Raw genomic sequence first — 144,179 nt, 5'->3', positions numbered from 1 at the left:
GGCTGGTGTTTATGAAAACATTATCCTTTGGATCACTTTGAGACAATTTAACTAATGTTCTTTGTAATTTCCTTTTGGTCTCCCCCAAATTATAGAAAGTTTTGAAAAGATACACATGGGTCCCAAGGAGGTCGTTCTGACCTGATTTCCACCACACACTTGGCTCAACTAGCATAAACTGCTCAGGCAACATCAAGATCAAGACGCCCTTCTCTTTCATCATATGATTTTATGATCCTTAGGACAGCAGGATATCAAGAAAGGAAATAGGGTAACTGTGAGTGTCTGCAAAGTTTCCCCAAATAGGATATTGCACAATTATCAGGTGGCTGATGTGACACCCACATAACCAATTCATTTACTGTGTTAAATTGTCCGGTTACCTTAAACTACAGCAAACAGAGAATCTGTTTACATATGTTCAGTTTGAAGCAAAGTTCAAAATAAGCAAGATCCACTTACACAAAAATTGTTTCATTACATTCTCAGAAATAGTCAAACTATATGAAGCTTTTTCATAAAGATCTACTCTAGATTATAGTCCCTGGGCTTGATATCCAAGATTCAAGTGTACAGAAAACAGGAATACTCTTTTTTTTTTTTTTAAAGAATATCACTTGTAAAATCACCTAGCTGGTGAAGATATTGCCTATGGTTCAATTTTGAGATGAGACAAAATCACAACAATCACAGGTAACATTGAAAGAAAAATAAGGAGCAATGGTTGAAGAAAGAAAAGGAACTAACATTTCAAGAGCACTTGTGAAATGTGTTATGTATATTTTATTTAATCCTCAGAACTACTCTAAGGTTTAAAATGTACTTTATCCCTATTGTACAAATAAGAATATTGATGGATCAGAAATTCAAAACATTTCTTTCTGACTTCACAGTCAGTGTTGTTTTTGTTTTGCACATTATTGTGAAAATATAAAAGACTTAAATCATCTAACATAAGGGAATCAAAGTTGAAATCATATCTTAATGACCATTGAATGCACCAAATACTGAGCAATTATATCCCATTCTACACTCCAGCCCAAAATTTAAATGTAAAAATATGAAACTGATACTGTAATGCTGGTTCTCTTAAAATAGCTGTCAATGAGAAAAATTATTTGGGGACTTTTTTTCTCTTTCTGAAGTATCATTAAGAAAACTGCATTTTTTGGCACCAATAAGAAGCGAGAGGTGATGAAAGATGTTTGGTTTTTATTTTTTCAGGGCTTTATTTATTTATTTAAGAGAGAGAGAAACAGACAGAGAGTGACAGAGTGAGCAGGAGAAGGGGTAGAGGAAGAGGGAGAAACAAGCTCCTCACTGAATAGGGAGCCTGATGCGGGGCTGGATTCCAGGACCCTGTGATCATGACCTGAGCTGAAGGCAGATGTTTAACCTGCTGAGCCACCCAGGTGTCCCAAGAATGTCTGAATTTAAGTTATTGTTTATAGTTTATATAACTATATATTTATATAGTTATATAACTGTTTATAGTTTATATAAACTATATATATAGTTTATATATAAGGTGTTACAGTGTCTGTTCCTGAAAATATACCTGCATCTACTTTAACGTATAAGAATTTTGGGGGATCCCTGGGTAGCTCAGCGGTTTAGTGACTGCGTTTGGCCCAGGGCGCAATCCTGGAGTCTTGGGATCGAGTCCCACGTCGGGCTCCTGGCATGGAGCCTGCTTCTCCCTCCTGCTGTATCTCTGCCTCTCTCTCTCTCTCTCTCCCTCTATGTCTATCATAAATAAATAAATAAATAATAAATCTTAAAAAAAAAAAAAAGAATGACTAGATATTGAAAAAAAAAAGAATTTTGCAAGAAACCCAGATCCAGGACAAGAAGTTGAAGTAAATGTTTTATAATCATCTATTTTTTCCCCAATTTGACTTAAAAAAGGACTCAAATTTTCAGTGAGTAAAAAAAATTATTTAATCAGGCTATGAATTAAAGTATTCTTTATATCTTATGGTAGTCATTGAGGTGAAAGAAGAAATTCAAACCTTTGAATATCATAACACAAAGTAAACATAACATGACTTGAAGATGAAAGCAGTAGACCTACAACAGTCTGAAGGCACTTTGAAAAACTCGAGCTTACATTGATTTCCATTTATCTGATGACATTTACATACTGGAGAGAATAACCTTCCATGTTTCCTGCCTTTTACTCCTCCGAGATCAGGTGTATTTTCTTTATTATACATATAACTTGAATTAAGGGTATATTATTTCTTGTTTTAGCAATAAATAGTGAAACACAGTAAATTAATAAACAATAAATGACAAAATAATTACAGATTAAAAGGTGATAAAGAAGAAGAGGGCAGCCCGGGTGGCTCAGCGGTTTAGCATCTGCTTTCACCCCAGGGCCTGATCCTGGAGTTCTGGGATCAAGTCCCATGTCAGGCTCCCGGCATGGAGCCTGCTTCTCCCTCTGCCTGTGTTTCTGCCTCTCTCTCTCTCTCTGTGTCTCTCATGAATAAATAAATAAAATCTTACAAAAAAAATCTTATTCATAGGACACCTGGATGGCTCAGTGGTTGAGCATCTGCCTTCCACCCAGGGCATGATCCTGGAGTCCTGGGATCAGGCTCCCTGCATGGGGCCTGCTTCTCCCCCTGCCTGTGTCTCTGCCACACTCTCTCTCTGTGTCTGTCATGAATAAATAAATAAAATCTTAAAAAAAGAAGAAGAAATACAAGATAATTCATCGCTCTCGATTTTCTGAGTATGGTATACACGTGATCCCTCTTCTAATTTGTAAGACAAATTTTGGTTTCTTGATTATACAATATATTATAAATCACTAATACACTAGAATATTCTGACCCATATGTTGTATTTTTCCCTTTAATTCTCATTAGAGCAAACTAAGTTTTTTCCCATTTATTCATACTTACCCTTAACAACTGTCTTACAAAGAGCTTGGAGAGGAGAACATGGTGGAAACAAAAGTGTAAGGAGTAGCTTGCTGGAGAAATTAGTCTGTATATACATTTCTGGTAACCTGGTTGTAATGAGGATTGATCAGCTCTCCCAGTTTCAGGTTTTTTGCTCATGTGATTTTTAGACTGAGGGATTCCATCCTGGAACTCCAGGATCAGGCCCTGGGATGAAAGCAGATGCTAAATGGCTGAGCCACCCGGGCTGCCCTCTTCTTCTTTATCACCTTTTAATCTGTAATTATTTTGTCACTTATTATTTACTAATTTACTGTGTTTTACTATTTATTGCTAAAACCTGGTTTACCAGGTTCAGAAGCTCCATGTGTGGAGCGTGTGGATGTGTGCAGGGTCAGGGAAGGGAGATGTGTGTGTTTAGGGTGCGTGGGTGTAGGTCCGGGTTTAGGCCAGGGTGTGTGTGTGTATATATATATATATACATATGGAGGATGGGTCCATGTAAGTATTAATTATATATTTACATGTATATTTTCCATAACTAAAACTTATAATTTCTGGATTTTATTGCAAGTCACTGGAAAAGAAATACAAAATCTTGAGAAATGATATTTTTTAACAAATCCAACAGTAAACTAATAAGGGGAGAAACGAAGAAAAGGAGATTTTTTTTCGTGAGACCATTTAATGATTTTAGTCAAACATAAGCCAACTTTGGTTGTTCACTTATAGACAATTAAAAATCTGTTAATACACCTTTCAAAATGGCTGGATTTTGGAAATGGCACTGGATACCACATCTCCTTGGTTTTATTGTTTTTCTTTAGGCCAGAAACTGGATGTAAATCTTTAAAAATATAATGTCTTTACTGAATCCTTTTCAAAATCTTTAATATTTGTCTTGAAACTGAGCCCAGCTATAAGCATGGATGATAATAGTAGAGAGGAACATGATGATGTCCATTAAAAAAAAGAAAGAAAAATCTTTGTCTAAAGCAGTATTTTATTGTGCCATACAGAAAATCATTACAGAGATGAGATCAAATGGCTTCTTTCAAATAATTCAGTACATGTGCCTCCTTGTGATACATTTCATGAGCATACAAAGGGAATGATTTTTTTATATTTTAGAAAAATCTATAAATGCGACACTAGAAAGTAAAATTATAAAACCAATGATAGCTATTTACCAAAAAAAAAAAAAGCTTAATACTTAAGTATAAAAATCTTTGGGAAAAGATACAACTAAAGCTATGAAGGAATTTTCAGATTGGTTTAAAGTCTGAACTGCAAGAACGTTTAGTTTTTATCTTATGGGCATTGTCTTTACCAAATTAATTTTGGTCTTGGCAAATCACTCCATCAAAACTGTCAGTTCAGAATCCATGCTTTTCTAATACTGTATTAACTCTTTGTGTGTGCATGTGTTTCAATTTTTAATATTAAATCCTCACTTAGCACCACTGCCTACTTTGCTTTGGATTTGCATAATGGTGTTATTTCTAAAACCATAGAACCTTTTTTGGACTATAAAACAAATCCTAAGGTGAAAAGTAACATAAAGTTTAACTCTAAAATAATAAATATCTTTAAATATCCTTTAATAAGAATAGTTTTCAGTATTTTTAATAAGAATAATTTTTAAAACCCATAAATTGAAATTTTAAAAATATCAAATTCAGATAGTTTCATTTTCATATTCACATAGGTAAAAAGCAGAAATTCTGTTTAAGACTAAATTTAGAAGCTTATCTGATTCAATTTACTTATCCCATTAGACTTTATTTAAATATTATTTCCGTTTTTGTATTTCCTTCTTCAGGTTTGTATAAAAGTTGGAGAAAGGAATTATCTCCACTTCCAAAAACAGAGTTGTTTAATTACTGTTCTCATCAAGTAAATAAAACTACACTTTTTACAGTCATGAATTATGCAGAGAATTGCCTCCATCCTTGGCTTTTCCTCTAGAGATCTAGCCTATCTTTTTTCCCTCAATGTTCTGGTCAAATTTTAAATTTGTAAACATTTGGAAAAGACAGGTATGAGGGGATAGAAAACACCAAACAAGCCACTTTTCCTACCAAATTATTCTGGGAAATGGGACCACTTGAATTTCAAATGTTTTCCAGTTTTTTAAATCATTTCTCAGTGTTTCCAGTGGTCACTTACTGGGCACTGTTTAAAAGTATCATCTTACCTAGAACAAGCCTTTATAAACTGCAAATATTTTGACGACTTTTTTTCACTGTTTAAGAGTTGGAGAAAAAATAAAAAGCAACAACTGTTTCTCCATGACCATTGGCTAAGGTCTGATCATACTTTATTCCCTCTGGTATTTTAGGGTCATCTCTTATATTCAACTTTGCTGTTTTTCATTCACTCCTAAATGAAGTACCTTGGCTCTCTTGTTTCTTTACTTTCATATAATATTCAGGATTAACTCTATGAGAAAAGCCCAGTTGACATTTTGATTTTAATTGCATTGAGTTTTAAAATTAGATTGAAGAGAATTAGTATCTTTATCAACCATAAACCTGGAGGATTTCTTCATTCATTCAAAACTTCAATAACATTCTGTGTTTTTCTCCATAAAATTCTGTATTTTTACACTGCATATATGTATATATGACATTCTCAGATTACTTGGATTTTGTTGCTAACTATCCATTTCTAATTATTCTTCAGGGTAATAGAGGAAACCATTGATTTTTATGTGTTGATCTTGCAAACAATTTTACTAATGTGTCTTATGTATTCTAATAATTTATAGATTTTTTTTAATTTTCTGTGTTAACATTCATAAAATATCTATGAAAAATGACAGCTACTTCTAACATTTTACTTCATTGCTTTGAAAATTATACAGTTTTTAAAAATCTATTAAAGTTCTAAGTTACTGTAAGATATTTTCTATTATTATACCATCTTTGTATGTCTGGCACATAATTTACCCTGTATAAGGTAGTTTTCGATATAGATTGCTATATTTGATTTGCTAATATTTTAATTTAATTCTGGGATGCTAATCTTGATTTTTCCTCACTGCCTTTGCTGACTAAAGCTCAAGACAGTTTGTTCATTCATGCTTTTCTTTCTTTGTTTGTTTTCCCCACACATGAGCTCATCTTTAAAAGAGTTTTACATGCTTACATATTTGGACAGTGTGGAGCAAATGTCTCTTCAAAGGAGTTTTTATCTTTTGACTCTGCCAGGAATCCCTCAAGTATCATTGGTCTCAGGACAGTTTATCTACTAATTTCATGGCTTAGCCATTTTGGGACCAAATCAGTATAGTCTTAACTATTATGGATTCTCTCTCTCTCTCCTTCTTTCAATCTTTTTCTCTCTCTCTGTCATAATTTTATTTCCATGGTACTCTGGAAGCATTATAGCAAATAATTTACTCTATCCACCAACCTGATCTCAGAGAAGATTTTCATTTGAACATCTTTCACTGTCCTTTGGTTTACATGTCACTGTTCCCATTAGAATTAGATTTCCTCCATGGTAAGATTATTTCTTTTTCTTTTTAATTTCCCTTTTTTTTTCACATGTCTGATTTATTTAATCATCTTACATCATTTAATATAACTGAAAAATATTTCTTGGACTGATACGGTACCCCATTCCTTCATTTTAAAAAAAAAATTATTTATTTTTTATTGAGGTTCAATTTGCCAACATATAGAATATCACCCAGTGCTCATCCCATCAAGTGCCCCCCTCAGCGCCCATCACCCAGTCACCCCCATCCCCCGCCCACCTCCCCTTCCTCTACCCCTTGTTCGTTTCCCAGAGTTAGGAGTCTCCCATGTTCTGTCTCCCTCACTGATATTTTCACTCATTTTCTCTTCTTCCCCGGGTAAGGTTATTTCTAATTTAGTTCTTGTCTTTAGTGTACTGCACCATGCATTGTATGGTCAGTGCTCAGGAAATATTCTTGTGGGAAAGCATGAACTATACCATTTTCAAGGGTCTGTGTGTTTTGTTGGTTTAAAACAGCTGGAAACAATAAATCCATTGGTCTGAAACATTTTATTAAATCTCTGTTGTATACCTCATATTGTGCTGGCACCCTTACCTTGATTTCTAAAGCACTGCATATTTGTCTTCTACCTGTTTTCTAAAGAGACAGGATATTTACATTATGCTGAGTATGTGTTAGGCACCAATAAGGTGCTTTACAAATAATAATTTACTTCATGCTTCTGAAAACCTTATGAAGAAGATACTATTATTACAGATGAAGACACTAAGTCCAAATAACTAAGTCACCCAAGATAATCTAGCTGGTAAATGAATGAATCACGACTTCAATACAAGCAGTCTAACTTTAGTAGGGTTCATCACCACTCTATGCTCCACCACTTGCTGTCTTGTCATCTCTTCTGAGAAGCTATTATGATCCTCCCTCAGGCTTTTATGTTCTGCTGTAAGCTCTTATAGGCAAAAACTATGTGTTGCTTATTTTACATATCAGTGTTTGATAATGGATGTACTAAAAATGAATAAATAAATGGTGGTTAATTCAGAACAGCTATGCTGTCATAGGAAACCCCATTTTCAAAGACAGTGTCAAAGAAAGGGAAAATTAACAAAACTGAGGACAAATTTTTCATTTAAATAGCCCTTTGCCCTTGACTTTTAGGTAGTTTGTATCTATCTATATGTGTGTGTATACATGTATATGTGTATAGTGTATATATATATACATATATGCATATAGTGATTTGTAAAGAAATTTCTTAAGGCGAGGGGCTTAAGACTATTACAAAATATATATCACATAAATTTAAAATACTTATTGTGTGACATAGATGAAAAGAGACATTTGTTTACACTAAGAGATAAAAAAAATCCCTTTTGTCCCACAGATACATACCAGATGCACCTATAAATATTTATGAAAATCTGCCTCTTGGAACAAAGTGAGTCAAGTTGACAGCAACCAATAGAGACATAGGGGACTCGGTACATTGAGTTTATAGGTACACAAAATGAATTTTTAATAAATGAAGGTAAAGTATTTTTTGCTGCTAACCATTTGATAAAGTATAACATAAAGTATGTTTTCACTAGTTATAATAAGCCTGATTACCTTCCATTAGGATAAAATAATTTTTTTTTATTATTCAGTAGCATATTTAACATATTTTGTATGAGGTAAAATGTGATCATTCTTTCTTTCTCACAAGTATGGAAACACTGCACAATGTGTCTGCTCCAGTGGATTTCCAAACAATTTAGACCCACAGCAAGGTTCCCTGGGACTTTATTGTATGATCTCTCTCTGAGAAGCGTATTTTCCCAGGAAACCCATGATACTGGTCATATAAACTGAATATTTATTCCTCATCACACATTCTCATAAGCACTTTGCATATCTAATGATTTCTTTGGGTTTTACTTTCCTAATCCCCATTTAAGGTATGATGCCTGGACAGGATCTTAAGTTACCCAAGCTCATGCAGCTACTTTACATGGTAGAAACTGCACCAAAATCAGTCTGCTTGAGTATGATACTTGCAAATCTAGGTACATTCTATATGACCAAAAGTTAGGAGTCCATGCTCCTAACAACCAAAGCATAAAGCAAAGGGAGAGAAGAAAAGATTTCTCATCGACTTAAAAGGTTATGTACATTTTACATGAAAAGAAACAGGATTAAATACCCATTATCTATTATATCGTCAGAAAGAGCCCCATGTAGGAAGTAGACTCTGAGATTGAGGAGGAAAGTGATCTGTGGAAGTCAAGACCTATGGTAGTCAGAGCTTAAGCAAAGGGAAAAGGCTGCCCAACATGTAGTGAAGAAAACAGAAGGGCAGTAGAAATCAGAGAGGAGTTACAGATAGGAAGATTGATAAAATAACTATGTTAAATATAAATGGAGCCGGGTTTCTCCTATTAACATGGGAGTTACAAATGTAGAAAATGTGAACATCGAATGAACAATATGAGGATGAATTTAAATCAAAGATTTCAGAGTAAATGTTAGTTTTTGATTGTATGTGTGCAGGAAGATGTGTATGTGTATGTAGTTACATAAAAAATATTGATGTAATTGTATGTGTACATGCTTACACACACACACACACACACACAACACATTTCTGTAGTTATGTCTACTGAAAGAGTGAAAAGGCTTAGAAGGATGATACTCTAATAGAAATGAACACACCTAGTATGCAGATACTGACTTTTAAATACCATTTTATCCTATAAGAGCTCCTTAGAGAAATGGCTTTTTTTGAAATCACAGGAGTTACAAGATGAACTTGAAATGTCTTATGACAGAAACCAAGAACATGGGATGCCTGGGTGGCTCAGTGGTTGAGCGTCTGCCTTTGGCTCAAAGTGTGATCCTAGGGTCCGGGATCGTTTCCCACATCGGGGTCCCTGCAAGGAGCATACTTCTCCCGCTGCCTATGTCTCTATGTCACTCATGAATAAGTAAATAAAATATTTTTTTAAAAAGAAAGAACATGCTCAAAGAATAAGAGGGATGCTTGGGTGGCTTAGTAGGTTAATTTTCTGACTCTTGGTTTCTGCTCAGGTTGTGATCTCAGGGTCATGGGATCCAGCCCCATGTGGGGCTCTGCACTCATTGTGAAGTCTAACTGAGATTCTCTTTCTTCCTCTCCCTCTGCCCCTCCCACTGTGCTCTCTCTCTCTTTCTCTTTCTCTAAAAATAAGTAAATAAATCTTTAAAAAAAAATAATGAGAATATGTTAAGAAAAGACACAGAAATCAGCTTGAACTGGCTCCCCCTGGCCAATTAAAGGGCAATTTGAACACCAAAATAAATACCAGTTTCATATTACAGCCGTTATGTAAAATAGGATACCATGATTCCATAGAGATACAAATACAGAAATAAAATGACAATTTGATGGTAAAACAATGCTTATATATTTTCACAAGTACCTCACCACAAAATATTTATTAATTGAAAAGGATACACTAGAACTTTGGAGTGGCAGACACAATCCTAGTCAAGAAATTAAGGTGGGCTTTGGTAATGAGAGAGCACATAATAAGAATAGACTATAACTTCTGTGATATTTAATACAAAGCTTCATAACCAAATCATATCATTAGCAGATATCAGACAAATCTATTTTGAGGATATTCTTCAAAATTATCAGCCTTAAATCTTCAAAATGCTCATAAAACAAGGGCATATTGAAGATCTTCCCAGATTGAAGGAGACTAGAGAGACATGGCTGGATCTTTTTGATATAAAAATATTATTGAGATAACTGGTGAAACTTGAAAGGCAGAGGTTCTTAGAATTAGATATATTGATGTCAACTTCAAGATGTTGTTGTTTATGTTGTGATAATGTTGGAGAATGCTCTTAAGAAATGTACATTAAAATATTTGGAGATGATGAGACATCACATCACCAACTATTCTTAAATGGTTAAGGAGGAAAAAATCTCCACCCATGTGTGATTATTTAAAATATTTCATAATTATGAAGACTTAAAAATATAAAGAAAGAAAAAAGATAGATATAGAAGATATGCAAAGAAGAGATAATATTTTAAATCATATTTTAAAAATTCCCAAAGAAGTACACATAAAGCAGGAAGACAGAACAAATACTAAAAAGTATCATTCAATATCATGTTCCTGAAAAGAAAATTTTAGGATACCTGTTAAAAAAAAGCAAAATAAGTTTCTGGAAAACCATACAGATGGTTGAATCTAAGACATACTCTAGCAAACTATTAGCTATTAACAAAAAAGAAAAAAAATTGAGCCCCTAGGAAGAAAGACTGAGTCGCTTATAAAAGAGTGATAATCAAATTATAAACAGTATTTTTTTCCGCAAGTTCATAGAATAGCATGGTTAGGAAACTTGAGGACACAAAATGTGACTTAGGAGTTTTATACATAAGAAAATTACTTCATAGATAAAGAAAGCAGATAAAATTTTAGGAATATGAAAGCATTAAGGAAATATTGTTCCTATGATTTCTTCCTGAGGAATTCACTAGAGAATGTACTCCAGACAACCAAAATAGCTGGAGAGATATCAGCATAAGAAATGGTGAGAATTAAATGTATAGTTACTTATAGAGCTAAAAATAAGTAATGTTTAGAAAGGACAAAGACACACAGATGGTGCATGTTCCACAAATATAGATAAAATAAAATAATTTAACCAGCAATTCACAAGTGAAATATTATTAGTTTTTATGTTTGTTGATTTTTATTATGTTTTATCTTCTCTTTGCATATAGCCCTCTACACCAACCTCACCCTACCTGGAGCTGGAGAACAAAAGCTTTTAGAGTAAGGAAAAAAACAAAAAGAAAGGAACAGAAGAGCAATGAGGAGAAACTGATCTTAGTAGATAGTGCCTCTAAATTATAAACTGTGTTACTGACAAATGATTAGGTAGATAGACATAGGGAACAAAACATAAAATCTTTTTTTTAAGATTTTATTTATTTATTCATGAAAGACACAGAGAGGGAGAAGCAGGCTCCCTGCTGGGAGCCCGATGTGGGACTCGATCCCAGGACCCCGGGATCACTCCCTGGTCCAAAGGCAGATGCTCAACCACTGAGCCTCCCAGGTGCCCCCAGAATATAAAATATTGATAAGAGTTTGTGAAAATGTGTATTCAGTAAAACTGCAGAAATGACGGACATTTTAATAAATGATATAATAACTGGATAGCATTAGGGAAAATGTAATGTTTTTATACTGATTACCAAAAAAATCAAATAGATTGTATATTTTTAAGAAATGCAACCATATATGTAACAGAAGAAATACGAACAAATTTCTTTGTAATCTGAGAGTAAGGAAAGCCTTCAAAACTGTAACTCAAAATCCAGAAATTATATGATAATAAATTGATGAATCTAACATAATCATCATATCATCATCACAACATTTTTATGGCAAAAAACCCACAAAATTACCATAAGCAAAGCAAAAATATAAATAGGATATTGAGAAAATTTTGGCCTCTTAGAAGAAATAAAAGTAACAATCATCTATGACATTGGACAAAAGATAAGAATCAACAGTTTAGAGGAGTTGTAAATGACTCAACCATATGAAAAAATGCTCAATTTCGCTCATAGTTAGGTTGAAAATTAAAATAATACTACAGTATTGTTTCTAACCTATCAGATGAGTAAAACTTCATGTTTGATCTGTTGGTGAGACAGTAGGAAAATAGACTGCATATTCTGCTGGCGAGAACTGAGAAATACTACAACCCTTGCTGAGGAAATTTGGCAGAATCAAAGAAAATTGCGTATACATTTACATTTTTACTCTATAATTCCACCTCTAGAAAATATCCCAAAATAATTTGTAAAAAAATAGAAAGACCTATGCAAATTTTATTCATTTCAGCGTTATTTAATAGCAAGACTGAAAATATACATAGGGTACTGTTTGTATAAACTGTACATCTCAACAATGGAATAATCTGTACCTAGAAAAAGAAGTGAGAAATTTATCTTGGAATTATTATATAATAATAGCCAAGCTATATCTGGGAGGGAAAGGTAGAGAAAAGTGTGCATAGTGTGTTACCATTTAATTCATCAAGGAAAGAACACAGAATTATAGAACAAAAGTTTTAAAATGTGGGAGGACTTTATAGAGTTAAGAGATATATCAACCAATTATAAAGTCTTGGCCTTACTCAGATGATAATCTGAAATGCAACAAAACCTCAAAGACAATCCAATAAATTTGATCATTACTGGCAATGATGACAATGATAAGAAATTAATGTCACGTTTTAGATATGCTAATTATATCACAGTTATACTTTAAAAGAAGTGTCCTTGACCTTTAAGAGTAAATAAGAAAATAATTACAGACGACATAACATGTTTGGGATCATAAATAATCCAGGTAGAGGATAAAGTAGGCAATGCTACAGAGGAAAAAACTGGCCAAGTGTTGTAATTATTGGAGCTAGTGATGCGAACATGTGAGGTTACTGTATTATTTTCTTGGTTTTGTTATATGTTATTTTTTTAATAGAAGCATTTTTTTAAAGATTTTATTTATTTTTTCATGAGAGAGACAGAGACAGAGGCAGAGACATGGGCAGAGGGAGAAGCAGGCTCCTCACACGGAGCCCAAAGCAGGACTTGATCCCCAGACCCTGGGATCACACCCTGAACCGAAGGCAGATGCTCAAGCCCTGAGCCACCCAGGCGTCTGTAAATTAAAAAATATATATATTCTGGAAAATCTATGCCCCATGATAACAGAAGTATATACTTGATATTTTCAATTGCAATAAGCTCTATCTTTAAAATAATGTAATTTGAAAAATTGATAGAATAAAGATAGTAAGAATTTCTTTCATTGCCTTCACTCTACTTCTGTTGTCTCCCAGATGCACATGTCCAATTAGCCAGAAAATATTTATCAATTCTACCTGCTAAATATGAGTTAAAATCCTTTCTTTCCATCACTACTGGTAATCGACATCTTTCAGTCCTCAGTAGTGCATTTTACCTTTCTCAGAATGCTCTGTTCTTGTGTTATTTTTGCCTTTCCATCATGTGCTATTCACCTGCCTAGAGCATCCATCATCCTATGTCTTCCTCTTCTTTAGCATCCCTTTGCCCTAACTTCCTCCTTGCAACCTTTGTTCCATCCCAGTCTTCTCTGCCTAGATGTCCTGAGCTCATTCAATACTCAGCCTAGGCTTCACTGTGCATTCCTCACTTCCACTCACCATGACCCTTCTACGAAATATTTTCTGATCTATGCAGTTGAGGAGGCTTCTTTTTTCCGTCATAAACCATTCTCCGTAGATCCTCCTCAGTGGCAACTGGCTTGTGAGCATCATCAGGTCAGCAACTGTGAAATGTCCTTTAATTTATCCCTAGAACTATTTTATCCATATTATTATTTTATCCTTAACACATTCATCTTGTGAACGTTGAACAAAGTTGCAATTGTCTTTTAGAGACAGAAGAGGTCACAATCGCCAATCCTTTGTTGATTGTGAAGATGTAGCCATCCCACATTCGTGGATATTGTATTTTAGAGTTTATGACAGTGGATGAGTGCATTCCACAACTAAAATACTCATATTGATTCTTCAAGATGTTAATGACAGCCTATCCCAATGCATTTAGGATATTTACATGTAAGTTATTACAGCAAATACAGCCTTCAGATTTTGGCATAGAGAGAAAAAAAGAGTAAAATTAATGGATAACCAACATACTATTCCTGGAATGAATAATCCCTTCATCCTGTCCTTACTATATTGTCAAAGAATCCTTCTCTTTTTTCTTCCTTGCAACAATTGAGCCTCTCTTTATTTTGTCTCAAAAATTAGAAAATTTCAAACTAGAAAGGACCCCAAAGGATCACCTTTGTTTAGCTCCTTGCTTTCAGGAAAACAACTTTCACATTTAAAAAATGTACATTGTGTATATAGCAAAGTTATGAATCATTTTTTAAAATTTTATTGACTTTAATTTAAAGGTAGTTCTAAAGCCACAGGCAAATATGCCTTTCCCAGTATTTTTAAAATTACTTAGAGATTTAAAAACATAGTTTTGCTAGGTTATTCCCATTGTATAAATGGAGTAACACATATGTCAGATTTAATTTACTCACAAAGTTTATACAACTAATTAGTAAGGAACTAGATATTGAAACCCAGATTTCCTGATTCTTGGTACATTTTTCTTTATAGAATACCTGATTGCTTAGAACTCTTCACCTAGCCTGGGAGTATTCTAATAACACACTCTTCTTTGGCATTCTAGTTACGTTACCTCATTACAACAGTCTGTGTAATAACCCACCCCTGAGGAAAACCAAAGAAATGTGTGTTTTATATTATCAAGCAACCAAACACAATTTAGATGGAGCTAAAATAACTATACAGACCGGAACTTCAAGTCTTGCAAACTGAGCAACGACAGCCCCCCCTCAAGCAGATTTTCACTTACATAGCAGAACCATGGTTTTATACAATGCCGTAAAAGTGTTTGGTGGTTTGCTCTTGAATAACTTGTCTCTCACTTAAAGCAATATTTTACAAATATTTTTGCAGGCATGTATTTTATCACTTTGTAGTAACAAAATGTAGGCCAAAATCCACACATAGAAACAATGCTATTGCTCTGTCATACATCAAAAATAAACTGTTAGTTCGTAAAACTTTTGCCAGAGATATGTTTTACTAAAAAAAATCAAGGGACAGAAATTGTAAATAGTAATTCTGTTGCTACTCTAAATATTTTTTTCTTTATTTATTTATGATAGTCACACACAGAGAGAGAGAGAGAGAGAGGCAGAGACACAGGCAGAGGGAGAAGCAGGCTCCATGCACCGGGAGCCCGACGTGGGATTCGATCCCGGGTCTCCAGGATCGCGCCCTGGGCCAAAGGCAGGCGCCAAACCACTGCGCCACCCAGGGATCCCCTGTTGCTACTCTAATTGTAGTTTGCTTTCCATTGCTATTTCAGGTAGTAGTCTATAGATTGTTCCCGAAGGAATAGTATGAGTTTTGGTTTCTAGAACATTCTTTCTATTAGCAAATTAGACAATTCAACTTTTATTCTATTATTTTTTCCCCAAATCTAATGTATTTTAAGTAATTAAAATTAGAAATGTTCTTTGAAAAAAACAACAACAAAATAATTACAATTATAACTGCCTTTATTAATCGGGTTCCTTAACACTAGTTGCTGAAACAAATAAAATTTTTTTTTTAAAAATCAATGGCTAAACCTACTAAAAATTTCTTTGTCCCTTATGCAAAGAGCTGTGGAGGCTGGTTGACTGGACAGAGTAGAATGAGTGGCAAGCTATAGTCTGACTCAGCGGTCCTGGTTTATTGTATCCTTTAGCTTTGTTGTGTTTGTTGCCTTTTGTTTCCACCCAGGTAAAGAGGCTAAAGAAAGGGAGAGCCTGTGGAAGGTACCCCACTTTGCTTACATTGATACATAGCCTTTCCACTTCCCACCTCATTTGCTAGCACATCCTCCTCTCCCTGCCACCCCAGAGCCAACTGTGGAAGTTGTAGGGGAAACTGGGATATATACAGAGGTATACAAACACTGGCAAGATGTAACAGTGCCTGCTACTCTTGAGTTGATATAGGAGAAAGTCCTATAGTATGGTAGTAGGACTACCATAACCTGAACTATGTTGGACCACATCAATGCAATAGTTCAAGTCTGATATTAATTTGAGAAACTTCCAATAACAAAAAGATGGTTTTAAATAATAGGAAAACAAAGAAAATCATGCTGCACATGGAGGTGAGAGATCAAGGGTTTATTCATTTTTCCAGCCTGTGCCTTTAAATTGTCATCTAACTTCTTTAGTTCTGTTTCCTTATTTTTTTTCAAAGATTGTACTTATTTATTCATGAGACACACACACACACACAGAGAGAGAGAGAGAGAGAGAGAGAGAGGCAGAGACACAGGCAGAGGGAGAAGCAGGCTCCATGCAGGGAGCTCAGTGTGGGACTCAATCCCAGGACCCTGGGATCACACCTGGGCTGAAGGCAGGCGCTAAACCGCTGAGCCACCCGGGCTGCCCTGTTTCTTTATTTTTAAGTGGTAACAATAATAATTTATGTTCCTAATGGCAAATGTATGGAGCAAATAATTGCAGATCACTTGTAGATCTACGATTTGTAGATTTTAAAAAATATGAATTCGATGTACAGACTGCCATTGTTCCAATGATAATATATGTATGTGCCTTACTAAATTTGCCTCTTATTATCCAACATAAAAGAAGTTCATTTTCCTTTGGCCTTAGTAAGGATGCCAAATAATTTCTTATCTTTCACAATTTTTCACCAACAGTATAATTTTATTAATGAAAGAAGTGGTTAGTTAAAATATGAGCACATTTTAAAACATTTTAAATTAAATATTATTATCTGTATAAATCTACCTTAACATGCTACCCCCTATTTTTCTCATATTTTACCCATTACATAATTGAACTTCCTGAAAACACCCCAGTTGCAACTCTCTTAGTCTCTAACTTGTACAAATAAGGATGGAACTGTTCCCAACAACAATATCACTTATCGTTTGATTACAGATACTTTTTCAAACGAAACGCTTACCCTCACACACAATGAACTGAAAGTAGTTTAAAGTTGCTCTCTAATTGTGGCCTTGTGATTAACCTTAGATTAAAAACAAAATTATTTTTATCATTATAAAATTCTTACTGAACTACAGTAGTTCAAATAGCTGATGGCAAAATTTGTTCCTGTATTTTCAAATGAACCTTAAATCGACAACAAACTTTCTTGCTGGAATACAATTTTGATCTTGAGAACTGAACTAGGAAGGTTATAAATTTCCTGGAACAAATGGTTCTATGATGAAGTACTGACTATTCCTTTGCAATATGTTCTAATCAACATAATTTCCATTAATGAGTATATTAAATAACTACTGAGCCTTATAAAAAATAGAATAAATATTCATACTTTATTAATGTATCTTGGAATATACAATAGGTTAAATATTTTACCCATTCAGTAAATCTAAATTTTATTTTTAATAATTTTTGAGAGCAATCTCTACATGTTGCCATATTCACGTATTTTTAAACTGAATAGGCGAGGTTGGATTAGGCCTTGTGCTTAACCAGGATTCACAGATCATAGCTACATGTTATGATAAAAAGTTGCTTATCTAACCAATTGACTAAGATACTAGACATGATCTGGATAAGTAACCCATAGATAGGTAATAAACAGGATTTTTTTTTCTTTTTGCCTTCATTGGACACAATCCCTTACAATTGGAGTACTACCCAAGCCCAGGTTGCATTTCGTACAAACCCCTAACATCCTTATCATTTGCAACCTCAGATTCTGTGACTAGAGTACACAGAATCACTTTCACATGAGGACACTAGCCACACAGCCTTTATGACTTTGTTGATACATCACTTCTTTTAGGAAACCATGCCTGATATTTCATCTCCCTCTTTTGTGGCTCAGGTGCTTCTCTTTGAGTTTTCACAGAAATTCATTTCTCTTCTATCATAGTACTTATCATTTATCTTACTGAGAAGACAGACAGGACTAGAAAAAAATATGCCATTAAACTAGTGCCTGGCACATATTCAGTACTTGTTAGATATATGTTAATCAATAATGAAATTACTACAATAGTGAGGAATAAACAAAATCAAACTATGAAAGTTTTTAAGACGTTGAAAGGATTTAGTAACAAATTATTCCCAAAAGCATCACATTTTCACAATTTTTTGCAGCTAAAAGATATTGTTAATATGACCAGAATGTTAAAAAAGATCCTCATAAACTATACATATTAATTTATACTCTGTTAATTTTAGAAGAGAATACAATATAAAAAATACTCAATATGAAGATCATAGCACTATATAAAATTACTTTGAATACCTCTTATTCAAACAAATTTCAACAAGAATAAAACAAAACAAACACACAAAATATATGAACAAACAACAACAAGTTGTTGTATGGGGACTGCTCTAATTTTGATAAAAATCATAAAACCTACCACACAAATTTCCTAGAAACAAAGTTACTAAATCAGAGTACCCAAGGATGACTTTTCCTACCTTTCTTGCAAAATATATAATATTAACATCCATTAAACTCACTAATGTATGGTATAACCCTCTTTTATTTAAAAAAATATTATTGGAAGGAGAATAATCATATTTTCTCAAAAGATGATTACGTTCAGAAAGGGTTATTAAAATGGCAAGTCTTATCTTTCTATTGAAGTCAAGCAAGAGAAGCCAATTTATAGAAAAACAAGAAACTGATACAACTTTAATGCTTAGTGAATAAAATCTTTATTATGAAAGCACAGAAAACATGTATATTTGGCTTCCAAACTCATATATATTTAAGTTTTAAACTCACCAAAGGGCATAATTAAGATACAAACACTAAATGTTAAAGTATAAAATTGATTTTTTCTTAGATGGCCAAATATTATAGTGAAAAGTGAAAAAAAGAGTCCTAACAGCCATTTAAAACTAGAATTTACAATAAGCACCAAGAGTTCTATTTTAAAATAATGAATAAAACTCTAATAGATTAGCAGACACCATTACCTCTAATTTATTTTAATTCATTGAGGAGTGATGTTCATCAAGGTTCCAGTGATAATGAATCCAAACATTTCATATGTAATATATTTAATTTATTAATAAAATAATAAAAAGTATATTTCTTTATACTAGTATTGCTAATCATGTATTTTATTAAGTCATTTCTCTTTAATGAGCATTGACCTGAAAAATCACCCCAATATATTTTTACTAGTCAAATCATTTTTAAATACTGCTTTATGATGCAATATTTGATTTTTGCAGGATAACATAACTAACATATTTGCATGTTATGGCATAGTAATACAATGAACCCTGAACCCATCACCCCCTTTAGACTTAGACCACTATTAAGAGGTTTGTTACTACTCTTTCTCATTCTTTTTCTCATCATTTAGAGGCAGCCAATATCCTAAATTTTGTATTTGTCATATTTGAGTGAATTTTATAGTTTTATCATCTCTGGATATGTTCCTGAACAACAGTGTTACTTAGCTTAGTTCTTGAGCTTTAAGGAAATGATATCATACTCTATTCAGTCTTCTAGGACTTAATTTTTTCATTTATGTTATGTCCTGAGGAGTCATCTATGTATGGCAACTCCCTCCCTCCCTCTCTTTCATCATCTACCTACCTACTTGCTCTAGTGTTCCATTATATTCCTTGATATTCCACCTTGTGACTATAGCCATTCTCCCATGGATAGAGATATGTATTTCTTCCTGAATTTTGTTTAAGTTTGTAGCAGACATTCTTGTGTGCTCCTCTTGGTGCCTACATGCAACCCTTTCTCTAAGGTATGTACTAAAAACAATTGCTATATCATAATGTATGTAAATGGTCAGCTATATGACATGGTGACAAGTTGTTTTCCAAAGTGGTTGCATCACATTACACTCTCACCAGCAGTGTGTAAGCATTCCTCTTGGCCAATATCCCTATTGTAAACTGTGTACTCCCACACTGTTTAAAATGCTTTTTAGCCTGATTAGTAATGAGGTTGCTTACCTTTTCATTCGTTAAGAAATTGTATTAAAAAAATGAAAATCTTTCATATGTGTCTGTGGAAAGTATAAACATGTATTTACCCATTTCTGTTTTGTTTTCTTTATTGATTTGTGTGGTATGTTCATCTATTCCGGAAAATATCCTTTATTTTCCTGTAAATATTGTAGCAAGTAGTCTTTCATATTTAAATTTTCTAAATACAAGGGAAATGATTTCACGGTTTAAAGTGAAGTATGAATTTGATTGAACTTTTTATTTTATTTTATTTTATTTTATTTTATTTTATTTATTTTATTTTATTTATTCATGAGAGACACACAGAGAGAGGCAGAGATATAGACAGAGGGAAAAGCAGGGTCCCTGCAGGGAGCCTGATGTGGGACTTGATCCCAGGACCCCAAGATCACACCCTGAGCCAAAGGCAGAAGCTCAACCACTGAGCCACCCAGGCGTCCCTTGACTGATTTTTTTTTTTGCACTTGTAATACCAACTTGCACAGTGGTATTTCTACAGTGACCTGCAATGCCATCTCTTACATATATGGAAATTTTATGCGTGCTTGTGTCTACTTCTGATTACTTTCTTCTTATTGTAGTTCATATCAATGATCAATTTATTTCCAGTTTTTCTGTATCATTAGATATAAGCAGGATGAGGAAAGACATGCAGTTATTATCAGGAGCATTATGAATGTGAATTACTCACTTCTTGGCTGATATTTAGTTCAGTGTCATTAGTGTTCTATGTGTTACCTCTCCTTACATAGAATAAAGACAAAATTGGAAAGTTCTTAGAGATCACCTAATATTCTATTTATGCAGAACTATTTTTTTTTTTTGCCATTTGGCAATTCATTTACCATCCTCAATTTCTGCAATTCTTGGAATATTGTAGAATCTTAAAAACAAAAGAAAACAATTCTACTTACCTATGCTTTTCTGCAACATATCACCTAGTTGCTACACATAACCTATCTCCCTAATAGGTACTCGCTGTTTGTTGAGGAAAATAGCTAATAGGAGTATGGCTAAGCATAAAAAGGACCTTAGAAGAACTGGAAACAGTGCACAACCACATTCCTTCTACTTTTCCTGGATGGCCTCAGATCTACTCTAACTATGACCACATTGAAGATTGTGTCATTATGCGTGGGCTGTGAAGGTGGAGACTCTTACCATCACTCTTTTCATTTACCATTATGAAATGAAAGACCTTGAATGCATCATGAATCCCCTGCACATCCTTCCCTAGAGAATAAAGTGGAACAGTAAAATATGAGATTCTTGACTCTCACAGAGTGGATCTCAGGTTCTGTTTTTGCATGACTTCAAAATTTGCAATTTAAAGCTTGTTTCTGAGAAATTATTCATGGTAATGATAATCCATATCTAACTCTTTTAAAAAGTGCAAATAAAGTCATGACAACTAAGTTTTATAAATCTTAAGAAACCTATAGCAGCTACTTATAGAATAAGAAAAAGACAAACTAGGCAAATGAGTCAGTGTAAACAAATGCACATCAAAACATACCTTATTTTTGCTCTTAGTATGCTTTTGTGATATAAGGTAATAATTATATACCTATACCAGAATATACAGGATTATTATCCCAGCTTTTGCAATGTGTGTAGTTTACTTTTTATAAAATTTTGTTCTCCTTGTCTGAATGGTTTTATGCTGTAAGTGTTAATCTGGTAACAGATTTATTAGAATTAGTAACAGATTTATTGGAAACATCTCACCAATATTTCTTTGATGTTGATTACATGTTCAAATGATAGAGTTTTGAATACATTTTATTAAATAAAATGCTTTATTAAAATTAATTTTTCCTGTTTCTTTTTATTTTTTAAATGTGCCTACTAGAATTTCTAATACTATGTTGTAAAGGAGAGGTGGGAGGAGGCATCCCAATCATCTATCTGATCTTAGTGAGAAAGCTTTGAGCTTCTTACCATTAAGTTTGATATTAGCTGAAGGTTTTTATAGATTTTCTATAACAAGTTGAGGAAGTTCCCCTCTAATCCTAGTTTACCTATTATTTTTATCATGAATGGATATTGGATTTTATCAAACATTTTTCTGCATCTATTGATATAATCACATGGTTTTTCTTTTTTAGCTTGTTGATGTAATGGGAATGTGGCTCCTACAGGAATTAAAATTAAATTTGAGGGGGAATGAAAAGTTATATGTGGATTCTTGCCTGCACAGGGGTTGGTGCTCCAAAACTCCATGTTTTTCAAGAGCCAATTGTATATTAGACAGCAATTAAAAAGGAAAGGGAAAGTAAAAATATAGAAGACATGTGATCACCTTAACTTAATTTTTATGTATTTTTTTCTTCACAGTAATTATTATAATCATCATTAGAGTGAGTCGCATAAATGAATTGAATCCAATTGGAACTACATCAGCATTTATCTTCAGTATATTTGGAAACAGTCCAGCTGATACCTGGTTGGGAAAATTCCATTTACAGATGCAGATTGGCCATTTAATAATATAAAATATACCATTGATGGAGGCAATTTGGGATCACCTCCCAAATTTTATATTAAACCAGACACATACGATACAAACACTGGTATCAATTAATATCACAAATAAAGAGTTCCTATACTCATTTGAAATTTATTTTATTGTGTGTGGATATAAGAACATCTTAAAAAATAATTTTCTCTTGAACTCTATAATGTTCATCTTGATTTGGAAGCTGTATCCATAAATTCTTAGTTACTGATATATATATATGTTCTTCCTTATAGCTAAGAATGTGAAAAAGGTGGCTAAAATGGTATGTGAATTAACAACCACCATGATTTTGCTAGTGAATTATATTCTACGAGTATGAATATATAACCTAAGTTAATTTGTATTAGTCAATTTCAATTTGTTATTTTGTGACTATTTCATTTATATGGTTTGTGGTTTCACATAAATTAATATTTTGTGATCCAAGGATAACTGGGATCTAGCTCCTTGCCACTCCCCTGGAATATCACTGGAACCCACACCAAGCAAGGATGGGGGGACCAGGTGAGAGATGCTATTTCCTCATGACCCTAAGTGATGACTGAGTCCCGGGTTGATCGAGGACTCCTGATGACAGCAACAACATTGTGGAAGGGACAGGGATCCATCATCCTTAGAGCTGTGGCTTAGGCATCCTATTTTTGTTCATTTGATTTTGAGTGCAGTATCAGAGTTTAGAGAGATTTTTGTCTCCTTGATTAATATTATTTTCCAGGTTGTTGCATCCAGTATATAGTGGCAACCTCAGCCTTAAGCTTTGTTTCTGCTCATACCCCGGAGCCCCAGGCAGCATGAAGAGAGTCTGGCCATAGCTTGCCCAGCCCTCCGATCGTAAGGAAACTCTATCAGAGATTCAACTGGCTTCCAAGCTGGAAAAAACAAAAAACAAAACACACACACACACACACACATACACACACACACACACAAACACTTGATTTCACTTGATGTTGTCCCATAGGGCCCTTAAAGTAACTACTTTTAAAAAATGCTTTTTTCTTTTTGCTGCTCTGTTTGGGTGACCTCTCCTGTCTTGTCCTGTAGATTACTAATCATTTCTTCTGCGTTATCCAGTCTGTGGTTGACCTCTAGTGCAGTTACTGTATTCTTCATTTTTAAGACTTCTGTTTGGCACCTTCTTATATTTTCTATCACTTTTTGAATTCTCAATGCGTTCATCCGTCCTGTGAAGTTCTGTGAGCATCTTAGTAGCCATTACTTTAAACTATTTATCAGGTAAATTACTTATCTTCATTTTATTAAGGTTTTATCTTATTCTTTCATTTGGAACATATACTTGTGTTTCCTGATTTTTCTTGACTCTCTGTGTTTTGGTGTATCAGGTGAAACAACTACCCGTCTTGATTTTGAAAGAGTGGACTTTTGTAGGAAATGAACATTATCTTTCAACCTTGTCCTAGATTTTGGTTGTTGTCAAACCTTGATGTTTGTCTAAACACCCTGATTTACTTTCTAGGTCCCCATTGTGACAAGACCCATTGGTGTTTCAAAAAAGGGGTCTTGTTCAATATCTAGTTTCAGGATGACTGGAAACCAGATCCTCAAATAGCAGCTTTCTAAGAATGCAAAATATACTGTCTTATGGGGCCACAATCATAAACCCTCCTGGTCTCCAGACCAGACAGTCTGGAGGTATCCCCTAGGTGACAGTTGCAAAAATAAGGGCTTCAGATAAATAAAAAAGCATCTTCTAACATACAAAACAAAATATACTCAGAACCAAGAGGATCACTTTATAAGACCCCTCAGGTAGACTACATTCTTTCTCCACTACCACTTCTTCACCACCACCATCACCCAATTCCCATTTTTTTTCTCTTTCTTTACTTTTTCTCTTTTTCTTGTTTCTTCTTCTTTGTGATTTTTGGCTTTTTATTTTTACTACTTGGTTTTAAATTTTGTTTTTCATTTTAGTGGTCCTTTTGTTTTATTTCATTCTGTTATTCTTTTTCTTTTATTTTCTGGTCTCTGAGCTCTTCAGAATCATCTAGGGTGTATTTTACTTAGGTGTTGGTTGATATTTTTACTCAGCCCACTCATACAGCCCCTCTGCACTGGACAAAATGGCAGGAAAGAAGAATTCACCACAAAAGAATGAACCAGAAACAGTACTCTCTGCCACAGAGTCACAGAATTTGGATTTCGATACAATGTCAGAAAGCCAATTCAGAAGCACAATTATAAAGCTATTGGTAGCTCTGGAAAGAAGCATAAAGGACTCTAGAGATTTCATTACTGCAGAGTTGAGATCTAATCAGGCTGAAATTCAAAATAGATTAAATAAGATGCAATCCAAACTGGATGTCCTAACGGCTAAGGTTAATGAGGTGGAAGAGAAGGTGAGTGACATAGAAGACAAGTGGATGGTAAGGAAGGAAGCTGAGGAAAAGAGAAAAACAATTTAAGAGCCCGTGAGGAGAGCATCCCGGATGGCTCAGCAGTTTAGCGCCACCTTCAGCCCAGGGTGTGACCCTGGAGACCTGGGATCGAGTCCCGCGTCGGGCTTCCTGCATGGAGCCTGTTTCTTCCTCTCTCTCTCTCTCTGTGTGTCTCTCATGAATAAATGAATAAAATCTTAAAAAATAAAGAGCCCATGAGGAAAGGCTGAGGGAAATAAATAATAGTTTGAGAAGGAAGAATTTATGTGTAATTGGGATCCCCGAAGATGCTGAGAGGGAGAGAGGACCACAAAGTATATTTGAACAAATCGTGGCTGAGAACTTCCCTAATCTGGGAAGGAAATAGTCATTCGATACAAGAGATAGAAAAGACCCCCCAAAAAAACAATAAAAAACATTCAACACCTCAATATTTAATAGTGAAACCTGCAAATTTCAAAGATAAAGAGAAAATTCTTAAAGCAGTGAGAGACAAGAGATCCTTAACTTATATAGGGCGAAATATCAGATTAACAGTAGACCTCTCCACAGAGACCTGGCAGCCAGAAAGGGCTGGCAGGATATATTCAGGGTCCTAAATGAGAACATGCAGCCAAGAATACTTTATCCGTCAAGACTCTCATTCAGAATAGAAGGAGAGATAAAGAGCCTCCAGGACAGGCAGAAACTGAAAGAATATGTGACCACCAAACTAGCTTTTCAACAAAAACAGGGACTGAATAGGTAATATGATGATGCCAAGTTCATATCTTTCAATAGTAACTCTGAACGTGAATGGGCTAAATGATTCCATCAAAAGGCGCAGGATATTGGACTGGATAAAACAGCAAGACCCATCTATATGCTGTCTATAAAAGACTCATTTTAGATCTAAGGACACCTCCAGTCTGAAAATAAAAGGTTGTAGAACAATTTACTGTTCAAATGGCCCTCAAAAGAGGGCTGGGGTAGCAATTCTCATATCAGATAAATTAAAGTTTAATCCAAAGACTGTAGTAAGAGATGAAGAGGGACACTAATCATACTTAAAGGATCTGTCCAATAAGAGGACCTAACAATCGTGAAATTTATGCACCTAATGTGGGAGCTGCCTAGTATATCAATCAACTAATAACCAAAGTAAAGACATACTTAGATAATAGTGGGAGACTTCAACACGGCACTTTCAGCAAATGACAGATTTTCTAAGCAAAACATCTCCAAAGAAACAAGGGCCTTAAATGATACACTTGGCCAGATGAATTTCACAGATATTAACAGAACTTTTCAACCGAATGCAACTGAATACACATTCTTCTCAAATGCACATGGAACTTTCTCCAGAACAGACCACATCCTGGGTCACAAATCAGGTCTCAGCCGATCCCAAAAGTTTGGGATTGTCCCCCGCATATTTTCAGACCACAATGCTTTGAAATTAGGACTCAATCACAAGAAGAAATTTGGAAGAAATTCAAACACGTGGAGGTTAAAGAGCATCCGGCTAAAGATGAAAGGGTCAACCAGGAAATTAATGAAATGAATGAAAGAGAAGAGATCACAACCAATACCAAGGAAATACAAACATATTAGAGCAACTCTATGCTAACAAATTAGATAATCTAGAAGAAATGGATACATTTCTGGAAAACCACAAATTACCAAAACTGGAACAAGAAGAAATAGAAAACCTGAACAGGCCAATAACCAGGGAGGAAATTGAAGCAGTCATCAAAAAACTCTCAAGACACAAAAGTCCAGGGCCAGATTGCTTCCCAGGGGAATTCTATCAAACATTTAAGGAAGAAACAATACTTATTCTAATAAAGCTGTTCCGGAGGATAAAAAGGGACAGAATACTTCCAAACTCGTTTTATGAGGCCAGCATCACCTTGATTCCAAAACCAGACCAATACCCCACCATAAAGGAGAATTATAGACCAATATGCCTGATGAACTTGGATGTAAAAATTCTCACCAAGATACTAGGATCCAACAGTACAATAAGATTATTCACTATGACCAAGTGGGATTTATCCCCAGGATGCAAGGCTGGTTCAACACTTGTAAAACAATCAATGTGATAGACCACATCAATAAGAGAAAAAACAAGGATCCTCTCAATAGATGCAAAGAAAGCATTTGACAAAAGACAGCATCCATTCCTGATCAAAACTCTTCAGAGTGTAGGGATAGAGGGAACATTCCTCAGCATCTTAAAAGCCATCTACGAAAAGCTCACAGCGAATACCATTCTCAATGGGGAAACACTGAGAGCCTTTCCCCTAAGATCAGGAACATGACAGGGATGTCCACTCTCACCACTGCTATTCAACATAGTACTAGAAGTCCTAGCCTCAGCAATCAGGCAACAGAAAGAAACAAAAGGCATTCAAATTGGTAAATAAGAAGCCAAACTCTCCCTCTTTGCAGATGACATGATACTGTACATAGAAAACCCAAAAGACACCACCCCAAGATTGCTAGAACTCATACAGCAATTTGGCAGCGTGGCAGGATACAAAATCAATGCCCAGAAATCAGTGGCATTTCTATACACTAACAATGAGACTGAAGAAAGAGAAATTAAGGAGTCAATCCCATTTACAATTGCACCCAAAAGCATAAGATACCTAGGAATAAACCTAACCAAAGAGGTTAAGGACTATACCCTAAAAACTACAGAACACTTCTGAAAAAAATTGAGAAAGACACAGAGAGGAAAAAGCATTCCATGCTCATGAATTGGAAGAATTATTATTGTGAAAATGTCCATGCTACCCAGGGCAATGTACACGTTCGATGCAATCCCTATCAAAATCACATGGACTTTATTCAGAGAGTTGGAACAAATCATCTTAAGATTTGTGTGGAATCAGAAAAGACCCCAAATAGCCAGAGGAATGTTGAAAAAGAAAGCCAGAGCTGGGAGCATCACAATGCCAGGTTTCAATCTGTATTTCAAAGCTGTGATGATCAAGACAGTGTGGTAATGGCACAAAAACAGACACATAGATCAATGGAACAGAATAGATAGCCCATAAATGGGCCCTCAACCCTATGGTCAACTAATATTAGACAAAGCAGGAAAAACTATCCACTGGAAAAAGGACAGTCTCTTCAATAAATGGTGCTGGGAAAATTGGACCACATGCAGAAATGAAATTAGACCATTCTCTTATACCAGACAGAAAGATAAACTCAAAATGGATGAAAGATCTAAATGTGAGATAAGAATCCATCAAAATCCTAGAGGAGAACACAAGCAACACCCTTTTTGAACTTGGCCACAGCAACTTCTTGCAAGATACATCTAAGAAGGCAAGGGAAACAAAAGCAAAAATGAATTATTGGGATTTAATCAATATTAAAAAGCTTCTGCACAGCACAAGAAACAGTCAACAAAGCTAAAAGACAACATAGAGAATGGGAGAAGATATTTGCAAATTACCTATCAGGGAAAGGGCTAGTATCCAAGATCTACAAAGAACTTACCAAACTCAACACCCAAGAAAAAACAATCCAGTCATGAAATGGGCAGAAGACATGAACAGAAATCTCACAGAGGAAGACCTAGACATGGCCAACAAGCACATGAAAAAAATGCCCTGCAACACTTGCCATCAGGGAAATACAAATCAAAATCACAATGAGACACCACCTCACACCAGTGAGAATAGTGAAAATTAACAAGACAGGAAACCACAGATGTTGGAGAGGATGTGGAGAAAGGGGAACCCTTTTGCACTGTTGGTGGGGATGTGAACTGGTGCAGCCACTCTGGAAAACTGTGTGGAGGTTCCTCAAAGAGTTAAAAATAGACCTGCCCTACAACCCAGCAATTGCACTGCTGGGGATTTACCCCAAAGATACCGATGCAATGAAATGGCAGGACACCTGCCCCCCAATGTTCACCGCAGCAATGTCCACAATAGCCAAACTGTGGAAGGAGCCTCGGTGTCCGTCGACAGATGAATGGGTAGAGAAGCTGTGGTCTATGTATACCGTGGGATATTACTCAGCCATGAGAAAGGACAAATCCCCACCATTTGCTTCGATGTGGATAGAACTGGAGGGTATGATGCTGATTGAAGTAAGTCAATCAGAGAAAGACAATCATCATATGGTTTCACTCATATGGGGAATTTAAGAAATAGTGAAAGGGATTTTAGGGGAAAGGTGGGGAACTGAGTGGGAAAAATTAGAGAGGGAGACAAACCATGAGAGACTGCTAACTCTGGGAAACAAACAAGGGGTTGCAGAAGAGGAGGTGGATGGAGGGTTGGGGTAACTGGGTGACAGGCACTGAGGAGGGCACTAGATGGGATAACCTCTAGGTGTTATACTATATGTTGGCAAATCAAACTTCAATAAAAACAAAATAAATAAAATAAAATAAAATAAAATAAGATTTTATTTATTTATTCATGAGAGACAAACAGAGAGTGGCAGAGACGTAAGCAGAGGAAGAAGCAGGCTCTCGTGCAGGAAGCCCGGGACTCTGGGACCACGCCCTAAGCTGAAGGCTTAGTTGATGCTCAACTGCTGAGCCACCCAGATGCCCCTCCATGTCTTTTTCAAAGAAAGTTGTTCCACAAGAAGCTATAGATTCCCTGTGTCTGTGGGAGAAAGTGAGTTCATGATCTGCCTTCACCACCGTCTTGGAACACCAGAGATAAGCTGATATTTTTTAAAAGTCTATGTTTCTGCTCATCTGGCTATTCTCTCCTATTCTAATTTTCACCTAAGAAATAATTAATATTTTCACTAGTAAAGATCCTGAGAGATCAGCCACAGAGGATCTAAACATAAAGTATACAGGCAAGAACTCCTCACTTATAAATGCTTTTTAAAATATTCTAAGGAAAAATGTATTTGACTTGGCTTATTCAAGACTTACATCAATATAGCTCTGTGCATTACTTTTATTGGCAGAACTATACAAAAGGAGAATTTTTCCTTTATAGATAGTGCCAAATTTTCTTTATCTTATGACTTTGTGCTTTATCTTGCTACTTGAGAGCAGTAAGAATTCCAACAATGGGTCCCACAAAGCAGGCAATGACTTCTAATAAAAATGATTTAAAACCACAAACATTGTTTAGAGTCTGTGTATACTCTTATATGATGAACACTTTCATATGTGTTCTTGCTGAGCTAACCTTAGTGGTGCCCGTGATTCAGTGTTACAGTCCCCACTATAGGCTCATTATGTCTGGAAAATACAATAAACCAGGCCAAAATTTTTTGTGGAGAGAAATTTAATAAAGTGATTTGAACAGCTTCAACCATGACTCAGAGGATGTCATAAGTTAATGAACCTGCTGTCTTTATGCAGGTTTTCAATAACACACCCCAAGTGCACTCTAAATTACATTATAAGTTTCAGTAGATGTCCTTTTCATTTGTATTTCTATAACTGATTATTTCTTTCATTCTGTTTGTGAATTCCTATACTCAGGATAGAACAAAAGATCTTTGCTATTCAGCTTTATAAGTACTCATCTTTCTTTCTTTTATGGACTAGAAAGATTTATTGAGGAATATTTACTTATTTTCTTGGGACTAGATAAAAGGTTATACATTCCCCACTATGGGACAGGTAGGCTTAACTTTTGCACTGATATTAAATTCAAACACTTCTCCTCTAAAGATACTTCCAACTAAGCTTTGGGTGAAAATTGTCAATATATGGTATTTAGGAAAAAGAGTCAAGACTAAAATTCCCAAGTAAAATGCAATATTCTTTTTCATAATACACTTTTTTTCCAAGAAAGATTAAAGCTGATATAAAAGATAAACACAATATAGCAATTCTACTTAAATTAGAAGTAGATGAATGAATATATTTCACCAGTAAGTATGAAAGAACAAGAAAAAAACACATATACTGTATAAAATGAGGCTGAATGGTGTCATGGACTAAATGTTTGTGTTTCCACCAAAATTCATATGTTAAAATCTTAATCCTCAGTGTGATATTATTTGGAAATGGGGCCTTTCAGAGGTAATTAGGGTTAGATGAGGTCATGAGGGTGAGGCCCTGGTTGGATGGAATTAGTTTATTTATAAGAAGTGATACCTGAGAGCTTATTCTCTCTTAGCCATATAAAGACACAGCAAAGAGATAGCCATCTGCAAGCCTGAAAGAGGAGCCTCACTAGAAAGCAAAACTTGCTGAACTTTGAGTTTGGACTTTCCAGTCTACAAAACTTTGGGAAAATAAATTTCTATTTTTTTAAGTAACCCAGTCTATAGTATTTTGTGATGGCAGCCCGGGCTAAGACAAATAGCAATTTAACTTCATAAACACAAAAATGTTATAAACTATATAAAAATGTATGTTTCTGGGGCACATGGATGGCTCAGTCAGTTGAGCATCTGACTCTTGATTTCAGCTCCTGTCATGATCTCAGGGTCTTTAGATCAATCCTTGCATGGGGCTCTGTGCTCAGCGAGGAGTCTGCTTGAGGCTCTCCCTCTCCCTCACCCTCTGTTCCTCATCCCTACTCTCTCTCTGTCAAATAAATAAATACATCTTTAAAAAATTATTTAAATCTTTAAATAAATAATTTTTAAATCTTTAAAAAAACAATTTTATATATATTCCCAGTTAATAATAAATACTAGCTAGATCAATAAAATACCAGGAAGCCTAGGATCCAAGATATAAGATGGTAAGTTATATATAAATGAGGTTAGAATAATTAATAAACCATTTTGGCATAAAATAAATGTTGTTTCCTACATTAACTAAAAAGGTTAAAGATTTAAGTATAAAATGATAAACTCTAAATATAAATAAAGAAATGTAAGTAAATGTTTATGAAATCTTGAATTTGGGGAAGGTCCTTTAAGCTTCATAAAAGGGCAGGCATCATACGGGACAGGATAGCTAAATTTAACTACAAAGACATTTAAATCATTTGCATTTCAAAAAATAGCATAAAGTAAGCTAAAAGGCAAACAAAAATTGACAAAAATATATTTACAGCTTTTATAACAGATTTTTCAAATAATATATATTCAATAAATAAAGAGTTCCTTGTAATCAGAAAGAAAAAAAATTTCAATATGAATTCCAAGGTAAAATAAAAACCTAGCAACTTTAATAGTAAGCAATGGAATGGAAATGAAAACCACCTGATTTATTTTTGTGTATTAAATAAACAAAAAAAAGATATTTAGTGCTGGAAATTGCATAGGGAGTGGACAATTTACTCCTCTGGAAATTTAAATTAAATTGACACAAGTTTTCTGACAGGTCTTTGGCAATCTATACAAATTAATGTTCACATTTTATGTTTGAGGAAGCTGTATTTACAGAGGTTAATTAACCAGTTTAGCATGATTACCAAAAGCATAGCCAACCCTTAGTCCTACACCTTTAATCCCTATACAATTCAACTTTTTTCAAAAGGATAAACATAAAGACTATACTCCTAATAACCTGTGATGAAAAATTATCTCAAATCATAGCAAATGTACTATTCTCTAAAATACATTTTCACTTGAAAATATCTCATGGACATATTTCCATGTCATTAAATATTCTTCTTGACATGTCTTCTGAAAATTTTAATTAAAATGATAATAATGTAAAATGTCTTTTGTTTCTAAAACAGCAACAGAAAAGGACAATGAAAAACACCCCAGCACAATAGTTAAAAAGCATGTATGCAACTTCTTGATATATCTTCCAAGCTAAACTGGTTTTGAAATGTATGTCAAAATGTTTTAATTAAATTTTAAAAAAGTTAGGAAACAACAAATGTTGGCAAGGATGTGGAGAAAGGGGAACCCTCTTACACCCCAGCAACTGCACTACTTTGTATTTACCCCAAATATACAAAAGTAGTGATCCAAAGGGCATCTGCACCTTGATGTTTATAGCAACAATGTCCACAACAGCCAAACTATGGAAAGAGCCAAGATGTTCATCAACTGATGAATGGATAAAGATGTGGTCTATAGATTCAGTGGACTATTTATTAGTCCATCAGCCATCAGAAAGGATGAACATTGATGTGGATGCAACTGGAGGGTATTATGCTTAGCAAAATAAGTTAATCAGAGGAAGACAATTATCATATGGTTCCACTCATATGAGGAATATAAGAAATAGTGCAGAAAATCATAGGGAAAGGATGAAAAATGGAATGGGAAGAAATCAGAGAGGGAGAAAAGCCATGAGACTCTTAACTATAGAAGACAAATTGAGGGTTGCTGGAGTGGGGATGGGTGTGGGAATAGGGCAACTGGGTGATGGGCATTAAAGAGGACATATAATAATATAATATAATATAATATAATATAATATAATATAATATAATATAATAATATAATGAGCACTCGGTATTATATGAAACTAATGAATTACTGAACTCTACATCTGAAATTAATGATGTTCGTTCTATATGCTGACTGATCAAATTTAAATTTAAAAATAATAATTAAAAACAAATAACAACAAAAAAACCAAGAAGAGAGCCTTCACAATGATAAAATGAAAGAGCACCTCCATGTTCTGGCCCAGGAAAGCAACAAGCAAGCTTGTCCATCCCAGCCTAAGCTCTGAATTAAAGGCAGCAATAAATCCTCTGAAATTTGAAGCAAATATATTGGGCTTGGATGATACATACTGCAAGATTTGGGAAACCCAAGACAAGACATTAGAAAAAAGTAGTCTAGGTGTGTTATTTTGATGAGTTTTCACAAAAACATTATCAAAACGTCTCTGGAGAGGCCTAACTCCACTTAAACTGTAGAAGATTCTTATAGAAAACCCTTGTTTGAATGTAAGCTCAGAATCTAAAATCACGAACTCTTTGAAAAAGGCCACAATGTAAAGAATAGTAAATTCTCCAATGCACAGTGATTTTATGCCCAATTCACTGGTTGTGAGGTTAAATGATTGTGGTGAGATTTGGGGTCTGGGTGCAATGCAAAGGTAAGCATACTTCTATGAGGTGACTCCCTCCCTGATCAGAGATGGTTTGCTTCCTTCTGTCATGTAGTCCATTTCTGCCTGATGTACAGAAGATGATATGACAATGCTAGAGTCTTGTTTTATATTAGTTAGCTAATAATCATATCATTTAGCTGCTAATTATTAACATATTTCATGTTTCTTTTATATTGAATCTGCATAAGAATTCTAAGTAATTTTGGCATATTTGGGGGGCCTTTTGGAGAAGGAATACATATAAAAAATAACTCTATTGTTAATAGATCATGTATACAATGGGAATGGGTAGCATTCATGACCAAAATCTTTACATGACACCTTTCACATTTTAGTGAAAATTAGATGTGGTCTGCTGTTTAGAGGGACACTGTTTTATTGTAACAAAGGAGTTGGAGGTCATTTAGTAATGTGTTGGTTGCAAAGTTATTATAAGCATCCAACGAAGTTGTTTTTATGTGATGAGGGGCCTCATGTAGTACCTAAAAAGCTAGAGAAACATATTCTTCAGACAATTGAAAAATGGGGTTGAGACCAGATATGCCAAAGAAATTTCAACAAGTTTTCTTATCAAATAATAATTTATGAGACAATGTATGATCATGCTAGCAAATTGGTTTTATCACTGTTACTATTTATTTTACATCAGTAAGGAAATTCCTGGTTTGTTTTCTTCAAATCTAGTATCATGTATCATGCTACCTGAAACACATTTTTAGAAAGAGAGACAAACTTGGCCTTTTATGTAGATATGGCCTGAGTGGCTTTAGTCTGCTGTTAGAGATATGCCTTTTATCAATTAGAAAATGAACACAGAAATAGGCCTGTGCCATAGCCAAGCAAATGACTAAAAAGAAATATGCTCGTATCTAATTAGAAGTACAAGTTTTGCACCTGGAACACTCAAGGTAAGTGAGTCAATATTCACTAATATTGTTCCTGCCTAGATTTGAAGAAAAACAAACCAGGAATTTCCTTACTGATGTAAAATAAATAGTAACAGTGATAAAACCAATTTGCTAGCATGATCATACATTGTCTATTACACCATTGTGTACTTGCTGACAAGAATTTGCATACAGAATTGAAGGCTGCTTGTCTCCTGCAAAGAGCATGATAAATTTCCTTAGAGGATTACTGCTAAATCATCACTGTCTCTTCAGTGATTCTTTTGAAGAAATTATTACCAAACATATTCCCTTTGTTTCCAAATCAGAGTACAGTGGCTCTTCCATGGCCAGATACTTACTTCATTTCTAGAATATGTAAAAATATAAGCCATTCCTTTAACCTCTACAATATTAATAGGGTCAATAATTTAAAAATTAATGTTTGTCCTTCCTTAAATACAGCTATAAGAGTAGCCAAACTCTTAGAACTCACTAGATTCTAAAGAAACTAGTATCCACAAGCATGGTAAAGGTCACACTAATACTATTAAGTTTCAGAAATAAACTGTCTATTTTGGTAGGTTAATTTTACTAGATGTGATTTCTAGCAAGGAACTTAGTTTCTAACTCCTGTTAGAAAGCACAGAAATAACCATCTGAAATGGCAAGGCATTATCAAGCCCTGTCTGTGTGGTTGTTTTTCCCTTGAAAAGTTTTTTGTGCCAGAGAAATGGATCTTTCTCTGTGTCTCTCTAGATAGATAGATAGATAGATAGATAGATAGATAGATAGATAGATGATAGATAGACAGATTATATTAGCTTTACCACTAACCTCTACCACTATTATATTATCTATATATTAGCTTTAGCACTAAATGTTTTTGTGACCTGGGCAAGTTATTTAACTTCTCCTGCTTGTTTTTTCATTATAGAATATTAATAATAGTGTCTACCCCTGAAGGTAGATATAGGTTTTATAAAATGAATATTTGTAAAGCACTGACTTGGTTACTTAAGTGCCATATAAGTGTTTGGTAAGTAAATAAACTAGAACCATTTCCACAGCTGGAGAAGAAAATGGTGGTAATTGTTGTTCTGTTGAGTGAACATACTTGATTAAGATTGGATTTTTGGGATCCCTGGGTGGCGCAGCGGTTTGGCGCCTGCCTTTGGCCCAGGCCGTGATCCTGGAGACCTGGGATCGAATCCCACGTCCGGCTCCCGGTACATGGAGCCTGCTTCTCCCTCTGCTTATGTCTCTGCCTCTCTCTCTCTCCCTGTGTGTGTGACTATCATAAATAAATAAAAATTAAAAAAAAAAGATTGGATTTTTATCATTTACTCATCAAAACAAAGGCCAGAAACCACTTAAATATAACTGATAAGCATTTCAAAATGTTCTTATTTTTTACAGATTGCGGAATAAATAAAGCTACAGCATCGAAGTCACAAAGATTGCATATTTTTTAAAAAGAATAATGTTTTTTGAATTGTTTTTTATTATTATGAAACTGAAACTGCAATCCAATTACTTTCATATACTAGATATAACACAGCTTAAAAAAATTTAAAATATAGATAAAGAACTAACTTACTGCAGCTTTTATTTATAAAATGTGTGAAATCACAGTTTGGAAAAAAAAACAATGCAAGCTGTTAGAAGCAAACAAACAACAAAACAACAACAAAAAACCCAACCAAAACAAAAACACTACATTGAGTTCTCCAAAGAAATATCTATCTATATCTATCCATCCATCCATTCATCCATCCATCCATTTATCCACCCATCCATCCATCTATCTATCTAAGAGATTTGATATAAAAAAATTGACTCACATAATGATGGAGGCTGGGAAATCCCATGACCTGCTAGAGACCCAGGAAAGCTGGTGGTGAGTTCCAGTCTGAGTCTGAGGTAATAACCAGCAGCTCTAAAGGTATAAATCCCAGACTGAGGACAGGAGAAAATCAGTGTTTCAGCTCATCGGTCATGCAGAGAGTAAATTCTTGCTTTCTTTACCCTTTCTGTTCTACCCAGAACCTCGGTGCATTAGATGATGTCTACCTACATCGAAGATGGCAGTTTGCTCTATTCAATCTACCTATTCAAATGCTAATCCCATCCAAAAATTCCCTCTCAGACACAACCAGAAGTGATGTTTAACCAATTATCTGAGCATCCCATTATTCAGTTAAGTAGACACTTAAAATTAACCATCTCACCATGGGTCTAGTAGATCTCTGAATTAGAAATTAATTGTTCTTTTTATAGTGTTCCAATGTTTTTTTTGTTTTGTTTTGTTTTGTTTTTTATGATAGTCACAGAGAGAGAGAGAGAGGCAGAGACACAGGCAGAGGGAGAAGCAGGCTCCATGCACCGGGAGCCCAATGTGGGATTCGATCCCGGGTCTCCAGGATCGCGCCCTGGGCCAAAGGCAGGCGCCAAACCGCTGGCCACCCAGGGATCCCTGTTCCAATGTTTTTATGTCTACACTTTGTCACTTAAATCTTTGTGGCTTACATCATAAAAAACATTTATATTATACTAAATTGTTAAGTCTAAAGGAAGATTCTTTCTGAAGTATCTTTTATTTCATCTTATGACATATGAGATTCCCTTAATTATTTACTGAATATATATACAACTATAAATTTGATAGGAAGCATGAGTAGGAAGAAATATATCAGTGTCTAAGTACTTATTGTCATTGAGTATGGGAATCTGGGGTTGGAGAAAACCTAAGAGGAATTTATCGCTCTCTCGCTCTCTCTCTCTCACTTTATACAAAAGATATTTGCCTTATTGAAGTTAAAAAGCAATGTGATTATCAATGGCTCCTCAAATGTGTAAGTTGGAAGTTTGAGATCATGGCAGACACATTGCCATGTGCTTCCCAGTTCTACTTTCTAGGTACGCAGGAAGATTATATGCTCAGGGTAATTTTCAGTGAGATTAGGGCCATGTGACTACATGTAGGCTGATGCTTTTTCCCAAGTGTGGCTGTAAAAACTCCACTTTCCCTTTGCAAGGTGATCTTCAAGAGTTATCTTTCAAAAATAGAAACATTACAAAATGTAAGCTACTACCTGGAAGAGTCTCAAGAAGATCCATCTAACATGTCTGTGATATAGGCAAGAATTAATTTTGTTTCATGTTGTCAATCAGATTTCATGGTTTAATTGTTACTACAACATAAACTAGCCTATTGTGCCTGATGCAGAATTTTTCTAGATGACAGCCAGATTTTCCAAATAGTTGGAATTCTTACAAATTTCTTTCCAAGGCTTTAACAGTAGCCAATGATCATTTTTAGAACATTAGGATGCACTTCTTACATGCTCTTATGGTTTTATTTAGATTCTAAGAGTACATAAATATTTATATGATGAACTGTTTGTTGGAAAAATCATCCATATAAAATTTTACTATTTAATATTCTTTACAATTCTGTGCTTCTCTAATTGTTTGATAATTTTTCCAGTATCACTGAATGATAAAATAAAAAGAAACCCAGGAAGTTTCTTGATACAATTTAATAATTATTTATGTTAGTAAACATTATTTCAACTTCAACAATAATAAAAGATACTAAATAATGTGCTTTGAAAAATCACAAAAATTGAGGTGAAATATCTGTGCAATCTTAAAATTATTATGTATATTGGTATGTTTATTCCAATATTAAGCGACTTATGGGATCAACTTCTTGAAATGAAGGCTGTCTCTAATGTCCTCATATTTTATTTTTACTGGAATATGATTGTCCTGGGGGTAATGACTCAATGTTATACAAGATTGTTATATATGATTATAAGAAACCAGTGCATTTCTGGGAAAATGCAATTTTTTGAACAGGAGAAAGATTTGATGATTACTTTAAATAAGAACCACAGAAGACATAAAAATGAACATAAAATGATGTTTCCTGTCTTGACATTTAAAAAAATCTTCTGTAAGTAGTTCTTTTGCCAAGTTAGAGGGGATAAGTCACAGGATTTATTCCTTCTAATATGTTGTTAGTCATAAATGCAAAATTTTAAATTTAATTTCAATTTGAGCAAAGTTGATAACAAATAGGCATATATATAACATGCTTTTAAATGAATACATGTATACTTATTTCCTGAATGAGAATGCATATACTCATTCATATATTCACATATGAATATATAAATTCATATATTATTATTATTTTATATTTTATTTTAGATGCATTAACTTGAACATTTAGTGTTAATTATTTTAAATTATATTGCAATTTTGGGGGATGAGATATAATCTATATCAACCATTTCCTAGTAATCTGTAAATATTTCTGCAAATATGAGAAATATGGCCATCCTATTAGTTTTAAATACTGTATTTAACTGTTCACTGCTTTTAGTTTCCTAGAACTGCCATAGCAAAGTACCGCAAGCTAGATGGCCCAAAGCGATAGAAGTATATTCTTTCATAATCTGGAGTCTTAAAGTTCAATATCAAGGTGTCACCAGAGTCATGTTCTCTCTGAAAGCTCTAATAGATAATCTTTGCTTTTCTCTTAGCTCCGGTAAGAACTAGAGCAAGCATCCTAAAATTTGTATGAAACCGTAAAAGACTCTGGATAGTCAAAGTAATCTTGGAAAGAAAAAACTGGAGGTGTCCAAGTCCAGACTTCAAGTTATATTACAAAGCTATAGCAATCAAAACGGTATGGTACTGTCACAAAAATAGACACATAGATTAATGGAACAGAATGGAAAACTCACAAATAAACCCACAATTATATGATCAACTAAACTTAGACAAAGAGGGCAAACATATGCAATTGGAAAAAAAACATCTCCTCAAGTAGTGTTGGGAAAACTAGACAGTCACATAGAAAAGAATGACACCAGACCACTCTCTTACACTATACACTAAATAAACTCAGAATGGATTAAAGACCCAAATGTGAGACCTGAAACCTTAAAGGAATGCATTTTAAAAGGAGGAATAAAGCAGGAAACTCAATATTGTGCATTACATTCGAAGGCAAATATGCAAAAGAAAATCGAGAGTGTTACATGCTGAAAAGAGTGAGTCAAAGTCTTAATTTTTAGTTATGGAACAAAATCCCAAAGTCAGGAAACTGGTGACTAAGTTGCAGCATACAAGTGGGAGCAGGAAAAGTATGGGTGTGTGAAAGACCACTGGTCTCTTCAAGGGACCTGACCAGGTTTCAGGGCTTTGGTCTGCTTCTCTAGGTTGGTGCCTTGTTTCTCCTTGCACAAAGCGCTCAATGCTCTGTGCTTTATGTACCTAACCTGTAAAAACAAGAGTGATGGAACTAATAGGTCGTTTCCAGCTAGAAAGTCATATGGTATGTGTCTTTTGAAAAAAAAAGGCGGGGGAGTAAAAGTGAGGGAGAAAAAGATGATGCTTGAGGGATTAACAATGACTGCTTTCTCATATAATGAGAGTCCTGATCATGTTGGTAGAAAGAAACAAAAAGATTCAAGGTAGGGCGTGGGTAAATTGCTTGCATGGGGGAAGGAATCTAAGTTACAAGTAAGAGTACTAAGGTTTCACACAAGTGAAAAAAAATCATTATTTCTTAAGAAATAATAACAGTAGTTAGAATGTACTATAAAAGTGCTGTCCTAAATGCTTTGCATATCATAAATCTTTTATCTCACAAAAATCTAAACACAGGAAGTTTGTATTAAAAATTTACAGTTAAGGACCTCAGGGGTTCCTTGCCCAGGAAGATGTGACAGGGACAGGATTTTGACTCAAAATTGTGACTCCAGATTGCGTAAGCTGGTAGGCAGAAATCCGTAGTTTGATCACTAAGACTAGTTACTTAGCCAAGCCATTTACTACTCTGCACCTCTGTTTCCTTTTTCATCAAACAAGCAGAATAGTTTCTTTCCCATCTAACTTTCACAACTGCTCTGAAGCATGCTTGAGAAATTCTACTTTGTAAAGGGTAAATTATGATACATATGCAGTATATTTTTATTAAAAATGGACAAATGGCCATATAAAGTTTTAATTTAAAGGAAAAAATAAAGGTCTTAATCTTGAATGCTCTTGATTATTCATTAGCGTGGACAGGGTCAGATACTTAAAGAGGCAAACGGTATTGGAAGCTTAAGGAGCAAGAAAAAAATTTGGACAAGTTAATACTGGATAATCCCCAGTAGTACTACTATTCTTACTCTAGTTTGATAATGGGAAATTTGCCAGACCATAACAAAGGAAATTCCAGATTATGATTTAGCAGATACTCTTATGTTGGCTTCAGTGCCTTTTTGCTTTCTATATAGTCTGTCAACGTTCATACCATCTTATATTAGTGCAGTGTGTCAGACATACAATTGCACTCACTATGGAAACCAAGATTTCTCATGAGATTCTGAACATTAGCATGACAGCAACGTTGGATACATATACCCACACAAGAGCTTTGCTTTCGGAGTTTTCTCTTTTTATTCTTTGGCTAAGACTAGAAAATGCAGAAATAAAGCCTGGGGGGTTTGGGGTTTTATTTTTGTTATTTCTTGAACCTGAATATGAATTTGCTTCTATTTTCAATGCTATTGTTGTTTAATCCAAACTACTTTACTTTTTCTTTTCGCGATGCAGAAATCTTAACAGCATGATGAAAGCATGGGTGGGAAGTATTACTCTTACTTTTTTTGTTATTTTGGCTCAAAAACAATCTATATGAGGAAAAAAAAAAAAACAAAGGGAAAATTATGTCTGTGCCCACCCACAACTGAAAAGCTCTCTTAAGTTAAAATAATTAAAGCCCAGTCTCTGGCTGGAGGCTGTGCGTGTATAACCCCCAGAGATAACATAAAAACGGCCTTCTGGGCATCCTCTGAGACAGAGGATGTTCAATCAGATTCCAAGAACTCAAGAACATGTGTTTTACAAGAGAGAAAGCCAAAATACAAACTTTCCTGTAAGAACTGCAAATACCATGTGGAAAATTGATCCCATAAACTAAGAAGAAAAACATAATAAAGGCATGGCTTTTGAATCCCACTATGCCATTTAAGGGCTATAATCCAGTCTTTTATCCTAATTTCTAAAAAATTATGGTTGAACTAAAGGGGAAGATTTAATGAATAATTGAAGTACTATTTCTCACTCTCTTAGTAAACCTTATACAGATTCTTACCTTGTCTTGTTATTTTGCAAAATAAACCAGTATGAGACAGAAGGGGGCGGGGGAGAGAAAAACCATTACTTTCATTGGTTTCCTGTATTGTGTGGTATTGTGGGTGAGTGTTTATGTTTCCTTTCAAGTAAAACTGTACGATGGTAGCAAATTTATCTTAATTTCTAAGAAGTTGCCTCTATATAGAGAGAATAGAGAGGTCATATTTGGGAAATTATTTATTTATTGCATTTGCTCATAATTACTAAGGCAGAGAAGATGTCAATGATAAGATCATAAAATACAATTAGCATAAACTCTACCCTTATATAAAATTATATTTTTTACATGATCTTTATTAATATTTCCACATGAAAGAAAAAAGTGGCATTTATCAAGTCTTGTATTTTTAATAGGGCTTATGCTTTGCTTATAATTTATAATATTTAAAAATTTTATTTTAGCAAATTTAAGTATACTTAACATATTGTCCCTTTCAGATAATTATATCATTTCCTAAAGAGTTATTTCTGTTTGTGTTTTGAAATTTTTCATTGTGTGCTCATGTTTTGAAGATATTTTTTTTTTTTCTAAATGAAAAGTCCATTGACTGGCTTGTAAAATGATCCCTCTAGAACACATTTACCTTTATTTCTGCTTTGCACTCTCTGTCATGGGTTTTGGATCAAATTTTATATCAATCTCTTTTTTTTGAGATTCCCATAGGATGAAAATAGGGTAAATTTGACTTCCATACAGATCTTTTTATAGCTGAAATGATGCAATAATGAGATCAATTCATAGCTCCTTTATTTCATTTGAGGCAGAGTCACTGGTTTGGGCAGACATTTCTTTCCTTTTTTGGAGGGGGGCAGACATTTCATAGGACTATATGAAAGTAAATGGACACAAGTTTTGGCCAAAGTTGTCTCACAGAAAGCCCAGGATACACTATTTGTAGAAAGAATATGAAATTAACTTTTTTACAAAGATGAAAAAAAATCTCAATGTGATTTTATAATGAAAAAAAATAACAGGACAAATTTGTTAGCCTCATTTTTTTTTTCACAGAGAGGGAAAAAAAAAGTTTGGTGAATGGGAAATTTATGATTGGGCAAAACATACCCTGGAAGTGATTACAAGTTAAGATGCTCTCTCTAACTTCCAGAATGTTCTCCCAGCCTTCTGTCTCTGGAAATTTTCAAGAATAGACTAATTATTAGGTACATTTTCAAAACTGGCTTGTTAACTTCCAGTCAAAATGTCATAATCCTCTTTCTTCCTGCCCTTCTCTTCTTAAACACAATTGTAAACCCCAGAATAACACAGAAAGCAACCAAAAGAGAACTCTCAAAGTTTTTAAGAAGACATACTTGTTTGGAACCCCAGGAGTTGAGGAACAAATGGCAATTTATCTATGTTTCCCTATCCAACAGAAGAAAATGACCCAGATTCTTCATTTCTTAGCTCAGATACGCTCATTCTGCCGCAAGATGGAATAGGAATCTCTCTGACGACATCAGGGAAACCAGACACCACTGAGGATGGATGGGGATCTCTGCCAACAGTAAGAGTTCATTGGAATGCCCTCTTGTTGGTTGTTTCAGCAAATGCTTTCTCATTAGGCTTTTTTCTCTATGCGATCTTTGCTTTTCACTCAAATGTGAATGATCTCACTCTTAGGGAACATGGGAGTGAAAATTAGGTACACTTTCTTCCAAAAAGATTTACTTTTTCTGTTTTGAGGAAGAGCTAACTATCCATTAAAAACCACCATAATCTTCTTCATGGAACCTGGCTTACAATGCTTAGTTAGGTTCAGCTTTTTAGCTTCAGGTCTGAGATTCAGGACCTCAGTGCTGATATGGTCCTGTCTAGCTTTAGCATTCACTTATAAATTTGAGTACCAATTTCTCTTTTTCTTTCTGTCTTCATCATAAAATATTGCTTATGTAGAGACCATGAATGCATTAATCATCATATTTTATCTAAAATCAACTCATTTGCTGCAGCACAGACCTTCAGGGAAACTGGTTTGATTATGGCACAAAGCAAAATTCTCAAGCAGACTTTTTGACTACTTAAACTAATCTATGAAGGTAATTCTGCAACAACTCACTGACTGAGGAATTACTGGTGTACATAGTCAAGGTATTGAGAAACATTGTAGGGTAAAAATTATGCACTTTGATTAAAATTTCTAAGAATTATTCCCAACAGTCTCTGCGTAAGCATTACCATTTTCCCCCTGAATTTCCTTTTGAATTTTTTAAATTTGTAAGTTATATTAATATTTAACTTGAAGAGATATTTCTTTTTTATTATTATTTTTTTTGAAGAGATACTTCAATGTGTGTCCCAGATGATTCTTATCAATAGCTATCTAAATAGGGTGCCTGGGTGGCTCAGCTGGTTAAACATCTCCTTCAGCTCAGATCATGATCTCTAGGTTGTTAGATTTAGCCCCTGGGATGGAGCCATGACAGGCTCTTTGCTCAATGGGGAGTTTGCTTCTCCTTCTCTCTTTACCCCTCCCCACCACACCACGCATGTGCTCTCTCTCTCTCCTTCTCAAATAAACAAATAAAATCATAATAAAATAAATAAATGGAAGAATTGTGTTTGTAATCTTTATAGGTATTAGTATGCTTCACTTTTGATGACAGATTAGTTGTTGAGAGGCTTTGTATAAAATACAATTAAAATTACATAAAACGCAGTGTAATTTGTCACTAGAATTTATCATTTTATGAAATGGAAATTTTGCAAATCACTCTGCCCCATTTGGTGAATTCATCATTCTCTCTCGCTCTCTCTCTCTCTCTCTTTTGGTGTGTATAAATTTATATAGGGACTAAAAATGAAAACTTGAAGAACTTGTCACAAACTTGCATGTGATAAAGTTTGCAGAATGTATATTTTAAAAGTCTTTACATATTTTCTTTCTTCTTTCTTTCTTTCTTTCTTTCTTTCTTTCTTTTCTTTCTTCTTTCTTTTTTTCTTTCTTCTTCCTTCTTTCTTCTTTCTTTTATTTGAGAAAGAGAGTATACACACATGCACATGTGCACGTGAGAGGAAGAACAGAGAGAAACCCAAGCAGGCTCCATTCCCAGAGAAGAGCCCAAGGCAGGGCTCCATGTGGTGGGGCTCTATCCCATGACCCTGAGATTGTGACCTAGGCTGAAATCAAGAATTGGTTGCTTAAATGAGCTCTAACCAGGCATCCCAACATTTCTTGAATACTATCATTATTTGTTTCATCTATCTATGAAAAGCAAGATTTAAAAACACTTTGGACAATATATAACTCTGTTTTTCTCTCCATGAATTGCATGAATATTCATGCAAATAATTGGCTAGCATTTTAAATTAGAAATTAAAGACTCACACCTTCTCTGAAGGTGAGAGAATTCCCCGTTTAAAGATACATAAGCTCTTAATTTCCTCTTGCAGAGTTAATTCTTAGTTTTATTATTTTATATTACTATTCTGTTTTGCATAATAAAAATCAGCTTATAGCACCCACATTAGCATGGCATTACTATTAGTATAGCACAGTTACTATTAGAAATTTTGCTTAACTTAGTTAACTTAGTTAAGTTCCCATTTGAGATTTTTCATTTAACTGCAATTTATATTAAGAAAATGGTTCATAGCTAGGGACTGAGAGTTTACCTTATTTGTATTTTAACAATATACATTCTACATTTAAGGAAAATCTATCTCTAGAATGTAAAATAAAGATATTAAATATCTTTAAGAATTACTTCTATATTGAGAATAATTTCCGAAATAAAAAATAAGAAAATATAGATAGCTTTGGTTTCAACACTAGCAAGAGAGAAATTAAAAAATGACTTTTTCTTATTTCTTCTTTTTGTTTGTTTGTTTCATCAGTTTTATATATATCCAGGATTTATTATATATATCTTTCAAAATAACTAGGTATTATAACAATAGTTTACAATTCAATTCTGATTGCACAGTTACTTGTGCAATTTTATTTACTTATAAGAATACTTTAATAAAGAAAATAGGTCTCTATATGTCTTACAGAAAATTTTATGCAGTTTTTCCTCATTCAACCATCATTTCAGGTTTTCTATCACAGCATGTTTACCACAACCAGTAAACCAAATTATGAATTACAATTATAAGTTTCAACCATTACTGAGATTCACAGTGTTAAAAGTTCTCAGGCCTTTTCTAATCTTTCTTGACCTGAAATAATTTACATATTTAAGCTAGAAGATGTACTTTAAATGCCATTCCTTCTAAATATATCTTGCATCAGGTTATCTCTGGGCTTGATCTTCTCCTCCTCACTTAGGCAAGACCAGTTAGTAGCTTCACTCCCGTTGCACCAAACGGAAAGGATAAAGTCCTTGCATTCCTAATAGTTTCTAAACCATAAAAACAAACCCTAGAAATAAGGGTTAAATACAAATATTAGGAAAGCTAAAACACTTGCTAAGGATTAGAATAAAGAACATTTTTCAATTTAAGTTCTCTCCTAAGTTGACATGTCTCCTAAGAATACATAAAATAAATAAAATAAAAGGCAGCAGTTTTATTAAATACTGAAAAACTAAAATAATGCTAATCACTTAGGTTAGTGGTGTATCGTTTCCAAAGGGCCAGAAGATACAGAATCTTCGACTATAGCTCCCGAACTTGGTATCTGACATTCTTATGTTGTGGCTTTTGAAATATTCTAATACTCACTTGCCTAGGGCCCAGGGAACTTTGCAAAATCCTGACCGCATTTACCTGAAGACACGAGACACACCAGGGGAAGCATTTGGCATCCATACCATTCCTTCACTGTTACTGAGAAGCATGTCCACTTGGCAGTCTGTCTCACTTTTCAGGTAACATGAATAAAAACCAAGAGATGAGGCGTATTGCATAGTCAAGTTCCTGCTTACTCTGATCCAGTTAGCCAACGTTCTTTTTTTTTTTTTTTTTAGTTTTTATTTATTTAGTCATGAGAGACGAGAGAGAGAGAGAGAGAGAGAGAGAGAGAGAGAGGCAGAGATCCAGGCAAAGGGAGAAGCAGGCCCCATGCAGGGAGCCGGATGTGGGACTTGATCGGGGTCTCCGGGATCAGGCCCAGGGCTGAAGGCAGCGCTAAACCACTGAGCCAACCAGGCTGCCCCAGTTATCCATCATTCTTAAAAGGATTCATTCACCAAACCCTTGTCCAATAAGAGATTTAACAGTACTTGAGGACTACAATATGTCCCATTTCTCTTCTATTTATCTTGATTTCTCTTTCTCACTCTAGTGTAATAAACTGCTACACGTTTATATAAAATACTGTAGCAGTAGTTCAAATGCATTATTTTGCATTACCCAAAGTGTTCAATCACACTATAATGGGTGACATTTACATAAAACTAGATGGCCAAACAAAGTCACCCGCAGTGATTTTGCAAATTCAACATGGTCAATGTATTTATTATTGTTCTTATCTTTCTTTCTCAAAACCCCATCAAGTTAATCAGCTCAGCTTCACTCTTTGGTGGTGTCTATTCATTCTCTTTGTCTTAATGGACCCAAGTGATGGCTATGGAAAAGTCTAGGCCATCCCATAAATTATCGCCATCATAATCAGGCATTTTAAATAACAGAGCTGCAGTTTTTGTGAAGACATCTCCATCTCTGGTTTGTTAATGACATCTTTTAGATGCTTCATGGTATGTTCTTGATCGTGCACTATATTCTCATCCAGGCCCATGCTGCCAGGATGGGAGAAGCTCGCTCCAGGCTCCTCAGTCTGGCACCTGGAGCTCAAACAGCCTGGAGTAGACCACATAGGAAGGGGTTCTGAGCAGCCACTGAGATCTCATGGTCACCAATATCTTTGCTGCCCACAGTATCCAAGCAGTTATCCTCAGACGTAAAGCCTTCTAGCCAACTTTTCCTTATTTCTTAAAGATAATCTTATTTGTTTATAATTGGGAATAGGTTTGGGAGAATTTCCCAGATAAATTAGTTGTTTGTTTTTAGTTATTGAATTTTAGTTAATAAATACATATTGCAAAATTCTAGATTATGAGCAATAGTGTTATGAATTATGTTACCTTGCTTTATTTATATTTTTGTATTGAAAGTTAAGAGCAAGGTGAAACATTAACTACCATTTTTTTTTCTTAGTGGAAAGAGCTTCTTACATTCTAAAAGCTCAATAATTTTACATTTTTGAAATATAAAAACAGCTAAAACTAAGTTTTTCTCTCTCTTGTAGACTTCAGATTGAGGAAATTTCCATAATTCAATAGCTATACTTCTAATATTTTAATTGGGAACATTTAGAAAAGTGAATGTGCTACATTATTCTGTAACTGGAGTCAGTATAATGATGGTCTTTTGCCAAAATTAATTCTGACAAGGAACATTGGCATAATATATTAAATGCCAAGCCATAGAAACAACACCCCAGAAATAGGAGCTGATGATTCAAGCTTGGCACAGTCCCCTTGTGCTCAGTGTTAAAAACTAACTTAAAGGCTGGCCATAACAATGTTTGAAAAGGAAGAACTCTTCTTTCCAATGTGTTCTTCAAGTTCAAAAACATAATGGAGGTTTCAAAGATTGTTGAAAAATACAGGTGTAGGAAAAAGGTCAAGAGATGAACTTGGAAGCCACCAATAAATAAAAGCCTCAGATTATCATGGGAAGATTTTTTTTTACTAAACTATTTAGACAGCTTCCATCTGAGGACTGGACTGTGTGTTGGTCCTTACCTTTTATCCTTTCCGGTAATGCTTTTACTATCTTTCGGTTTGTTAATTCTTCATTAATATTGTGAGATGGATTAATTTTTAAAGGTAAAAAACTTTACAAGAAAATTCATGAATAATTTCAACTCAATTAATTATCTCATGTCTTTACATTTAATCTTGTCCTTGTAACCGCAGAGAGCTTCTTTTTTTTCTCAAAATTCTTCAACGACCCTGGTTGTCTCTTCATTAATTCACACTATTCCTGCAATGATGGTACTATATTAGGACATTCAAAATAAAGCCATTAGATTCCTAAGTATTATTTTATACCACTTTACTGTCAGACTCTTTAAAGTTAAGTAATACATTTTCCTATCTATTCTTTATTAAAGTACTACTGCATATTCAAATCAATAGTATTAGTAGTCCAGTATATCTGGACTATATCTGTTTTATTTCACAAATGAGTAACTTGAGAATAGAGGAAAAAAGGTATTTGAATGAACAAATCCAATAGGAAAATAAGTGGTAGAACAAGAATCTTCTGTGAAGAGAGAATGTTGTGCAAAGTTGTAGAGGTGAAGAACTCTGCCAACATCCAGTTTTGAGCATCTAAACTATCTTGGCTATTTGGCAATCACAGGATTTGAGCCACTGAGAATAGATATGCATGTGTGAGTGTATGTGTGTGCATGTGTTTGTGTATGTTTAGCTATATATGTTGCCATATTTTGTTACATATAGCATATTTACTATTATATACGTATACACACTATATATATAGTACTTTTGTGTGTATATATATAATTTGTTGTATATATGCATATATACACATATATACATACACACTATATACACATACACACATATATACTATATAGATATTTTTGTTTGTGCCTCCAATATCTTTTCTATATCCAGTTTTATATGTGCATTTTCTTCAAATATATCTCTCTGTATTTTTCTTGTCCACAACAATGGAAAAAAAACAAAAAGAAAAAAATGAAAATTTAGATTGAATACTGGACAATGACTTTTTCCTTCATAGACAAACACAGATGTCTACATTTATATTCAAAATATATTGTTTTATAACCAACGTTCAGTTTATAATACTTAAAATGCATTTGGCTAATTAAAAATGTCTAGTTAGCAAGAAAACTCTATTTGGGATTTTGTTAAAATTTCAGCTCAAATATGAAGAAGTTATAAAACACAAACCATAGTTTCTTAGAATGGAAATACTTTGAGTGCATAAAACTGAACGATCCTTTAAAAGATGAAGAAAAATCCTCTTTCAATGAATTAATATCATTCAGAATATCTTTTAAAGAGTGGAAGGGACTTTATATGAGAACACATAACACAGTAGACTGGTATTGTAATAGTGTAAACACTGATTATGATTAAATAGAAAACTAGTATTCTCAGGTGAAAAGCTTGGGCTCTGGACATATTTTAGAATTCTGGTTCCTATACACTTTATAGCTGTCTAAGCGATTTTATCTCTTTTCACTTTCCGCTTTAGGATAATAATAATACTACATTTTTCATGTGGAGTTAAAATATATTAATGTAGGTATTTTAGAGTCTAGCATTCAATAAGTATTAATTATAGTTATTATTAGTTGCTATTACAAAGAATTATGAGAAATTGTGAAAGAACCAATACTATATTTCCCTACTTTGGGTTATATTTGGAAGGAGAAAGGGAAACTAAGGACGATTCATTTACAGGGTAATATGGTTATCAAGGCTTTAATTTTAAAGAAACCAGTACTTAGTGAACCAGTTTTTAAATATTAACAGTACCCCTTTATGATCTCCACTGGACAATCCAACAAAGCAAGCTGCAATGCATTGGGAAGAAAGACAAAAGAGAGAGTGGAATTTTTTCTGCACTCTCACATGACTCCTTAGGGAACTGACTTCAAACTGAAGGAACCCAAGAATGTTTAAGAAATATTACGAAGGAAAGGAAAGAAAGCATAAATGAAATTAGGCACTTCATTTTCCTAAACTAAAGAAAATGCTTGAGTTAAAAAATAATATTTATAATAAGTCCAATAGTGAAATATGTTTTAAGTAGTGAGTACTCTTTTTGAGTAATTGTTTAAGAGGAAACTTGATGACATGTATCTTCTGGATTAAAGGGAAACTAAATAACAATTTAGTTTCCAATAACATTTTCTGATAACATTTCTGATAGTTTCTGATAACATTAAATAAATAACATTTAGTTTCTGATCTAGTTTTAAAATTTAGCAATCTCAAGAATGCCATGAGTACCTGTCCTAGAAAAAATATGCAGGAAATAGACATTTTTAAAAAAATTAAATTCTCATTCATAGGGCATCTGGCTGTTCAATTGCAGAGCATGTGACTCTTGATCTGAAGGTTGTGAGTTCAAGCCACATGTTGGGAGTAGACCTTACTTTAAAAAAAAATTAATTCCTCATTCATAAAATTAAGAATGGAACATGGACTATACTGCTGGAAAACCCCAAACAACAATGCCTCTGTAATGAAACACTAATATATAGTGTTCAAATGTAAAATAATTAAGATGGATTGTAAAAGTATGCTCGAATGATATTATAAAGGTGAAAATGATGAGCAATAAAAAGAAACAAGAAATCAACCAGATATGGCAAGATTTTTAAGACATAAGCCAAAACAGAGAATATTTTTATATTATTGAATATAAATGATGAACCTCTTGTATGAAATCCACCACATTTGGAAATTCAGATTTATTCCCCTACTAGGATTCCTTTTATTCAGCTCAACTGTTCAAAGATTTTCCACAGGAACAGCTGAGATATTCAATGGAAAGTGGTAAGACATTAGATTTTAATTAAGTCACTTCTGTGCTATTTTACAAGATACCCATGTAAGATATTTTATAACTATTAGAAGCATATTATCATGAAACATATTTTAAAGCAAGAACTTAAACCAGACAATAGAAGTAATATATAATGTACTTTTATTTCTGTTTTATTACCTCATCATTCTCAGGAAATACAAATAATCAATTTGTACTTCAGAGACTAGGTGTTGAGCCTCTTTCTCTGGCCACCACTAAGAATTTCCAGTATGATGTGTTTCAAGGGATTCAGGAACCTATGACTTTCCAGCTACTTATTGAAGTTACTGATGAATTAGGTGGGAATAAAGCTAGTCAGCTGTCAGCCACTACAATAGTCATAATTCATATGTTTCCTTGAACCACAGTACATCCAACTTTTTCCACAAAAACTACAACTACAGTAAGTACTTAGTGATGAAATATAATTCTAAAGTAGTCTGAATTAGTCATAAACGTAGAAAATATTTGGGAACCCTTACAGGAGTTATTTTTATATTTTGGCAATAAAAGACAATGGAATAGTTACTTACATTAGAATAAATTAGAATTTCCATCATCAAAGTCAGGAAAATTTGTTAGAGGTGTTAGACACTAATTTTGAGTCAAGGTAAATATGAATGTTAATCATTTTTATAGGCCTTTTGGATATTATTTAGTTAAGATTCTTAATAATTCTGTTCTTTACATAGGATGCTTTTCTCTGTTTAAATGAACACTCATAAGGTTTCCTTATGTATATAGCACTCAATAAGGTTTGCAAAAATAAAAGTTTATTTCCTTGAAAAGCATACAGTCTCACTGGAAGATATACACTTCGAACAAATTAAATAGGGCAGCCCCGGTGCCTTAGCGGTTTAGAGCCGCCTTCAGCCCAGGGCATGATCCTGGAGTCCTAGGATCGAGTCCCGCATGGGCTCCCTGCAGGGAGCCTGCTCCTCCCTCTGCCTGTGTCTCTGCCTCCGTCTCTCTCTCTGTGTCTCTCATGAATAAATAAAAAAATCTTTAAAAAGAACAAATTAAAAATGCTACACAATGTCAAATGATAGTCCAATTGTTACTTAACTTTGAGGTTGAAAATAAGGAAAATTTATTTGGGCTGAGATACGCAATAAGTTCTCTATAAAACAAGAAGGAAAATGATAATGTACTTCTTTAAGAACAGATTTTTTTTTTAAGAGAAGAAAAGCTTTGCAGGAAGAAGGTATAGAATTACTTAGGAAGAATGTACTCTATTCTGGGAAATGCTGAGAAGGTAGTGAAGCTGGAAGCTAGATTTATGTCAGGAAAATGAAGCTCATTGTAGATAATGTAAAATATGTGAGGATGGGACATCCTGAATGCAGAGATTAGAAGTCTGGATGATTACTGAAAACAGAAAGTTACTAAGTTTAACAGTGGAAGACTGATTCACAATGCCTCATAAACCTTGTTAGTATGGAAATAAAGAGAAAATCAATGATGTATAGGATGGATTTGTGTGGAATATATTGTTTGATTTCAAACAGGTGGACTTTGAAATCCACATAGGAAGTCATATCCATGCCTTCATTCATATTACTATGATGCTCCCTATGTAACTGAGCTAATACAGTAAGATATGTTTGAATTAAAATAGCCATTTGTTTGAAAAGTTATAGAAAATTTCTCCCTTGCTTGATTTTATAGTCAAGAAGTTTTGCATTAGCTGTACAAAATCATCATAATACAATTTGGATCTTCCTGATCCAAAGAAAACAAAACATTGGATTAAAGTGGTTGTGGGACTGGTAATGCTCCCAAGGGCCTAGCAGAAGGAAATTTAAATTCTCTCTGTGAGAAGATACAGTATCCCGAGACTCCAATTATTTCTAACAATTTTCAATCTAGCAACACCACATGATTAAATATAGCTAGGCACATGAGAAAATAAGATGTCAAAACCAAAAAGCAACAAAACCACAAAGAGCATAAACAGAAACACAGAAATTTTCAAAAACAAACTGCAAAATAAGTATCCCTTTTAAGTTCAAGGAATATAAATGTCAAGTTTGAACTTTGGTCAGGTTATATTTGAGACTATATAAGTAATATAGAATATCTGAGAACATATCAAATATATCTAGAAATTAAAAATACAATAGCTGAAATTAAGTCCTGACCATATTGATATATAGAATATATAAATACTGCAATCAACAATTACTGAATATACATTTTTGAGCACACATGAATGTGTAAAATAATTAATCATGTATTAGTCTATAAAGCAAATCTGAACAGATTTCATTTGATTGAAATCATGATAAGTATTATCTGTGACTTTAAGAATTACACTAGAGGTCAAAACAAACGTATTTAGAAAATAAAGGAATAAAGAATATTTTTAAATGAATGAATGAAAATATTACATAATAAAACTGTGAGATGCATTAAGTTAAAATATAATTGAAGGCTATAATCTATATATGACAATACCTGAGGAGGTTGAAGGTGAAGAGTGAAGTTACATTTTATCAATGTCAGAAGGAAAAGGGAACACTGCTGAATGTGGCAACTCTTCCGAGAGAGAGAGAGAGAGAGAGAAAGAGAAAGAAAAACCTAGGAGAATATAATAAATAACTTTGTCATTATGTTTGGTGAAGAAAAATCAAGGTGAGAAGGCTTTGTTTACCTCAAATAAAGACCTAATATAAAATGCAATGATTAAGATGATGTGGTATGGGCTCATGGGAGACAAATAGACAAGAATATAGAATAAAAATTCTAGCTAAGGATCCACAACATATAGACAAACAGTTTATATCAAAAGTGACATAACAGAGCAGCGGTAAAAGGATGATAGGCTCAATAAATTATACCGGGTAATGGTCATGCATATAGACAAAACAAGAATGATCCCCAGCCCAAATTAAGCCCAGATGAATTTGTAGACTTAAATGGCAAAATTAACAAAATTAGGGGTGCCTGGCTTGCTTAGTTGGTAGAGCATGCAACTCTTGATCTCAGGGTTGTGAAATCAAGCCCCATGTTGGATGTAGAGAATAGTTAAAAAAAAAAAATCTTAAAAAAAAATAAACAAAATTACTACACTTTAGAAAGAATTTAAGACACTATCTAAATAATTTGGAGATAAGGAAAGATTTCTTAAATAAGGCCAAAGAAAGAAAAACAACTGGCCATAAGGAAAATTTTTGAATCCTTTAGAATTAAGAACTTTTTATTATGGATAAAATAGTAGGATGTTTTATTATGTAACTTTTGCTCCAGAATAAGTTAGTTGAAAAGACCAAGTGTAAGTAAGTTTAAACAATACTGGGAATAAGTTGGCAATTACTGAGATTGTGTTATGGGTGTCTGGTGAGTTATTACTTTTTTATACTTCTGTATATATGTTAGATATCATGGAATAATAGTTGTAAAATAATTGAAAGGAAATTAATATGAGATTCCTATGTACTTTTTTAAACTATTCCCATTTAATGCTGAAAGTTTTTCCCCAAATGCCCTTCATGACTAAAATATTCTCACTTTTTTTTGGAGTTTCATTAAAACTGTCTGCTTTGGAGCTTTTAATCATATTTTATATAGTCAAACCCTGGAATTATTTTAAGCATGAATATTCTCCTGGTCACTGTGTAAAATAATTCTTAGCCCCTAGCCCAACCTAGGGTATATTGCCATGGAACTTTCTTTCGCGTTCCATAAATATATATTCAAATAATTTTATAAGTCGAGCAAATATTACCCAAGGTCGATCTATAACATAAGTAATATTGTAAGATGTTATAGTAGCATTCCAACCATTAAAACGTATTCTTTTTCATTTCTGAGTCAACATGAACATCATCTCTCTATTTTGAGTCAACCTTCTCTACTGGATCTTGCTTCTTTTGGACAGATCATTTTAGCCTGTACCATAGCGGAAAAAAATCTAATTTATATCAACACATTGATTTTTACCATCTAAATTTCTGATGAAAGCAAACTCTAGCAAAGCAGAATGCCTGAAATAAAACATAATAGAATAAACAAATTCTGTAACAAGATGTGAAAGGAGTTTCAGATTTGTGGTCTGAGTGGTCCTGTAATCCATATAAATCTCTTGACAAACTACATTAGTCTTGCTAAAAGAGGCAAACCAATTAATGCTGCCTGGAAATGATTACAAATGTGTGACTTACGAATTACTCCGAAAGACTGTGGCAAATGGTCTTTGCTATTTTCCATAAGCCATACCAGCTTTTATGTTTACATGTGTACTTACATAATACACACATCTCTATAGGGAGATATTATGCTTCTCTTTGCAAAAATTATTATCAAATCAGAGGTAACCTTAGAAATTCTATAGTTCAGTCCACCAACTGCATAGGAAGGGGAAATGATATCCAAACAAGTCATAACTTCCATGTTCTTGACAGTGAGCAGACAAAGACATCTGCATATTTTAAGATAGGTTTTAAAAAGATAACATTTCTACAGGCTTATTTAATGTATTATTGACTAGCTATTATTTATATTTGAGTATGTTATAAAATTACCCAGTAGAGATCACCTATGTCTTTAGATTATCTATCTATCAACCCTATGACCAAGCCTTGTACTAGTTGGAGTACAAAGCTGAATAAGTCAGGGAAAACCTTCTTGCTATAAATAATAGCATATCTAGTTTGAAGTGGTTGAAATAATAAAAAGTCAGGTTCAAAAATGTAGTAGATTATTAGGACAAAAAATTTGAAGATATCTATATATCAGCCTAAAGGATATGGCTTTATCTTCTAATCAGAAAGGATCAAAAGCAGTGTTACAAGTAAAGGGTGATAGGATATCAGAATCATTCAAACAGTGTAAGTAATTTAGAATACACGAAGGAAAGATTAGAGAATAAAGAAAGCAGTGCCCATTAAACCAGTTAGAATCTTATTTTTTTAATCCAGATAAAAAAGTTAGGTCTTAAAATAATAAGGTAGTGATACTTCATGTGGAAATAAAGTGCTAGATCTGAAATATACATAAACAGTAATATTCACCATTTATTGTGTCTGGAATTTGTATATTATAATATATTGTGGGAAAGAAATTTTCTCTTATTTAGCCATTATTATTACCCTAGATTTTTTTTAACAAGGCAGATCTTTCAACTTAGAATGTTGAATGAGATATGAAAACTTAAAAACATTTCTAAGTGGTTAGAATATACTGCCAGAATTTTATCTACTTCTAAAATATAACTATAAAATCCATTACAAAAATAGAACATTCTTGAACCCAGATTGCTAGCAATGTACATCTATGATTATAAAGAAATTAAGGTCTGAGAATAAAAAATGCAAAGTAATTGAAAATAAATCCAATTATATTATAAGTACTAAAGGGGGCATCTCCAACATGAAATCCACTATAAATGCAGATTTTTTTAACAAAAATTACTCTAAACTCTTGAAAAAAAATAGGGCATCTCATATATTGTAATCTAATAAAGGCATTCAATAAAGACTTCTGCAATTTTTACAATGCCAAGGATGGTAGTTGATAAGAACCATTATCATACATTATACAAAAGATATATGATCATTCTTAATTGGGGGCAGGGAGGATTCATAAGCTGTTGCAGAATCTGATGAAAGCTATGGTTTCTCTCTCCAGAACAATGTGCACATGTATGTGTGCCTACACTTTTATATTCAACTTTATAGGCTTTAATTTGGAACCCAAATTAAGAAATCCTGACCAAAAACAAGAGTTTATTCCTGCTTGTGAATTTGTAAAAAAAAAAAAAAAAAAAAGTTTGCAGGAGCAAATTATATTTCTATTATTATAAATTAAACAAAGCAATATAAGCCACTAAAATAAATATTGAGAAAATTTTACGTAATATATTTCTTATATATGTTAACACTTGCTATGCTTTTAAAGACATTATAGTAAGTAAATAATACTTTGAAGCTCAGAAAAGAAAATAAGAAGAAATACTTTTATCTTAAATGTAGAAAGACTTAGTCAAAGAAGCTTATAATAATAAACCCAACCCCAGACTAAGTAAAATAAACAGAACTGCTGTAAATTGTCTCCTGATTAACCTTCATCTTTAAACCCATACCTGCCTACTCAGAGGTCTGTCTCAGGGCAGGTAGAGAAGAGAGAAACTAACTCATGTTTCACGAATTGAATTAAACTTGTCCAATTTAAGTCCAGATTGGCTAAAGAGACAATGAGGTAACTGGCTAGACACCATTTCCTGCAAATATAATCCCCAAAGGATTATGAATCAAAATTCCTGAAACTATCACATGTAGCAAATAGAGTTCCATAGTAAAAAGCCCAGAATTAATATCATAAATCACATTAATTTATAACACTATTTTTTACTCTCATTGCAACATAAACAATGCATGAGTAAAAGAATAGAAGGGAGAAAGTGTCCATAAATAACTCTGTCCAATCTTTTCATCAATTCATTCCAGTTACCCATCCATGTTTCATGATGTGTAGCAGAATAATAAAAAGATTTTTAAACCACCAATGAAGTACTTGAAGTAGACATCAGATGCCTTAGACTTAATATGAATTTTGAAAACTAATCCTAAAGACATGGCTGCTTAGACACATAAGCTTAAAGATGAGGGGTAATGTCTTTATAATCTTACATGTTTTCTATACTATCATGTTCACAGAACAATTTTATTATCCCAAGGCTGATTTTGACTCATCGAAAACCAATCCTTTACTAGTATTATACTTCACGAGATAATTTGCAACCCATCTAATATATCTAAAACTTTATTTTCAGCTGATAATTTAGAACAATGGGGTGTTGTGAGCTCATTCAAGGTAATGAGAGAATATTAGGTATTCGGAAGTCTTGTAAGCTGGTTGCTTAACCTTTTATAGCTTGAAATCAGTCATGGCAGGAATATCAATGAACAGTATGGAATTTGGTAAATAATACATACCAGGATTTTTTTTTCTTCTTTTTAAGACATAGTTTAGCAGCACAGTACTGGATTTGTCCCTCTTATTCTTTAATAGATTTCACAAGGTAGGAGAAATTTAAATTTGGCAAGAAGAAGATTTAAGTAAGATTAGCAAGTATGTATATATGACAAGCAAAAGTTTAGCCACCAAAAAATGAAAAAGCATTACTTTACTTTCTCACCCCTCATTTCAAAAAGCACCCTAGGCATATTTTTTATAGGTAGAGTATCCATAGAAGCCACTGGCATGTTCTACTGACCTGGGTCAACTCTCACGTCTTATATCCATTCAACATTATAGAAGAAACTAGGGAAATATAGGACTTGCTGTGAGCTATTCTTTAAGATCTAATCTGCCTTGTATGCCTAGGAAGTAGAGCCCATCATTGGTATTTCTATAATCACCCAACATCTCCCATCCAAACCTAAATTTATCTTGTTCTTTGACTTTTCTAATATCAAGAAATAATGATACTGTAGTATTAGAAATAGTGCTTACTAATTGATTGCCTACTGAATGGTAGAAGCTTATGGAGGTATTTTTATTTTTGTAGTAACCTTGCTAACTAAGCAAAACTATTCCAAATAGGAATTAACCTCTCCGGTTTAACTGACAGTCCTAATTTCAGCTCAGATCTGTTTTCAGATGCTACAACATTGGTTCTATGTTCCAGTATTCCTGTATTTCTTAAACTTGATTAAGTTTACAGTTTCTTATAAAGATAAAAGAAAGAAAAAACCCTCTCAGATATTCAGCATTGATTTACATTATTTTTGTAAGAAGAATAGAAAAAAATTATCACTTTTTATATGTAGCAACAGAATTATACAAATTCATTTGTCTTCTTCTAAATTATTCTTAAAAATAAACCAGTAAAAATAAAAGGCATTGATATAATGGGTTGACAATGATGGATATAATAAAGTACCTTTATGGTAGGCCAGAAGTGGAGAGAGTGTGAAGAAACACATAACAGGAAAGCATGCCTATTTTTATCTGCTCTCACAGAACATGCAGGAAGATGTATTATGAGATATGATATATATATATACCTCTGTGGGGAACTGCAATATAAGTACCCTTGAACCTATGGGGAAAATGGAAATCTTTTCTTCATATCTCAAGTCATTTTGCTATTCAACCTCTAACTATAAACCATGTAATTTTTCTTGTTAAGTAGCAGACATGGGAACTAGGTGGCTAAGTCACTCTTTCTTCAGGTGTGGCTTGGGAGTAAAGTCTCTTGGTGACCCTCAAAACATTGCACTTTTTCTTTAAAGTCTGGAAGTGACATGGTTATGCAAGTGTTTGGGCATTTATTTCCACATGTTTTAAGTGTTACGTTTATATACCCTATAAGAAAATCAGCTCCATTAATAGTGAGAATCACATTTTACATTCATTTATTTCATGTTTTGTTTTGTTTTGTTTTTGTTTTTTGTTTTTTGTTTTTTTTTCCTTTTATTTTTTGGTTGTTTAGCCAAGTCCTAGTAGGAAACAGACACAGTGTAACAGAAGACTTATGGAAGGGCTTATTTAAAAAAGTGTAGGGAGAGATATGGAAAATCAGTATGGCATAACCTTGCCTATCACTTCGTAAGCAAATTATATTCTAGACAATTGCTATATAATTTTCTTTTCTGATTCTACTTGACTATCATATTGCCTAAAAGTACATGACTAAATCTTCCTTAGCTACTTAACAGAAGACCTAGGGTTTATTTTTAAGGAAAATAGTATCTTACTAATTAAAAAGAGAAAATTACTTATATTAATCTCTTGATTGGTGGCTTACTTACTCTAGGAAATAATGCTCTTGCAAATAAACACTTTCCTCCCCTCCCCTTCTCTAGTTTAAAAACTTATAAAACTTATAACTGTCTGCTGTATATGAGATTCCTTATGCAAGGAGAATATTAAATCAAACAAAAATGCTAGTCAAAATACAAGTATGAAAGAATGCTCAGCTTCATGATAGGAATTATTAATCTTTATCATATGTATCTCACATATTTGCATATTTAAGTACATATACAAGTATGAAAGAATGCTCAGCTTCATGATAGGAATTATTAATCTTTATCATATGTATCTCACATATTTGCATATTTAAGTACATAGATATTAGATTTAATACTACATTTTAAGACAGAGTATAACTGTCTTTGGAACATGTTATTAGTATAGTTGATTTGTTTTAAAAAGTTATTTTTAAACTAGAATCCAATAATGCAAATACATTAAATATATTAAATATTAATAATTTAAACATTTAAAATTTTAATATTAAAATATTAAATATTTTACAAAATATAAAGAAAGTCACATGGCCTTCAAGAGTAGTAACATAGGTAATCAAAGGGAGACAAATCACTAATTAAAGAGACTTAAGAAATGTTTTCATTTTCTTTTACTTTCCTAAATGACATCTTTTTGCTAGTAGTCCTGTGTTTCATTCTAAGAAAATCAAGTTGTACCATTGTTTTAAACTTTTGCCATTGTATTTTTAAATAATTTTTTCATTTTTTTTTGCATTTGTTCTAATATAATAGCATTTAATAATTTCATGAGCACCTCACATATGAGAATGAGTAAGAAGTTCGAGGAGTAATATCAAAGTTTAAAAAAAGGAATTAATTTTTATAATTTCATGTTCAGAAAACACATTAACAATGTTACTAAATGCTCACTACACTCATTCGTTCGTAGTAGGACCAGCTCTTCTAATCAAAAGGAAATAATATTTTCAAATAGAAGTTTGAAATGAAATAAATAATAATATAATTTCATGTAAATTCTGTCAGATTTTTTAAATAGACAGCAAACAGTCTTAAGGCCCCAGTTGTGGAATAGAAAGAATGTAGTCAAAAAAAAAAAAAGAAAAAAAAGAAAGAAAGAAAGAAAGAAAGAAAGAAAGAAAGAAGAAAGAAAGAAAGAAAGTAAGTCTTGGTTGTTAGACAGATCTTGGTTTGAATCCCAGGTCCTCCACTTGAGGTGGTGTCTAAAAAGTTACAAGGTGCCTGGGTGGCTCAGTGGTTGAGTGTCTGCCTTTGGCTCAGGTTGTGACCCTGGGGTCTTGGAATCAAGTCCTGCATCAGGCTCCCCAGAGGGAGCCTGCTTCTCCCTCTGCCTGTGTCTCTGCCTCTCTCTCTCTCTCTCTGTGTGTGTCTCTCATCAATAAATAAATAAAATATTAAAAAAAAACATGAAACAACAGACCCAAAATGGAGTCATTTATGCTAAGCTCCACATCAGCAAACCAAGACTTAACACCCAACCTATTGCAATTTCCATTGTATTTATGTAATCATAACTGGTCAGTCTGGAATTTCCTGGTCAGCACAAGTGGAGTAATCCACCTGACAGACCTCTTCCATTTTCCAAGGAAAGATTAGGTAATCAAATATTTTCTTTATCCCTGACCCTATCTGTCTATAAAAGCCTTCCATTTTGTATAGCTCCTTTCTATTGCTAGATGGGATGCAGCCAGATTCATGAATCATTGAATAAAGACAATTTGATCCTTAAATTTACTGAGTTGAATTTTGTTTTTTAACAGCTATGAACCGGGGCTGAGTTATTTACCACCTCTGAGCCTCGGTTTCTAATCTGCCAACAGGGATTATTAAACGTTACTTCAGAAGCCTCTCCTACTGCAGTGCTTAGAACATGGGAGATGACTAATAAGTATAGTATTTTATTAGTTATTTTATAAATGTCTATTAATTGATGAAACATGGAAACAGATTGTTTGAAAACATTTGGCATTAAGTGATGGCTGAAATGGTGTTCAAACCTAGCTCACAGCAAGGACAACAGAATTTACCACCCCAAAATATGCCTCTTTGGCATAAGAATTATTTTATTTTAGGCTGAATATTTTTAAGAAATAGTTGAAAAGAAAGCTCGGAAAACAGAGTGGAGGTTAACCTTTTGCAAGAAACATTAATAAGGAAAATCTCGGTTTCTAAGAGTATCTGTCTCTCTATATACAAACCCAAGAGGAAGATCACTAAATTTCTCTAAACTTTTTATCAATGGAAAAGCAGAAATAAATCTACATATCAACCTTACCCTTGTTTACTGTACATTTCCTGGTGATGTCTCATAACTGGCTTCTCTTTACACCCCACCCCAACCACATCATCTTTTGTCTTTACCTGGAGATGGTATTTAAGGTGGTGGCCTAGGCCATCTTGGAGAATTACTGAATTTTCCTGATATCTCTCATGTATACAGGAGGTACACATGTTATTAAGCTTCTGCTTGTTCTTTTGTTAATATGTCTTTTATGATAGGGGATTCTCAGCCAAGAATCTAGGAGGGTAGAATAAAAATACATTTTTCCTTCACTGTACTCTACTTCTCGTTTTCAGTGTCCTCTAAGGAAAAAAAAGTTTTCATGTTTTCTTTAGAATACTAATATTTTTAAAATATTTCTAATATTTATTATTTTTATTTAAAAATTGGCAAATGAGGGACGCCTGGTGGCTCAGTGGTTGAGCACCTGCCTTCGGCCCAGGGCATGATCCTGGAGTCCTGGGATCGAGTCCCACATCGGGCTCCCTGCATGGAGCCTGCTTCTCCTTCTGCCTGTATCTCTACTTCTGTGTGTGTGTGTGTGTGTGTGTGTGTGTGTGTCTCATGAATAAATAAACAAAATATTTTTTTAAAAATTGGCCAATGGAAAAAAATCAGCATTTCTGTTTAAATTATCCGTGTTTTGACACTAAACGTTACTTATTTTCTATAGCAATCTGGTTTATATTTGATTTTAAGTCTCTGAGACACTGCATGAGAAGCAACTATTTTATAAACTTGAAGCAGAGTTTTTTACTGGCAGACTTTTAAAAACTATCTTCAATAAGAGTTAAATGAAATAATTTGAAAGTCAGCAGAAATACATAAATTGTACTCTGCTAGGTTATAGCGTTGCACATCTGCTGTGACTCTAATACCCACTGACGAAAGATTTCATGACAGGGAGAATATTATTATTGTCTTTTCTGTAAAATATAACAAGTTAAGTAATTAAGGTTATGAATCAAACCAAATTAACTGCACACAGATGTAAGAAGCTTGGTCCATGATCAAATAACAGAGGAGAAATTCTTTTGTTTTCACTGGTAATTTACCTAATGGTGAGATAAATGTCTGATGACATACGTAGTCCAGGGTCCTGTCAATCCTTAGCCATTTATTTCATCACTCCCCATGTTCATGACAAAAGGAGTAACTGCTCGATCAATTATAAGAGTATCTTCATAGTTTCTGCTTAAGCAAGTCCCAAAGCAGGTAAAAAAAAGTTTCAACCTATATTTAAAATATAACTATAAAAAAGGATACTTTGCATAATAATATACACATAACCTAAAATAAATTCCAGAAATTCTCAGGTGAAATTATTAAATCAAATTTTAGTGATTTTTCCTACAAGAAAATAATTCTGTTAATATATCAACAAAACTTTCTACTTAGTCATGAAATTTATGTTTATAAATCTATCTATACACAGATATACTATACTATACATAGATATATATGTACTCCTGATTTTCCAGGAGTTCCAATAAACTGCCCAAAGTCAGACTTAATAAGTGGTAGAACTAAGAAGAATGGAAAAAAGATAGTGAAATGGTAGAGGTTTGAGCAATCTTCTGGTACGGTAAGTTAAAGACAGTTGGGAAATAAAGTGAAGAGACTGGCAGGACTCACGTTATGCAAATATTTATAAGTAGACATATAGGCTTATTTCCAACAAATCAAGTTATATTTGTCAGTATGACAAATACTGTAAAGAAAGAGTAAACAATTGTTATATAGGCAGCATCATAAATTCTGACACAGAGAATATGGGAAGCTCCAGGAAGAGATTTTTGAAATTTATGTAGGCCTTTGATGGGTAGAACAAGAAGCAAAGATATTTAGAAATGGTGTAAATTGAGGAATAGAGGTGTAAGATACAAGGTCTTTTCTTGAAAGGAGAAAAATTGTCTAAAGAATGTGAGGAGGGTTGGCCAGAGGTAAGCGCAGGAAGATAGATTGATATAAGACTAGAGTCAATGCTATGGATTTTAGACTGTTTTGTAGACAATACAAAGCCAATCCAGATTCCTGGAAAGTGTAAATGAATTGTTTCAGGATTAAAATGGTATCAGCAGAGTAGAGGTCAGTAGGGGTAGAGGGGAAGACACAACAAAGCCAGTTAGGTCACTATTGCACGAAGTAAGGCAAGAGTAAATGTTCTTGTGAATTATTATCTACTGGGGATCCCAAAAAGTTAAAAATCAGTTAAAACATAAATTAGTGTATAACATAATGTAACAAATTATGGAAGCCCTGAGAGTGTTAAATGCTAATCCTCAAATTCAGTTTTTAAAAATTGTTTTGAATCATCAGTTTAAGGAGTGTTTAATTGAGAGAGCCAAGCCGGCATATAATACACGTTTAAATATTTACCTATATAAATATTTACTGTGTACACGGATTACCTAAGGGATTAGAATAGCTGTATGTATTGTACAAAGGATGTTGCAAAGATCAAATAAAACAAGAGATACAAAGGTTTGTAATAAACATGTTATGTAAATGTAAGTCATTAATATTATATTTAGTTCCCATGGAAACATTTTGCTTTTTTCATACAATTCCTGGGGGAAAAAAGTAATATCCAGATTTATTTTAGACTTTAAAATATATTTTTTAAATGGTGTGGCTTTTTATTTTAATAAAGGCATAAGATATTTTTAGATAGGATGCCTGAAAGAAGGAGAAGAAAAGAGAGAATAAAGAAACTGGGAAATCTACTCTTTCTTGTTAAGTAAACCAAGTACAAGGAGTAAGGATGACTATTTCATCTAACCTTTAAGTAACTTTCAAATACCTTTAATTGGATCTATACAATTAAATTCTTGTGACAAAAAAAAAACACTGTACATATCTTTATATGATATAGAAATGCATCTTTCTCAAAACTTTCACAATATCTTCATTTTCTTGGGTGGTAGGGATGGTCTTGTAGAAAGAACATAATCTTCAGAGACATACTAATCTATATGCAAACACAAGTTCTACCATTTAGTAACTGTGGAACTTTAGATAATATACAGAACCTCCCTGGGCATCAGGCTACAATTATACATTGGAAGCAATGAACACTTTTCTTTTAGTTGTGAAATAACCAGCGAAAATGTTTAGCATCACTCATGGCACATGGTGGCCATTAAATAAATGCTATTCCTATCCTTTCTGAGTTTAAGTGTTTTTAAAGGCTTTATATTTCCTTTATATGGTGATTCTGATGTGCATTTCTTGAGATAGTAAGTGTTCAATAAATATTTGTTGGAAGGAAGAAAAAAAAGGAAAGGAAGGGAAAGGAAAGGAAAGGAAAGGAAAGGAAAGGAAAGGAAAGGAAAGGAAAGGAAAGGAAAGGAAAGGAAAGGAAAGGAAAGGAAAGGAAAGGAAGGACACAATATGTTTAGGCCTGGGGTCTCTTATTTTCATTTATTTTATTTTATTTATTTATTCATGAGAGAGAGAGAGGCAGGAGTCCGATGCAGGACTTGATCCCTGGACCCAAGATCAGGACCTAAGCCAAAGGCAGACGTTCAACCTGCTGAGCCACCCAGGTGTCCTCTGGGGTCTCTTTTAAAAATATTTTTCTATAATAGTGACATGCTTCCCAGATATGTTTGGTAGGAATATTTTATCTTAATGAGTTGAGAATAGCCTAGGTGATTATGATATAACCAAATTGTCATCTGTTTATTTATCACTGGAAATACAGTATATTATTTATTTAGGAAAACAAGGCTACAGTTTTTCAACTGATACTGCTGGAACCTGGTCTAATTCCTTGACCTTGTTTTTTCCAGATATGCCCTGATTGTTGTACTATAAAATAGAATTTTTAGTCATATAATACCTAATCTCAACAACTACCAGAAGTCAACAAAGTAATCAGGATTCTTCTCATTGACATATAAATAGTGCTATTTTTGGTACTATTGTTGACAGATTCTTGTTTGCAAAAGTCTGTTTTCTTCCTTTCTCATTTCTGTGAAACCAGCTCCAGGACTTACCTGGTCTTAGGAAACCGCACACCTAATGCGTGTGTTCACAAATTTACCCTATCCTACACTGCCATCTACTGGGGGTATAATGTTGCTTAATCATGGAAATTAAAGTCTACATTAAACTTTTATTACTAGCTGTTTTTATTTTATTTTTTATTCTATTTTTTACTAGCTGTTTTAAAAATAGTAATATTTAGATGGGGATCCATTTGAGAAAACCCCTTTTTTGTATTTTTAAGATATAGAATGAGTAAAGGCAACAAGTCTTTTTTTAAAAAAATAACTTTGCTCTGTAAGCAACTCCCGGATTCATTCAATCTTACCAAAACTCATTGCTCTCTTCTCTGTATCAAGAATTCTACAGAATCCATAGCTCTAAAATGAGAAAGTAATGGGCCTTTTAAAATAGGAGTTTATTTCCCATAAGAAAAGGCCAATTAAAGAATATAAATATGGTAAATTAATTCCAAATAATTCAGTAGAAATATGCACAAGGAGATGTGGTACCAAGAAGCCAAGCTTGCAGAAGCAATGATGTAGGATGACCATGATAAGTGAACGAGCACTCACCAGAAGTTCACCATGACAGGAGAGAGGATTCTAGCCAGAATCGATATTATGAGCAAAGACATAGGCTTCTAAACAAAAACATTTGGTTTTGGTGGAAGAAAGAGATGTTAGTCTAAGTTTATTATACTTTGTAGTTTGAGGTTTGTGTTTTGTATTTTTCAAATAAGCATCAGGTGATAATCTTATTTTAATAATATAAAAAGAAGAAAGAGTGAAACATGCAAAACAGCATATATTGCTCTTCATTTTTTCAGCTGCATTGTTATCAGTTTTTATTAACTATCTTTTTATATTTTTCAAATTACTACTTCTGTCTTAATAAAGATTTCATATTATTGGAACCCTGATAACTGATTCCTGCAGAGCTAAGTCTAGTGGGAGTTCTCTGGTGTGTCTCTATGCTGTTTTGTGGTGCCTCTTCGAAGAATACGAATTGGATTACTGCTTCTATTTGAATTTGTTCATTGATCATAAAATCTATCAAGAATGCCTTAAAAAGGCCATGGTGGAAGTGGAGACAAGAAATTGGGGGGAAAATGTGTCAAGCACCTATTACTTTTGAGCTTTCACAGATGTTATCCTTATTGTTATCACAACAAAGCTGAGAGTCAGATGACCGTTGATTTGGATACAGGATGTTACCCAAGACCTTCTGAATCTAAAACTAATGTGTTTTTCCCCCCTAAGTGATCAGTCAAATAATTCAAGCTAAAAAACATTTGTCTGAAAAATATAGTAAACTAGGAAAGTAAAATAACTGTTTAAAAATCTATGTTGCACCCATTTCCCGCTCTTCTTTATAATGCATTTCCCATCTGAAGTCCTATGTCACACAAGGGGATGTACGGATGTGCTGTTGCCAAGAGGATCCTGTATTGCTGCCACATAGTAAATGTTAAACTGCAAACATCTCCCCAAGTGTTCAAATGCTACCTACCACAGCCATGTGTTGTTGTTGTCTGTGCTTTTCCTCATTGTAAAAATAGCAGAGTAATCTGAAATACCTTTGACAGGTGAAAAAAAAATTTTAATAACAGTAATAGAATTGCTGATTTTATTTTTTTTTCAAAGATTTTGTTTATTTGAGAGAACATGAGCAAGAGAGAGGAGCAGCGGGAGGGCAGAGGGAGAGGGAGAAGCAGACGCCCTGCTGAGCAGGGAGCTGGTCATGGGACTCGATCTTGGGACTCTCGAATCATGACCTGAGCCAAAGGCAGACATTCAACTGACTGAGCCACTCGGGCACCCCAGCAGCTGATATTTTCTTAAGGACATTTTATGAAAATGATTTAAGGATATTGTCTTCATTTGTATGTACAAAAGAAATATTTATCAATTGGCATTTTGTTTAGATTAAGTTTTATTTTTTGTGCAAAGAGTGTTTCCTGGGGTAATTAAGACTTTTCATTTCATATCACAGCAGATAATTTATTGGAATAATTTTGACAATTTTTATCAAAAAAATAGGTGAAAAGTTTCTTTCTTAAAACTTTCTTTTTCTGTTTTTTGTTCCTTTATCTATAGTGCTCCTGCCTGCTCAAGATTCTTTACCCACTGCCATAAACATCAGCAGATCCAACCCAATCCCACTACCAAGGATCCTGTACAGGTATCAAGGTAAAAGTTGACTTGATGATTTAGAGGAGAAAAGTTTAGTTTTTAAGATTTGGGTCCTTAATGCTCATTAAATTTAAGTTTAGAGCCATAAAATGTTAATTGACATTTAAAAAATTTTAGTACCACCCTTAAATTCTTTATTAACATATTTTTAAGTAGCTTTACATTCATTCAACAGTATTTATTGATCACTTAGTATTATTACAGGCATGAAGACACAGCAGAGAGCAAAATCAGATTAACAGATAAGCATTAAGATTTACTACTGGTATTTTATTGTATAAGCTTATTGCTACTTTCAAGTGAACTTGTTATTTAATGATGAAGATGCATAAACAGCATAGAAATGAGAATATCCTTTTTCAAGAATCTAAGATGGCATATATGAATTTTTGTTTCCATTATTTCTTTAATATTTTATAGGCATGGGAATTTACTGAATAGCAATCCAAAACCAAACACAAAGTTGAACTTCCTGCCTGGAAATCATCAGGTAAGGACAAAGAGAAAAACCATGTCACAGGTATTACAATAATCACTCTTTCATTTCTTATAACATCCAGACAATAAAAAAGCACTTGCAAGTAAATTATAGTGAATGGTAACTCATAAAGAGAAATGAAAGAATTTAAGTCTATCATTTGAAAGTGGAAATAGAAATTGAGGGATAAAAGAGCTAACATTCAATTTTAAATGATTGACACTGGAGATATCAGTTGTAAAGGAAAAAATAGTTTAAGGTTGACATTTTATAGAGGTATGAATTTATGATGTGTATTGGTGAGGTGGCCTTGAAATTTTCTTTGTGCTTTCTTTTTTCCCTTTTGATGTCTGTCTCCCCACCCCCCCAAAAATTGGTGAAATTAGATTGCATAGATCATCTAGTTGAGCTGTGGCTAAGGATGCCTACCTATCATGCCCATTTATCCTTATAATACTCAAGTATTCAATAAATATATATTACAGGACAAATTGTCTTTTTTTAAAAAGATTTTATTTATTGATTCATGAGAGACACAGAGAGAGAGAGGCAGAGACAGGCAGAGGGAGAAGCAGGCTCCCTGCAGGGAGCCTGATGCGGGACTTGATCCCAGGACCACAGGATCATGACCTGAGCCAAAGGCAGACATTCAACCACTGAGCCACCTGGGTGTCCAACTATATGACAAATTGTCTTATAATGGTTCTGCCATTACAAAATTATTTAGCATATATTTATTTCAAATTGGAGTCAAAACATTAAAACCGCAGCACACTATTTTACTGAATTAAAGAACTAATTTTTATGCAAAACTATATCTAATTCAATGTCCTTAGATAGTTGTTTTCTAGTCAATACCAAAGTAATTAGCACTTAAATTAGTTTAATAAAAACAATTCATTCAACGTGTTTTTATGCAAAACTTAACTGTAGAGTTCACTCTGCAAATTACTCGAAAGAATTTAAAGATGTGTAAAACATGGTCTTCACTTGTCAAGAACCCAAATTACAGCTGGGAAAAATATAAGTAAAATATAGTAGAGAATAATGTATAGTAGCTTATAATTCCTGCCAACGTGCTTAGTGCATGCAATAAGCTCCACAGGCATTCGGAAAACACTGCTAGACCAGTAAGAGGAAACTTTTATAGAAGAACTACTACTAGAGTTCACATGAAGAATATATGTCATGTTATAGAACATTTAGAAAGTATAGCGAGAGAAATTTAGAAAAGAGTTTGCACAGTCATGACCTCAAGGATGTTGTACAAACTCCGTCTTTCATAGCTTCCTCCCCACCTGAATGGAGCAGCTTTTCTTCTCCTTCCTTTTTCTCATAGTATGGAACTAGACTCAGATATCGTCACTGCCACCCTCTCCAGGCCCACCATGTAGTCAAAGTTAGATGCATCTATAGAAATCTTCATTGTAGCATATATGACATTGTACTAAAATATAGATGTGTGTCAGTATCTTCCACCAACCTATTCCTTTCACTTCTTGAACTAATGGATTTTTTTTTAACTTTGAAGAACACTCTGTGGAGGTAATATTTGCAGCAAAGTCCTATATCTCAGAGCCTGGACATGGAATGAATTATTTATTCCCCATTTCTTCCTCTTCCAATATGTCTCTTTCTTCCTTCAAAGTTTTTTTTTTTTTTTTGAAGATTTATTTATTTATTTGAGAGAGAGAGAGAGACAACACATAGGCATGTGCAGGCACATGTAGTGGGGAGGGGCAGAAGGAGAGGAAGGAGACGAAAAGTCTTAAACAGACTCCACACTGAGTGCAGAGCCAAATGAGGTGCTTGATCTCATGATTCTGAGATCATGACCAGAGTGAAACCAAGAGTCAAGTGGTCAACCAACTGTGCCACTCAGGTACTGCTTTCCTTCTTCAAATATTGCTGCCCTTGAAGTATATATCACCAAATTTTAACAGACATTAACTATTATTATTGTTATCCTCAAACTCATTAATGGCTTTAATTTCTGGCTCATGGGATTTCTTTCCACCACTTCTGGCATATTTCACGGCATATTAAACCTCCAAAAAAATGATTCACCAATATCATGGCTTCCAGTTACAGAATGGCTGATTAGTTAGTTTGTTTTTAATATCTCTGTCCCTATTATTTTGTTTTTTTCCCCATTTCAGATACCCACTCCTAGGGTCACCCTCAGGACTTTGTCATCATAAATAATTGTACCACCTTAGAAAATTAATATAACAACTATCCCACTCTGGTCATTACCCAACCTAATCCGAAATATTTAGGTATTTCTCTATCTCAAATGCTTCATGCTGATTACTCTACTGCTTTTTATTTTTTTTTATAAATTTATTTTTTATTGGTGTTCAATTTGCCAACATATAGAATAACACACAGTGCTCATCCCATCAAGTGCTCCCCTCAGTGTCCATCACCCTCTACTGCCTTTTCTTTATCTACACCGGTCACTGTTTTTAACTGGCTTGGATCCATTGTCTAGCATTATTGTTCTGTATGCAAACACTTAACTTTTCTGTCCACCAGCCTTCTTTGAACTAATTTAGGGGAAATAAAACACAAAACAACAACACAAACAACAACAAAATCTTACTTCTGATTAAACTCAACTATCATCTGCTTTTTTGATAGTACCTAAGCAATAATATATTCCTGTTGAAAATAACACAACTATGCATTCAAGACTCACTTCAGATTTATAACCATGCTTTCAAGTGGTCACTCAATACAGCCACACCTGTCTATGTCCCTAATAAATTCACATTGCCAATGTCAGTGATGATAATTTCAGAACTTTCCTACTTTCACAAATCTCTAAAATTTCCATCTCTCCTCACTCTTAACTGAAATCTTGTTGCAATTCATAATCAAGACATGTAATTAGACTTAAAAAACTCAAGTAAATTGCTCTGAAACTCTAAGGAAACCTTCAGTATAAGACTTTCTTATTGTGTAAATGACTCTAGTATAGTGGCTCTGTGAATTTCAAAGTAATAATCCCATTAGGAATTATAAGGTCATTGATAATGTCAACATCTCTGTATAAAGACACATATTTAGACTAAAATAGTAATCATAAATTATTTTCTTTTAGCCATTGATAGTTTATGATGGACAAGCAATTGATTTTGATAAGAAACAGAATACAATATCAATGTTCCTATATTCAAAGTGTTCCAAAAATTTCACAGTACTGAGAAGAATAATTATGGAGTGGTTAATTAATATGCTGTCAAGTTTCAATTATGCAAACTATGCTTAAGTTAAGGGAATTACAAATGCATATTTTTACCTTAAGGTCCAAGTACATTATAATAACAAACTGTTACCCTATTCAAAAATTCGTTGTTTAATTTTCCTTAATCAATTTTTTAAATAATAAATTTATTTTTTATTGGTGTTCAATTTGACAACATACAGAATAACACCCAGCGCTCATCCCGTCAAGTGCCCCCCTCAGTGCCAGTCACCCATTCACCCCCACCCCCGGCCCTCCTCCCCTTCCACCACCCCTAGTTCGTTTCCCAGAGTTAGGAATCTTTATGTTCTGTCTCCTTTTCTGATATTTCCTACCCATTTCTTCTCCCTTTTCTTCTATTCCCTTTCACTATTATTTATATTCCCTAAATGAATGAGAACATATGTTTGTCCTTCTCCGATTGACTTACTTCACTCAGCATAATACCCTCCAGTTCCATACACGTTGAAGCAAATGGTGGGTATTTGTCGTTTCTAATGGTCGAGTAATATTCCATTGTATACATAAACCACATCTTCTTTATCCATTCATCTTTCTACGGACACCAAGGCTCCTTCCACAGTTTGGCTATTGTGGACATTGCTGCTGTGAACACTGGGGGACAGGTGTCCTGCCATTTCATCGCATCTGTATCTTTGGGGTAAATCCCCAGCAGTGCAATTGCTGGGTCGTAGGGCAGGTCTATTTTTAACTCTTAAGGAACCTCCACACAGTTTTCCAGAGCGGCTGCACCGTTTCACATTCCCACCAACAGTGTAAGAGGGTTCCCTTTTCTCCACATCCTCTCCAACATTTGTTGTTTCCTGTCTTGTTAATTTTCCCCATTCTCACTGGTGTGAGGTGGTATCTCATTGTGGTTTTGATTTGTATTTCCCTGATGGCAAGTGATGCAGAGCATTTTCTCATGTGCGTGTTGGCCATGTCTATGTCCTCCTCTGTGAGATTTCTCTTCATGTCTTTTGCCCATTTCATGATTGGATTGTTTGTTTCTTTGCTGTTGAATTTAATAAGTTCTTTATAGATCTTGGAAACTAGCCCTTTATCTGATATGTCATTTGCAAATATCTTCTCCCATTCTGTAGGTTGTCTTTTAGTTTTGTTGACTGTATCCTTTGCTGTGCAAAAGCCTCTTATCTTGATGAAGTCCCAATAGTTCATTTTTGCTTTTGTTTCTTTTGCCTTCGTGGATGTAACTTGCAAGAAGTTGCTGTGGCCAAGTTCAAAAAGGGTGTTGCCTGTGTTCTCCTCTAGGATTTTGATGGAATCTTGTCTCACATTTAGATCTTTCATCCATTTTGAGTTTATCTTTGTGTATGGTGCAAGAGAGTGGTCTAGTTTCATTCTTCTGCATGTGGATGTCCAATTTTACCAGCACCATTTATTGAAGAGACTCTCTTTCTTCCAATGGATAGTCTTTCCTCCTTTATCGAATATTAGTTGACCATAAAGTTCAGGGTCCACTTCTGGGTTCTCTATTCTGTTCCATTGATCTATGTGTCTGTTTTTGTGCCAGTACCACACTGTCTTGATGACCACAGCTTTGTAGTACAACCTGAAATCTGGCATTGTGATGCCCCCAGATATGGTTTTCTTTTTTAAAATTCCCCTGGCTATTCGGGGTCTTTTCTGATTCCACACAAATCTTAAAATAATTTGTTCTAACTCTCTGAAGAAAGTCCATGGGATTTTGATAGGGATTGCATTAAACGTGTAAATTGCCCTGGGTAACATTTGCATTTTCACAATATTAATTCTGCCAATCCATGAGCATGGAATATTTTTCCATCTCTTTGTGTCTTCCTCAATTTCTTTCAGAAGTGTTCTATAGTTTGGAGGGTATAGATCCTTTACCTCTTTGGTTAGGTTTATTCCTAGGTATCCTATGCTTTTGGGTGCAATTGTAAATGGGATTGACTCCTTAATTTCTCTTTCTTCAGACTCATTGCTAGTGTATAGAAATGCCACTGATTTCTGGGCATTGATTTTGTATCCTGCCACGCTGCCAAATTACTGTATGAGTTCTAGCAATCCTGGGGTGGAGGCTTTTGGGTTTTCTGTGTAGACTATCATGTCATCGGCGAAGAGGGAGAGTTTGACTTCTTCTTTGCCAATTTGAATGCCTTTAATGTCTTTTTGTTGTCTGATTGCTGAGGCTAGAACTTCCAGTACTATGTTGAATAGCAGTGGTGAGAGTGGACATCCCTGTCTTGTTCCTGATCTTAGGGGAAAGGCTCCCAGTGCTTCCCCATTGAGAATGATATTTGCTGTGGGCTTTTCGTAGATGGCTTTTAAGATGCTGAGGAATGTTCCCTCTATCCCTACACTCTGAAGAGTTTTGATCAGGAATGGATGCTGTATTTTGTCAAATGCTTTCTCTGCATCTAATGAGAGGATCATATGGTTCTTGGTTTTTCTCTTGCTGATATGATGAATCACATTGATTGTTTTACGAGTGTTGAACCAGCCTGGTGTCCCGGGGATAAATCCTACTTGGTCATGGTGAATAATTTTCTTAATGTACTGTTGGATCCTATTGGCTAGTATCTTGTTGAGAATTTTTGCATCCATGTTCATCAGGATTATTGGTCTGTAATTCTCCTTTTCAGTGGGGTCTTTGTCTGGTTTTGGAATTAAGGTGATGCTGGCCTCATAGAACGAATTTGGAAGTACTCCATCTCTTTCTATCTTTCCAAACAGCTTTAGGAGAATAGGTATGGTTTCCTCTTTAAACGTTTGATAGAATTCCCCTGGGAAGCCATCTGGCCCTGGACTCTTGTGTCTTGGGAGGTTTTTGATGACTGCTTCAATTTCCTCCCTGGTTATTGGCCTGTTCAGGTTTTCTATTTCTTCCTGTTCCAGTTTTGGTAGTTTGTGGCTTTCCAGGAATGTGTCCATTTCTTCTAGATTGCCTAATTTATTGGCGTATAGCTGTTCATAATATGTTTTTAAAATCATTTGTATTTCCTTGGTGTTGATAGTGATCTCTCCTTTCTCATTCATGATTTTATTAATTTGAGTCTTCTCTCTCTTCTTTAAATAAGGCTGGCTAATGGTTTATCTATCTTATTAATTCTTTCAAAGAACCAACTCCTGGTTCTGTTGATCTGTTCCACAGTTCTTCTGGTCTCGATTTCTTTGAGTTCTGCTCGAATCTTTATTAATTCTCTTCTTCTGCTGGGTGTAGGATCTATTTGCTGTTTTTTTTCTCTAGCTCCTTTAGGTGTAAGGTTATCTTTTGTATTTGAGTTCTTTCCAGTTTTTGAATGGATGCTTGTATTGCGATGTATTTCCCCCTCAGGACTGCTTTTGCTGCATCCCAAGATTTTGAATGGTTGTATCTTCATTCTCATTAGTTTCCATGAATCTTTTTAATTCTTCCTTAATTTCCTGGTTGACCCTTCCATCTTTTAGCAGGATGGTCCTTAACCTCCACATGTTTGAAGTCCTTCCAAACTTCTTGTTGTGATTTAGTTCTAATTTCAAGGCATTATGGTCTGAGAATATGCAGGGGATGATCCCAATCTTTTGGTATCGGTTCAGACCTGATTTGTGACCCAGTATGTGCTCTATTCTGGAGAAAGTTCCATGTGCACTTGAGAAGAATGTGTATCCAGGTGAGTTTGGATGTAAAATTCTGTAGATATCTGTGAAATCCATCTGGTCCAGTGTATCATTTAAATGTCTCATTTCTTTGGAGATGTTGTGCTTAAAAGACCTATCGAGTATAGAAAGCGCTAGATTGAAGTCACCAAATATAAGTGTATTATTATCTAAGTATGTCTTCACTTTGGTTATTAATTGATTGATATATTTGGCATCTCCCACATTTGGGGCATATATATTGAGGATTGTTAAGTCCTCTTGTTGGATAGATCCCTTAAGTATGATATAGTGTCCCTCTTCATCTCTCACTGCAGTCTTCGGGGTAAATTTTAGTTTATCTGATATAAGGATGGCTACCGTGCTTTCTTTTGAGGACCATTTGACTGGTAAATGGTTCTCCAACCTTTTATTTTCAGGCTGTAGGTGTCCTTCTGTCTAAAATGAGTCTCTTGTAGACAGCAAATAGATGGGTCCTGCTTTTTTATCCAGTCTGACACCCTGCGTCTTTTGATGGGGTCATTAAGCCCATGACATTCAGAGTTACTATTGAAAGATATGAGTTAAGTGTCATCATTATATCTAGTCAGTCCTTGTTTTTGTGGATTGTTCCACTGGACTTCTTCTTAAAGGGGAATTTTAAGAGTCCCCCTTAAAATTTCTTGCAGAGCTGGTTTGGAGGTCACATATTCTTTCAGTTCCTGCCTGTCTTGGAAGCTCTTTATCTCTCCTTCCATTTTGAATGAGAGCCTTGCTGGATAAAGTATTCTTGGTTGCATGTTTTTCTCATTTAGGACCCTGAATATATCCTGCCAGCCCTTTCTGGCTTGCCAGGTCTCTGTGGAGAGGTCTGCTCTTACCCTAATACTCCTCCCCATAAAAGTCAGGGATTTCTTGTCTCTTGCTGCTTTAAGGATCTTCTCTTTATCTTTGGAATTTGCAAGCTTAACTATTAAATGTCAAGGTGTTGAATGGTTTTTATTGATTTTAGGGGGGAGGATCTCTCTATTTCCTGGATCTGAATGCCTGTTTCCCTTCCCAGATTAGGAAAGTTTTCAGCTATTATTTGTTCAAATACACTTTCTGGTCCTCTGTCCCTTTCGGCGCTCTTGGGAACCCCAATTAAACGTAGGTTTTTCTTCCTCGGGCTGTCGTTTATTTCCCTTTATCTATCCTCATGGTCTTTTAATTGTTTGTCTCTTTTTTCCTCAGTTTCCCTCTTTGCCATGAACTTGTCTTCTATGTCACTCACTCATTCTTCCACCTCGTTAACACTCGTCGTTAGGACTTCTAGTTTGGATTGCATCTCATTCAATTGATTTTTAATTTCTGCCTGATTAGCTCTAAATTCTGCAGTCATGAAGTCTCTTGAGTCCTTTATACTTTTTTCTAGAGCCACCAGTAGGTGTATAATAGTGCTTCTGAATTGGCTTTCTGACATTGAATTGTAATCCAGATTTTGTAACTCTGTGGGAGAGAGGACTGTTTCTGATTCTTTCTTTTGAGGTGAGGTTTTCCTTCTAGTCATTTTGCTCAGGGCAGAGTGGCCAAAACAAGTTGTATTGGGAAAAGGAGAAAAAGTGAGGAGAGAAAGAAGTAAAAAAAAGAGAAATAGAAAAAAGGAAGAAAAAGAGATAGAAAAAGAAAGAAAGGGGAAAAAGGGTGGGAGAAGCAATCAGAAATCAAAAAGGAAAAAACAAACACGGGGCAGTATCTTCTGATTCTGTACATTTTAAGTCCCTTGACTTCCCCTGGAACTTGTCCGTCTAGCTGGTCTCCTGGGGGAGGGGCCTGTTGTGCTGATTTTCAGGTGTTAGCACTTGGGGGAGCTGCTCTGCCCCCTGCCCGGTTCAGGGCTCAGTGGGGGTTGTTTACCCTGTGAGGCCGCAGGAGGAACAGCCCCAGTGGCGGGGCCAGCTCTGGAGCCCTGGAGTCAGCTCCCCGCAGTAGCTCCAGAGCTCTCCGTCTGCAGGGCCTGGAGGCTCCGGGGCGGGGCCGCTGATCTGCTCAGCTCGGGGCAGGAGCGTCCTTGCTGTCCCGGGCCCTCCCGGCCTCTGCCTGTCCCGGGGGAGGCCGGATCCTGGGCTGTGTCCCGGCGCCCTGTGCTCCGGGATCTGCGCTGTTGGATTCACGCTCCCGCCCCGCAGCCCCCTCGGCCCGGAGCTTCTTCCTCTGCCCGAGCCCCTCCGAGCTGCTCCCGCCCCGCAGCCCCCTCCGCGGAGCCGCCCCCGAGCCCCCCGAGCTGCTCCCGCCCGGCAGCCCCCTCCGCGGAGCCGCCCCCGAGCCCCCCCGAGCTGCTCCCGCCCCGCAGCCCCCTCCGCGGAGCCGCCGCCCGAGCCCCTCCGAGCTGCTCCGGGTCCCGCCGTGCGCGCTGCAGCCCTTAGGGAGCTCGGCGCACTCTCCCGGGGCGCAGGTGTCTGTTAGTGTCCCCGGGAGGCCGAGGGCATCCCCGCCCTCCTGGGTCCTGCTCCAACTCCCTGCGGGCCTCTTTCCGCCCGGGAAGGTCGGTGCAGCTCCTGCGTCTCCGGGACGGGGCTCTCCTGTCCTGGGGACACTCGCCCCGGCCTCAGCCCGGCTCCTCGCGGGGCCCCTCCCCCTTGGAGGCCTTTTGTTTCCTTATTTCTTTTTCCCCGTCTTCCTACCTTGATAGAAGCGCGAACTCTTCTCACTGTAGCGTTTCAGCTGTTCTCTCTTTAAATCTCAGGCCGAATTCGTAGATTTTCAGGGTGATTTGAAGGTCATCTAGGTAATTTGGTGGGGACAGGTGACTTGGGGACCCTACTCTTCTGCCATCTTGCCCCTCCTCCCTTAATCAATTTTTGAAACCTATATTCTGAAAATTCATAAACCCCATCTCAAGTGAATTTAAATGTTTCTGCTATCCTCTGTTAATTGCCATTACTACCTGACTAGCCTTACTTAGTCACTTCTTTTCCTGCCAAGACAGAGGTTCCTAATTGTCCTCACTGTTTCTATCCTGAATTTTCTTCCACAACTTCAAACACTGCTTCCATTGCTGCTATGTAATAACAAGACAACATAGTTATGGACGGCATCTTGGCATCTTGTAAGTGTGTACTAAGTGCCAGACCTGGTTGACAAAAAGCATCGTATTATGTAATCCTCAGGAAACCATGAAGGAGAGGGTAATATTTCTATTCTAATTTTAACCTGTAAGAAAACAGACTTGGGGCCAACTTCACATTGCAAAAATTCCGTACCTTAGCCTATGAAAATAATCATGCTCTTCCTTATCCCTAAACATATACAATCCCAGATACATACACCATTAATTCTGGGAGTATAGCACCATTTACTGCTCACTAAGTCTGCAACAATGTGTCAAACCTTTATTCTTTGGAATAAGACTTCATTGCATATATCCCATTTCTGTTTTATGTCTTTTCTGAATCCCTTTATCCTTTTTTAGCAACTAATTTCGACTTGTAAAGCAAGGCAACTCAGGTATCACATCCCCCAGATAACCTCCCTTGAATGAACATACTCCCACTTCTAAAATACTTACCACCATATAGGATATTATTGTCCTCTGTGTCTTCCTTTTTGTAACATTAGGAAGACAGTTGCAAAAATTAATTGAGTATTTATCCCCAGTGCCAACCAAATATTAAGCACCCAAATCATGTTTGCTGAAGAGGAGGTTTGGTGCTGGTAACCTTTAAAAAGGTAAATATCATGTTACAAGGGAATAATCACTGAGTGGAAATGAGTAATCAGGTATAAATTGCTCTTTCCAGAGATTTTCTAGTACAAAAAAAGAGAAGCATGGGTAAATAGCACAACATAAATAACTTGAAGTGGTAGTTATAAAATATTTTTTGTTCTAGAATGGGGAGAGTTCTGTATATCTATATCTCTTTCATACGTGTGTGTGTATGTTGTGTGCATGTATAATAATAAACTAAAGGGGGAATTTTATTGAAATCATACATGGAATAAACAACAGATATTGTTTGGTTCATGTACTGAAGACATAGAAGTAAGACTTTAGATGGGGAAATAAGAGATAAATTGGAATCATAGCTTTATTTAATTTCCATATAATCTGAGAAATCAGCACATTAGGCCCTTCCTCCAGAAGACCAGCAGAAACATTTCACTTGCAACAAGTTTACTGATCATTGAGGGCTGCCAAGTTTTAGCTTTACGGAAAATAGAATCTAGCTTCCTTTTTATTTTTATTCCTTGGGTTTTTTTTAAATGATTATTTTTTCATTCATCATTTTTCAATTCCTTTTTAATTTATAATTACTTTAAAATTTTTTATTTTTACATACATTCATATATCTTTTCATTTTATTTTATTACATTTTTTTTGGAACTAGATTCTTTTAACAAGCAGATCAAAATACACCCAGGATCTAGTTTTTTGTTTTGTTGGGGTTTTTTCTTTGTTTTTTGTTTTGGCTTTTTGGTTTTTTGTTTTTTTTTTTTCCTTTTTTCTTTTCTTGACAAAATGATGAGATGGAGAAATTCACTGCAAAAGAAAGAACAGGAAGTAGAACTCATGGCTGGGATTTAATAAGTACAGATAGGAGTAAGATATCTAAACTAGAATTTAAAACAATGATTATAAGGAAATTGGTTGGGATTGAGAAAAGAAGAGAGGACAGGAGAGAATCCCTTACTGCAGAGGTTAAAAAAAAAAAAAAAAACCTAAAATTGAGTCAGGCCAAGATTAAAAATGCTATAGCCAAGATGCAAACTCCAGTGGATGCCATAAAAATGAGGATGGACAAAACAGAGGAGTGAATCAGTAACATTGAAGATAAAATTATGGAAAATAATGAAGCTGAAAAGAAGCTGGAAAGAAAGTAGACTTAGGGAATTCAGTAACTTATTAAAATGTAAAAACATTCAAATCATAGGAGTCCTAGAAGATGAAGAGAAGAAAAAAAGGGGCAAAACATATATTCAAAAAAAAATTATAGCTGAAAACTTCTCTAATCTAGGGAAGGACATAGACATCAAAATCTAAGAAGCACAGAGAACTCTCATTTAACTTAACAAAAGTCAACTATTGCCAAGGCATATCATAGTCAAATTCACAAAATACACGTACAAGAAAAGAATCCTGAAAGCAGCAATGGAAAAGAGTCCTTAACCTACAAAGGAAGACAGATCATATTCACAGCAGATTTGTCCACAGAAGCTTGATAGGCCAGAAGAGAGTGGCAGGATATAATCAATGTGCTGAATGGTAAAAATATGCAGCTAAAAATTATTTATCCAGCAAGGTTGTCATTCAGAACACAAGGAGAGATAAAGAGTTTCCCAGACAAACAAAAACTAAAGGAGTTCATGACCACTAAACCAAGCCTGAAAAAAATTTTAGGGGGTCCCTCTTAGAGTGGAAAAAAAACAAAAACAAAAATTGAAAAGCAACAAAGACTATAAAGGACCAGAGAACATCAACAGAAACACCAATTCTATGGGTAACACAATGGCACTGAATTATATCTTTCAATAGTAACTCTCAATGTAAATGGACTAAATCCAATCAAAAGATACAAGGGAGCAGAATGGATAAGAAAAAAAAAAATATATATATATACTCCCTAGAAGAGACTCATTTTAGACCTAAAGACACCTGCAGATTGAAAGTGAAGAGATGGAGGGATGCCTGGGTGGCCCACTGGTTGAGTGTCTGCCTTTGGCTTAGGTCATGATCCTGGAGTCCTGGAATGGAGTCCCGTATTGGGCTCCACATGAGGAGCCTGCTTCTCCCTCTGTCTGTGTCTCTGCCTCTCTCTCTGTGTCTCTCATGAATAAATAAATAAATAAAAGTGAGGAGATGGAGAATCATTTGTCATGCTAAAGGATGTCAAAAGATAGCCAGAGTATTCATATCAGATAAACTGTATTTTAAACCAAAAACTGTAACAAGAGATGAAGAAGGGCATTATACCATCATCTAACAATTGTAAATATTTATGTATCCAACTTGGGAACACTCAAATATATAAGTCAATTAATAATAAACAGAAACACATTGATAATAATGCAATAATAGTAGAGGACTTTAACACCCCACTTACAGCAATGAACAGATCATCTAATCAGAATATTAACAAGGAAACAATGACTTTGAATGACCCACTGGACCAGATGGACTTAACAGATATATTCAGAACAATTCATTCTAAGGCAGCAAAATAAACATTCTTTTCAATGGTACATGGGATATTCTGGGTTACATACTGGGTCACAAAGCAGCCTTCAAGAAATACAAAAGACTGATATACCATGGATATTTTCAGAGCACAATGCTATAAAACATGAACTCAACCACAAGATAAATTTGGAAAAACCTCAGACATATGGAGGTTAAAGAATATCCTACTAGAAAATGAATGGGCTAACCAGGAATTAAGGAAGAAAAAAAAAATACATGGAAACAAGTGAAAATGAAAGCTCTATAGTCAAAAAGCTCTGAGATTCAGTAATGACAGTCCCAAGAGGGAGATATATTGCAATTCAGGCCTACCTCAGGAAGCAAGAAAAGTCTCAAATATACAAGCTCACCTTACATCTAAAGGAGCTAGAAAAGGAACAGCAAATAAAACCTGTAACCATGTAACCTATAAAGATTAGAGCAGATAAATGATAGAGATGCAAACAAACAATAGAACAGAGTAATGAAACTAGGAGCTGGTTGTTCAGAAGAATTAATAAAATCGATAAATCCCTAGCCAGACTTGTCAAAAAGAAAAGAAAAAGGTCCCAAATAGATAAAATCACAAGAGAAAGAAAGAGCTCACAACCAACACCACAGAAACCAAAACAATTATAAGAGAACACTTTGAAAAATTATATGTCAACAAACTGGATAATCTGGAAAAAATGGACAAATTCCTAGAAATGTATAAACTACCAAAACTGAAACAGGAAGAAATAGAAAATTTGAGCATACCCATAGCCAGCAAAGAAATTGAATCAGTAATCAAAAATCTCCCATCAAACAAAATTCCAGGGCCAGATAGTTTCCCAAGGGAATCCTAGCAGACATGTAAAGAAGAGTTAATACCTATTCTTCTCAAACTACTCCAAAAAATAGAAATGGAAAGAAACTTCCGAGCTCATTCTACAAAGCCAGAATTACCTTGATTCCCAAACCAGATAAAGATACCTCTAGTAAAAGGAAGTATAGGTCACTATTCCCTATTAACGTGGATGCAAAAATTCTCAATAAAATACTAGCAAATTGAATTCAACATTACATTAAAGGAAATACTATGATCAAGTGAGATTCATTCCTGGAATGCAGGGTGTTTCATTGTCCACAAATCAATCAATGTGATATACCACATTAATAAAAGAAAGGATGATTCTGTCAATACATCCAGAAAAAGCATTTGATAAAATACAACATCCATTCTGGATAAAAATCCTCAACAAAGTAGAGACAGGGGAACATACCTCAACATCATAAAAGTCATATATGAAAGATCCGCAGCTAATATCATCCTTAACAGGGAAAAACAGCCTTTCCCCCAGTCAGGAACAAGACAAGGACGTCCACTCTCATCATGACTATTTAACACGGTACTGGAAGTCTTGGCCTCAGCAATCAGACAGCAAAAATAAATCTGAGTCAAATATTCATTATTTGCCGATGATATGATATTCTACATAGAAACCCTGAGAGACTTCACCAAAAAAACTGTTAGAACTAATACATGAATTCAGCAAAGTTGCAGGATATAAAATCACAGTGCAGAAGTCTGTTGCATTTCTATACACCAGTAACGAAACAGCAGGAAAAGAAATCAAGGAATTGATCCCATTTGCAATAGCAAAAACAAAACAAAACAAAACAAACAAACAAAAAACAAAAAACAAAAAAAGAAACAAAAAACAACAAGAAACCAAGCAATAAACTTAACTAAAAGATCTGTACTCTGAAAACTATAGAATACTTAAGAAAGAAATTGAAGAGGACACAAAGAAATGGAAAAACAATCCGTACTCATGGATTGAAAGAACAAATATTGTTAAAATATCTGTACTGCCCAAAGCAATCTAAACAGTTAATGCAGTTTCTATCAAGTGGATGAAAGACCTAAATGTGAGACAAGAATCCCTCAAAATACTAGAGGAGAACACAGGCAACAACCTCTTTGACCTCAGGTGTTAGCAACTTCTTGCTGTAGGCAAGGGAAGCAAAAGCAAAAATGAACTATTGGGACTTTATCAAGATAAAAACTTCTGCACAATGAGGAAAACAATCAACAAAACTAAAAGGCAGCCTACAGAATGGGAGCAGATATTTTCAAATGATATATCTGATAAAGGATTAGTATTCAAAATCTATAAACATTTATCAAACTTAATACCCCCAAAGTCCCAAATAATCCAGCTAAAAAATGGGCAGAAGGAGGCATAAATAGACACTTTTCCAAAGAAGACATGCAGATGGCCAACAGACACATGAAAAAATACTCTACATCATTCATCATCAGGGAAATACAAACCAAACCCCAATGAGTTACCACTTCATACCTGTCAGAATGGCTAAAATTAATGACAAGAAGAAACAACAGGTGTTGGCAAGCATACAGGGAGAGGGAAACCCTCTTACACTGTTGGTAGTAACACAAACTGGTGCAGCCACTCTGGAAAACGGTATGGAGGTTCCTCAAGAAGTTAAAAATAGAGCTACCCTATGGCCCAGCAATTGCACTGCTATATATTTACCCAAAGGATACAAAAATACAGATTAGAAGGGGCACATGCACCTTGATGTTTATAGCAGCATTATCAACAACAGCCAACCATGGAGAGAGCCCAAATATCCGCTGACTGATGAATGGTTAAAGAAGCTGTGATATGTATATACAAGGAAATATTATTCAGCCATCAAGAGAATGCATTCTTGCCAATTGCAACAATGTGAGTAGAGCTAGATAGAGAGTATTGTGCTAAGTGAAATAAGTCAGAGAAAGGACAACACATGATTTAACTCATATGTGTAATTAAAGAAAGAAAGCAGATGAAATATGGGAATGGGGAAAGTAAAAGAAAAGATAGAGGGGAAACAAACCATAAGAGAATCTTCATGATAGAGAACAAGCTGAGGGTTGATGGAGAGATGTGGGCGGAGGACGGACGGGCTAGATGGGTGACTGATATTAAGGAGGGCACTTGTGATGAGCACTGGATGTTGTATGTAAGGGACTAATCACTGAATTCTACTCCCAAAACCAATATTGTACTGTATGTTAACTAAAATAAAATAAAATAAAATAAAGAGGTATCAATTTTTATTTAAAAAGTGCTACGGTCTGTGTCCTATCTACAGAAGTTCTCCTTGACAAGACTGAAGTATGTTAAAAACCCATTTGCCCTCAGGTAATTCCATTAGGCAGCAAGGACTGAGAAGCAGTGCTCTAGGCAGAGGGATTGTTCAAGTGCTAACTAGTGGGGAATCATTAGAGTCAGTGGACCCCATCGGAGGGCACAGGTGAGGGAAACTTAAAAGGTAAAGGTGAAAAAAAAGTGAAGCAGGAGATAATACATAAGAATGAGAGTAAAAGAACCAATAGCAAGATGATTTGTTTGTTTCTTGTGTGGCAACTGTATTTGGAGACATAAAAAAGTTGGTATCTCGGTGGACAGGAACATCACATTGGCTGAGTCTGGAACACAATGTAAATAAAACAAAAACATGTAAAGCACATCTATCCATATTATCCATGTACACTTTGAATATGAAATGTATAATTAAAATGTCATGTTAATTTTAAATTTAATATGCTTTTTAAATTTAATCTGCTGCCCAACAAATCTGATAGGCACTGTGTATGCCACAGGAAGTTTGTTAAAATGACAGTTTCTTTCACGTATCTATTAAGAATTCATTGAGTGTATTCAGGAGCAATGTTTTCCAAGGTTGCCTAATTGTAAGTATTATCTAAGATGCTTATTAACTAATAGATTTCTGGGCCCCATCTCACCTAAATAAATATTTTTTGGGAGGAATAACTAAGATATGTCCATTTTACATTAGTATTTTGAAATTTGCCAAGGACCAGAGTAGTCAGGAAATGCCAGTGAGAAGTATTGCCTAGTTTCTTCATTAATGTACAACATGATTAGCACAGCACATGGTATCACCATTAGAGAACAAAAGTTAAGCTTAAATTCAAGAAAATCAACATTATGGTTTTCTTTGAAGTGCCTAAGTAATACATGAACACAAAAACAAGATAGTAAAGAAGCACCTACAATGAAAAGCAACTGTCTTTTACCTCATCCCATGGCACCCCACCGCTCTCCTCAGACTCTGTCTCCAGAGGTAACCACCATTTGATTCTGATAATTTGATTCTAAAAGTTAATAAATCATAGGACATGTTATATTATGAGTACATCAATACTTTCATTGAATAGACAAATAACACGTAAGGAAGTAATTTCAATTGCTTCATTATTGCTCTCCAAGTGGTGATATTTTTTTCAGCCAATGAGGGCCACATTGTACTTTCCTTAGAAAATCATTCATTCATTTCTGTATTTGTTCACTATGAACTCTCTTCTATTGTTTCATGCCTTTGTAAATAATTGTGTAGGAAAAAAATACATCATTAGTGGGGTATAGTGATAAACAGTATGAATATTTGTATGCAGGAAAAATATAGTGAAAGTGAAAGTATGTGTTAAGTATACCAAATCTGCTATTAAAGTGTCTCCTTTTACTCCCATTTCAAGAGAAAGTAAGAGTAATTCCCCATGTTAATGCCAGAGCACATTATACATAGAAGTTAAACTACTCCAAGCCCCATAAAGCCCTTATTCAGTGAATGTCACCAGCTCTAGGACTGCATCTCCCATGTTAAATAGTAAATTCATTTTCTTCTCAATCTTAATATTATTCTTCCTTGACAGTGCCTGCCCACCCTGCTTATTCATTTCTTCACTAAGGGTGTACATGAGTTAAACTGGTTAAGTCTTGCAGGCGAGCAGCTGCATATGCCAAGATGCACAGAAGAAGAGAGAACTTCCCTTCTATCAGCAGTTGCCAAAAATTCATAGAGTATTTATCAATCTTTATGTACTAGGCATACATCTGAACTCATTTATTTTTTTCTTGAAAGAGTTTTTATTTATTCATGAGAGACTCAGAGGGAGAGGCAGAGACATAGGCAGAGGGAGAAGCAGGCTTCCTGCGGGGAGCCCGGTGTGAGACTCGATCCCAGGACCCCGGAATCATGCCCTGGGCGGAAGGCAGATGCTCAAACACTGAGCCACACAGGTGTCCCACATCTGGACTCATTTAATGTCCACACCATCCTAAGAGGTTGGTGCTATATTTACCCATCCCATTTTGCTTAGGAAATGAAGTTAGAAGGTCAAGTAACTTAATATTGTTACATGGGTGGTGAACGGTGGAGACAAGATTCAAATCCCATAGGTTTGGCTCTAGATCCTGCAATTCCAACCTCTCCAAGATGGTAGTCAATGAATGAATCAGTGAGTGAATGAGGATAGCTATTTTCAATAATTCACCGCATTGTTTGATGTACATATAAGTGTACCAACTATGCGTATATTTTGTACCACCTTGAAGATTTCACGTCTTTCCTAACACTTCAATGAGAAATTTCTACAGGATCCTGGGAAATGGAGTCAACTGATGCTGATGGCAGTTAAGAGAAGAATTCCTCAAAGAGATAAGCTAAGCATTCAAGACCATAGAGTGACTCTGTTAGGTTTATTAGAAGACAGTAAAATACAAAAACAAAACAAAACAAAACATCATTAGTGGGGTATAGTGATAAACCATATGAAATATACATTTATTATTATGCTTTTAAAGGAGATAAATTTATTAATTGATATGATATAATTGATATTTTTACTGCCTCTCATTTTTCATATATTAATAAGGAACTTGAGATATCATTAATTATTGCTGAACCTGATGCCATGTATACACATATATTGAACCAGTGATTAATTGTAAAAGTGATCTCCTCAAAATATTAGTAACAAAAAATATGCATGTTCATAATGTCTTTTATTGGTCAAATTTATACTTCCAATGTTAAACATTAAGGTTTTTACAGATATTTGACAAAGGATTTTTTTCCCTTTATTCAGTGACAGGAATGCAGTAGGTATTCAACAGTCAAAAAGGTGAAGTCAAAATATTGAACAATTAAGAAAAGAAAGTGATTCCAATGGAAGACGTTTGACTTTAACTGGCATAAAGGTCACCGTATCTTCATGTCACTTTCTACGTTTGAAAAGACCTTTTAAAAATAGAGTTTTTAAACAATAAAAGAGTATGTTTTTTCAACATAGCTAGATACTTTTGTGTAACCTGTCACATATTTTCATAGGTCTGATTTTACTGTTGCAATTATGCCAAAGTGTTTTTTAGAGAGATGTGTCTCCTTTTAATCTAAACATTACAGGGGTGCCTGGTGGCCCAGTCAATTAAGTGTCTGCCTTTGGCTCAGGTCATGATCCCAGGGTTCTGGTATTGAGTCCTGCATGGGGCTCCCTGCTGAGCAGGGCACTTGCTTCCCCCAGCCCCATGCTCTCTCTTGCTATCTCTGTCACTATCTCTTTCTCTCAAATAAATAAATAAAATTAAAAAAAAATTACAGTGGTAGATTAATCACCACTTGAGGATTAATCCACTTGAGGATTCCAATTGTGTTTAGATTTTAATTGTATTTTATAATTGGCATTAAATTAAGACATTTAAAAATAGAAATCATTCATAGGAAATATTTTTTTCATAGGAAATAATTTATAAATGAAAATATATATCTTGAAATAAGACTGGATTCTTTATTAGACTACTCAGAACCTGAGTTTGATTCTCTTGTGCAAAGGAGGAAATCAAATGTCTAAGTGGTAAACAATTTCACACCTTGTTAATAATGAACTTACCTGGTAAGTTGAGACTAACCCACATCCTTTCTTCATTCCCATATCCTAACATACTTTAAAAACATGAGCGTTCTGGAAAATCAGCATCATTTTGTGAGAGTAGCAGTACTGAAAGAAAAAAAAGAACAACTTTTCACTCACTTATGTTTTTGTTCTTTTTTTTCTAAGTTTATATCCTAAGTCAGTTAGTGTCTTAGGTTAAGTTCTCTGAAAAAACAAAAATTGTGAGGCACAGATTGCTTAAAGGAGGTTTACTGTGGGAGTGCTTTATGGCAGTGAGAGAAGAAGTAGAACTGTGATAGAATTCGGGGGCCTGGGTGGCTCGGCTGGGTGTCTGCCTTCAGCTCAGGTCATGATCCCAGGGTCCTAGGATGGAGCCCCACATCGGGCTTCCTGCTCAGCAGAGCAGAGTCAGCCTCCCCCTCTCCAGCTACCTCTTATGCCTCATGCTCTCTCTTTCACTGCCTCTCTCAGGTAAATAAATAAAATCTTAAAAAAAAAAAAAAAAAGAACTGTGATACAGTTAAACAGAGGACTTGTCCGAGGTTAGAATGCAAGGAACCTACCAAGGAAGGGAGACTGGAAATAGCGCCTGGGGTTTTCAGAACAGCTAATGCAGCAAGGCCTTCCCTGCTCGCATCTGTGTCCTGAACTGGCTCACCAGGGAAGCAAGTGCAGCCTTCTTCCTCCCTCAGTACCCTGTTGCCTCAGCTGTGAACCGAGGGGGGGCTGTCAGCTGTCAGTGTCCGAGGGGTGACCAACTGGGAGACCTGGGCCACCAGATCATGCACCTAGTGTTGGCCATGCCCAGGCCTGGGTAGACTTTGTTTGCACCCTGGATGTTGTTGGTGCCTCGCCACTTTTACCTTGGTTGGCCCTACAGAACTCAATTCCTGATGGGCACCTAGAGTCACGTGGTCCCTAAGGATGCCATGGCCAGATCGGTTATTTCTAGCATATCAGGAGCTGTTTTTTTGAATGGTGTGGGGCTCTCTCCTGCAGAAGGCACAGACTTGTCATTAAACACTATGGGTTTATATTGTCGCTCTTTTATTTTTTTATGGGTTTTTCCACAAATTCTGTGTGATGCCTTCCTCACCACTGATATCCACTAGGTCATATGGCTCTGGTGGCAGGGCTGCTTACTCTATAACCTAGATCTGCTACAGAGCCCTTTCTTGGTCTGGGCCCAAATAAAATTTGTTAGCTTTTAATGTCACTTAGTAAAAAGATCAGTGTGTTATGACCAGGTATATCGTGTCTCCATCTTACTGGGTAGGAAGTACAATTTCCCTTTACTTTAGGGGTAATGTTCCAGCTACTCCAAACCAGGGAGAGTCTACATAAATTACTAAGGTTGCAGGCCCCCGAACCTCTGTGAGATTCATCTTCTGTCCCCTGATGCGCATGTGTCTTACCAAGGCCCTCAACTTTCTTTCAATTTTCTTTTGCTCATCTGTTCTATTAAATGGTGACACGGGTATAATGGAACAATGTGATACCATGTCCAGATTATCCTGGAGTATGTTATGACAGAAAGAAAGAATTAACCCAATCTGAGTAAGGATGCAAATGTGAATATTCCATTCCATGAATGTAAACTCGCTTCTCCTATGGATAAAAATAATATATTCACCAAATCAATGCGACCATTGAACTGAGGCTGTGTTGATTTGCTATAGTAGAATTACCGTATCCAGTTCAGCAGTTGAAAATGAATCTACTTCCTAATTAAATTTAAGATAGAATCCTCTCAACCACAAGAAGCAGTCTAATTTTTGTAGAGGAAAGACTTGTGAATCAAGTGGGGGTTTTATGAGGCCCATGATTGTCCTTGATAGCTTTAAAGGTAGCACTAGGGCAGCCCAGGTGGCTCAGAAGTTTAGCGCCGCCTTCAGCCCAGGGCCTGATCCTGGAGACTCTGGATCGAGTCCCATGTCAGGCTCCCTGCATGGACTCGCTTCCCCCTCTGCCTGTGTCTCTGCCTCTCTTTCTGTGTGTCTCACATGAACAAATAAATAAAATTAAAAAAAAAAAAAAGGTAGCACTAATCCCTATCATGTCCAACCTACTCATAGATTGTGATACTGCTTTTGATTTACTACCTTTGCCAAAAGGGGGCAGTTTCAGAGACTAACATTTTGTCCTTGCAACAGGCCAAGGAATTAATTAATGGTGTGGTTCTGGCAGCCACATATTCTCAGGGATATCCATTCGGATTATATATCTGAGACCCATAGACATATTCACCAGATGGGGTATGAGCTGAGTAGACAGATCTGAGTAGAGCTGAGTAGGGAGAGGAACTTGGGCTGGAGCCCCATTTATTTTACCTGGTCTCCATGAGCCCTAAATCTGAGGCCATGGTGATGTTTCAGATTCTAGGAATCATTTTCAACTTGAACCCTGTATCCAACCTTTGACAAAAATGTCTTGCATTCCCGTTTTACGCTGACCACTTACAGAATAAAGTGGCTTAAGTCTCCCTTGGAAGAAGGGCTACATGGGGTCCTGAGTCTTCAAAATATCTCAGCTCTGGGGACTGAGCATGGGATCATGACTTCTTATTGAGATAGCTACTCTAAATCTCTGCATCACAAAGAAATCTTTGAATTATTTCAATGTATAAATTCTGAAATACCCTAACCGACTGCCCATCCATCTTGTACATGGAATAATGTGGCCTAGTAACCACCTCTATAACGCTCTGTGGGCCTGGAACTTTCAACTTCTACTCTGACCATGTTGCTCATTATGATTATGATTATGATATTATGATTATGTTTCTGACTCTTAAATGCATAGTTTCTCTTGTTTTATCTCCCTTTCACCTCCACTGCAATCAAGGTGTTCAATTCTGTAACAAAAACTGCTGTCAACTCTGGCCTACAGAAAACAGCTATCATTGAGACTCTCAGTGGGATGCCACTCTCACCAGCAGATTCCTGACTGATTTAATGAGTGTGGTGTCCTCCGGGCCTCCTGTGGAGAAGAGCTGGGAGTAGTGTTTCTTCTTCTTGTATAGCATACCTTTCCTAGGATCTCATTTGATCCCTTCCTGAATCACCTGCTGTGAAAATTCTGTAATTTTTACTTCATTTAATGTCATTCTTTATTTTTCCAAGTCTCCAGGAGCAGGTTAACACTGTTTCTAGCAGTCTTTGCCAAAATATTAACCATCCCTCTCATATTGATGAATTCTCACTTATCAGTTTTATATTATAGAATTCTAGATCCATCGACCTCAGCACCCTCTGGATTTAGCGTCATATACATTCTTGCAGCTTGCTGGTACGTGCTACCTAGACGCTGCATCCTGAATGTTCCTGTCCCCCTAAAATTCACTGCCATTTTGTTATAGCATCCTGATTGTACTAATGTACTAGGTTCTGCAGCTTCTCTGGTGCATAGTCTTTTTCACTTCCTGGCAGTATCAGCATTTTTCCAGTTGAGTTGCGTTTTGATTTGACCCTCATTACTGGTCTGGTAGTCAAGAGAAGAGGTGAAGATTGATCCCAAATGACCTGCAAGTTAAATTGTAAGATGTTGTCTTCCAGCTAATGGGGAACATTCATCTTTAACAGGGAGGAATGGCCCAGAGGTTCAGAGGAGACCTAGTTTCAAGTTCATCAAATTAGCATCCTGGATGTCTTTTTTTTTTTTTTTTTTTTTTGCATCCTGGATGTCTTGACTCCAAATTTTACTTTTTGTTTTCCAATTAAAGTCCTGACCTGTAGAGCACACATGCCCGGATTGAGAATTAAATTTTTATCAGAGTTCTACTATACTTATAAATAAATTCTATGCCTGAGTCTGTTTTTTTTTTTTTTTTTTTTCTGACCTCTGGCTTTTGAAGATGACCAATGCGAGAGGCCTCAGCTGGTGCCACCTATTCTTCCATGTACTACCAAGCTCTGGGTGTAATATTTGCTCCCCCCCCTTTTTTTTTCTTCTCTTAGGAAAGGGTGAGAATGATCTCAATTGATGTCTGCATATGTGTTAATATTGATTATCAAGGGAAGCCCCTTTCAGATTGTTTTTATAGCTCTTATCTCTTAAAGACAATTACTTCATTCAAGGTAATAATCAACAAAAGACTCCTTGCTAATTATTACCCAAATGATAATCCTTTAATATTATCTCAAAAAAGTAAAGCCTTCCCTTCATTTCTAGTAATATCTGACTAGATTTCTTATTTTTCAAGACTTCACCCAAATTAGCTTAAGTGGCTAATGCTTCATATTAAAAATACCTGATGATTTTTCCCCAAGGAAAGACCAAAAGGAAACATCCTTTCCTTACATAATTCATACATTTTAAATATCTAGATAAGGAGCACCTAGGTGGCTCAGTTGGTTAAGCACCTGCCTTCCGCACGGGTTATGATCCCAAGGTCCTGGGATCTAGCCCTTCATCGGGCTCTCTGCTCAGCAAGGAGCCTGCTTCTCCCTCTGGCTGCCACTCTGCCTACTTGTGCTCTCTGTCTCTCTGTCAAATAAATAAATAAAATCTTTTAAAAATAAATATCTATATAAAAAGCCCTCTTTATTATAACTTGATACAGAAATTATCTTATGATGTTATTTCAATTATGAAATGATTGCACCTGATTCTAACATTTTTGAAAAAAATATGAAAAAAGTGCGTTAGTTTAAATAACAACACAAAATTGCTACAGATGGAAGAGAAGATACTTGGGAGTGTATTGGATACTGTGGGAAAACAAGTCCTAAATTTTCTTAAACTTTGTTCAAGTGAGATTCACAGGTCACATATGCCATCTAGTGGCACTAAAAGAAGCTTCACTTACAAATTCATAACCCACTCCATTTCTCAGTGTTCGACACTTCTGAGTTTTTTGTGACCCTTGATATGTGTCATCCTGTGGGACTATTGAAGTTCTATAGTTTTCTTTACCTAAATCTCTTACAAAGTAGTTTTATTGCTAAAAATTAAGAAAGTTACAATTACGTTGGATTTTGTCAAATGCTTTTCCTACATCTATTATCATTATGTCATTTTCCTTTTTAGCTTGTTGATGTGATGCATTACATTAACTGGTTTTTGAATGTTGAAGCAGCCTTGCACACCTGGAATAAATCCTACCTGGTTATGGCGAAAATATTTTTTTTTTTTTTTTTGCACATTGCAAGTCTATTGGCAATAAGTTCCTTCAATTGTTTGTCTGAGGAGTCTTTATTTCTCCTTCACTTTTCAATGATAATTACGAGAACCTGGTCAAGCTCCTGTAGGTAAATCTCATAAAAATGTGGGGGCTCCCCTATAACTAGGTTCCCTGGAATTTGACTCTTGTCTCTGCAAAGCCACTAGCAATTCATCAGTCACAACTGAGGGGTTCCTACTCCAGTGTTGGTTGTCAGGTCAGTTTCCACTCATGAGTCCACTCAGGTAAGTCCAGGACACCCTATAGTCACCTTTATGCCTCTTCAATCCCAGGGCAGCAGTTTGTCCTCTGTCCTCACATCTTTTATGGATTTGAGAAAAATTGTTCATTTCTCGATTTGTTCAGCTTTTTACCTGTCAGGACAGAGTGGAGACATCCAAGCTGTTTACATGTGGAACTGGAAACCAGGAATCCATTTAGAAGCTTTTTACACTTATTTATGCTCAGTAACTGATACAGAAAATTTCATTAAAATAGACAATTATAGTGAATTTTTATTTAATTATTAAATATCCTTGAAAATGCCATATGGTTTTGAAGAAAAGCATATATTCTCTGTATCAATTATAAATGGTACATGTACCTGTCACCGCATTAAATTTTACTCTCAAACTCCCTTTGTAGTTAATGCTCTTCTAGTTCTCCTTCCTCTCACTCCTTTAGCATATGCTGCCTCAACTTTCAACTCACTCCACCTACATTTCCCGAGTTATTTCACTGTTACTCTATGGCAGATGAGATTTAATCTCCCTCAAGATCAGCCCTCAACCTATGACTAAAGGAAATAAAGTATAAATATCCAGCTCCCACAACCCTGACTGTAATAACTCCAAGGCTCACACTTTTACCCTACTCCTAGTTCGCTGTGGGGATAAGCTCCATTATTGTGGTAACTTGTGTCCTAACGAGACCTGTACTGGCTGCCTTCCCTTTCCTGTCTCACATCCCCAGGATTTCTGGGCATTATCTCCAAAATATACTAGCTACCCTTGAAGCATTGTCTCACTGTCTTTTTTTGGTGTCCCTTCCATAAAGACACACTCTTCTCCAGCTTTTATAAAATACATTCTGTGTTTTAGTTTCAGCAAATGAAAAATTTATAAAGAATTTATGATTTTCTTAAAATTCAAAGAAAACCACTGATGTGCTCCAGATATTATATAAAAACCTAAGAAAAATAACTTTTAAATCATTGCTGGTGATCTTGCTAAGTGTTTTATGACCTTTATCTTATTTAATTCTTCAACAATATTGTGAAGTAGGTGATCTTTATTATTGTAATTATATTTAATAAAAAAATAAAGTTTTGAGAGGCCAAATTCACAGAACTTTGGTTTGAAAGCCAGAGACGTTGTATCCCCCCAACTCCAAACTCTCACTTTGCTGTGCTAGCTCTAGTTCATATATGAAATCAACCCATTCAAATGACTCATTCCCAATGGAAGAAAAAAAATGTCTTTTAATCTCTTGTATTGGAATTATTCAACTTGAGAGCCCTCCTCTGTTTCACAGTATTCTCTTCTCCTCAAATTTTTACTTCCAGTTCTCCTGAGTCCTTCTGAGGATGCAGCATTCCATCTGGACCAAGTTTTCTAACTCCACTAGGATCCTCTTTCTCATCTACACATTATTCTTAGATATGATTAAGATCAACTTAATCTGTTCTTAGATATGAAACAGATCAACTGTTTCAGTAAGCTTTCTGTGCCAACATTCTATTACAATCATAGATCTCTTGAAGTCAGAGAGTTCCTAATTTTCTGCTGGTCCAAAGTCCGTGCCTTCAGGAGTTCCTGGGTGGCTCAGTTGGTCAAGCATCCAACCTTTGATTTTGGCTCAGGTCATGATCTCAGGGTTCTGGGATCTGGCCCTGCATCAGGCTCCCTGCTCAGCAGGGAATCTGCTTGTCTCCCTCCCCCTTAACCCTCCCCTGCTCATGCTCTCTCTCTTTCTCTCTTTAAAATATGTAAATAAATCTAAAAAAGCCCTTGCCTTAAGCACATATAACTGAATTCTTGATATAATCAGGTGCCTTATATTCATTTTAAAGCCAGCATTCAACATAAAAGTGAATGCTAAGTTCTTTTTGTCTCCACAAAATTTCTCTATAAATAGGGTTTAAAGAGCAAGTGGAATTTTAATGAGGGGTATGTACGTACTTGCAGGTGTGCTTGTGCAGTCTCCCCTGTCATACAGAACTCTTCTAGTATCTCACTATTCCACTAGACGGTACTGTTTTAAGCAAAACTCTCATCTCTGTCTTGTCTTTTCACAGAAATTTCTCTGCCAATTTTCCCCTTGTCTCCTCTGGCTATGACCTCTTCTCCTCCCCTGTATGCAATGTTTCTATTGATATTTCTCCATTCCTTTTAATTCAGAGCAATTTAGCTTTCTCTTGGTTTTCCACAATTCACAATCTCACTTCTGACCCCACTGGGGCAAAAAAGAAAAATAAAGAGTGTTTTATTTATTTTTTAATCCACTTTTGAATCACTGCCTCTTTTGAATCACTGCCTCAATATAGTCTAGGTTCTCCTACTTTGCAACACGATTCATGTTCAGATGTTATTTAAAACAAAAAGTCTTTGTTTTACTTTCAGGTTCTGTAACATACTTATAGCTAAGCAATATGGGCAGTAACAGATTCATCAGACTTTGGGAAGCTGAAAGTGTTAGAACTTTAAGATCCCTTTATGAGAAAAAATACAAAATTAAGTCTTCAAAATTAGGTACAAATTGGAAAGTGTGTATGCATGTGAAACACTTTAAAGTTTAACCATCATTGGCTTCCTGATCAACCTGGTTCTGATAACAGAACTGGGACAAATGATTTCCTTACATTTAAAGCTCCATTTTTCATTACTAGATGTTTGAACCTCACTATCTGAATATCTGAGTTTTGCTTATTGAGAAAAGTCAATGAGAAAACCTCTATGAAAATGCCTGACAAATAGGAAGTGCTGAATAGATGTTAGGTCTGAATGAAGTACATTTATTACTTTTCACCTTTATAATCAAAATATAGCTACATATAGGGCTTTTTTGTTGTTTGTTTGTTTGTTTCTAGAGAGAGAGAGCATGAACTTGAGCAGGTGGGGAGGGGCAGAGAGAGGGGGGGAGTCTCAAGCAGATTCTATGTTTAGCATAGAGTCAGATGCAGGGCTTGATCCCAGGACCCTGAGATCATGACCTGAACTGAAATCAAGAGTCAGGCACTTAACAGACTGAGCCACTCAGGCACCCTTTGCTGTATATTAAAAATAAATTTGTTCATATCAAGAAAAAAATAATATCTAATAACTTTGAAAGCTTCTATATTTTTTCAACATCTTTCTATTAAAACAATTTTTCGAATTTAGTATTCTCACAAAAGGAATAACATAAGAGTGTTAATATATGAACTAGAATAATGTGAGAGACTTGAGTTACTGCCTGAACTTTTTTGTCTATCTACTGTATATAAAAATTGAAAGAAAAGAAAGACTCATGAATCTAATTATTTAACTATATTTCCAATCAGATGAGGTGATTCATAGCTCTGTATGAAATGCAAAGTAATTAAAACAAACTACAATTATGATGTTAAAATATAATCTCCCTTATTTAAATTTGGGTTATCTGAAAGAATATATAATACTAAGTTGTATTGAATTTTCAGCACCACTCAAAAAGTAAATCATCGCATGTACCATTATTTTCTTTATGAAATAGAATATGAAGGTCTTATAAAGGCAGATTTTACATACATAGATCTCTCATTTAGTAAAACCATCATAAATAATTCAAAAATATTATTATATTAAATTATGCTTCAAGATTGTTTTTAGTAAAATATTCTAAAATTGTGAAGATTTTTTAATGATGGATTCTTGCATCAGAATACATCTTAAGAAGCCAAATATATAAGAGATTTCCTTATTTAAAGATGATTTAAAGTTTTATCTACTTATCCTCTAAGATATCTTCAAAAAACCCTAAGGCTAAGAAAAATAGAAGTTGCCACTTAATGATTGTTGCATTTGTCAGCTTTAAGAGAATCATATGCTTGGAAATATTAAAAATTTACTCTTTCAACTTATTTTAGTATTTCTAAGTCTCCAAATTAACCAATAATTTGAATTAAGGCATTAAAAATCTCTATTAGTTAGCATGTTTCTTGGAAATTTAGGGGTTTTAGAGAGGTTTCTGACCAACATTGACCCCCTCCCATGTGTGGGTATCAGCTAGAGCAGAGAGTTGAGTTCATCACACTCTTTGGTTCATGAAAATGATAGTCATTGGTCTGTTCTAGGCATTTTTTTTGTATTTTATATTATTACATTTCTGCCCATCACCCATGCTTTCTTTCATTCTTCTTTTGTCAATAGTTGCCAACAGTTATGTGTGAAATATATACATACTTAAATTGAAAATATACAATAATATTTTGTGTATTTTAATTTCCATAGATGAAACCATGGTACAAATTTCATTCTGTTGCCCTTTTAAGCTCAAAATTATTCTCTTAAGAACCATGCAATATTGTGTTCTCTCTGAAGTTAGGCAGACACACACATGCACATATGCACATTGAGGTTTCTGATATTGTGCTTATATAATATTCTCTCTTAGACATTTGCCAAGTTGTGTCTATTTGCTTAGTGATAGGCAGTTACATTGCCTACAATTAACACATACAGCACTGAAAAAATGTCTTTCTACATATACTTTAATGCATCTGTGCAAGGGTTTCTCTGGGTGCACTATTTTTCAGGAGAGATATTATAGGATCGTAAAGTATAGACAACTTTAATTTCACTTAATAATTCCAGATTGCAGTCTAGCATGGGCTTTCTTTTTTTAAAAAAAATATTTTATTTATTTATTTATGAGAGACACAGAGACACAGGGAGAAGCAGGCTCCCTGCAGGGATCCCGATGTGGGACTCGATCCCAGGACCTGGGATCACGCCCTGGGCCTAAGGCAGACGCTCAACCACAGAGCCACCCAGGCATCCCAAGCATGGGCTTTCTTAAAACTGAATTCTCTGCCTGCATAATGGATATTAAGTAATTCCTCTCTCTCTTACTTTCATTTCTCTTATTACTAATGAAACATCTCTAAAGTGTATAAATTGATCACACTTACTGGAAATTCTTATTTCCTTTTCCATGAAAAAAAAAAAAAGAACTATGTCTTTTAACAGTTCTTTGGACTTGTGCAAAATTTATCTTTGAAGAAAATCTAATTTTGAAGTAGTCAGATCCACTATATTTCCATTTTGCAGTTTATGGTTTCTGACATGTTTAAGACACATTTCCCATTTTATTCATTTTACTGTAGAGTGTAGATCTCTCATTTAGATTTTAAACAACGGGGGAACTATTTTTTCACAGGTAAGAGGTAAGGAAAGAACTTCATTTTTCATCATATTGTAAACTAGTTTTCCCAAAATTATATTTCCTTCTGTGTTTGATATTTTATGCTGCACAGATTCTATACTAAGTTCACATTTCCATTGCTGGCTCAAAGTTCAGCATCCTAAGAGTTGTGCTTCTGGGGATTTTGGCTCTTAGTATTATTCTGTCCCTGGAGGCCCTTAGCTCCCTCCTTTTTTCTCCCCTAACCAACATGTGGTAGATTATAAACTCGGAGGGAATCTTCTTCAGATCTTCTGTATCCTTCATAGGACCTGTTCTTTGGGCCACTGTTTATAATCAACCATGATACCAGAGGAGAGATAACTCATGCCTTTAAAACAATCCTCACAAATCATGTTACTCTACAGTTCTCCATCAGTGTAATTTACTTTAGTCTCCAAAAGGGTGACTTAATTTCTGAGGAGGATGACTACCAAGGTAGAACAAAGAAGTAACTGTTTAGGTATGATTCTCAAATTAGATTTCTGATAACAGTAGATTACATAAAATAATTTTTCTTTTAAAAATCTTATTTATTTATTTTTTTTTAGAGAGAGAGAGAGATAGCACAAGTGCGCAAGTAGGAGAAGGAGCAGAGTGAGAGGGAAAAGCAGACCGCCCTGAGTGCAGAACCTGATACCAGGCTTGATCCCATGACCCTGAGATCATGACCTGAGGAGAATATAGGGTCGGAGTCTTAACCTACTGAATCACTCAGGTGTGCTACTTTTTCTTTTTAAAGATAAAAGTATTTTACCTGTTAAAACTTGGGTTTATATACCAAGAGTTAAGCCTACTGTGAAGACTTAAAAGAAGAAATAGAGAATATGATAGAAGTCTCACTACGTGGAGACCCACCCAAGGGACCTGCTGATCTTTACTTTATTGGTTATTGCCACTAATTATAGCAAGCAATGGATGAGCCAAAAAGCTTCCCCGGGGAGATATCCCATAGCCAATCTTCCTTATGTACAAATGCTACCTAAAGGGGCTCAAGTCATTCCAGTTCAGGGTTTGGTGTAAAACTTTACTTGATTCATATTACATCGGCTTAAGCCTCATGGGCGGGATCACTCAGGAGCTCCAGTGTCGCTTGTCATACATGGTGTTATCCAAGACTACTTGGGCTTTAAAAGGTCGCTGCTACTACTTTATATATAACCAAGATGACACTAGGGCAAAGCTGGCCATAAATTTCTATATGATTAGCAAGGCTTGCTGGGCCCTTGCCTTATTGATCATGGTGTCTGATTTGACCTACTCTAAAAGGAGGGCATCAATCAATCTGGGAGACTCAAAACCACCATCTTTCAGGTGCTAAGCTGCAGTAGGACCAAACTCCCTTCCCATTGTTGAACCGTTTTTAGAAAGAACTTACTTGCTTCAGACAGGTGTCACTCCTGTACAAGGAAATTACCTCTCCTTGTGTAGCAATTGTCATCTAAATAATCACTAAAACTGTAATTTTCCCATTTCGCCCTGGATTCTATTTTGTTTTTACTAGAGCACAGACAAGAGAAGATAGGGGCCACCTCTCCACAAGGAGGGACACCCGAGCAGAAGAATTCACTCTAGACTTTGTGAGCACTTACAGAACAAGCAAAGCTCTTATATTATACATTCAACAGCAGAATCTACAAGGACAGCACACTGAAAAATCTCAAAGCCTTCACCCAGAAGGTTGCTTTCATTTTCTTTTTTCAATGCAGTTTGCCCAAACCCTGTCTGTTAAATCCAGGTCCACTTTTCCTCGTGGAGAACACAGACCAAGGGGGTTAACACACACTTGTTGGAGGCTATTGCCACAGCTGCCAGGAAATCATGCTGTTCATCTACTGGAACAGAGAAAGCTAGGCTGTGGGGAACTGAGGTCCCAGAGCAGGTGAGTAGGGAAAACTTTTCTCCTGTATGCCCTAGATGTGAGCGCCCCTCACAGTGTGGCAGTATTTAATGAAACTTATGTTATGGGGGTAACTTTATTTTCAGGGAGGAGGGTTGTGTATACACAAAGGTATGTATGTATATTTTCATTGTGAAAAACCAATTTAAAATTTTTTTCTTTGTGTTAATTGAAAGATTTTTGTAGAGCCAATGAAGCTCTTTAAAGTTGTTTCTTCCAAAGAACAAAGCCAGGTAACAACATTTAAATTTCAGTGATACATTTATTGGAGCTGTGCCTTTTCTATCACACTGGATTAAAGGAGTTTGTCGGGAGTACGGTTTTGTTGGTCTCCTCTTTCTTCTGTGCACCTGCCTCCCAGAACCAGGCAGGTCTCACTTAAGGAAAGCTGTCGTAAAACCATTCCCAGCTGCGGGCTCCAAGCACCAGGAGCTCCCTGGCACGTAAATGTTTGCTCTTCTTTCTGCATGTGTGGCTGAGACGGTCACTGTGGTTCTGGGACAGGCCCTAGACTACCTGGATTAAGCATTCTGTCCAGAGGGATAACACCAGGTTTTCCTTTTCCTCATCTGTAGTTAGCTTCAGGTCCTTGACACATATAGTCGAGTGGCCCCAGATTTGATTCAGAGCGTCCATATGTGATAAAGGAAAGCAGAGTCCATGAGACTGAAAGAGGAGAAACTATTTAGTCAGGTGAGAAATGTTAAAGTGATATTTTCATAAAAACTTAGCCAGGTCTCAGTATATCAGTTTTTTATATCCTTAAAAACCAGATGACTTACTAATTTTAACTTTGCTGATTCCCATATCCTAGTTTATATAATATGAAGCATTCCAAACCACTGATGCCTCATCTATTACAAAAAACACACGTAACTCCAGGCTCTAGTAAACACTCAATACCAGGGACCCCTTTCTGCAGACCATCTCCTCACCCACAGCTATGGGTCCTCCTTGCAATTCCTGGAACTTTGGCTACCTTTGTCTTAGCGTCTACTCTGCAACACAGCCACATAGAATGTGACTTGGGTGCATGTATTCAACAGAGCTATAAAAATGTGTGTCTTTCCTCCCCTAGATCCCCAACATATGCAGCCTTTTTTTCCTAAAGCAGATGAGATGAGGATAAATTAGGGAAAGAGAAAAGGGTAAGGGCGTATGGTGGGGAGAGCAGCTGCACTTCAGCAAACTAGATTTTGCATTTGTCTCCTGATCTTTTGGGTCCAAGAATTTTTTTAATGTTTTCTGTACACTTAGAGTTCTATATTTTCATCGCTGGCAGCATTTATTTCAGCTGGAGGATCCCCTACTGCCCCCTTGTCATAATAGCATCTCTCCTCCTCCTGTCTGACAAAAAGTGAGCAACTTAGGCAACACTTGTTTTGATCCCACCTCTTGCTGCTCAGACTCATTCACAGTAGGATAGTGGGGCCCTTATTCCCCCACCTTACCCACGTCTTTGGCAAAAGCATGTATTAACTACTCCTAGGAAGTCTCCTCACAGCCCCAAATTCAGCCCACCCAGGTCTTCCTTCTTCTGCTTCCAGAAAGCTATGTCTGTGTCTGCATTTCATCTTTGTCAAAACCATCAGTCTAGGGTTGTATCCTTCATAAAAACGAGCAAATTCGTTACTGTTTTATGGATGCTCTCAGAGGACCCAGTATTCCAGGATCAAAGATAAAAGAGTGTTAGATATAATACAACAGTAGTACAAGCATCTTCTTTGCATAGTTTCTCCAAATCCCACTGGGGTTTTGTGGGGGGACCCAGGTAGACATTGTGTATTTAGTGGGTTTTCATTGCAACTGCAACACTGAGCTCAAGGAATTTACTGCTTTTATGGTCAACAATAGACAACTCTGATCTTTGTCTGGGGGCACAGGTTATCTCATCATTCAAGGCTGCTGGCTGCAAATATGACCCCAAGAAAAAGGCATGGGCAAAGAGGGGCCAAAGCCTTATTACTCTTGGCATAACCAGCAAGAACTGGAGGGAGCCCAGGGTCAATGGTATACTGACTCTTAAGACAGATAGAAGAAAATAAATGAAATATCATGGTTAATAGTAAGTGAATACTGAGTACGTTTTACCTTGAAAGCAATAAAAGATACTGCGGATGAAAATACTAATATTTTGAATAAATATTTAATGTCCTTAGGTGTCCATATCACTGAATTTATTTGAATATAAACACAATATATATGAGATAAAAATTTTAGTAACTTTAACTTATTTGGAGCTAAAATTGGTATGATAAATCCCAGTGTCACGATAGATAAGTGGGTAAAGGATATAAATGAATAGTTTAAAGAAAAGGAACGGCAATAGCTAGAAATATTTGAAAATATTTCGATGTTAATTCAAGTATGCAAATGGTAACAATGCTTACTTAACAAATTACTATTTATGTTTTTAAGAAAAATGTCCAGTATTGGGAAGGGTTTTGAGAAAACACTTTCATACAGTGCCTTTGGATAAAATCTTTTTGGAACTTGTCAGTGTTTATCAAAAGCCTTAAAATGTTCATATTCTTTCGTGCAGAATAGTTCATATTATTTAGTGCAGAAATTTATTTCAGATAATCTTTTCCAATGCTTTACTAGAGAGTTAGTATTAAATACACTATGTGTGTTTTGGGTACACTCTGAAATTCTATTTGGAAAGTAGTAAATAATAAAAAAAATAAATGGCTCCTAAAGAAATGTGGAAACATGATAAAGATTATTGTCAAAAATGTTAAGTGTTCTCACCAAAATTAAAAGGTAAATAAAGAGGGTGAGAGGAAGCTTTAGGAGGTGATAGATTTGCTTAGAGCATAGACTGTGGCTGATTGTTATCTTATCATCTTATCTTATCATCTCCAAACTCATCAAATTGTATATTCTAAATATATACAGCATTTTGTGTGTCAATCATACCTCAATAATGTGTTTTTTTATTTCATTGGGACCTATATGTAAAGAGATATTGAAAAGGATTTAAATGATTTTCAATAGGAAATCCATTTTTTGAGGGTTAATTTAAAATACATTTAAAATTAATTTAAAATACATTTTAAAATAGAATATTTTGTCACCGAGAAAATGCTTTTTGTAAACAATCTCTATTTTAAGTAGGAAAAGTTAAGAACCTGCATAAACAATATGATTGCCAGTTCTTAAGGAAAATAAGTTAGATAAAAAGCAGAGAAGAAATTATGATGAAACGTTGTTACTGTCTCTGGGCAATAGGAGTTTATAGATTTTTTATTGTTCCTTTGCACTTTCAAATATTCCAATATCATGATATGATTGATCTCATATTTGATTACTTGATACCATGACATATCTTTACATATTTTAATAAAAATATTTAAACATTAATTTTAAAAATATAAATTATTATTTAAAATGTGGCACCCAAATGTTAAAATTAATTAGATTGTACTCAGAATTCTATTTTAATAGACATAAAAAACTAGACATTTAATGGACATAAAAAACTAATAGTTGAAATATGCTTTTAAGGACATGATGATTAAATTTAATGTCATATCCTAGATGTTATCCTAGAACAGAAAAAAGACATTAGATAATAACAAAGAAAGTCTGAATCAAGTATGGACTTTCATTAATAATAATAATAAACTAATATCAGTTCATTTGTTGTGATATATGTGCCATACTATATAGGATACTAAAAATGGGGAAAATTAAGCATAGGATATTTGGAAACTCCTAGTATTATCTTTGCAACTTTTCCATAAACCTAAAACTATTTTAAGATTTTTGAAAATTACTTAAATATATTTGTGTCTCAACTCTTATAAAAATTTTAAATGAGTTTTTTTTAATTTTGAAAAAAGTAATGTATGCATGTGGTATGGGAATCCCTGGGTGGTGCAGCGGTTTGGCGCCTGCCTTTGGCCCAGGGCGCGATCCTGGAGACCTGGGATCGAATCCCACGTCGGGCTCCCGGTGCATGGAGCCTGCTTCTCCCTCTGCCTGTGTCTCTGCCTCATTCTCTCTCTCTCTCTGTGACTATCACAAATAAATAAAAATTAAAAAAAAATTTAAAAAAATTTTAAATGAGTTTTTTTTTAATTTTGAAAAAAGTAATGTATGCATGTGGTATATAATAACAAGAGTACAAATTAGATGTTTTTATTTACAAATTACTCTGTCATCTATGTAAATGCAAGACTGATTTTCTACTGATTTATGTACACCTAGTTAATTTACGCAAAGGCTCTGAGAATCATTAACAATTTCTAAAAAATTATTACATGAATCCTGTTTCTACCCACCCAAGAGCTTCCTGGACAATGAAAAAGCAGTCTGATTATACAAATGAAGGCCTAGGTATGATCGATTCATCTAAATTGCAGATGTGATGCCATAAATCATCCCTACTACTAAACTCTTCTCAGAAGATGAGAAAACAATTAATCATGAGATTGTTAATCCAGAATAATATACAGCATCCCTGGTGTTTTAAATATGCTAAAAGCGTATTTGCAAGCAGCACTTCAGCTGATTGCTAAGTTTGAAGACCCTGAACAACCATACCCACTTATTTAGTACTTAGCGCCTGTGACCACTCACTTTTTAAGGATACTATTGACAAATATGGAAAGGAGAAAAACAGAGAGGATATTTAATTACATTGAGTTAGTAGCAGAGACAAATGATCTAAGACTACACCCGGTAGCCTTCGTTTGAAGTATTATTTGATAACTACAGAGTTCATTCGTGTAGCAGTTGTTAATGTTAGCCCACAGGAGACAAGGCAGCAAGCACCATGGAAGACTGAATGAAGAACAGAGGTGCCCTTGCACATGTAGGGAGCATGTTCAAGGAAAGGTTACAACTTCCTCCAAAGATAGTGATCGGATACCAGCCCTGTGACGATTTAACTGCTGAGGCCCACTCTACCACTAAAATTAGATTTATTGTTTAAGAACTCTCTTGAGTATTCATGGGAGACTATGGCAAGCAATAAAGATTTAGGAACTTAAGCTTGTTCAGAAGCCATGTGGGCTCCATTAAAATTTGACTTCTTTCTAATATTGCTATAATATATGGAGAACCTCACTTGATTTTGTCTTTTGTCTTAAATTACTATTTTATTGTTGTTATTATTTTCTCTGCAGTATAAAATAATAATTTAAAAAACACATAGTACACATAACCCCCAGTGTTTCTACTCCATTCTGTTGTAGCTTAGTAAAACTGTTACAAAAATATACACCTATTTGCAATATTTGAAACATAATTTGCATTTCTCCACCTTTAAAAAAATTGTTAAATGTTCCATTCTAAAAAATTAAAAAAAAAAAAAAAAAAAAAGGGATCCCTGGGTGGCGCAGCGGTTTGGCCCTTGCCTTTGGCCCAGGGCGCGATCCTGGAGACCCAGGATCGAATCCCACATCGGGCTCCCGGTGCATGGAGCCTGCTTCTCCCTCTGCCTGTGTCTCCGCCTCTCTCTCTCTCTCTCTCTCTCTCTGTGTGTGACTATCATAAATAAATAAAAAATTAAAAAAAAAAGTTCCATTCTATGTTGCAGTACATTTTACTGCTTTTAAGGAGAATAAAGCATACAATTTCCTAGAATTCTTTTACAGCATTGTTTTTATTGGATTCAATTTTTAATGATTTTTAATGATTTTCTTTACCAAATTTTTATTTATTCTTATTTTTCTTCATATAACATTGATGAAGGAATCACTCAATATGAAGGATCAAGGAATATGACAAAAAGCTGGAATAAACATGAATTCCGCTTCCATTTTTCCCCATAAAACCAAAGCCTGCCTTTCTGCATTTCTGCCCATTCTGGCTATTTATAATTTAATGGACCAATGACATAAAATATATATTACATAAAATATATTATTCCTTACATACATACATACATTATGTACATTATAAACATTTAAAATAAGTGTGAAACATTATACAAGGGAATAACAAAGCACTATGGAGTTTTTGAGGAGAGACCACACATTTTCAGTAAATGATCCATTGATTCAGGAGGGTGATTTGAATTCGTTGTATTTGCTTGAACAGTATTTTGGCATTTTGTTTTTGCTTTTGTTTTTATTTTGATCTCTGAAACAATGCTTCCTTATGGCGACAGAAAGAATGGGCCTCCCAGACCTCTAATTGGGAGAGCATAATTGACCAAGAGCCCAGTGTCTATACTCTGAAATCCGTCCTGAGTATCTATGTGCCCCAGGCACAATTCCCATGGGCTGCTCCCAGCCAAACATTGGAGGCGGAAGGGATGCTAAGAGAGAACCACTCCTAGTAAACAAGGGACTCCATGGACAAGCCACCTGCTGCAAGGCTTCCACCAAGTTCTTGCTGAACTTTCCTTTGAATGCATAACATTTCATTTTATGATTCAAGGAGAGATTTTTTTCCTTCAATTTATCATTTTAGCCAGTCATATTTACAGATATGAAACTGTATTCGAACTTTTAAAAATATTTTATTTATTTATTTGAGAGAGAGAGAAAGAAAGAGAGAGAGAGAATGGCAGAGACACAGGCAGAGGGAGAAGCAGGCTCCATGCAGGGAGCCTGATGTGGGACTTGATCCTGGGTCTCCAGGATCACGCCCTGGGCTGAAGGTGGTGCTAAACTGCTGAGCCACCGGGGCTGCCATGATGAAACTATATTTGGTTTTGGTTCTGGCATTATATTTCATGTAATGCTTTTAATTTTTACTCTTTTTCCACTTCAATTTCTAATTATATAATCTGTGTGTGTGTGTGTGTGTGTGCGTGCGTGTGTGTGTATATATATAAATAAATAATTGGTCTATATATTCATTTTAATAATTATATTAATAGGTACGAGGTACAATGCATTTAAATTTCTGTTGGTTGACACTCTACTATGAACAGTGATGAAATTAATACACTTTACTTCCCCTCCTCCTCTTTCATCTGTATCTTCCAATTTTAGTTAATTGTATTAATTTTCTTGGCAGGTACCTTTATAACCTCTATATTTGGTACATTGTTTATTTGATGTTTAACCCTCTCAATACAATGTAAGGGAAATAGTTTTATACCAACTCTGAGTTACATGGATGAGATAGAGTTGGGAATTTGGGGAGGTCAAAGTCTCTAGAATTCACAGGGCAGAGAACCAGATAGAAAAGAGCAGAAAGGAAAAGGCAGAGCTAAGCATTCCTTTCTGAGATTAATTCAGTATGAAAGATCATGCTCAGTTGAAGAGTCCTCCAAGGTCATTAAACTACTGCATAATTTTGTTAGAATATAATATAATGATATGTTTGCAAATGTCAGAGCATTTTAATCAGACTTAAAATGTAATTTCCTTCCTCTTCTTTATATAGTGTTTTACTGAATGGTTCTAATAGGACAGCTGCAACCACAGAAAGAGATTGTCATTCCTGGGAGAATATAAAGATACAAATAAGCCAGCATTATGGTCCCTGACAGGTAAGGGTAGAAAGAGGAAATGGAGTCTGAGCACGTGATGGCCAGATGGGGCTGCATTGTGGTAACAAGTCATTTCATCAGTATTAACAGCCTTCTGTCCTAGAACTGAAGATTGTTTGAGGTTAGATCATACAAGAAATTTGTTCAAAGCTATAAAGCTAATGAAAAACTGCTCACTTATCATGACTTTGCTAGCTGTACACAGTAGGACATCCTCATTTTCACAGCAGAATGGACTTCAACAGAAAGAAAAGGTTCAGGTAGAAGGAAGCCATGTAGACTTCTTTCTCAAATCATGTGTAAGATCATTTTAAAAAAATGAACTGCTTGAGGGGTACCTCGGTGGCTCAGTCAGCTAAGTGTCCCATCTTAATTCTGGTTCAGGCCAAGATCCCAAGATCATGAGATGGAGCCCCAGAATATGCTCTGTGCTCTGAGTCTGCTTGAGATTCTCTTTCTCCTCTGCCTCTGTCCCTCTGCACCCTTGTGCTCTCTCTCTACAAATAAATAAATGAATAAATAATAAAAATGAATGCTTGAGATATTCATCATATTTAATTTCTTTTGCACATTATTCCAATTCCCAGATTCTCAAAATGCTATAAATTTATTAAATAAAGATGTTCCTAAAATAGTTTCAAAATTGTTGAAGTAATAATATAACTGAATGAAACTTCTAAAATAAAAATATGTATGTATTTTGCATTCCTTCTTCCAGGTTAGAATTTGCAAGAAAGTCAAATTATGTTTAGTTCATATTTCTAACCAATATTTGATTTGGGATATTTTGCTTAATTATCTGTAAATCTAAGGTTAATAGAAAAAAAAGTAATAAAAAGAGTTGCCTTTAACTGAGCATGCCATTAGATATTTCATGTATGTTGCCACTTAATTTTCTCAACAACTCTGAGAAGTAAGTATTATTATCTCCATTTTTTACATGAAAAAATCCTGAATTCTGGGGCTCCTGGTTGGCTTAGTCAGTTAAGTGTCCCTTGGTTTCAGCTCAGGTCATGATAATCAGGGTCCTGGGATTCATCTTTCCCTTCAACTCTGCACTCAGCTGGGAGCCCGCTTGAAGATTCCCTCCCTGTATCTCTCCTTCTGCTCCCCCATCTCTCTCTCTCTCTCTCTCTCTCTAAAACACAAAACAAAACAAAAAAGCCCTGAATTCTATATAGCTCATGTAACCTACTTGACTAAGACTGCAGAGCTAGTAAAAGTTAGAAGCAAGACATAAACCTGGATCTGAAATGTAGGAAGGGAACAGAAATAACAAAGGTCATATAAGTCAAAAGATTTGAAAATTTTAAGAAGTAAGGGATTAGCCATTCCAAAAAAAAAAAAAAAAAAAGATGTAGAGAGATTCAGAAAGGTAAGAACTGAAAAATGTCTACTGGACTAGGCTAGGAAGTTGCTGGTGATATGCTAAAGAAGTTCTTGTAGAATCCGAGGACAGAAGTGGAAGTGGGAAGTGAAGAAGTGAAGAGATGGAGAGTAGCCTGCTGCTTCACGAAGCTGGATTGAAAATGGGAAAGGATATGGATGGCATTAGAGGTGTGAGCAGGTTCAAAGGAGTTATTTTGTTTGGTTTTGGATTATTTATTTATTTTTTAAAAGTAAGATAGGAGGGACTTAAACACATCTGTAGGATCAAATTTGTACAGTAAGAAAAGTTATTTTCAAAGTAAAGTATGAGCAAGGGAGTCTAGTTTTCAAAACAACTTGGTCACTTGAAAGAGAAAAGGTAATATCGATAGTTCAAATTTTTATAAGTCAGTTGACATTCTTAATAGAAAATAAATGCATCAGCTGTGATAAAAGTCAGATATCCATGTTTATGGAAACACACTGTGCTGGCCTTGTCATAAACTTGAGAGTGTCTTACTAGGAAATGATTGGATTAGCTATAATAAAAAATCAGATACTCATATTTTTAGAAACATAGTGTAGTGATCGTGCCCCAACCTGGAAATTCAAAAAATACATAAGAGAGAGTATGAAAGAGAGGAGCACAAGAGAGACAGGAAATGACTGGTTCGTGTGAAGGGACAGAGTGTGGAGCAGAGAATACGCTGAGGAGTGAGCTGGTCTTCAGTGGGAAGGACAGAGCCCATCCTGACAGCTATTGCTCATTCTCTAAAAAAAAAAAGTAGAAAGCATTTAATTGTAGAATCCCTCTTCATTTTTTGAGGCATTCTTTTGCTTGGAGAGCGTAACTTGAAATGTAATGAAAACAAGTACAAAGTATATACTGACTTAGGAAAGAAAAGTGTACATATATCTGTCTAATCTTGTATTACAATATGTAACTTTGATTTATTCAAATAATTATATTTTATGTTTGAGAATGTTCTGATGGAGTGTCAAATTCCTTAATTTCCCTTTTTTATTTTTAAGATATATAAATTTAAGCTTATCTATGGTTTTGAGAATATTCACCCAATTACAAAATAACTACATTGTTGTTAGACTTACCATGATGCATTGAGTAAGACTCTGTGGTGGTTGTTGTTGTTTCCTCCACAGATTGGAATCTTATTAAATTTATAGTATTTTTACAAAGCAACATGTGATAATAAGATAGAGCAGCAGATGGAGCTCTAAAATTCAATAGTTCTTATTACTCTTCTCCAGTCCCTTTTTATTGCTGAATCTGAAGTAATTGGGGATTTCAGATACACATACAAATATGCTCATTTTTCTAGTTCCCTGAGAATTCTATTTTTATAAGTATATTATGCATTCATTACAGGATGCTGACATTTCCAAAATTAATGGATAGAATTATCTGACATTTAAGAAAATAATGACATGGAAAAAGATTATTAATAATTATTTATATTTCAAAATTTATGCTTCAATGTTAATGTGCTATGCAGTATAGTTTTTTTAATGACATGCATTGAAAATACATGAAAATGGTTGTTTTATCTTTACATTTTCCTTTTTTTAAGCCAATAGCTTTTTTTTGTATAGCTAATAGCTGCCTGATAAGATGTAACTCCACAGAAAATCAAACCGTGTGTTATGGCTACTGTATTCTCGAGTTCACATCCAAACTTATCTCCAACAATTAATTATTAAATAATTTCATCTCACTCTCATTAAGCTTTCTTTGACTTATTCTCCTGCAGGTTGAGTTACCTGGTTTTCCTAGTGTATTGTTATCATCAGCTACAGCAATTTAATTGAGACTCAGTGGGATCCCTGGGTGGCGCAGCGGTTTGGCGCCTGCCTTTGGCCCAGGGCGCGATCCTGGAGACCCGGGATCGAATCCCACATCGGGCTCCCGGTGCATGGAGCCTGCTTCTCCCTCTGCCTGTGTCTCTGCCTCTCTCTCTCTCTCTATGTGACTATCATAAATAAATAAAATTTAAAAAAAAAATAATTGAGACTCAGTAATTTAGTTGTCTAACCTCAGTATTACGAACTCTATATCCACACCTGGCATGTGGTTTGTACTCAGTAAACATTCACTTTCACTGAATGATAGAAGGTGTGCATTTGGAGTGTAGAAGAGAACAATGAAAGGCAACTCTAGATAAATTAAAGGATTTACAAGGAAAATAAGTGATGGAGAAGGAACTGTGGCAGATTTTTAAGTCCCTCATTTAAAGCCAACAGCTACATAATCATCTTTGGTACATAGAATCAAATTGGCAGCTTGAAAGTAACTCCAGACCAATTTTGAGGCCATCATAATAGGAGACACATTTGTGATAGTCAATATCAAAGGTCAGGCAGTCCACTTAAGTGAGTGAAACAGGGCTGGTTACGACTATGGAAAACTGAGAACACATGTCATATCTACAAGGGAGATGAAGACTCATCTGTCATTTCCTGAAGCTAATTGCCATGCAGAAATGTAGACTAAATATTCTAGATCTTTCATAGGGGAAACTGAAACAATAAATGTCCCAATTTTATGAATTCTTTAGGACAAATTTCAAAAACAATATCTAGTTTAAACAAATTATATTTGTGCATTTGATTTGTTCCAAATAGAATTTGCTGTCCCTTTACTCAACCAGACCAGTAGCAAAAATGATAGAGAAGCAGTGGTGAGTTCCAGGAGCTAGGAATCAGATTGGATTGGAATTAATAACTATGATACACATACATGCATACATAGAAATATAAATTTATATAGTAATACAATATTTGAATCCAGTTATTCATCTGAGCTACGGCAAATTTTCATCTTTTTGCTCTCTTTACCTACTCTCTAATTTGTTGTAAGCCCTATGTTAAGAAAGAATGCTCCAAAAGCCTTCTTTTAAAAAATGTTAGTTTTCCTTTTTATTTCATTTATTTAACATATGTTTGCTTTTTTTAAAGATTTTATTTATTTGTTCATGAGAAACACACACACACACACACATACACACACACACAGAGGCTGAGACACAGGCAGAGGGAGAAGCAGGCTCCATGCAGGGAGCCCTACATGGGACGCGATCCCAGGTCTCCAGGATCACACCCTGGGCTGAATGCGGCGCTAAACCGCTGATCCCCCTGGGCTGCCCTATATTTGCTTTTTCATTACAAAATTAACACATACTTCTTGAACATCCAAAGGTAAAACAAGAAAATCCTTCCTCCTGATTTTATTGAACAGAAGCTACCACAAATTAACAACTCAATTTATATTTTTTGAAATTCTCTTTTATAAATGCATAATTCCTTAAATACATACAACGCACTCTTTAATGAATAGTTGGATCCATTTTTATAATGTGTGTTTATTGTGTATCTTTGTAGTAGCATATTATTATAATTCTGCAATTTTTTTGGTCATGGATATCTTTCTGCTCTACCTGCATTACTTTATTCAAAGTAAAATATACATAACTTGGAAAGGAAAAAAAGTAGGAAAAGATACAAAAACTGCACAGACATTTCTGTTCAATAAGCAGAATGTTTCTGCATCAGCGTAGACAAGGATTGTCTTTCCTCTTGTTTGTTTCTCTCTGTTGGTTCAAATTCCTAAGACCATTCAATGACTTTTCTAGTACAGGCATTTGCAGCACCAAGTTTGATCTAGTAGTTAAAGAAAATATGTTGGGTAAAACACTGTCTTTATATAGAAATCAACTTATTTACTCAGGGCCATTGTCTCCAATGTGACACTTTCCTAAGAGATTTTTAAGAATAATTTGGATTGTAAGTAAAGGTAGTTCTATGCCCTACCTATAAAACCTAACTTCCTGCCAAGGGAATTATATGTTATATGTTTCTATGACTCTATCATATGTATCTTCTTGATTATTTTTAAAAAGATGTATTTATTTACCTAATTGAGGCAGAGATTGTGAAAAAGAGAGTGTGAGTGCACGCACGCACACTCATGAGTGGGGTGAGGGGCTGAGGGAGAGACAGACTTCCTGATCAGCAGGGAGCCCGACTGCAGGCTCACCTGGATCCCAGAACCCCGAGATCATGACCGGAGCTGAAGGCAGACTCCTAACTGACTGAGATACTCAGGGGCCCCTCTACCTGAATATTTTTATCAGCAAAACAGTACTCCGTTTTATCGATGTACAATGATGCATTGGCTAATTCCCTAGGGGTCCACATTACTTAGGGAGGACTAATGTTCCTTATTTTTATTTTTTCTCAGTAATAACTTATTCTAAGTACTTTTCCTAGGTCAATTTTATTAATTTAAAAAAATAGCCTTGCTAGTATTCTGAAGGGAAATAAATTAAAAATAATAATGATTTTTTACCATAGTTTATTAAGTTCCTCCTCATGCCAAGCATTCCTGGCATCATTTAAATCTCATAGCTCTCTGAAGTAGACACTGAATTATTATTATGAATAATTTACAAAGAAGAACATTGAGACGCAGAACCATTAAGGAGTTACATAGTATAAGGAGGCTGAGTTATGTAGCAAGTGGGCATTAAGGCTAAGATCTGAAACCAAACATTTAAAGCCACCAACCTAGGGGTACCTGGGTGGCTCAGCCAGTTAAACATCTGACTCTTGGTTTCCACTGAGGTCATGATCTCAGGGTCCTGAGATTAGCCCTGAGCGCAGCCAGTGCTGGGCTCCATGCTCGGCAGGGAGTCAGCTTCCTTTCTCCCTCTACTGTCCCTCTCCCTGCTCATGCACACTCCTCTCTCTCTCTCTCTCTCTCTCTCTCTCTTTCTCTAACAAACATAAATAAAATCTTTGGAGTACCTGAGTAGCTCAGTTGGTTAAGCACCTGACTCTTGATTTTGGCTCAGGTTGTGATCTCAGGGCTGTAAGATGGAGCCTTGTGTGGGGCCCTGCTGGAGATCCTTTCTCTTACTCTCCCTCTTTCTCTGCCCCTACTGTCTCTCTCTCTCAAATTAAACAAACAAACAAATAAATCTTTAAAACCCCCAACCCAAACCTTACTTCTTATTGGATTTTTATAGGAAATATGTTAAATTTGCTTTGAATTTGGCAAGCATTAATGTCTTCACAATGTGAAATCTTCCCAATTAGGAATGTGTTGTCTGTGCATCTTTTCTAGTGTGCACAAAAGAAGTCATAATAACAGTAATGAGGTATCTGTCATTAAAGTATTGTGATTTTCTATAATATACACATACATTTATTCACCATTTAGACATGTTTTTATACATCATCACTTTCCATATCATTTCAAGACTCTTTTCATCATTACACTGACTAATTTTTAGCTTCAAAAACAGGTTGACTTCAGAAATAAAGCACTTTAACTGGCAGTGAATTTAGCCTTTGTAAAAATAAAGCTACATTTCACTCTAGAAAACCCTAAAAAAAAGATGTGCTTAAAATGTTAGCAGGCAAAGTAAAGAGAAATGAGTAGGATTTTAAAATATTGCTAAATATCCATATTTAAATTGTTGATCTGATTTAAAAATTTCCCCATAGTGGGGTACAAGCAAAGTGTTCCAAACAACTCAAACCCTAATTAGAAACCATTGCCATTCATCCTGGTAGTGTGGTGCCTATTTCCTTCCTACTACCATCAAATACCAGATGAAGTAAAATCACTCTTAAGAAGAGACAATAAAGAACTTTAAAAACATGGTGGCCACTAGGGGGCACGTTCCACTTTCTTATCAGAGAGCCTGCACTAAATTCTCTCCTTTTCAATTTAGGTAGCCCTGGCTAACAGTGTGAAAAATTTTGATATCGATAACAACTACAAAATATAGCTGAAGAGTTTATTTTTATTACTAGAAAAGCAATGCATGCTTTCTATAAACAGCTTAATGTAATGGAAATGATAGACAAAATCCAAGAGCTTGGCAAATTTTGTCAAAGTCACATACAAAGTTATGTTCATACCGCACCTATAATTTTCTAATATGGATATTTTTGAGTTTTCCTTCATACAGTAATTTTATATCTCAAGAACTCCCATGGTATTACATGTTTCATGAAATTTAATTTCTGTCTTTCTTATATTCCATCTTATTTCTACAGTTACGTGATGCTTAAACTTCCTTTCATTATTGGATATTGATTTTCCATTAATATAAGCTATACTCTAAAAATTGCAACAGTAAAAGTAAAAGGGCAGGCCAACCTGGATTCGTAACTCAACTATGCCATTTTCTCTTTGAAATGTAGGGCTGGTTATTAATGATTTTAACTTTCAGGGATTTTTTTCTTTCTTAAAATGGTGGATAATAAATAGTATCTATATGGCAATTGCTATTAGACTGAGTTAAAATCCATAGGGAAAAAAATGAGCTGACCTTATAGAACCTACTAAACACATGCTAGCTGGTAATATAATGTATTATTATAATTTTTGTACATGAACCTGTATTTCAGATTATTTATCTAAAACACATTTCTAGAAGTAAATTTACTCATTCAAAAGTCAGTGATCCTTACTTCCAAATTGCTTTCCAAAGTAGTCGATCCAATTTATAATCTTTAAAGTTACTTTGAAATGTAAAGCTTCTTTATTAATACAAAAATAGATGATAACTCCTTCAGAGAACAGCATGGTTTCAGAGCCATTGGAATTCAGGTTGTATTTTGTTGTGAAAATGGCACACATGCATCAGAAAGCTTTATGTTTATCTGATTCTGATTTCATCTTTTTTCAAAACTTGATAGTCTGAGTTTCAGAAGGTCTGTGCAAGCATTTTATGTGTTCTATTTTCTTATGTAGAGAGAACAATAGTCCTTGTAATTCTCAGGAAGCTGTGTCTCAAAAAAGGCAAAGAGCTATGAATCTAAACATAATTCTCCTAAAATATGGGAGCTGCTAACCTGCAAGAAGAACTTCAAATATGTCTTATTTCTCTGGGCCAGATATGTTAATGAGTGTAGACATATGGTATTAACTTTTGTCCCATTCCTTTTGGTTTTTATTGCCTATAACCTTTTCTAAGACCAAAATTAAAAAGTTAAAGCATCTACTAAACAGTATGTTGTATAATAACTATTTTAGTATTTTTGAAGCTCACCTTAAATATAACTAATTGGAGGCTTTAAAATAAGTTCCACCTACCTACTTTAGCTGCAATGAATTCAATTAATAAATGTACTACAAGTGTTTCATTCACTCAGTTTGGAGACATGTTTGAATTTTTTGGGCCTTTTGACTAATCCCATCTAAATTGGAAGACATAATGAAATACAAAGAAAAACACAGTTTACATTTCTCTTTCCCTTTTGGAGGGGCTGCCTCCTACATATTTGGAAAGAGCTAATCAAGAACCAATTTCTTTTAGGTGCAAGTTCATTTACTAGCCTATTTCTTTGTACATCTGTATGTCTAGAAAGCAGAAAAAGTTGGAAGTTTAATGTATTTGGGTACTTAGAAAACTAAAAGTAAACTAGTAAATAAAAACAAATAAACCAAATGAAGTTAATCCTACCTTTGAGTTTGGGGCATGAAAAAAAAATCCTAAATAGGTGAGCTTTTGACTGACTTGCTTATTATAAAACTCTTATGAGTTCTGATTACTTTGAAGAGAAAGGTGTGGTTTCCTTAAAAGGATTTTCTTAAACCTTCACTCTCCCTGGGGTTTTCTGGATTTTATATAAGAATGTCAGCTGTGTTAATGTGAAAGTTGCTTACAAAAGGAGCAGATTAGAAGTCTGAAATACAAATAATTATTGAAAAGTAAGTTGCTGAACACTTCCTTTCTTCTCTGTTTCAACTTTGAGATAGGCACTGACATCATTGGTAAGAGAAAGTAGACTCTGATATATTCAATTTAGAGTTTGCATTGAATTTGATAACTTGTTTCCCATCTTATTTATTGATATCATGAAGATATGGTCCTAGGAAAAAGACTGTAAGTGGAAAGTAAAGCATACTAATTAGGAGTCTTATGGAAAACTAGATCACAAAACCATTCACAGGTCCCAAGTCTCCTCTTGCTATCAATTTGAGAAAAGAAAGAAAGGAAGGAACTATGGAAGGAAGGAAGGGAGAGAGAAAGAGAGAGATAGAATAGAACCAAAGACATTTCCACGACATCAGCAACAAGTTGATCATTTATTCAAACTCTTCCAATAAGCCAAGAATTTAGAGCAAATACCATGACTCACCAGGCAGTGACTCAGCAGTGAATTTATGAAGAGAAATTTAATATAACTTGGAAATTAAAGAATAAAAATAAATGTTCTACACTAACTTGTCTGATAAAATATATTTAATTTAAATAAAAATGGGCCACCATATTTTTAGTAAATCACAAAGCAAGAGACTTGTCCCTGCCTCAGATCTCTTCTACCTCTTTCCATTTATAACTGAAGAAAGTGTCTTATGAAAGGTGCTCAGTAAATCAGGTTTCCTGTCCTTTTAACATCACAGCACCTCCTTGTAGATGAACCCAAGTGAAGGTGAAAGGCTTCCTCTCAGGATTTCCCTATAATTTCTCATGTTCTAAAAGTAAAGACTTTTTATTTATTTATTTTCCCTCCCCAAGAAATGTTCCTTTACTAGTGAACAGAGGTTACTAAAGGGTCTTGGAAATGAATCACCAAATGTAAGAAGTTACTTGTTCAAACTGAAGTTATTAACCTATCCCCACAGTAGCCTTATGGTAACCACCCCAGACTTGAAGCTCCTTATGCATAATTACCACAACTGTCTTGTTTATTTACTCTCAGTGCTAGGGATGTCCAAGAAATAGCTGTTAAATGAATGAATAAATGTTCACAAATATAAAATACATAGACCCTGACTAATTGAGTAACCACATTTGTTTCTTAAAGTGTTTAAAAACTGTGACTACAAGCCCTTATTAAATTATTCCTATCAAGTTTGCATGCTTCCATAGTTTCCTATCTTCATAATAGCTGTGTACATGCTTTCCCTCCCCACTTGGACCTTTAAAAAAAAAAAAAGATTTCATTTATTTATTTGAGAGAGAGGCACGCACACAAGTAAGGGGAGCAGAGGGAGAGTGCACTTCCTGCTGAGCAGGGAGCTCGTGGGTCCAACCCAGGGCCCCAAGATCATGACCAGAGCCAAAGGCAGACACTTAACGAACTGAGCCACCTAGGCACCCTGGAAAAATGCACTTTTAAAAATATTTATAAGTGCTTACTTTTTCATTGTTCTAGGTAACACTTATAGAAAATATAATTTTTTTATATAAATATAAAAGTAAAATATTAATTTTACTTTCTTTTTACTTTCTTAATTAGAACAATGCCTAAAAACTCCTCATACACAGCTCCCTCACACATATCCACACACATGTGTGCACACAATTTTAGAAGAAATATTCCCCCTCCCTCTTTTTTTAGAAATATTCCCCTTATGTGGGGAAATTTTAAGATGCAGCCTACCTTGCATTCCAGGAAACATAAACCAAAGGTTTGCACATTTACATACACATTGGCCTAAGACTTTCTAATCAAAGTGAACTCCCTCAGGATACCTCCAGACATCCAAAGAGGGTTGAGAAGATCTAATACTGGCTAAAGGGAAAAACAGTGATGAGAAGAGCAGAAACTGTTTTCTGAGGAGGAAATGAAAAGGATTGTAAATCCCACATTGATGGTGTCTGGGAAAGGGCCAACATTCATATACAGACAATTCCTACCTTTGGGGTTTTATGGGATGGTAAAACACAGCTAAATGGGATTAGGGCATATCATAGCATCTAGCAAAACTCACGGTTACAAGGATGGAATTGGGTAAGCTTGGAACATAAATACTAAGCCACATTTACTTACTATCAAAGAAAGTAGACTATCATATGGGCACCCATAACACTAATTATAATTTAAATAATTTTCAGTCTTTCATTTTTATAGTGGAGAAAAACTGAATATTAAATAGAAAGTTTTCAATTGCCAAGAGAATTCTAAGTCCCTTCAGAATGATTACTCAGGATTAGAATTATAGCAGAGTTTAAGCATGTGATATTAAAAAATTATATTAAAGTCATTTTAATTCAACTTGTAAACAAATAAATGTGAGACATTCAAATTCAGTTATGAATTTCAGGGATGCAAAAATATTTTCCCTATCTGCAGAATACCAGTGTCTACTGTTCATCTTATTGGTCATGGTTGTACATCTCTTAAATTCTACATTAAAAGAGAGAGAGAGAGAGAGAGAGAGAGAGAGAGAGCTTTCTAGTTGTTGATGTCAGAGGAATTTATTTTCAGTACAGAAGCCACATCAACATTTTTTTTTTTATTATTGGAACAATCTTGAGTTTCATTTAATTACCCCATCATTATTGTCACAAAATCACCATGAAGCCCTCCTAATGTACTTTTACACATTCCAAGAAGAATTAGCCCCAGTAAAGTGGTGTCTTTTATTTAGGGATTTAATTGTATAGTGAAGAAAAATGCAAGTACTTTAAGATGTCATTCTAAGAAACTTTAAGTTATGATTTTTCCCCCATGTTAAATTGCTTTTTTTGTCTTTAAATTAACATCTTAAAATATTATTTTACACTCATAGATTATTTTTAAATATATCACATTTATCTTCTTTTACAGCTGTTTTTCTTTGTTTCCTTTTAAAGACTATTTTTAAGAGCAGTCTTAGGTTCACAGCAAAATTAAGAGGGAATTATAGATATTTTCCGTATACCTCCTGCCCCAGTACATGCATCATCTCCCCACTGTCAACATCCCCACCAGAAGGATACATTTATTACAACTTAAGAATCTACATGAACACTTCGCAGTTGCCCCAAATCCATAGTTTACCTTAGGGTTCACTCTTGCTGTTGGTATATTCTATGAATTTGAACAAATGTATAACAACAGCAATATACCATTACAGCATCATCCGAAATAGTTTTACTGACCGAAAAAATCTTCTAGATTCTTCCTATACTCATCCTTTCCCCCACCCAATCTCAACCCCTGGCAACTACTCATTAAATGTCTCCATTGTTTTGCCTTTTCTAGAATGTCATGTATCTGGAATCATACAGTAGGTAGCCTTTCCAGATTGGCTTATTTCACTTAGTAATATTTCATTTAGTATTATTAAATTTCTTCCATGTCTTTCCATGGCTTAATAGTGTATTTATCTGTAACACTGAATAATGTTCCATTGTCTGGATGTATCACAGTTTATCCATTCCTCTGCTTCCTCTGCTTTAGGATATCTTGGTTGTTCCTGAGTTTTGGCAATTAACAAACAAGGCTACTATAATCTGTGTGTGGATTCTGTTTTGTTTTTTTTTTTTTATAGCAAGGTTTGTACTTGTCCTTAAGAAGAAAACAAATCAGGTGCCTGGGTGGCTCAGCAGTTGAGCGCCTGCTTTGGCTCAGGGTGTGACCCCGGGATTCTGGGATCGAGTCCCGCATTGAACTCCTCCCAGGGAGCCTGCTTCTCCCTCTGCCTGTGTCTCTACCCCTCTCTGTGTCTCTCATGAATAAATAAATACAATCTTAAAAAAATAAAAATAAAAAGATAACAAATCAGTGCATATTAAGAATAAATTCAATCAGTCCTAAGTATAACAGGTAAAATATGAGTTCTTCTACCCTCCAACTCTAGTTCATCCTTAGTTTTGCAGCATTAAAGTTGCTCAATATTTGCATTATATGCAGGCCAAACATTATATGGCAGGGCAATTCAAGAACAAATGAGAGAAAGATAATAAGATCTTAAGAACTTCTCTCAGTGTGGAAAAGAAATGCATTTAAACTGAAGTAAAGATTAATAAATAAGGTGCCCAGGTATATTATATAGATATATCTAGTTTGCCTAGCTGTATTCTAGTTTATAGTTATATCTTGGACAAATGTGTGACTTGTCAAGATATATTGTCTGGACATATCTAGTTAGTCTAGTCTAGCTTTTCTAGATATGTTCTAGAAAAGAGTAAGTGAGCAAAAACTAGGAATCTTTCCTAAATAGATTTTTCTTAACAAAAAAAAGTGTCAACTTTATTTGTTCAAAGAACTAAACTACAAATTTAAAATAGCAAAACACTAAAATATTATTTTTTTGAAACAGTGTCATTCCTCCTATCCTTTTCAATAAGAAGTATTTCATAACCCACAATAACATTTCTAGGAAACAAGGGGTCATCGACAAAATATTTCTTATAATGTTGAGGGCTTAACACTCACTTTCATTGTTTATTTATTTATTCATTAAGATTTTATGTATTGGTTGATGAGAGACACAGAGAGAGAGAGAGTCAGAGACACAGGCAGAGGGATAAGCAGGCTCCCTGTGGGGAGCCCAATTCAGGACTCTATCCCAGGACCTCTGGGACCAAGACCTGAGACAAAGGCAACCACTGAGCCACTGAGGCATCCCTTAATTCTTATTTTTAAAGTTAGGTTTTAAAACACTTAATTTTGAATTATATTTTAAAATAACAAGAGGCAGAGTCCTATAAGTTTTTGATATTCAATAATTTAATAGACTCATGATTTTCTTTTCTCGTGGAATCTTATTTATTTTACTTTAACTGCAACATTCCCTCCCTGACTTATCAGTTCATGGGTTCTTAACTTTAACAACTTTCCAGGCCTAAAGAGAATTCATAGTTCTTTTTCTACAGTTCACCTCATCATTTGCTAACCATATTTCAACAAGCTACTGTGTTTACTTTTCATCTCCTGCTTCAGAATTTTCTGTGGTTTCCCTTCTTTCCTTGTAGAAGTTTTACAAATAAATCTTCAGGGTATTAGAGCATAATGTCTTCTTTTGAAACCTCAGAAAAATAGTTATATACAGTAAAGGACTGGATTTCTTATTACGTTTGGGTAGAAAATATCAAATAAAGACCATTTCAGCCACAGGAATATAAATTTAGCTTAAGAAAAAAATAGAGTGGTAAGAGTCTACCTAATTTCAGAAGTTAAGAAAAACATCTCAAAAATAAAAGTCTAACAAGAAAACATTAATTATACCTGTTTCATAATGACTGAAAGTGTGTTATTAAACACATATAGTTGCCCAAATATTTTGAACTGTTTTTTCATAAATGCAAAAAAAAAAAAGATCCTCCAAAAGTAGTAAGATATGAAGTGATCTCCACAATCCAGCCATGCCTACCCTTTGACCCCACACCATACTCCTCACTCTCACCCACAGGCGTTCTCTTTGTACCTCATATAGGCCAGCAACTGTCAGCATCTTTGTGCATTGCTGTCCATTTCTCCTGTGGTGCACTGCTGTCTGGTTCTTCTGTGACTTCCTTTCCCCAGGTATTTGCACTGGTAACATCTTCTCATCATGCAGGATGTAGCTGAAATTTCATTTCCTGACCATATTCTCTAAATAACTTCATTGGTAGTGGTTTGCTTTCCTTCCTTTTACTGTTTTACTGCTTCAATAACAATTATATCTCCCTGAAATTGCAGTGCTCATTTAATTGTCTGTTGCCTGTCTTCTCCCAAGGTTTAATCTTTATTGTGAGTGTAATCTTTTTGTCTTATTCCCTTTGTATAGTCCACTTCTAGAAAATGGAAGGCCACATAATACTTATTAAATACACATTTTTATAATCATTTCATTCTGTTAATGCTTTTAGCTGTTTAACAGCACTAACACTCCCTGATTGAGCATTGGGGATCGTAGCATTTTACAAAGGAAAATACTGTGCATTCATAGAAACCAGTTATCTTTTCAACATTAGTGTCTAGTATGAATAACCTTCCCAGGTTGAATTTCCTATAGTGGGAATCCAATACCTTCTAACAAATGTCTTTTCAATATTATTAGAAAGTTATTTCATAGACTAAAACTAATTTATTAATTCAAAAAATATTTATTTATCTAAGACCCATCATATGCCAGGGGAATGTTCTAGAGGTTGGGATATATGCATATATTTTTAAGTACTCCCCATACCCAATGTGGGGCTCAAACTTAACAATCCCAGGATCAAGTTGCATGCTCTTAAAAAAAAAAAAAAAAAAAAGGTACATGCTCTACTGAATGAGCCAGCCAGGTGTCCTGGGATATATTATTGAACAGAAAAACATTAACTATAAAAAAAATTGTTATTCTCATGGATCTTATATTATAGAGAGGAGAGGTAAACAGTTAAATTAAATATAGAACATGTATAAGTGTAAGAGTATATGAAAAGGTGACATAAACAACAGGATGAGTGTGGTCATTGTACCTTAGGGTCAGGGAGAGTTGAAATTTTAAAGAACATGTTCAAAGCAGATCTTATATAAAGATGAGGGAATTGTGTATAAAAACATGGTGGTTATTCCAGGCACGGGAAATTGTCAGAATAAAGAACTTAAAGTGAGGAGAAAGCCTGGAGCCTGAGTCTGTGGAGAAACAGCAAGGAGGCCATTAAGACTAGGGTTACATCAGTACATCAGTGAAGTGGAGAAAAGAGAAGGAGGCAAAGGGTGTGTGCGTGTGCACACACATGAGGTTAAGATGACATAAGATGTTGTTGGATATCATAAGAACTTTAGCTTTTACTGTGGGTGAGATGGGAAAACTTTGCACAGTGCAAAGTGATGATGTTATCTGTTTTATGATTTAAAAAGAATACTCTGGCTTTTGTGTTGAGAATATACTGTGGTGATAAAGAGCTGGAGTAGTGAGGCCAATTAGGAGTATATTATACCAATCTTCAAAGAAGATGATTGTGACTCAAATCACAGTGCCTGTGGTTCAGTTGGTGAGAAATAGCCTAGTTCCAGATATGTTTTGGAGAAAGAATCAGAAAAGCTTTTTGTCATATAGAATGTGAAGTCAGGGCAACAAAAGACAGAGAGAGAGAGAGAGAAGTCAAAACTTGTATTAAGTTCTTGACCTTGAACTCTGGTGTGAAAGATAGACTGAAAGGTCAAGATTAGACTCAAGGAAATTACTAGGGAGGTTAGTGCTCCCGTCTAAAAGGTAATGAGAAATCTAAACTAAGGTCATGATAGTAGAGAGAAGAGGGTAGATGCAAGCTTTATTTTTGGGGTAGAACAAAAAGAAAAACATTAACTATGTTAACAATAATGACAAGCATTTACTGAGCAATTACTATGTGCCAGGCTTTGTTGAAGACAGTTAAATATTAATATATTTAAACCTAACATAATTAATAAAACCTATGTACCCCTAAGGCAGTTTGCTTATAAGAAGAGATGCCAATAATTGGTAACTAATTTGGTTTGTGTTTGTGTGTGTGTGTGTGTGTGTGTGTGTGTGTATAGAAGGAGATTGAAGTAGTGATACTGACTGATTCACAGAATCCTCATGAAGAAAATTTTGAGAAATATTCTTTTTGGGGGGCAATTCCTTTCATCTTACCCATCACTACCAGATGAATTTCCCTCAGGTACAACTCTGGTTATGTCTGCCTTCTCCTCAAGAACCATATAAGGCCCCTTATCACCCATAGGATGGAGGTCACCCTTGTTATACTAGAACCTCTAGCTCTGGAATAAACAAACCTTCTAAATTCATTTCCTCTATAATTTTCCTCATATCTTGTGATTCAATGAAGAGCAATAATATCTTTCCATTTACAAGCCCTAGAGTTTCCTATTTCAATATATTTCTATCAAACTAGGAAGCACTTTCCTTGTGACTTTTTTCCTCAGTGTTTGCCCTCCTTCCAGGCCCAATCTAATTGACAGCTCCTTCTTGAAGTCCTCTCTGATCATGCTCATGCCTTTGACTTACTATGTATTTTAGGTGAAATGGTTTGATGGCTCTTTATTATTTTCTCATATTGAATTAGCAGTATTCTTTCAGTACACATCCTTTTTAAGTGTACACGAATGGATAGAGAAGCTGTGGTCTATGTATACAATGGGATATTCCTCAGCCATCAGAAACGATGAATACCCACCATTTGCTCCAGCGTGGATGGAACTGGAGGGTATTATGCTGAGTGAAATAAGTCAATCAAAGAAGGACAAACATTATGATCTCATTCATTCTGGGAATATAAGAAATAGTGAAAGGGAAAAAAGGGGAAAGGAGAGGAAAATGAGTGGGAAATATCAGAGAGGGAGACGGAACATGAGAGACTCCTAACTCTGGGAAACGAGCTAGGGGTGGTGGAAGGGGAGGTGGGCGGGGGGTGAGGGTGACTGGGTGATGGGCACTGAGGGGGGCACTTGGCAGGATGAGCACTGGGTGTTATACCATATTTGGGAAATTGAACTCCAATAAAAAATATACAAAAAAAAAAAAAACCCACAAAGCAACAAAGAATTCCACTTCAAAAAAAAAAAAAAAAAGAAAGAAAGAAATTTCAACAAGCCAAAAGGGAGGCAATGTGTATTCTAAGAAGAAATGTGATAAACAAAGTAATAATGAAATTCCATGAAATTTAACTAAAATGAAACTTAAGTTACATGTTTAAGGTCACATAGCTAGTATGTGATGGAGCTGGGACCTATGGTTATGTTACCATCTCACTAAATGATATTGTAACATTCCTTGTAATCTGAAAACAGCGTTCCTGGTGGCTGAAACTTTCTTTGTATGCAGGAGTGATGAGAGGACGAGGCTGTGGATATAGGCAGGGACTAAACCATCAGGTAACTTAAATGCCATAAATTCTTTGGAATTTATGCTGATAATAGATGAGAGAAATGGAAGAGTAGCATAAAAGCCCTTTCTGTGTGTGTCTGGATTGTGCCCTGCACAAGGGCATCGCAATATCATGGATGTCAGCTTACCACGTACATTCACACCTTCAATATGCATTACCTGTGTGAGAGCTTAGAGTAGGTGTGGATAGTCCTCTCCCTCATGACTGAGTTGTTGAGGGAGAACTTTACACCATATAATCCTATGCTCTATACATGGCCATGCACATGCTCAGGAGAACATGTACACACAGATTCATTGGCAAAATCAATTGAGCTCAGCTGTTGCCTGTCTGGACCATACTTAAACATCCCAAGGTCACTTTTATTTCCTACCTGCTGTAAACATGATGCTACATGGGGTGGAGTAGGATGCAAAGTGTGCTTGCTGCTGACAATATGTGTGCCCCTACGAGAGAGAGCCATTGTGAATGGGCAAGTCAGGGCACATGTGGACCTATGCACTCTGAAAATATCTCCTGCATCAAGACATTGTGTTTCACAATAATATTCTAAATCTACTTCTGAAAAAAAAAAAACACCAATATATATGTTTACATCTATTTATCTATACTTGAGGAAGAAAAGCTTTTTCTAATTTTCACAAAGGTACCAAATGGACTAGAGGATTTCCAGTAATGAAATCAAACATGAACTTTATTAAGTCTTTCGTTCCTTCTACAGATAAGTATTAGGTACCTGCTCTGAGTCCATACAATACATCTGGAGATGATGTAAAATATGAAGTAGGTGGAGTTTACAACCTACAGACAGGAGAAGTTAAAAGGATATTGCAGAGTCTAGGTGGACAAGAGAGAAACAATAGAAATAAAGAAGAGGATCAGATTTCCCAGATACCTCAGCTAAATTTGATGGGCTCTGATAGTTATATGAATGAATATGATGTTGAAAAGGGGCACAGGAAAGGCAAGGGATGAAAAATAAGAAGATTACTAAAATTCCAATTTCCTGTTTGCAGTCACTGGGGGATATAAGGGCAAAATCAAGTCATAGCAGGTTTGGTAGGCCAAGGGATAACATAAATGTCACTTTTAGACACACTGTGCTCATATCGATGGATTATGTATGCACAGGGACATATTTCTGTTTGTGTGTATAATTAATGCATGAGCTTTCTCTGCATTAAACAGTCAAGACACTAGGTAAGCACTTATGTAAATGTTCTCCATTGATCTTCACAAGAAGTCATTTTACAATGAAAGCACTAAAGGCAGCAACTTGAAACAGGATTGAGTCAAATTTTAAATTCAGAAAATTGGTTTCTAATCCAACCTCAAGCTTTAATATAGAATATTAAACATATAATAAAAAAGAAGAGTTGTTATATTTGCCAAATCAATGGCAAATAACATAAATGCTATTTAAGTTAGAGGAAAGAGATGGACAGCAGACAATCAAGGTAGACTTCCCAGAACACAAGGGAAGTCAGCTTGAAAAGTTGACTTTGAAAAGTCAGCTTTTTATACAACTGGTCACACTGACACTCATTCCCAATTGAGGAAAAGCATGAGGAAACCAGTAGGACAAATACTCAAGTGAGACATGAATAAAAAGAATAGTTTTGTTGTTGTTGAAGTTGCCAATCTGGTTGGCATTAGTTGATCATAAAGTGTTACAAGTAGTTTGAGGCCAACGATAAAGAACTTTGTATTTCATGTTAAGAGATTGGATTTTATCCTGTCAGCAGGGAAACAATGAAAGTTTTAGCAAGGGAATGACAAGATGATGCAGTGTTTTAGTAATCTGCCTACAATGCAGGGAGTGATGAGGAAAGAAGGGAGCTGTAAGGCCAGGTAGAAAGCTATTCCAACGACGCAGAGATTTTATGGGTTATAGTCATGACACCAATATGATACAAGAGAAAACAATGACATACAAGACATTAGGGAGCAAGAACCAATGAGACTGCTGACTTTCCGGGTGGAGTTGAAGTATGGAAGGAATACACTGAAAGTGAGAGAAAAGGCTCCCAAAAGCTGGGAAAACAGAAGAATTAACATTCACAGAAATAGTAAAGAAATAGGGAAAGAGAGAAAGAAACTATCTAACGAACAGTTTTGAAAAAAGGAATCTGTGGTAATGGAAAGCCAGAGGAGGAGACACAGCCCGCTCAGACCTCTCATCTCAGCAGTGCCTCAGCAAACAGCCGTACCTCTTTATTCACAGAGTTTAAAAACCATCAGAAGGAAGCCTCTTAACATCTTGGCACTGATTTTGCAAACTGATGTGCACGTGTACTCCTCCTTTCCTCCCTGTCTAAAGCCCATGTCCTGGATTCTGTTTCCCAGAGACTTTACTCCACAGATTTTCTTTTCTTTCTAGGATTTTCCATCTCTCCCTACCCTCTGGTTATTTTTCATTGGTATTTCAAAGGCACGGATGGGGCTTCTTCCATTTTAGGTTGAAAAACCTAAAACAAATCAAAACAGCTAACCCTTACTAACCTTTCCCACCGAAACCCCTCCCCTTCCAGCCCAGGTCTCTCAGATTCTTTTATTAAAAGTCTAAATAATTCCTGTCTGATGTGGACACATCTCACTCACGCTCCCCTCACTGAGACCTATATTGCCTTCCTACAACTCCACTAAAACTGTTCCCATGATTGCCTTTCTTCCAAATTCTAGGAAAACTTCCAGACCAGATGTTATTTGATAGTTTAGCAAGATTTGATTCTCGTTTGTGAAGGGCTTTCTTTCGATCTTGGGAAATCACAGTTGCCTGCATCCCATCCTATCTGGTTGGCCCCTTCAGTCTCTGTATTTGTACCTTAAAGGTTTGATATTTGGGGCACAGTCCTTTGCACCCTTCTCTTCTAACTCTGTCTTCTGTCCCGTCATTGTCTTGTCCACTCCTTTGGCTTCGGATGTCTCTGTGTTGATGAGCCCATTGTTGTTTTCTCAACCCCATTCCCCTCATCTATGCTCCAGAGTTATATATACCCAGTGACTTCATGGAAATAAGTTTTAAATTTTTCTATCAGGCTCAGCCAAAATGGCTAACCCCCCACCACACTATACCAATTAACCATTTAAAACAAAACAAAACAAAACAAAAAACACTACATGCCTAGGTAACTTGGAATCTACATAAAATTTTTTGAAGCTTTGAAGTGCATTTTAAGATTTGCTAACAATTTTTGTCTCTATAGATATAGCAATTAAACTTTGGGAAAAATCTACTTGTTTGGGCAAAATTCCTAGTATTACTTTTCCCCTCTAGAATCATGCTGTATGTTACATAAATGAAAGTAATTTCTCATCCACTGTTGTGGGAAAAATGAATTTCTATTTACCTCATACTTAAATAGTACAACATAAAATTTATTGAAATATTGACTATTTTCAAACATTGGGTTCTTATTTAGCAAAATTGCTTCCTTTCAGAGTCAGGGAAATATTTATCGTTTTGTTTTTAAGATTTTATTTATTTCAGAGAGAAAGAGAGCGCAAGCATGAGCGGGGGGAGGAGGAGACGGGGAAGCAGAGTCCCTGCGGAGCAGAGAGCCTGATACATGGCTTGATCCCAAGACCCTGAGATCATGACCTGAGCTGAGGGCAGACATCAGCCAAGTGAGCCACCCAGGTACCCTTATTGTTTTTGCTTTATAGGGATATTTTCCCCTTAATTTTAAATATATATTTTGATGTTACCGTCTCTAAAAGTATTTTTCTTGGAAGAAATGAGGGGCGTGTCGGTATGTATATGTGTTTGTCTGCATGCATGGCTGTGGGTACACGTGCACATGCGTGTATATGGGTATGTGTGTCATAGTTACAAGTTACCTAGAGGAGACGGGAACCAGAGAAATGACAGGAAGGAGGTGGAAAAATATCCTTATCCCATACAGATGGTGTAATCTTGAATGAAAGAACCATATCTATACTCTTCAATACCAAAGCTCCTCATGTCTCTTTATTCCATGTAGAGTAGAGCTAACAGATCCCACACCTTTATAGTTTTGTCTGTACCTATTTTCCCCACTGCCTTGGTCAGTTCAGACCGCTATAACAGATGTTACAGACTGATGGCTTAAACAACACTTATTTCTCCCAGTTTTGAAAGCTAAAAGTCCAAGGTGCTGGTGTGTTTGGGTTCTTGCTGAGGGCCCTCCTGTTTCACAGACAACTACCATCTCCCTGAATCCTCACATGGTAGAAAGAAAAAACTCTGGTCCCCGCATCTCCTTGTAAAGGCAGTAATCCCATCGCGGGAGCTCTACCCCTGACATAACCTAACCCTAATAACCTCCCAAAGATCCTGCCTCTAAATACTGTCATGTTGAAGATTAAAGTTTTAAACAGACAAATTTTAGAGAGAGATAAATATTCAGTTTATAGCACCGACTGTTTTTAATGTCTAAACTCTAGGCGAGGGAAAAAATAGGAAAGGAAACTTTTGTTAATGAGAACATCCTTTTCTTAAGTTTTATTTTGTTTTGTTTTGTTTTTGTTTTGTTTTGTTTTTATCTTTTCTGAAGTTATGTTGAAATTTCGATTCAACTGTCCAGGAAATTCGATCAATGCAGTTATAGAGAGGAGACAGCATCCCAATGCGGGTTCTGTCCCTAAGCAGGTACGAGCAACTGACAAAGTCATTCATAGCTTTTTTTGACACTTCAAGTTTGCTTTTTTGCAAAATGACACTATTTATCCGGGGGTGTTTTCTAAGAAATCCTTTATTTATAAAGTTTTTCTTATATGATTAAAAAATGTAGCATGCACCATTCAATTCTCAATAAAATATATTGTCAATAAAATGTTTTCAGTGCAGTTACTTTACTTTATTATTATTTTTTAGTTACTTTACTTTAAACCTCCACAAAAATAGACAATTTTACTAATAACTATTTAAAGACAGTATTTATGGTATAACATTTTTAGGAGGGTTTTCTTTTTTTTCTTAAGGTCTTAAAGAATAGAAGTAAAATTAAGATTTTTCACTTGTGCTGATTTCACTTCAAAATAGTGGAAACTCTCTTGCCAATGAGCCAGGAGTCCTGCAGGCTATAATATTAGTCCAATCTGTATGGTGAAATAATCTCATAAGCACAGTGTGGGTAGGGGGGTTTTATGCCTCTTTGTGATGTGGCTCTGGAAATCTTATAGGATTCTAAGACTGAGAAATAATTGCCTTTTAATGCCAGTGCAGTTTTTGGCAGGAATGCCAAGCAGAGAAAACAGCACATGGCAATTTGATAAGAATGAATACCCTCTCAGACAGGGACATATGATCACTTGAGCTTTCCTCCTCCCACAAATGACTTCCAGCCAAAGCATAAAAACTCCTTAAAATATTACCGAATGCTGGTAAGTCAACAATTCAGACTCTTACCAGAAATATATGAAAACTAAACTAATAAAATATTTTTCTACTGTATGAATTCTCAAATTGTACATCAAAGGGAAAAAATAGTCTCCTAATTGAAAGGCTATGTGTCTATAAATTTACCAACAAGCAAATCCAAATACTTTCTGCTTCTGTGCCACCTATCCCACCCCCCTTAGATACCACAGTCATGCTTCCCAAATCACACTTTATAAACATTTCACAATCAGAACTGACAAAGATACCAAGAGGCCGTTGTGGCTTTGCTAAAGGCTTTCACATCAATAAATACACTATACAAAAATCAAGTGAAAGCTGAAATGTTTGCATTCATCTAAACTGCCACTTTGTCAGTAATGTCGAATTTGCTCTGTGTTGGGGTAGTGTATAGCAATCCATAAAAGAAAAGGAATATTTTTTAAAAAATAAAAACTCTATGTTTATATATGCACAATGTAAACATAAACACTGTTTAAAAAAAAACAATTGGGAAATCCTTGATGATATGCCAAGTATTCAAGGGAAAGGACAATATAAATTGGCAAGGCTGGGACTAGGGTGAGCATAGTGAGATATTAACATTGGGAGCCAAATTTAAGAGGATGTAAAAGAAGATCTCAATAATCAATATAAGTAATCTTTTTAAAATAAAAATTAATGTCAAAATTCCATGTTAAAATCTAAAAGCTTAAATAAAAACAGAATCAGTACTTCTGATTTTTCCTTTTTCTAGTATGGTTTGGTGTGGAAACACTAAGCACTTTTTTTTTTTTAAGATTTCACTTATTTATTTGAGAGAGAGAATGAGTGGGAGGAGGGGTAGAGAGAGAGGGAGATGCAGACTCCCCACTGAGCAGGGAGCCTGACAAAGGGCTCCATCCCAGAACCCTGGGATCATGACCTGAGCCACCTAGGTGTTCTAAGTATTTTTTAATCATATATTTCAGAGCTTAGAAAAAGTGCAGAACTTAAGATAAAAGAGTCTAGCTTCACTGTAGCTTTCTAATATTGTCCTTTTCCGGCACTAAACAAATCTTGCAAATATAGATTATAGCCTAAAACATTTATATTCTCAATATATTAGTCGACTCTCTGCAAGTGTATGCTAATATCTCTAAGGCAGAGGTCATGTCTTATACTTTTCTTATTTCACATGTTGTCTCGTAGTGTTATACCTATAATGGTTGCTTAATTAATCTTTATTAATAAGCTAGTTGGATTAAATAAATGTTGAATGATTTACATGGCTTTCCCCATTAATCCCCAAGCTCTCTTTTATAATCTAGTGACATACCAAAAGAAATACGGAACAAAAGAGGCTTGTACATTGACAAACAAGATTTTTGTTAAAAAATATGTTTTAAATGTATTGAAATGTATATCTTTCTTTTTTTTTTTTCCCAAAAGAATTTGAGTTGTCTGTCAAATGATATGGAAGTAGTATATTTCTCCAGAAACAACAACGAAAACAATTCTATATTTTCAATTTATCAATGTAACCAAGGTATATTATTTTTGGAAAAAAAGCAGCTTAATGTGAAATATACGATAAGGAGAATAGAGGTGAGAGAAAAATAAAATCATGGAGTGTTGCACTTAAACACTTCAGATAGTAATTCCCTTTTAATAGAAAATAGTAATATGGTTGGCATAAAAATATAGGTGAAACTATATTTTTTATCAACTGCAAGTCAAAACCTCTAAAAATTATATACATGAACCAGTTTATTTAGCTATCAATTTTTTGTTTTCTTTTGCCCATAAATTTTCCTTATATTTTGTTTATATGTAGCTGTAATTATTACTCAATCAGTAAGACTTTATCTAATTAGTCTACAAAAAAATCTAATGTTTCGCAGCATACAGGAGGAAATTAATACTTATAATTTTGTACCATTTGGTTACATTGTACTCAGTTGTCTATAGTTTATGTACCTGGCCTTTGTCAAATAGGTATTCTATTTCTCTAACAATCGTAAATTGCCTTCTCGAGCTCAAAATTTTTGCGATACAGTCATCTATCTTACATATTCCAGTTTCCCTATATGGTGACTATTATGTGTTGAATTTCCTCACTCCAAAATTCATAGGTTGAAAGTCCTTCCTAACCCCCGATATTTCACAATGTGACCTTATTTGGGAGATAGGGTCTTTACAAAGGGGATTTGGCTACAATGAGTTCATGGAGGTGGGCTAAATATAACATGTCTTTATATAAAGGGGAAATTTGGCCACAAACAAGGAGAACGTCATATGAAGAAGAAGGCAAAGATCGGGTGTTGTTTCTGAAGCTACAGAAGGCCAAACATGGCCAGCAAACCACCGGAAGCTAAAGAGAGGCACAGGACAGATTGTCTCCCATAGCCCTAACAAGGAATCAAGGCAGCTGATAACTTGATGCTGGACTTCTAGCTTCCAGAACTATGAGACAATAAATATCTGTTGTTTAAGCCACTCAGTATATGGTACTTTGCTATAGCAGCATAGCAAATTAATAAAAGGATCAAATCAACTTTCAAGTTAGATTCAAAACAATTTTTTTTATTTTAAAATATTTTAAGAATTGCTTCATCAATTGCTTGGTGAAATTCATAGCTTTTAAAAGCAATGATTTTGTATGTTGGCTTTATCTCTTATCTTTCACACAGAGACACATTTATATGCCATTGATTTAACAGGCAGGTGGGGGAATGATTTCAGAAGCAATATAGGAACTGTTATGTTATGATATGCAACAGGTTCATTCGGATTCAAATAAATTTCCCTTAATATTGAAACAGATATTATGAGGAAACAAAATTCATCAGTGTAGCTTTACAATGAAACTCTCTCCCAAAGAAATATTCTGTATTAAGATTTTATTATGTGTATGATTTATTTCAATAAAAATTGGTATGTTCTGTAGGTGAGTTATTATAATGGAGAATTCATCTCAGGATGGAATGTATTTACTCTGTCTTTAAGAAATTCACCCTCTAGTAAGCTTAAAATGATTTCAATGCAGTATAGCGGGGCTATTAGGAAAACTATGTTCAAGCAGCAGAACTGAGCATAGAAAAAAAAGTGATTGATTGTATCTAGTGTGGGATCAGGAAAGTAAAGGCTAAGGAAGATAGAAACTAAGTAAAGTTTTAAAGGATGAGTTATATTCTCTGAGTGGACAAAAGTGAAATTGGCATTTTAGACGAGGTAACATGGACTATAGAGGCAAGAAACATGTTTGGAGGACTCAAAATAGTTTGGTAAGGCGACAGCACAAAATGCGCTCAGTGAAAGAGATTGGCAAATCAATAGATGGTGAAGAGAATTATAGAAAAAGTCATGAGAGATATACACTGGGGATGCCATAAATCAATTTTCACATAAAAAATAAATTCTAATGGAGGATTAGAAGATACTTGTGGAATGAGTAAGAGCAGAGTACAGGCACCAGCAATTATTGTTGGAATTATGATCATTGCATGTCCACGGGGGGGCACCATTCTCAAAGTCTGCAATGTGCCCTGCAGCAGTCCTGCAGGCAATTTGTATGGGGAACGAGATTGAGGTCCTGAATGATGGTGAAGATGCACTAAGAAATGTTAGGAAATAAAATAAAAATAAAAAGGAGAAACTATTTGACATTGGGGGTAAGGTAGGAGGAGCAGTCTAAATGATTTTGGGTATTTTGCTTCTAATTGCTAAAATTATTCTGGATAAGACCAACACAGGTTTGGTCGAAGTCTGAGGAAGACAAATATATTCCATTAGTTTCTTTTTCCCCCAATATTCACAAGTTAATATTTAAATGGGTATGTTAAAAATAACAGCATTGTGTTCAAACTGATTTTGAATTTAAATACCGTTCCATTTGTGAAAGAATCCGGGCATATGGCACACAACTGTCAGCTCTAAAATGTTTTCACCATTGGCCCTCATCTCCTCCCAAAATGTTGAACTGTTTAACTGTTTAGAACAAAGGAAAACGGAATTCAGTAGTCCAGTCAACAAATTTATGGTTTTAAATATTGCTTAAATCAAAGTTAATACATTTCATTATAAAGATCCATTCTGTACCTAATCAGTTGTCTACAATTGGTGACAATTTAGTTGCTAGACATGTTTTTTGCTTTAACATTTTATTCAATTAATCTATTCTAAGTGTTTTTATTAAGCAAATAAAAGGAATAGTTGAATATATGGCAACCTAGTTATAAATAAATGCCAGTGCAAAGGCCAAGAAGCTTAAAAAGTTTATATACTCTAAACCAGTGAAAATGGACTGTCCCGTGACATTTTTGCAAAGACATTGATAATAAGTATTCAGATTAAAACTTAACCTCCTGTGTATGGAGTATTTAAACAATTTTACAGATGGGATAAAAAAGGGAGAGAAACATGCAGGTAGAACTAAGTTTTAGACAAAACTGAAGATGGTAAATAGATAAAAATAAAAACATGAAGTTGTCCTGATGGCAAATGCATTGACGAAATGTCTGGTTCTTTTCTCATTCATGAGAAGCAATTTAGAAAGTGTGGTTTTTGAAAAGTTGGTGGGCTGGTGGGATTGAGTGCTACTCTTGGAACAGTTTCTGACCACAGTGCCAGATGAGAAAATGGGCGGGGGTTTCAGGAACCTATCCAGTTTGGTGGTAATATTTTCCAAACTTAACATGAAATACTTTACTCAGTCTTGTTTTTACTGGATCAGATCTGAATGAGTTTACTTTGTTGTATCATTCAGTTGGTTTGAGTCTTGTTGGTATGGCACATAAACAAAATATTTCTCTTCCTTGTATAGGAAAAGAGATTAAAAGCATAGAACTTTAATTTGAAAAACAGCCCCACTGCTGTTACTCTTTTTCCCTTCCTTGTTAGGTTCCATTGTAAAAGTCCACATACTTTTCCAGCTTGGAATTTAGCCCAAGATTATCATTATTTACATGGAAATAACAACCATAAATGTCACCTGGACTCTTTTATGAGAATATATTTTTAGTTAACAGTGTCAAAAAAAACATTTAGATATCTGTTAAGTTTCTGCATTTAAATTGCAATTGATACCAAACAATAGAAACATCAAATACTAAGTTCTTTACTAGAGATTTACTTTAAATATAATTCATGCCTTTGTCTTTCTAAATCTCTTTAAAGTTTATCTCCTTTGATAATGTTACATGGGATATTGTTATATGGGATATTTTCATAGCTGCTTGACCCGAGACAGAATGGAAAACTTAAAATACTGACAAAGGCTTTTTTCATGGCCCAGATTCATGAAAAGCAATATTTCACATATCTGGTGCTTAATGCCTTTAGATTTGCTTTTCCTTAACAGCTCTGTTTTTTTGTTTTAAGTTTGTATGAGGTTGAACCAGTCAAATTTTCTGAGCACTATCTGTATTGCCCTCCTTGCTACTAAGTGGGGACTGACGCCACATTTTTTTCACAGGTGTAACAACTCATGACAGAGCAAATAAAAGAAGACTCAACACATGCCTCCATTTAATGTTTTACCACACTTTGGTAATGCCAATAAGATATTTCAATAATTTAAAGCTCTTTATGTAATAAAAATATTTGATCAGTAATTTTGTCTTTTTAATGAATTTGAAGTTCTGCAGGCCAAGAAACCACTAAATTTTTAATTTTACAGATATCAGTTCTACTACTGTGCACCCTACAGACATATTGCGGCTCCAAGAGCATGTGGTTTACAATGTTGTACAGCAGCTGGTACAGAAGAAAGCTGGCAGGACACATCTCAGAGAATGAAACAAGACTTCACTAGTTGCCATTGTAAGCTTTCCTGTCTTGAATATAAGTTGTCACTAGAGCTGTATTGTTAGCAACTGTCTCTATTATAATATTATGAATGTCTGTATTTTTAAAATAATAAAAGCAAAGTTTCCACAAATATTTGCATATCCTCATTATATTTGAATAAATGATCCTTCCATTTGTCATAGTCTCCCATCTAACTATATACATTATAAGAAGTACTATAAAACCATTTTAGTCATTGTATTGAAAGTTCCGGAGGAAAAAAATCAAATTACAGAATTTATTTAATATCAACACTCAATGTCTGCCTTAATGCTGATGGATTTTAAACTTCAAATAAATTCATATTTAAACTGACATAATTTTAGTTATTTAGAGGTATATGCAAAAATCTATTTGTTGAGTTGAAAAATCAGGTACATTAGAGGAATGCTTTTAAAAAGAGAACTTTAACTAATACCATGTTGGTCTTGTTATTTATATCACATAATTTATGTTTTGCATTATAAAGAGTAAAAAAATAAATATCATTTATATCTCATATCATTTTATACTTAAGTAACTTCATCAGGTGTTGAATAGTCTCTAATTTTTTAATTTTACGTTAATTTCCTAGGAATTCTACTTAGTAGAATTGGTTACTCTGTTTTGGTAATCTGGTTTGGCAAGACTTGTAGTATCAGAAGTTTTTGAGGTTATTCATCCTTTGCTTTTGCTAACCTGGTTATATCCAGAGAAATTTCTTCTATTGCGAGTTGTGTTTTATTGCATTTTAAATTATGTGTGCATTTACTTCTATCACTCATTAAATGAAAAAGTTATTTTATAGGAAAGACCATATCTTTTTTTTCTCTCTCTCTTCGGTACCTAGCATGCTAAGTATTAAATAAATGTTGTTGAGTGGCCATTTATTAAAACACTGCTTGTCTCCAAAAGTGCATTCTTTCCTTTCAGAGCCTCCTCTAACAGCCATGCAAAATCAACATGAATTATTCCACATGCGAAATCACAAACCAATACATTTTTGGACTTCACCTCTTATTCTTCCTCTATCGGTAATTTCTAAATGTTCGTGGTCAGAATTTATCAAGACACTTACTAACCCTAACACTCCTTAATTTATCTATGACTCCTCTCACTTTTACATCTCTTTCTAGCCAGCTTGGAAGACTTCTATTAGCATTTTCATTACTATTTTCCTAATATCACTCACAACTTGGCCAACACTGATCACACATTGATCATTATTATAGTTACAACTAGTACCCATTTACCTCGAATCTTACACTAAATTACTTGACCTCTCCTCTTACTTCACAGAGAAAATTAAAGCTGCCACAAGGAGATTCTATAAACGCCTACCCCTCAACCTCAAATCTTTTTTTCATATTTCCCCTTCCTATTATGAAGGAAAAGTATTACTGTATCTAATAATAAACTATATACTAATATAGTACATAAATCTTTGGGTACTTCATTAATTATTTCTTATATCAACCTCTTAATAAAACAACAACTGATAGTTTTCTTGACTCTGAAATGCTTAATTCTATACTAGATAACAGGTCAAATGTAACATTTCAATATAACTTATTCATTAAGTCAATAATATTTACTATATTCATATTAGCTGTCAAATACTGTCTTGCTATAGGAAAACAGCAAAGCTGACACAAACCCTTTTCCTATTACATTCTCATAGCAGGAGAGAAAGTAAAAAAAAAAAAAAAAAAGACTGTAAACCTTATCAAAGGGCGGTAAGTACTAAAGAGGACAACAGTAAGGCTAACAGGTGAATAGGCAGTCTGGAAATGAGGTTAGTGCAGTTTTGAATAGAGTTGTGCCTTAAACTCACACCAAAAATGGTAGCATATGAGTTGAATCCTAAAGATGACAAAGGAGAGAATCAATAAAGATATTTGGAAGGTGTGTTTCCCGGGCACGAGGAAGGGCAAATGAAAAGCTCTGAGGCAGGACAGGGCACCTGCGTGGCTCCACAGTTAAGTGTCAGACTCTTGATTTGCCTCAGGTCATGATCAGGGTTGGGAGATGGAGCCCCAGGTCAGGCTCCCTGCTCAGCAGACAGTCTGCTTGACATTTTCTCCTTCTCTCTCTGCTGCTTTCACGAGCTCTCTTTCTTTCTCTCTACAATAAATAAATATATCTTTTAAAAAAAGGAAAAGAAAAGAAAAGTCCCAAAGCAGGAGAAAGGCTGGTGTGTTTCAAGAAATGGCAAGGGAGCCTGTGTAAGTGAAGTAGAAGGTGAGAGGTGACACATGGAAAGAGTTCAGGTCAAAGAGCAAATGGGTCTCCACTGCAGGAGAGGAGTGATAACATTTTGAATCAGATTTTAAAAGAACAACTCCATTTACTGTGTTGAGAAGAGACTGGAAGGAACACGGGCAGAAGCAGGGAGCAAGCCCAGCAGCTACCACAGTTATCCATGTAAGGACAACAGTGGCGGAGGCAGTGAGGCTTTGCTGAGATCTGGAATTCTTATAAAGATGTAACCACCACTGATGTGTGATGTAAGGGAAAAGAATTCAAGGATGATCCTAAGATTGTTAACACATAGAATTATCACTTATTTTGTGGGAGAAACTGTGAAGAGCAGTTTCTGGGAGAAGTTTAGGTTTGGGGTTGTTATTACATGCTTATGCATTATCTAAGTGGAAGTAAAAGTACCAAACAAGAAGTAGAAGATATGACTCTGGAGTTTCTAGGACTATCCTGAAGTCCATTTGTGATGTGAAAAAAGAGCATGAAACTGGGGATTTGAATCTGTGTGGATAATCATGGTGGTCTTCCTAGAGGAAATTTTTTTGAAGCTAAAACTTAAATAATAAATGGATTAATTAAATGAAGAACTTGGTGATGGCTGAGATAATTGTAGGCAGAAGGAATTAATGGGAACATGTGATAGCCTGACACTTAACATCAAAAGCAACTGGTGCAACTGAGGAATTAAAACATGGCTAAAGAATTAAGAACTGGGCCACCTGACTGGCTCAGCGGTTAAGTGTCTGCCTTCAGGTCAAAGCGTGATCTTGGAGTCCTGGGTTCGAGTCTGGCATTGGGCTCCCTGCATGGAGCCTGCTTCTCCCTCTTCCTGTGTCTCTGCCTCTCTCTCTGTGTCTCTCATGAATAAATAAATAAAATCTTTTAAAAAAAGAATTGAGAACTGACTTTAGAGAACTGTGATATGAGAGGAAATTTATTAACTTTATAGAGTATAATACAAAGTTTGCTCTTCATCTTTAGTTTTTCTTTGATGAGAAACCTTGAAGAGTTTTCTAAAAGCTCAGATAGTTCAGATGTGCATGTCTGAAAAAAAGCTAAATCTGCTTGCATTTTGGAAATTGGTTGGAGAAAAGAAAATTCCAAATAACAACAACAAAAAAACTAGATACAAAAGGATACTTAAAAGGATCAAACAGGAATCTAAGAGATAATAGAGGTGGATATTACTAATATAAAGTGATAAATCCGAGAAATTTCTGGAGACTTTTTTTTTTTTTTTGGTAGAGCCAGTAAATTATTGAATTCGTTTGGCAGTGAAGGAAGGGGAAGAAAGACTAATTCCAAGTTATGCAACCTGGACAACTATTTAAATGTCATTTTTATTTATTCAGCTGGCACATACTTTTGTTAGCTGGAAAGATGAGCTCATTGCTGGACAGGCTGTCTTCTAACAGTATTGAATGTACCTGTATACCTAGTCTAGAGATCAAAAGAGTTGTTTAGGAAATAGTCCAGGACAAATTTATGAACAGCCAGACCTATAAATGACATTTCAAAGTATGAGGGAAAATTTAAAGTGAGGAAAGGAGATGGCCTAAAATAGAAGCCTGAGGAAATCCAATATTAAATGGCATGTAGAGAAAACAGTGTGGGGCAAAGGAGAATTAAAAAAGAACACCTCACTAAAAGGGAAGAAAGGCAAGGAAGCTTGGTGGTAGAGAAGCCAATACTGATGAGTGGCCAGGTTACATAAACACTAAAAGGGACCTTGGCACTTCGGTACTAGGAAGCCACGGGTTATTTTGGCAAGCACAGGTCTCAGCAGAGTGGTAGACATGAAAGGTAGTTAGGTTGAGAAATGCCAAGTAGGTGAGGACATAGAGAAAATGAATAGAGTTGTCTGTCAAGAAGTTCACTTGAAAGAAGAAGAAAAGAAAAAAAAAAGGAAAGGAAAAAAGAAAAGAGAAAAGAAAAGAAAGAAAAAAGACAAGAAAAGACAGGACTAGACAAGACTTGCTTGTATGGTGGGCAGCATCTACAGAGTGGTAGCTAGAAGATATGAGGTGAAGCTAGTAGGTCACAAGTTTTAGCATGGAAAATAATTGAGCATGATTAAATGCCGATGATAAGACAGTAGATGGAGAAGGGAAGACAGAGATAGAGAAAGGTCATCTTTGGTAACTAAAAGATTCTGAGAAGAAAGAAAGATGAATGGACTCTAGAGACCCTGGTTAGAAGGAGAATCCATGTTATGATAGAGTGATACGACTAGATTTTCAGATTTTGTGGTGGGAAGCAATCAATGAACACTCATTTCTCCATAAGGAAGGAGGTGAGATCGATGGCTAAGAGACAGGAAATTATTACTGAAATATTGTTTAGGCTTGAGAGGGATGTAGAGCTTCTTAAATAGTAATCGAATAGTAATCGAATAGTAATCGAATAGTAACTGAATCGAATAGTAATTGAATAAGAGAGCTAATTGAATAGATATTCTAGGATTGGTGGACATGTTAAGGACCCAGTTGGGGTGGTAGGCATGGATTTACCAGACTGTCGGTAGGTAATTTGAAAGCTGCATTGTCTTTCTGCATACTTTTAGACTCTGTCTAAACAAAACAAAACAAAAAATTGTAAAATGTCAGCAACTTAATCTGTTTGGTAGGGAATCTGATGATAAATCCTGTTAAGGGAATATGATAATAAATCATGTTAAAATTTTCTACCAGAAACTCAAACTTTTGAGGAGTACTTGGGTGGCTCAGTCAGTTAAGTGTCTGCCTTCAGCTCAGGTCATGATTTCAGGCTCCTGGGATCGAGCCCAGTGTCAGGCTTCTCGCTCAGTGTGGAATCTGCCTGTCCCTCTTCCCCTGCCCCTCCCCCTGCTCACTTTCCCTTGTCTCTCAAATAATACAATCTTTAAAAAAAAAAAAAAAAAAGGAACTCAAACATTTGAGATTATAATGTCTTAATTAAAAAACATAACAACAACAACAACAACAAAACACCTTTATGGTATATTATTTGAATTACTGATTCAGATTAACATTTTGTATAAAATAAATAATTTTCAGGGATCCCTGGGTGGCGCAGAGGTTTGGCGCCTGCCTTTGGCCCAGGGCGTGATCCTGGAGACCCAGGATCAAATCCCATGTTGGGCTCCCGGTGCATGGAGCCTGCTTCTCCCTCTGCCTGTGTCTCTGCCTCTCTCTCTTTCTCTCTGTGACTATCATAAATAAATTAAAAAAATAATAATTTTCAAAGTATTATTTTTAATAATTTTATTCAAGGTCTTTGATTTTCTTTTCACTATTTTGGTCATTGGAATTAGAATTTTTATAGTTAAGATTAGGAAAGTGAAATCATTTTTTTTACAATATTTCTGAGATATACTAATGTCTTGAATTAACGAAACAATTAGTTTTCACTGGTGATACTTTTTATAATTGGCTTTATGAAGTAATACTCAGGCCAGTAATGATCAGATGCTTGCATAATAGATATTATTTTTCTTTTTTGCATTTTTTTCTTGCAATGATGAAAAATCACTATTAACATTATTTTACGTATCTCTTGAACATATATGAAATAATTTCTCTAGATACTCTAACTAGAAGTGGAAATCTGTTCATAGTAAATACAAATACTTAACTTCACTAAGTAGTGGTGTGTTGTTTTTCTCAGCAATTTTTCAATTTCTGTTACCACTAGCCATGTGTGAGAGTTGCCATTGGTCTTTGCCAAGACTTAATTTTGACAGACTCTTGCTTTTTTTTTTTTTTTTTTTAACCTAGAGGCTGTAGAATCTCATTTTGATTTTAATTTCCTTCTATTATTATTAATGAAAT

General features: G+C 35.2%; 1 pseudogene; it reads right to left on the bottom strand.

Moving 5' to 3' along the window:
- Positions 1-40,006: 40,006 nt before the first annotated feature.
- LOC119877254 lies at positions 40,007-129,839 on the bottom strand (annotated as a pseudogene).
- Between the last annotated feature and the right edge of the window lie 14,340 nt (positions 129,840-144,179).

Source organism: Canis lupus, chromosome 18 (assembly GCF_011100685.1).
Source record: "Canis lupus familiaris isolate Mischka breed German Shepherd chromosome 18, alternate assembly UU_Cfam_GSD_1.0, whole genome shotgun sequence".
Classification (NCBI taxonomy): domain Eukaryota; kingdom Metazoa; phylum Chordata; class Mammalia; order Carnivora; family Canidae; genus Canis; species Canis lupus.
This window is presented reverse-complemented; position numbering and strand designations above follow the sequence as displayed.